This window comes from Haematobia irritans, chromosome 5 (assembly GCF_050003625.1).
Source record: "Haematobia irritans isolate KBUSLIRL chromosome 5, ASM5000362v1, whole genome shotgun sequence".
NCBI classification, from domain to species: domain Eukaryota; kingdom Metazoa; phylum Arthropoda; class Insecta; order Diptera; family Muscidae; genus Haematobia; species Haematobia irritans.
In genome coordinates, this window is record NC_134401.1 from 82,869,657 (window position 1) to 83,001,741 (window position 132,085).

The following is a 132,085-nucleotide window of genomic DNA, read 5'->3' on the forward strand; positions in this document are numbered from 1 at the left end:
AGTAGTGCTCCTATTACAGCATTACTCGCCATATTTTGATCCATTGTAATCGGCGATAGAAACCAATATTTTAGAGATTTGATTACCTGAGACAATAAGTTGCTATTTTGCAAGCTTTGGTGTATCTACGAATAAGTAATTACACACAAAAAATTTTTTTCTGATTCAATCACGAAATTAATTGATCCAATTAATTTTTTAATTGAAATGTCTTCAATCACAGAAATGATAGTATCAATTAAAAAATTAATTGAAGGTCAATTAAAAGATTAATTGGTCCAATTAAAAAATTAATTGATACTATTCATTTTTGTGATTGATTTTTGTTTCAATTAAAAAATTTGTTGATTCAATTAAATTTTTAATTGAATATTTTTTAAAACTCAATTAAAATTTTAATTGGAAAATTTTTCGTGAATTTTTTTTCTGTGTACATATTAGGTGATTATATGCTTTAAAAGCACTACTTATTTCATGGCTGAAAGTATGCCCGGGAAGAAGTACTTTCCTCCTAGGACATGCGTATGTAAATGTAATCCGAAGCGATGCCAATTAATAAGTGGTTACTAATTTTTAAATAGGCTTACTTACAAAATTACCGGGTAATGAGAGTTTTTGCTGGGCATTTTTACTTGAAACTTTGCATAATTTTTACATTTTACGAGTCTGAATTTGGAAATTGAAGTTATCGTTAACATTGGTTAATTGACTTTGATAGCACATGAAGAAAAGAGCTGAAAAAAGTAATAAAATAAAATTATTTTCCTAAAAGCAAATACGCAAAACTCAAATATAGTAGGGAATTGTGTCTAAGCATTGTCTTCTGAGTGGTAAGTTAGTCCCCACACCCAGAAAAAAGTGCCTTCTTTTATCTGTCTGTAATCGATACCTGTCATCAATGTAATCGATATGTTTGCTCGTGGGTTGTTTTTTTAGTTGGAATCGTGTTGTTATGATATACGGAGAGATAGTTAAAAAATAATTTAGTACAATAATAGAATAAATAACAAATAAAATATATAAAATATTTGTTATTTTAAATTAGTGAGAAAATACCAGAAGAATAACAACCCCTTAATTCGTCTTCAATTATCAGGTAATATTCAGTGACGCTAACGTTTTGTGAAAAAATTGGTTTATGGTTTTTTATATTTGTAGGTATTGAAATTGTAAAAGGAGGACAAAATCGTTAGACAGCAACTTATTAAAAGTGAAAGGTACAAGAAGAAGAAAAAATGCGGTTTACAGTTGATAACATTACGTGGAAATTGGAAATAGTGGAATAATAAACTAATATTTCAAGGCCAGTCGATGCTGTTAATTTTAAATAAGTATATTTAATATATTAATAAAACATGTATTTTATAGAAGAAAAAATTGCTTATATAAATAAATAAATTGTATTTAAAACGAAGGTAAGCAGTTCTAATTTTGAAGTAAAAGGTTTACCACAAATATATGTAAGATTTGTCCAAATGAATGAAAAAAGTTCAATAAAATCAATCCATATATGAATTCAATTCAGTTACATTTTTTCATTCTGTAGTATAGTAGTACATAAATATAGGAAAATGTTAACTAATACGGAATGGAATGCATTCTATCTAATTTCTACGAAAATCACATCGTTCAAAAAAAAAAAAAAATAAAAATGTCTTTGGCGCTATACGAAGTTCAACTTTCTTCACAATGAGTTCATTTTAACTTAAAGAAGGGATCACTTTTTTCTGGGTGCATGGAGTCTATGTTAGAAACAAGCAGATTAAATTCCTATATAAGCCACTTTAGTTCTTGTTTGGTGTAAACAGAGGTGTCCCTAAATAATTATGAAGCTTCGAGTTCCAAACCGGATCGGATAAACTTTGTTCCTCAATGAGATTGCAGAAGTAAAATTGGGATATATAACTATGGACCGATATTGACCAATCAGCATGTTTTCTTTTAAAGTATATACTGACAACATGTGCCAAATTTTAACCGGATCGGATGAAATTTGCTACTCCAAGAGGTTCCGGAATTCAAAATATGGACTTTGGTTTATAGGGGCGCTATGTCTAATGGTGGCTCAATATGGCCCATTTACAATACCATCCGTCCTACGGCAATAATAATTATTTGCACCAAGTTTCAAATCGATAAATTGTGTTTGGAAATTGACGTGAATTCAACAGGGAGCCCCCGTGGTGCAATGGTTAGCATCAGAGAATGAAGCCGACCCATTTTTGTCGGCGGCGGCTGACATTAAATTTTTGCATCCGGCGGCAGCGGCTTGACGGCTAAGCCGATTAAATAAGTCTCTTCGGCGGCAGACAATTATCCATTATAAAATCAATTTGAAGTTATTCGAATGGTAATGAGATTAGTTGTACAACCAATCTTACAATCAAATTTACATTTCATTCAAATTTTCTGAGGTAAATTTTTGCAAAATTATTACAACACTTTGAAATAGATTGATTGGGGGTGACTAAAATTACTACTATTATTAATAAAGTTTTTTGATTTAAACTAATATTTTTGATTAATTGTCGGCTAAATTTGAGTCGAGATGAGCCGATATATTCGGAGGAGGCGTCGACTGGCAAAAAATGAGCGGCGGCGACTGAAATCGGCGGTGCGACTCGGCGGCTTCATTCTCTGGTTAGCATGCCCGCCTTGCATACACAAGGTCGTGGGTTCGATTCCTGCTTCGACCGAACACCAAAACGTTTTTCAGCGGTGGATTATCCCACCTCAGTAATGCTGGTGACATTTCTGAGGGTTTCAAAGCTTCTCTAAGTGGTTTCACTGCAATGTGGAACGCCGTTCGGACTCGGCTATAAAAAGGAGGTCCCTTGTCATTGAGCTTAACATGGAATCGGGCAGCACTCAGTGATAAGAGAGAAGTTCACCAATGTGGTATCACAATGGACTGAATAGTCTAAGTGAGCCTGATACATCGGGTGCCACCTAACTTAACCTAACCTAACAGACGGACGGACTGTGGTTGCTAAATCTACGCATATCGTCTTGACTTAAAATATAAATATTTTATAGCATCTTAGATAAATACATATTTCGGTGTGTTACACACGAAATTTAAAATTTGGGGGTATGCTATCCTATTGTGGAGAGTATAAAAAATATGAAAAATATAGCTCTTTACTTTTTTACATTACTTATTAGCCACCCTGTGTAGCAAACCATGGACTTTTATATACTAAACGGATCCACAGTACTTTCAGTCTATTGCCTCATCTGTTTGTAGAATCAACCTTAAATAACCTTAGAATCGGGAGATCGAGCTATATGGGATTATATGTTATCAGAAAATAAACCGGTACGCATCACATTTGGGACATCTAATTGTGAACACTACATATCAAACTCATAAAATTTGCAATTTTTCAAATTGGGAGATCGATCGAAATGGAAATATCGAAACAGATATGGAACTTGTCATGCTTGCAGAAAAAAAAGGCGTGCTAGCTTTTTCATTGGAGGCTGTAGCGTGATCACAATAACTAGACAGACAATCGGACTTCGTTCATCATCTGGCTTTTTATACCCCCATCATTTGATGGTGGGTATAAAAAATCCACACAAGGTCAAATCAGGCCTCGTCAATGTTACCATGCCGAGACGGTAAGTAAAAGCCAATGCGTAATCATGGTGAAGGAGCGCCTCTTCCATTGATCAGTAAGTCTAGTTTTTCTTCAAATCAGTAAAGGCGTATTGGAATCGTACAAGCCATAATAAAAATTATTCAAATCGGAAATGGATGAGCCAGAAAACATATTTATAATAATTTTAATATTATCGCTTTTTATAAATTCATAAATTTTCTGACAGGCCATGAAACTGCCCATACATTTTTATTATCATTGATTGCAGCGATATTTTCCACATAATCCATTCAGGAAATTTTTTAAGGCATTATATTCAACTTCCCTTTGTGCCGTTACAAAGATGTAAAGAACGGCAACTAATATTGGGTTATACGTAATGGCGGCCAAGCATCTGGCGGCTGCTATTGGCCATCCAGCTATTGGGCTACTGGTGCCAGCCAAAACGTCGTCACGTATGTGGCCATATCAAATGACCATATCTATGTTCAGTGAAATGACCGAACAAACGCCTCTATGTGAACACAATCTTAGGGGCTATCATTGGAATAGCGGTGAAACACTCGAGTGAATTCCTTTACAATCTCCTGTTAACGAGACGACAACATGAGGAACATCAAAAGTCACAACATCAGCGGATGAAGTCTACGCTTGTTTTCTGTCACTGACATGGTTGTCATTTTGCGAATGCTCTTCTAGTATGGCATTACATTTGGATGATTACGTTTAGATGCTGTAGTCCAATTATTCGGTTGTTGTGTGGGGTATCCTGTTGATAAAGCAGAACTTGATGTCAAAAAATGTTGATTGACCATCATTAATTGGTCAGATATTGTGTGCAATCAGATGATTTAGAAGTCATATCGATGGCATAATTCAATGGCAAGTCGATTTAGTTTTTTTTTCTACGGAATCCGGATGTTTAAAATCTGTAGGTTTCAATTCCAGAATCAATTGAGGCATTAACAGCGAATGTTTGGAAGTAGAAAAAAAACGTGATACCACCGGCTCCACTTTCGCCTAAGTTTTGTCCACATTTGGAAGATGTCCATTTATGATAGGTTAATTCAAATTTATTAATATAGCAAACGTCTCAAGAGAATTGCCCAGTTTTGAGAGCAGTGCCCAAATTTGAAAGGTTTTATTGTATAGCTCAATGACAAGGGACCTTCTTCTAATCAGAGTTTGTCAAGGATGTTATTTGTAATTACAAATTTCATTGACGTTCCATACTTTATAGCTATATTTATGTACATCCATGTTCCAATGTTGCATCTTTGGAATGTGAAAGAGGGAAAAGGCAAAGGAACAGCAATGCCTTTCAATTTGCATCAATGTCAACATCAATAAAGTTGTCACAATGCAGTGTAAAATTGAAATGTTTGCGATATTTGTATGCGATAGAACCGACAGTTCTTATTTGTTTTTCTTACTTTCTATTAAAAAAAAAAAAAACGAGGAAATGTTTCATTTTTTTTTTTGCACAAACTTTTCAATTGGTATTTTCAAAGGGAATTGTCGATGAATGTAACAGTGTTTTGATAAATTTTAAGTGGTTCAATAGATCACGCGTAACCAAAGGTGACATTCAGAGAAAAATTACCTTAAATGGGCAAATAAGCGCTGAAGTTTTTTACAACAAAAACAAAAATTTATAAAAAAAAATTCATATCACATTAAAAGTAAGAAAAGAACCAGTAAGGAAAGTCTAAAGTCGGGCGGGGCCGACTATATTATACCCTGCACCACTTTGTAGATCTAAATTTTCGATACCATATCACATCTGTCAAATGTGTTGGGGCTATATATAAAGGTTTGTCCCAAATACATACATTTAAATATCACTCGATCTGGACAGAATTTGATAGACTTCTACAAAATCTATAGACTCAAAATTTAAGTCGGCTAATGCACTAGGGTGGAACACAATGTTAGTAAAAAACCAGTAAGGAAAGTCTAAAGTCGGGCGGGGCCGACTATATTATACCCTGCACCACTTTGTAGATCTAAATTTTCGATACCATATCACATCTGTCAAATGTGTTGGGGCTATATATAAAGGTTTGTCCCAAATACATACATTTAAATATCACTCGATCTGGACAGAATTTGATAGACTTCTACAAAATCTATAGACTCAAAATTTAAGTCGGCTAATGCACTAGGGTGGAACACAATGTTAGTAAAAAAAAAATATGGGAAACATTTAAATCTGGAGCAATTTTAAGAAAACTTCGCAAAAGTTTATTTATGATTTATCGCTCAATATATATGCATTAGAAGTTAAGGAAAAATAGAGTTATTTTTACAACTTTTCGACTAAACAGTGGCGATTTTACATGGAAAATGTTGGTATTTTGACCATTTTTGTCGAAATCAGAAAAACATATATATGGGAGCTATATCTAAATCTGAACCGATTTCACCCAAATTTGGCACGCATAGCAACAATGCTAATTCAACCCCTTGTGCAAAATTTCAACTAAATCGGAGTTAAAAATTGGCCTCTATGGTCATATGAGTGTAAATCGGGCGAAAGCTATATATGGGAGCTATATCTAAATCTGAACCGATTTCAACCAAATTTGGCACGCATAGCTACAATGCTAATTCTACTCCCTGTGCAAAATTTCAACTAAATCGGAACAAAAAATTGGCCTCTGTGGTCATATGAGTGTAAATCGGGCGAAAGCTATATATGGGAGCTATATCTAAATCTGAACCGATTTCAACCAAATTTGGCGCGCATAGCTACAATGCTAATTCTACTCCCTGTGCAAAATTTCAACTAAATCGGAGCAAAAAATTGGCCTCTGTGGGCAAATGAGTGTAAATCGGGCGAAAGCTATATATGGGAGCTATATCTAAATCTGAACCGATTTCAACCAAATTTGGCGCGCATAGCTACAATGCTAATTCTACTCCCTGTGCAAAATTTCAACTAAATCGGAGCAAAAAATTGGCCTCTGTGGGCAAATGAGTGTAAATCGGGCGAAAGCTATATATGGGAGCTATATCTAAATCTGAACCGATTTGGCTGATATTTTGCAAGTTTTTCGAGACTCATAAAATATTCGGATGTACGGAATTTGGGGAAGATCGGTTGATATACACGCCAATTATGACCAGATCGGTGAAAAATATATATGGCAGCTATATCTAAATCTGAACCGATTTTTTCCAAAATCAATAGGGATCGTCTTTGAGCCGAAACAGGATCCTATACCAAATTTTAGGACAATCGGACTAAAACTGCGAACTGTACTTTGCACACAAAAATACATCAACAGACAGACAGACAGACGGACAGACAGACAGACAGACAGACAGACAGACAGACAGACGGACATCGCTAAATCGACTCAGGATTTAATTCTAAGACGATCGGTATACTAAACGATGGGTCTCAGACTTTTCCTTCTTGGCGTTACATACAAATGCACAAACTTATTATACCCTGTACCACAGTAGTGGTGAAGGGTATAAAAATATGGGAAACATTTAAATCTGGAGCAATTTTAAGAAAACTTCGCAAAAGTTTATTTATGATTTATCGCTCAATATATATGCATTAGAAGTTAAGGAAAAATAGAGTCATTTTTATAACTTTTCGACTAAACAGTGGCGATTTTACATGGAAAATGTTGGTATTTTGACCATTTTTGTCGAAATCAGAAAAACATATATATGGGAGCTATATCTAAATCTGAACCGATTTCAACCAAATTTGGCACGCATAGCAACAATGCTAATTCAACCCCTTGTGCAAAACTTCAACTAAATCGGAGTTAAAAATTGGCCTCTATGGTCATATGAGTGTAAATCGGGCGAAAGCTATATATGGGAGCTATATCTAAATCTGAACCGATTTCAACCAAATTTGGCACGCATAGCTACAATGCTAATTCTACTCCCTGTGCAAAATTTCAACTAAATCGGAACAAAAAATTGGCCTCTGTGGTCATATGAGTGTAAATCGGGCGAAAGCTATATATGGGAGCTATATCTAAATCTGAACCGATTTCAACCAAATTTGGCGCGCATAGCTACAATGCTAATTCTACTCCCTGTGCAAAATTTCAACTAAATCGGAGCAAAAAATTGGCCTCTGTGGGCAAATGAGTGTAAATCGGGCGAAAGCTATATATGGGAGCTATATCTAAATCTGAACCGATTTGGCTGATATTTTGCAAGTTTTTCGAGACTCATAAAATATTCGGATGTACGGAATTTGAGGAAGATCGGTTGATATACACGCCAATTATGACCAGATCGGTGAAAAATATATATGGCAGCTATATCTAAATCTGAACCGATTTTTTCCAAAATCAATAGGGATCGTCTTTGAGCCGAAACAGGATCCTATACCAAATTTTAGGACAATCGGACTAAAACTGCGAGCTGTACTTTGCACACAAAAATACATCAACAGACAGACAGACAGACGGACAGACAGACAGACAGACAGACAGACGGACATCGCTAAATCGACTCAGGATTTAATTCTAAGACGATCGGTATACTAAACGATGGGTCTCAGACTTTTCCTTCTTGGCGTTACATACAAATGCACAAACTTATTATACCCTGTACCACAGTAGTGGTGAAGGGTATAAAAATAAAAAAAAACAAAAATAAAAGTGGCATATTTAGTGTCATGTCACTGTCTATATCCAAAAAACAAAAATGTCTAGATTCAAGTCATTTGAAGAACTGTCAAGAATGGGTGCAAGAACCTGTTAGAGAGTATGCTAGATGGAGCCAAACAGTGCGACTTTATCCGCTTAACGAATTATAAAGCCGTTCTACAGGCGAAAGCCCGAGCGAAAATTATATGTTACAGTTCGCGAACCGTACTGGCCAACCCAGGGAAAACCATATAAGGGCACATAGGAAAATGGGAAAACCTAAAAAGAATATATTGAACTTTGGAACAGCATGTCAGTTGGAAGAACGAAATTAAAACCGCGAATGCGCTGCTGTAAGAATTCTGTTGGAGGACATAAAATTGGCAAAGTGGTATGGGAGGAGACTTGGTAAAAACGAAGAGGAATCTAAGGCAATACAATGAAGATGTGAATGAGATATTGGGGGCCACATTAAACCTATGCACTATGGGCGGAAATCGCAAAACAGCGGCAAAAAGTCAAATTTTCAAAATGAAAAATTATTGGATATTCCAATTGAAATTACTATAGAACATCTTGGATAGTAAAAATCGAAAGTTAATTTAAAACTTGGCAACCCTGTTCAGGAGAAAAAGGCTGCCAATGTTTACCAAAATTTATGCCAGTTGCGTTTAATCAAGGCGAACAAAAATTGACAAATTTCGTGCTTAATTTTTTTTGCAATAAAAGTGAATAAAGAAAACTTTTAAATGTAGATTCTAAGAGGAGGTTTAGTAGTTCAAGATGTTGTAAAGACTTTACAAAATATTTTTGTTTTTGAACTTGAATTTATGGATTCAAAAGTGCGGTTTATATGTGAAAATTGTAACACATACGTATATTTGGGAGGAATAGATCTAGAAATGTTAACGATTGTTAATGAAAATTTTTGCTTAATATTGTTCGTGAGGAAGTATACTTTTACATGCTGTAAAGTTTGTCTGCCCAAACTTGCCCATACTAAAATAAATGTAAGGGTTTTATAGTCAAATTTGGGAAAATCGGGCGATACATATATATGGTAGCTATATCTAAATCTGAACCGAATTTGATGACATTTTGCACACTTTAAGGGTACTATAAAAAATTACTTTGTGTTAAATTTGAAGACAATCGGGTGGTAAATAAGCGCAGTATGGTCTAAATTGTCGAAATCGGGCGATACATATATATGGGGGCTATATGTAACTTTGATCCATTTTTTTCCAAATTCAACCGTGTTTTTCCTTTGACCAAGAAAACATGTTGTACCAAATTTTATTAAAATCGGTTAATAATCGCCACCGGAATCCTGAGAACAACAAACACAGAGGGGCGGAATTAGAGTTAGATACCGAAGAATGTGATTTTGATGGTTAATTTTTTTTTTAATTTTAATTAATAAAATTAATTTAATAAAATGATAATTGGTTTGTACTATTTACATCAAGTTCTGGGGATAAGGCACTTTCTTAATAAGGAAAATAAGCAAATATAAATTAAACTCCATCTAAGAGTATATTCTATAGTATTCCAAGTGGAATTACAATTTCGACCCCTCTATAGTAACGCACCTGGAATAAGGGGGATTGACTCCCTTTTTGTTGGTAACATTTGATTTTGATAAGATATATCGATATACCATGTTTGGCGATACTAGATTGATTGTAAATAATTTTTGCCGCAAATTTTCAATTTCCGCCCATAGTGCTATGTCCAGGATTCCTCCGGATTCATGCTATTACATATTGCTAAACTTATTAGTTGAGTAATGAAGATAAGGCACCAATAGTTGAGATAATTGTATATTTATTAAAGCTATATTTAGACTTACCTTGCTCTTCCAATCGAATGCGCCAGAGATATATTCACTGGCGCATTCGATATGTTCGCAATAAAAATATACACGAAATAAAATATTTGTTTTTTCGTATATGGACCATTTTTCTTCCAAAGGAAATTTTAGACACACAACCATAATTTGGCATTTGTTTTTCGCTGCAAGGAGGTTTGTTTAACTCAAAACAATTGTTTCGAGTTTTCTGGCTTATTGCATCTTTCCTCGTATATTTCTTATTTTCATGTGTTTATCAACACTTTCGCGGTAATACAAATAATGTAGAAGCAGCTAGTCGATTTCATACATTTTCTTCAAATTTTACCTTTAGTCCAGAGCCATTGAGTTCGTAAGCAAACGCACTATCCATGGATAATTGTAGCTCTTTTTGTCATCAACACAAAATTATTGCTTTAGCCGTCAACCTACAAATAACGCATACAGTCAAGGGAATCTATTTATAGACCAGATTGTTGAACATACACAAGCTGATTTAAAGAAACCTTATTTAGAGAAAACAAACCAATTTAGTTCATCCCTTTCCTACACCTACCAAGTTTAACTTTTGGAAACGGAAATAATGTGTTTTTTACATATATTCTAAAAATTCGTATCAGTTTAATTAACTACGAAGATGTGACATATGTAAGATATGAAACTAAGGAAGAACAGTGTTAGATATAATATCACTCGATCTGGACAGAATTTGATAGACTTCTACAAAATCTATAGACTCAAAATTTAAGTCGGCTAATGCACTAGGGTGGAACACAATGTTAGTAAAAAACCAGTAAGGAAAGTCTAAAGTCGGGCGGGGCCGACTATATTATACCCTGCACCACTTTGTAGATCTAAATTTTCGATACCATATCACATCCGTCAAATGTGTTGGGGCTATATATAAAGGTTTGTCCCAAATACATACATTTAAATATCACTCGATCTGGACAGAATTTGATAGACTTCTACAAAATCTATAGACTCAAAATTTAAGTCGGCTAATGCACTAAGGTGGAACACAATGTTAGTAAAAAAATATGGGAAACATTTAAATCTGGAGCAATTTTAAGAAAACTTCGCAAAAGTTTATTTATGATTTATCGCTCGATATATATGCATTAGAAGTTAAGGAAAAATAGAGTAATTTTTACAACTTTTCGACTAAACAGTGGCGATTTTACATGGAAAATGTTGGTATTTTGACCATTTTTGTCGAAATCAGAAAAACATATATATGGGAGCTATATCTAAATCTGAACCGATTTCAACCAAATTTGGCACGCATAGCAACAATGCTAATTCAACCCCTTGTGCAAAATTTCAACTAAATCGGAGTTAAAAATTGGCCTCTATGGTCATATGAGTGTAAATCGGGCGAAAGCTATATATGGGAGCTATATCTAAATCTGAACCGATTTCAACCAAATTTAGCACGCATAGCTACAATGCTAATTCTACTCCCTGTGCAAAATTTCAACTAAATCGGAGCAAAAAATTGGCCTCTGTGGTCATATGAGTGTAAATCGGGCGAAAGCTATATATGGGAGCTATATCTAAATCTGAACCGATTTCAACCAAATTTGGCACGCATAGCTATAATGCTAATTCTACTCCCTGTGCAAAATTTCAACTAAATCGGAGCAAAAAATTGGCCTCTGTGGTCATATGAGTGTAAATCGGGCGAAAGCTATATATGGGAGCTATATTTAAATCTGAACCGATTTCAACCAAATTTGACACGCATAGCTACAATGCTAATTCTACTCCCTGTGCAAAATTTCAACTAAATCGGAGCAAAAAATTGGCCTCTGTGGGCAAATGAGTGTAAATCGGGTGAAAGCTATATATGGGAGCTATCTCTAAATCTGAACCGATTTGGCTGATATTTTGCAAGTTTTTCGAGACTCATAAAATATTCGGATGTACGGAATTTGAGGAAGATCGGTTGATATACACGCCAATTATGACCAGATCGGTGAAAAATATATATGGCAGCTATATCTAAATCTGAACCGATTTTTTCCAAAATCAATAGGGATCGTCTTTGAGCCGAAACAGGACCCTATACCAAATTTTAGGACAATCGGACTAAAACTGCGAGCTGTACTTTGCACACAAAAATACATCAACAGACAGACAGACAGACGGACAGACAGACAGACAGACAGACAGACAGACAGACAGACAGACAGACAGACAGACAGACGGACATCGCTAAATCGACTCAGAATTTAATTCTAAGGCGATCGGTATACTAAACGATGGGTCTCAGACTTTTCCTTCTTGGCGTTACATACAAATGCACAAACTTATTATACCCTGTACCACAGTAGTGGTGAAGGGTATAAAAATATGGGAAACATTTAAATCTGGAGCAATTTTAAGAAAACTTCGCAAAAGTTTATTTATGGTTTATCGCTCAATATATATGCATTAGAAGTTAAGGAAAAATAGAGTCATTTTTACAACTTTTCGACTAAACAGTGGCGATTTTACATGGAAAATGTTGGTATTTTGACCATTTTTGTCGAAATCAGAAAAACATATATATGGGAGCTATATCTAAATCTGAACCGATTTCACCCAAATTTGGCACGCATAGCAACAATGCTAATTCAACCCCTTGTGCAAAATTTCAACTAAATCGGAGTTAAAAATTGGCCTCTATGGTCATATGAGTGTAAATCGGGCGAAAGCTATATATGGGAGCTATATCTAAATCTGAACCGATTTCAACCAAATTTGGCACGCATAGCTACAATGCTAATTCTACTCCCTGTGCAAAATTTCAACTAAATCGGAACAAAAAATTGGCCTCTGTGGTCATATGAGTGTAAATCGGGCGAAAGCTATATATGGGAGCTATATCTAAATCTGAACCGATTTCAACCAAATTTGGCGCGCATAGCTACAATGCTAATTCTACTCCCTGTGCAAAATTTCAACTAAATCGGAGCAAAAAATTGGCCTCTGTGGGCAAATGAGTGTAAATCGGGCGAAAGCTATATATGGGAGCTATATCTAAATCTGAACCGATTTGGCTGATATTTTGCAAGTTTTTCGAGACTCATAAAATATTCGGATGTACGGAATTTGAGGAAGATCGGTTGATATACACGCCAATTATGACCAGATCGGTGAAAAATATATATGGCAGCTATATCTAAATCTGAACCGATTTTTTCCAAAATCAATAGGGATCGTCTTTGAGCCGAAACAGGATCCTATACCAAATTTTAGGACAATCGGACTAAAACTGCGAACTGTACTTTGCACACAAAAATACATCAACAGACAGACAGACAGACGGACAGACAGACAGACAGACAGACAGACAGACGGACATCGCTAAATCGACTCAGGATTTAATTCTAAGACGATCGGTATACTAAACGATGGGTCTCAGACTTTTCCTTCTTGGCGTTACATACAAATGCACAAACTTATTATACCCTGTACCACAGTAGTGGTGAAGGGTATAAAAATGGAAAGTTTCGTGTTTTAGATACATTTCTAACGTAAATCTTAGATTTAATGTTAAGTTGCTTTCGCAAGTGAAAATCTAAATCTTCTCGTCTACTAGTAAATTGGTCTAATGAGCTTCGTTACCTATTATAAAACTCAAATTGATATTCCATAATTTTACATCCACAGTTTGATTGCCGGAGCTCACACGTTAAAAATTGCCAATTGGCTCCGCTGTGTTGATTTGGAATTTTTAGTGAAACTAATGTCCCATCTACTACCATTTAAGACACTGTCCTAAAAAAGTAAACTATTTCATAAAGTAAAACAAACACATGAATGTAGTGATAGATACCAGACGAAGTAGGTGAATGCTGTGCCGTTTTTTATTTCAATCCAAATACGTGGGAGGACGGATATCCGTATCCTATGTCTGCAAATGTGATGTCATGCAATAAAGTTTACGTCTGTTTTGCAACTTTACTTTAGATCTGTGTCCAACACGTTTCTTTTTATTGTCAATTCAAAAATCGTTTATGACAATCATTGGGACTGCATGTACAAACATGAAGTCCCCCGATTTTAATAAAAAGAACTCCCAAAGTGGGAATAAACAAAACGAGACCGATGAGAGGAAGGACAACAATGAAAATAACTTGGCAATGTCTTGTTACCATATCTTTCTCTCTCGTTATAGTTGTAAAACAATAAAATTTCACAGATAAACGAAATGTGTAACTATGTAGACATGATGTTCACATATGGAGTTAAGTCCGACACACCTCTTGGCTCGTAAGAGGGAAACGAAACTTTTCTATGGATCGAAGTGAGTAAATTTATTTCTTTTTGCTGTAAGGTCTTTGTATACTATTTAATAATAATAAATATCACATTTTAAATAAATTATTTTGAACCAAATAAAAAGTACCTAAAATTGGGTGGAGCCGAATTTAGCTCTTACGGAATTGATTATATTCGGCATATTTTCAGAAGATTTGTTACCTAATTGTGCTTGTACTTTGTACGCTGAAAAAAAGGCATACCCGATTCCAAAGATTTTGTCTTTACTTTAACAATTTTGGTATTGATTCCGAGCCAAAGAAGCGGAGAATGCAAGTAAGGATACTTTTAAGACACAATTCTCTTTTAAATTTTGTGTACTTGCTTCTAGGAAGCAAATTCTAATTTTTCGTTTTTTTAGCTTTTTTTCTTCATATGCTATCAAAATCCTTTAAATACGACAACAAATTTGAAGACAATTTCATTAAATTTAAAGAATTTTGCTGAATTTTTAAAGTCAAGTTGACCTTACCCCAAAAATTTTTTCTTTCATGTTATGATACTGAATACGACTTCATTGAAAAGTAAATCTTTCGCCTCACCACAATATTTTTTTTTTTTCAGTGTAATTGCGAAAAGTTTTCATATAAAATACTTTGTAGAACTTGAAGACAATCGGAAAAGTTAGGCTGAAATGTTAACATTTCTGCTAAACAGAAAAAATGTATGGGGTTCTATCTACTAAAACCTAACACTGAAGGCTAAACTACCTAATGGCGATTTAGATTCCAATTAAACGTTTTCGCAATGGGTTGCCAAATACAAGCGACATTATCACTTTGGATTTAGGACTTCTCACAATATTATGAGTTTGTACACCCAAAGAAACCACTTCGCACGCATGTTTACATGTATTATAAATAAGACGTGTGAAATAAAGTGCATGTTAATTTTCGCAAATACATATAATATTTCGAAATATTATTTTATTCTCGTTAAACATAATGTGTTTTAATCAATAACTGTAATAATGATACAAAAAAATTACTTTTTATAGAAAAAAAAATTATGTAAAAGAGGGGGTCAAATCTACCCACGTCCCAAAGAACGCAAAAAAATTTCACCTCACCAGTTAAAGATTAGACAAAGAAAATTCCTTTTTAATGTAAATTAGTTTCTGTAAGAGCAAACATCACAATTAACTGAATATTTTATTTGTATTTCTTTCAGTGTAATGACTTTCAAATGCCATTATGATTTGGACGGAAGTATATTGAAGGAAAAATTTGGGTAACACTAGGGCAACACTTTGTCTTAGAAACGAAATCTTCCAAAGAATCTACATGTCTATTTAGTTTTACTGGAAGAAAACTAAAAACTTTTTGTGATAAACGTCGACTCTTTTACAGCACGTGAATGTTAATGAAGACTAACTCAAACCATTTTTTTTTTTATTAAATTTTCTGACAAATTGCATTTAGCCTCTTATATCCTCACTTACGCGAGGTTTATTTAGTTCTCAGAACTGTTTCTGTAATACAAACAATGTAGAAAAATTATTCAATATTTAAAATTTTACATTCGTCCAGACGTAGAATCGATCCGTGTACTATAGAGATTATAAGCCAATATGCTATTCACTAGGCCATGCAGCTTTTATTATCATCAACATACACCCTTCAGTTTTTTTGGTGCCAATTGACCCCTTTTTCCAAGCAATTGGAATTTTATACCGGTCATGGGACTGGTTGTATTTAGCCAATTGGTAGCCACTTCATGAATTTGTCTCTAGACCACAATGAACCCATCCCCAAACCGGTTTAAATGTCTCTATCACAGGGTTAATTAACACATTTCTGGCCCTTTTGCATCTATAACAGGGACAGTTCTATTTTTAGATATGTTTCTTCAGTTATATTTTCCCTACATTTGTTCAATTGCTACCAATATCACTAATATTTAAATTGACGCTTCGACGCTATGTGTTCAATGGCGTTTGTGGCTGAGTATGTTAAGGTGTTCTGTTATGGTACCAGTAAACCCAGGTTCAAAACCTGGTCGGAGCGAAAAATTTTTCCAATTTGTAAAAATTAGGTAATAGGAAAATAAAACCAAAAACACATTGATACAAATAAAAAGTAAAATTGGTGTAAAAAAAAACTTTTTTAAAGAACTGTCTCTTTAACAGGTCTATTTGAACCGGTAAATAGATGGGTTGAAAACAACCGGTCAAAGGTATCTATGTGGGGGTCAATTGACCCTTCCTATGACAACTCCATGTTAATTTCACCGGTCACCTAACCAGTTAAAGGACATGTACCGGCTATAAAGGACAGGTGAAATGTCCGGTTTCGGAGCAGTCCCAAGAACTGAAGGGTATTTATAACCAAATTGTCTGACACATACTAGCGATGTGAAGAAACTTTATTTAAAGGAAACTTATTACCAAAGTAGATCAGTGAAACGAAAACGTATTACTTTAATATGGGATATCTGACATTACTTACTACCTCACAATGTCTTACTAAAGAATTATTGTAAAACTAAAAAAATTTTAACAAACATTTTTTGGTAAATTGTAACAAACATTTTTTGATAAAGGTTTGAACTTTTCGAAGGAAGTCGAAAACCTGCAATAAAAGAGCAACGTTTGCAATACCCTTTTTCCAAACTTTACGTGTATACTCCTAAAAAATATCCGATGTTTTTCAAGGTTTTAAGGTAATAAAGGGTGATACGGTCAAAATTTGGTCAATATAAACTTGACGTATTTCTTTCAAATTTGCATTTAAAAAACCTGAACACCCCTCATTTTGAAGGTGTATGTGTGTGTAGAATGTTGCTCCTATTTTGATTTTGGAATTCACTCTTCAATTGTCAAAATGCCGTCCAAGCAAGAAGAGCAGCGTATCAAAATTTTGCTCGCGCATCGCGAAAATCCGAGCTACTCGCACGCAAAGCTGGCAAAATCGCTAAAAGTTGCCAAATCAACCGTTACAAATGTAATTAAAGTCTTTCGACAGCCAGGAAGTCTGGATCGGGGGGAAATCGAAAACCGGAAGCCGCTGAGACGACAAAGAGAGTTGCCGGTAGTTTCAAGCGAAACCCTAACCTCTCTCTCCGAGATGCCGCAAACAAGCTGGGTGTATCGTCTACAACCGTGCATCGAGCCAAAAAACGAGCCGGACTATCGACTTACAAGAAGGTAGTGACTCCAAATCGCGATGATAAACAAAATACGACGGCCAAAGCGCGATCCCGGAGGCTGTACACGACGATGATGACGAAGTTTGACTGCGTGGTAATGGACGACGAAAACTACGTCAAAACCGACTACAAGCAGCTTCCGGAACAGGAGTTTTATACGACAAAAGGAAGGGGAAAGGTAGCACATATTTTCAAGCACATAAAACTGACAAAGTTCGCAAAGAAATATCTGCTTTGGCAAGCCATCTGTACCTGTGGCTTGAAAAGCAGCATTTTCATAGCTTCCGGGACTGTCAACCAAGAAATTTACGTGAAAGAGTGTTTGAATAAACGTCTGCTGCCTTTCCTGAAGAAACACGGTTGTTCCGTACTGTTTTGGCCGGATTTGGCATCTTGCCATTACGGTAAAAAGGCCATGGAGTGGTGCGCCGCACACTGTGTCCGCTGCGGCAATAAATCATTTTGGACCTGCCCTCCGATTTTGATGATTTTTGCACAGTTGGTTAATCTATATTACAAAGGTCATGTGTGTAAAATTTTATGCAAATATCTCCATTGGTTTTCTGTCCCGAGCAGCGCAAAGTTGACATATGTGAACAAGTCTCAAATAGGTTAGTTTTCTATGTCATATTTAAAACATTGTTAGTTATAAACTATACACCGAGTGTACCTTATAGAAATTTTTTTCACTTTAAATAGGCATCAAACATTATGTAAATTAAAAAAAAAATAAAAATTGAAAAAAACAAATTATTTTTTTTTTATTTTGGGCCAAAAAAGATAAACATTTATGATTTTCCGTTAAACTTTTAGTTATGTGCGAAGCAGTGCGAAACATGGAGTCCTATACCAAATTAAAGCTGAGGGTCTCAGCTAACAGATTAAAAAATTTGCCCGCGGCCAAAAAAACAATGGAAAACCAAAAAATTACAGTAAAAAATATGCGTTATGCGTTATTTTACGAGTGCATCAACAACTGCGCACTCTTTCTTTCGTTACTGCTTGTTGTTGTTTTGCCTGTGTGCATGTCTATTACTATAAATAGTATATTTGCCGCCAACTCTATCCACTGAGCTATTAAAGACGTTGGGATTGAATGAATAATAACGTCACTTATTATTACACGCAATGTGTCGAATCTTTTAAAATTGTAGCAGTTCTTATAGTCATTCTAAAAATAGAACCTATGTTGATGTGCATTTTATTTTTGCAAAATTAAAAAAAATATAACGCTATATTTCTTACAACAACAACAATCATTGATCATTGGTGGCATCGATTTTGTCATTTGTTTATGCTCTTTACTTCTTTGTCATTCCCAATTATAGTTGGTACGAATTGTAGTTGGTATAGAATTATCACGAAGATGTGAAAATGTTGTTAATAAATTAAATAGAGTGAACTGTACAATTTTTGTATGGGGGTTGTATGGGGGACGGGTGTTACAGTGGGCTGATTTTCTTCATATTTTCAAAACAGCATTTAATAGATGCTGTATGCATTTTTGCGAAAAATAAACATTCTAGTTATAAATTTACAGAAGATATGGCATTTTTGAAATATCATTTGTATGGGAGGTGGGCGATGGGCATGGTCAATGTTGAAGAAATAATTTTTTTTTAAAAGGTGTTGCATAGATATGTTCTTCCAGCAATTTGTAGCAATAGTTAATTTTTAACAGCCAAAAATGATTTTAGTTTGTATGGGCGGTGGGCGATGGGCGTGGTCAATTTTGTCGATACTTTGAAATTTTCTTAATTCTATTATATTAGGAACTCGTGCCAAATTTCATTACTCTCGTACAACTCCTTCTATTTTTGGCCATCGAATGTATGGGAAGGACACACTGTGCGCCGCCAACAACGTGCAGGTGGTTCCCAAGGGCAAGAACCCTCCCAACACGCCAGAGCTCCGCCCAATTGAGAAATACTGGCTATTGTCAAGCGGAACCTAAAGAAGACCAAAAAAACTGCTAAGGACGAGCAGCAGTTCAAGGCAAACTGGCTTTCTGCGGCGAAGAAGGTGGACAAAGTGGCTGTACAAAATCTGATGGCAGGTGTCAAGCGTGCGGCCCGGCAATTCGGATTTGGAAAAGCGAAAGCCTAACTGAATATTTTTCCTGAATTTTATACTAATTGAACTTGAAAAAGAAATTTAATTTGATTTTTTAAATAAACGATTTTACCGATTTACACGCGTTTTCCCTTGACCAAATTTTGACCGTATCACCCTCTATCAGAATGTGGGTCCGAGTACATCAGTATATACCATATGGGTCCATTACCAATATTTCTGACTTATTGATATTATCATAAACCCAGAGAAAACATCGTTTCTTGCGCAATGAAAATTTAGACAAATGAAATTCCCCTTTGTAATTCCTTATTTTCTTCAAGAGCAAATTAATCTGAATTTATGACAAACGACCTTTTTTAAAGGATTTTTTTTTTTGTATAAATGAAAACCACAGTAGTGAACTTCTCTCCTATCACTGAGTGCTGTAGATTTAACGTTTACAATTTCCTTGATATAGTCCCATAAAAATTGATGTTCAGATTTGACCCGCCAAATTTTTATTTGAAAAAATTTTAGAAATATTTGTTTCTTGTAACTTTTGCTCTAGTAATTTTTAACCAGCTCCAAATTTAATTCTATTAGTACTATAAATTAATGTTACTCTTAAATTACTTCAAATTAAGGCTTTTGCATTTTAGTTAAAATGTATGCAAGATAAATAAATGTTGTCTTACATTCCCTCTGCCTTTATTTTTAGAGAACTTTTTATGTACTGTTAAAGTGAATGCATATTCATACAAAACAAAAAACCTATTACAGTGAAACCTCTCAATCTTGGACGCTCTGAAAACCGGACTCGTCCCAGAAGTGGACAGTTGTCTGGGGAAGTTTGCATATTAGCATATTACAATTAACTGGACACCTCCCACATGTGGACAAAATTCAGACGACCGTGGATGCCCACTTCTCAGAGGTTTCACTGTACTAAAACTTATAGCAAATATACCATCCAGGACAGACATTTTGTGACCTTTGTGATGCATCTTCCGGTTTTGTATTACGAAAGGGCTCATAAAAACACCACAACAAAAGAAGAAGCCAAACCTGTCTCAGAGGAATAATTACCTAAAATTATTTTATGAGCCACCTGTCGACTAACAGTCAACCCCTAAAACCATTCATACCGAAGCAATTTCATAAACGAAAAGTTCTCGAAGTAGATGTTTTGTTTCTGGCTAAGCAACTTAAGAATATGTTTTCATTTGTTGGGTAAGGGTATAAGAAGCCTTTAAGGACGGCGAAAAATTTGGCCATGTGCCCTCTGCCATGGATTTTAATCATATGGTTCTGCTGTTTAAGATCGATATTAAAAATTTAGTTGAAATTCTCAAATTCATGAAATGGCAATTACAATTCAGGAAATAGATCAACAGTACAATGGATTTATACATAGTTGTTTGTTTAACGAAAAAGTGGTGTTATAAATGGCCGAATCGCAAAATCGCTTTTTATAAGAACTATTTTAAAGTATTAAAATAAATTGAATAACATGAAGTTCCAGTATAGTTACTTGCAAACTGATTTCTTGTTTTTATACCCACCACCATAAAATGGTGACGGGGGTATAATAAGTTTGTCATTCCGTTTGTAACACATCGAAATATCGATTTCCGACTATATAAAGTATATATATTCTTGATCAGGGAGAAATTCTAAGACGATATAAGCATGTCCGTCTGTCCGTCTGTCTGTCTGTCTGTCTGTCTGTCTGTCTGTCTGTTGTAATCACGCTACAGCCTTCAATAATGGCGCTATCGTCCCGAAATTTGGCACAGATTAGTTTTTTGTTTGCAGGCAGGTCAAGTTCGAAGATGGGCTATATCGGTCCAAGTTTTGATATAGTCCCCATATAAACCGACCTCCCGATTTGGGGTCTTGGACCTATAAAAACCGTAGTTTCTATCAGATTTGCCTGAAATTGGAAGTCTAAAGGTATTTTGGGACCATAAAGAGGTGTGTCGAAAATGGTCCGTATCGGTCCATGTTTTGGTATAGCCCCCATATAGACCGATCTCCCGATTTTGCTTCTTAGGCGTCTAGAAACAGTATTTTCTATCCGATTTGTCTGAAATTGAAAATCTAGAGGTATTTTAGGACCATAAGGAGGTGTTTCGAAAATGGTCCGTATCGGTCCATGTTTTGATATAGCCCCCATATAGACCGATCTCCCGAGTTTGCTTCTTGGGCGTCTAGAAACTATATTTACCATCCGATTTGCCTGAAATTGGAAATCTAGAGGTATTGTGGGACTATAAAGAGGTGTGTCGAAAATGGTCCGAATCGGTCCATGTTTTGGTATAGCCCCCATATAGACCGATCTCCCGATTTTGCTTCTTACGCGTCTAGAAAAAGTATTTTCTGTCCGATTTGTATGAAATTGCAAATCTAGGGGTATTTTGGGACCATAAAGAGGTGTGTCGAAAATGGTATCCATCGGTCCATGTTTTGATATAGCCCCCATATAAACCAACCTCCCGATTTGGAGTCTTGGGCCTATAAAAACCGTAGTTTTTATCCAATTTGCCTGAAATTGGAAATATAGAGGTATTTGAGGACCATAAAAAGGTGTGCCGAAAATGGTGCCCATAGGTCCATGTTTTGGCATAGCCCCCATATAGACCGATATCCCGATTTTGCTTCTAGGGCTTCTAGAAACTATATTTACCATCCGATTTGCCTGAAATTGGAAATCTAGATGTATTTGAGGACCATAAAAAGGTGTGCCGAAAATGGTGCTCTTCGGTCCATGTTTTGATATAGCCCCCATAGAGACTGATCTCCCGATTTTGCTTCTTGGGCTTATAGAAACTATATTTTCTATCCGATTTTCCTGAAATTGAAAATCTAGAGTTTTTTGGGACCATAAAAAGGTGTGCCGAAAATGGTGCCCATTTTTTGGTATAGCCCCCATATAGACTGATCTCTCGAATTTTACTTCTTGGGCGTCTAGAGACTATATTTTCTAGCCGATTTGTTTGAAATTGAAAATCTGGAGGTATTTTAAGATCACAAATATGTGAGTAGCAAATGGTGCCTATCGGTCCATGTTTTGGTGTAGCCCCCATATACACCGATCTCCCGGCTTTATTTCTTGGGCTTCTAGAATCCGTAGTTTTTATCCGATTTGCTGGAAATTAGTAATCTATAATGAAATTTTAGACAAACGAAATTTCCTTTTCTTATAAAGTATTTTCGTTTATTCAACGATTGTCTCTAAAACTTGGGTCAAAAGAAAACTTTGCTTGTCAAAAATTATGTTTCTCAAAAAAGAAAACACTTCTTTCAGGGTATAGCAGGCGCACTGATCATGAAAATTGCTTCAAACTGAAAGTAAAATATCCAGATTTTACTCATCGTATTTAAATAATGGCGGAAAAAATCTACATATTTAAGATTTTAAATCAAGGCGTAATTTCGTCATATACACGATATGTTTATAATTTCTCTAAAACTCAAACAAAAATGGTTCTCATAAATCTAGAATCTGATCTGGTCTTCATAGGTAGAATCTTTAAAGTTTGTCTTCGGGAACTGACGTGCTTTGGAGAAGATTTTTCATCAAACCCGCTACACAGAAAAAAAAGTGTCTTGTAAATTTAAGGACCATTTTGACTTCCACATAGTTCAACAAATTTACTGTAATATAGTTCATTTTTCGTAACCACAACGAAAATTAACTTAGCTAAAGCAAAACTTATAAAAATTCAGTAAATGTTTTTTAGTTCACTAACTACGAAATGGGAAGGATTTTTCCTTAAATAAATTTCCAACACAGTAGTTAATGCATCGTTGATTCTATTATAAAAATACATGGGCAATATAAAAATCTTACTACGAAATGTGGACAATTTACTAAGACAAAATTTTGTATGGAAAAAAATTTGTGTAGTAAAAATTAACTTAACGACATTACCGATTCGTACGATGACTACCTACAGATTATTTCCCTTTTTATACCCTTCACCACTACTGTGGTACAGGGTATAATAAGTTTGTGCATTTGTATGTAACGCCAAGAAGGAAAAGTCTGAGACCCATCGTTTAGTATACCGATCGCCTTAGAATTAAATTCTGAGTCGATTTAGCGATGTCCGTCTGTCTGTCTGTCTGTCTGTCTGTCTGTCTGTCTGTCTGTCTGTCTGTCTGTCTGTCCGTCTGTCTGTCTGTCTGTTGATGTATTTTTGTGTGCAAAGTACAGCTCGCAGTTTTAGTCCGATTGTCCTAAAATTTGGTATAGGGTCCTGTTTCGGCTCAAAGACGATCCCTATTGATTTTGGAAAAAATCGGTTCAGATTTAGATATAGCTGCCATATATATTTTTCACCGATCTGGTCATAATTGGCGTGTATATCAACCGATCTTCCTCAAATTCCGTACATCCGAATATTTTATGAGTCTCGAAAAACTTGCAAAATATCAGCCAAATCGGTTCAGATTTAGAGATAGCTCCCATATATAGCTTTCACCCGATTTACACTCATTTGCCCACAGAGGCCAATTTTTTGCTCCGATTTAGTTGAAATTTTGCACAGGGAGTAGAATTAGCATTGTAGCTATGCGTGTCAAATTTGGTTGAAATCGGTTCAGATTTAAATATAGCTCCCATATATAGCTTTCGCCCGATTTACACTCATATGACCACAGAGGCCAATTTTTTGCTCCGATTTAGTTGAAATTTTGCACAGGGAGTAGAATTAGCATTATAGCTATGCGTGCCAAATTTGGTTGAAATCGGTTCAGATTTAGATATAGCTCCCATATATAGCTTTCGCCCGATTTACACTCATATGACCACAGAGGCCAATTTTTTGCTCCGATTTAGTTGAAATTTTGCACAGGGAGTAGAATTAGCATTGTAGCTATGCGTGCTAAATTTGGTTGAAATCGGTTCAGATTTAGATATAGCTCCCATATATAGCTTTCGCCCGATTTACACTCATATGACCATAGAGGCCAATTTTTAACTCCGATTTAGTTGAAATTTTGCACAAGGGGTTGAATTAGCATTGTTGCTATGCGTGCCAAATTTGGTTGAAATCGGTTCAGATTTAGATATAGCTCCCATATATATGTTTTTCTGATTTCGACAAAAATGGTCAAAATACCAACATTTTCCATGTAAAATCGCCACTGTTTAGTCGAAAAGTTGTAAAAATTACTCTATTTTTCCTTAACTTCTAATGCATATATATCGAGCGATAAATCATAAATAAACTTTTGCGAAGTTTTCTTAAAATTGCTCCAGATTTAAATGTTTCCCATATTTATACCCTTCACCACTACTGTGGTACAGGGTATAATAAGTTTGTGCATTTGTATGTAACGCCAAGAAGGAAAAGTCTGAGACCCATCGTTTAGTATACCGATCGCCTTAGAATTAAATTCTGAGTCGATTTAGCGATGTCCGTCTGTCTGTCTGTCTGTCTGTCTGTCTGTCTGTCTGTCTGTCTGTCTGTCTGTCCGTCTGTCTGTCTGTCTGTTGATGTATTTTTGTGTGCAAAGTACAGCTCGCAGTTTTAGTCCGATTGTCCTAAAATTTGGTATAGGGTCCTGTTTCGGCTCAAAGACGATCCCTATTGATTTTGGAAAAAATCGGTTCAGATTTAGATATAGCTGCCATATATATTTTTCACCGATCTGGTCATAATTGGCGTGTATATCAACCGATCTTCCTCAAATTCCGTACATCCGAATATTTTATGAGTCTCGAAAAACTTGCAAAATATCAGCCAAATCGGTTCAGATTTAGAGATAGCTCCCATATATAGCTTTCACCCGATTTACACTCATTTGCCCACAGAGGCCAATTTTTTGCTCCGATTTAGTTGAAATTTTGCACAGGGAGTAGAATTAGCATTGTAGCTATGCGTGTCAAATTTGGTTGAAATCGGTTCAGATTTAAATATAGCTCCCATATATAGCTTTCGCCCGATTTACACTCATATGACCACAGAGGCCAATTTTTTGCTCCGATTTAGTTGAAATTTTGCACAGGGAGTAGAATTAGCATTATAGCTATGCGTGCCAAATTTGGTTGAAATCGGTTCAGATTTAGATATAGCTCCCATATATAGCTTTCGCCCGATTTACACTCATATGACCACAGAGGCCAATTTTTTGCTCCGATTTAGTTGAAATTTTGCACAGGGAGTAGAATTAGCATTGTAGCTATGCGTGCTAAATTTGGTTGAAATCGGTTCAGATTTAGATATAGCTCCCATATATAGCTTTCGCCCGATTTACACTCATATGACCATAGAGGCCAATTTTTAACTCCGATTTAGTTGAAATTTTGCACAAGGGGTTGAATTAGCATTGTTGCTATGCGTGCCAAATTTGGTTGAAATCGGTTCAGATTTAGATATAGCTCCCATATATATGTTTTTCTGATTTCGACAAAAATGGTCAAAATACCAACATTTTCCATGTAAAATCGCCACTGTTTAGTCGAAAAGTTGTAAAAATTACTCTATTTTTCCTTAACTTCTAATGCATATATATCGAGCGATAAATCATAAATAAACTTTTGCGAAGTTTTCTTAAAATTGCTCCAGATTTAAATGTTTCCCATATTTTTTTACTAACATTGTGTTCCACCTTAGTGCATTAGCCGACTTAAATTTTGAGTCTATAGATTTTGTAGAAGTCTATCAAATTCTGTCCAGATCGAGTGATATTTAAATGTATGTATTTGGGACAAACCTTTATATATAGCCCCAACACATTTGACGGATGTGATATGGTATCGAAAATTTAGATCTACAAAGTGGTGCAGGGTATAATATAGTCGGCCCCGCCCGACTTTAGACTTTCCTTACTGGTTATTATATGTTGGAGTGTTTTTACTCACATTGAAAATTTTAGTTAAAATAGAATAAAAATTAGTTAATATAATCCTTGACAGGTGTATATAATTTTTATAGATTCCTCATAGATTTGTTATATATTTTACCTTAACTTATAGATAGAATTCCTACTAATCAATAAACGTGCTACTGGAAAATGTGAGTGCATCATGCGAGGGAGTTTTTAGAGACATTTTGTGTATATCTCGTATGATTGTTTGTGTTTGTTATTGCGTCATTTATGCTGTTGTTGGTTGTTTTGATTCTAGAGACAATGGAATGTTCCTTGTGTGTTGTTGGTATCTTTTGTGGTGAGAGTTGTTTTTCTGCAATAGCAAGATCAGAAAGGGAACGTGTGTGTGTGTGGAGTTGTTTTTCTTTACGGCAGGTATGTATCCCTTATGACTATTTGTGTCTTTCAGTTTTATTGTTGCATTCAGTTATGTTGATGCATATATGAAGTGCACACGTGGATTTAATTTTGCAAAATTGTACGTGCGGTATTGGTGTTTATTAATGAAAATACATTTATTCGGAACATTTTAGAAACTGAGAAGTGAATGATGTGATGTTAGAGGAATCAAAAACGCTTTTTATTGATAAAAAACAAATAACAGATTAAGGAACTGTATATTTCTGTTAATATGTTAGTTTAAAATCAGTGCGGATTTTAAATTGATTTACATAAAAAATATGCAACATGAGTGGTAATAGGATGATTTATATTTATTCTACATCTGGATCACAGGTTGAGAAGCAACCATTTTTTTTTTGAATCTATATTTTTTATGTTACAGCAATTCCTACAGGTGAGTACTAAGTTCGAGTTTAGCCGCTAAAATTAAAAATAAATCACTAAGCAAAGTATAAAATTATACGTCTTCGATACAAATTTAAATATAACTTGATGGAGAATAGCCCAAATCAAGTTTTTTATAAAGATTATTTTTTATAATGGATTATTAAAGAAAACTTATCATGGAAATTGCAATTTTAGCCGCTAAACTCGAACTTAATATCCACCTTAAATACTAAATGCTATACTGACAAGTGGAAATTATGTCTAATTTTATAATGTTTTTTATTTCAATTATATTCTGAGAATAATTTCAATAACGTCCCATTTGTCCATGGATATGATCCCAATAATGTACCTACTGGATGGATTTTTCAATGTGGTAAGTTTTTCTGTAAACGGTATTTTGTCCGTTTTTAATAAAACCAAAATTTCAATTTATTAAAAATTATTTTTTTCACTTGCAGGTAGACAGGTCTCGTAATGGTAATTTTTTGAATATTCTTACTGTTTAATACTAATTAAGCTGATATTCTTATTGGCTCTAGGAAATACTCTTGAAAACCGTAAGTTAAAGATCAATATGAACGATAGAATTAATTAATTAATAATATTTTTCTTATATTTTGTATAACTTCAGATGCCTCTAAGCCAAATCCGCCCAACAAAAGTTAGCCAAAATCGATGAAATTGGACAATTCAATTGAATATAGCAACTTATGCCACATATATCTTTCATATGGATAGAAAATAACATAGAATATTACTCTTTTGAAGAAGCAATTACTAACTACCGACAAGTAAATGCGTCCAACGAACTAATAAAAATATTTCTTTTATTGTATATCATAAGCCATAGTTTTGTGTAATATAATAATAATTCTTTGAAATAAAATACTGGTGGTTATAGAAAATTTCTTAGTTGTATACGGGCTTTTTGTACTTTTGATTCCTCAATTTCTCTACTTTTTTGAAAATTATACCGACAAACAGTTTATTTCAAACCAATTTCTTAATACATGTTTCCCAAAAAATTGTTAATTTTTCCGGATAGCAGGAATATTTTGAATGAGTTTAACTATATTCTTCCCACAGCATAGTAATAATGAACTAAAATACGATGTAATACATGAACTAATTTACAAGAAAATCATGAACTTATCTAGATGAAAAAAATCTTTGGCGCCAAATCATGGTCATTCTTACTATGGGTTAGTTCATTTTTCATAAAAAATAGTAAACTTTTTTTTCGGTGTACAATTCTATATATTATCAAGTAACCCACTACGACGAAGAGTTTTCAAAGTAAACTATCATATTTGATTCATGGTGGTGGGTATTTAAAATTCGGCCCGGCCGAATTTACTGCTTTATATACTTGTTGTATATAAAAAAGTATAAAACATAAGAAAGGACAACTGCACTTCTTGTTAAAATTAATGAAGACAAGTACACATCAAAAAAGCTTTTTTCGGGAGGGTCGACTTGAAATTTAAATGGGTTTTCCGAATTAACCGAATTTATTCTGATGTTTCGCTGTAAGTACACCCAAAGAAAAAATACTTTCTTCCGGAATGAAATTTTTGACAAAGGAAATTCTCCTTCCTTAAACTCAAAAAAAAGTAAACTCTCTATTTCACTAAAGCCAATTTAACTTTATTTTAGTTCATGGAATAATTAAATTTGGAAAAAGTTTCCTTTACTCTAATAATTTTTGCGTATGTTAATTAAATTAACTAAAAAGGGAAATAATTATACACAAATTAAGTATAAAGATTTACTAAATTCTTATTTCTCACAACATAGTTCATTATTTCTTTAAATTTGTAAATTTTACTAGAAATGCGTTTATCATGAACTTCGTAAGTCACTAAAGACGTTCTTGTAATTTTGAACTCCAATTTTTTCCTTCAAACTACAAAATTTTCTTTAACAACCCAGTAAAAACTGGGTTAGCACTAGTGATTCTGTCAGTAATACCGGTAATCAAAAAGTCACTACTTGCGGTATTACCTGCGATTGAAAAATAATAACTTACCTGTGTAGGCAAAAAGTGATTCTTTCTATTAATACCGGTAATCAAAATCATATTTTGAGGTCCGGGTTCGGCTCTACAGTGGACACCGTTAATAGTAGCGATAAGTAATGCCAAATTACATTTCAGAAAAAAAATTGTCAATAAAATATACCTTTGTTTTCTAAAGTTGTAACATATAGTACATATTTTATATTACAAAATAACATCATTGAATAGATCCAAGTCATGGAGCGTGGTATAGTTTGTCGGATTACAAAACAACAGGAGTGATTTCGCACTTTTTGGGTATCTTTATGGTAAAGATATTATTTTTGGAGAGCTGGTATTCTTGCGAAGAAGTACTTATTTTTCGACTGCTGGTATGCTTGCATGGAAGTACTTTCGTCCAATGTCATGCCCGTGTAAAAGTATTACTGCACTCAAAAAAAAAGTTCACTTGGATCCAAAGATTTTGACCTTCCTTTAAGGATTTTGGTATTGATTCCGAGCCAAAGATGCGACTTCTTTAAATTAAACACATTTTTTATGGACTTACCTGGCTTTAAATCTAGGATCCATAAAATTAAAATTGGATACAGATCTCATTCATTGAATTTTTATTCTCTGTTTGCGATATATTAATAAAGGTATTAATGTACAAACAAATTCCAGTTTCCAAATCCAAATTATGCCAAGTATTTCAAAGTAAAAACTGTTTTCTTAATGCTAAAAAAACTTTAAACCAAAGATGCAAATCCTTAAAATAAGTCTTAGCCTATATTTAACGATTGTCTCCACACTTTTTTATTTTTATTTAAATAAGTTTCTTAGTGTCAAAAGAAAACTTTGCTTGTCTAAAATTTTGTTTCTCGATAGGAACATGATCACCCAAAATATGTTTCGAGACCAAAATATTATTTGTAACATGTTTGTCACAACCATGTCATTTTCTTGGAAAATATGTATCTGTCTTCGGTAAGCACGCTATGTTTGGCGAGAAAAAAACATTTTTGAGACAAACATATTACATGGTCACCATCCAATAATAACATTTTGCTCTTGAAACATTTTTGAGGTGATCATGTTGCTTTTCTGCGTGTAGTACTATTAAAAGGTCCGACTAACTTCAAGAGTGGGTGTAAACATATCACAGAGTGCTTCAAAAAAGTATGTGCTCCAATTTTTATTCTAATGTTTTTTATTGAATTTTTCCTTCTCTTAAAAGAAAAATTGAATAAAAGAAAAAAATCATTGACCCTAAATCACAAAAATTATTATTAATTTACAAAAAGTGTCTTCTGCTTTAGTAAGTATTGAACTTATTTTTACGGTCATTAGTTTATAAAATTTTTGTGACATACTTGGGATAACAAATAGTTCATTGTGGAAAATTTGGAAAAAATAATAAAATTTAACTACACTCAAAAAAAAAATGAACCCTATATTTAACTAAAGCCGATTTAATTCTATTTTAGTTTATGGAATTATTACGTTTTAAGAAAGTGTCCATGACTTTAATCATTTTTTGTGTACGTTAGTTAAATTAACTGAAACACAGGAAAAAAAAACTATACACAAATGAAGCATTACATAACTAAATTCGTGTCTCCCACAAAATAGTTCACAATTTCTTAAAATTTGTAAATTTTACTAATAATGCGCACATCTTGAACTTCGTATGGTAATAAAGACATTTTTGCAATTTTGAACTCCAATTTTTTCCTTCAAACTACAAAATTTTCTTTAATAAGTGAAAAATAATAATTTCGTCTAATAAATTTTCTTGAATTTGTCGAAAATTATTTACTTATTTTTGTGAAATTGGGGTGACATCTGCGTTTCTAATACAATTTAGTTAAAATTTTCTAAAATTAACCAATTTTTTCTTTCCTGGTGGGTTCACTGTTTTTTCAGTGCACAAACAAATAATTTTTTGCAATATAAATAAGTTAAATTTTGCATTAGTTTAACCATCTCGGTATTCGAAATGTAAAGAAATATGTGAAGCCATTCCCCAAATATGAAACTTTTCCTATTTGTTTTATCTCACTCTCTAAGTTATAAAATAGTTTTTATAACTCTTTGTATGAGAGGTACATGAATCAGTGGACCGATTAATATCAAACTTAATATTTTTCTTAGTTTTAAATTGGCAAAATTTCGAAATTTTCCACAGCCCAGTGAAATTTTCCCTTTTTAAGCATGTCTGAAACATTTTATGAACTAAACAAAGGCCGAACATATAAGATCAATATGAACTAACGCAAAGGAAAATGTTCGTGCGATTCCCAAAAATAGTAAGACCGAACTACAGATGTTATGGTTAAAATGGTAATGTTTTGGCGCTAATGATTTTTTCCTTATTTTTAGTTAATTTTTTCTTCTATGAAAGGGTGCAATTTCATGAATTGTAGTTAAAAAGTACACCAGGGCATTACATTTTCTTTATTTTAATAATGCTTTGTGGAAATCTCCAAATGTGGAGAAAAATTTAGTTACATTTTGCGCACGACGTAGTTCATTCTTGCTGTCTGTGTATACAGAAAAAAATATTTACGTGATATTAAAGATTATGCAACCTAAATTTTAGGATGCGCAATTAACAAAATAATAAGGACAAATTTCTTTAAAATAATGAAATTTTTATTAAAATAAAGTTTATAATCTTTGCTTCAAAAGTTTTTTTCATTAAATTTGGGACACAAATTTTGTAAATTTACGTCCCTCCCTTAAAGTCCCATGTCTTTGAACTAACACTAATTTTCCTTAAAGTAAAGAAATACATTTTTGATTTAAAGAAATTGTCCTTAAATTAACTGAAATATTGAAACTTTAAATTTAAGATAAAAACGCTTCAAATATAGGCTAAGACTTATTTTGAGGATTTAGTGTCTTGGGTTTAAAGTTTTTTTGGAATTAAGAAAAAAAAATTTACTTTGAAGTATGTGTTATAATTTGCATTTTTAAACCGGCGTTTGTTTGTACGTGAGTACCTTTTTTAATAAACCGCAAAAAGAGAATAAAAATTTAATAAATGAGATATGTATCCTAATTTTAATTTTATTTGTCCTAGATTTAAAGACAGATAGGTCGCTAAAAATTTTCTTTATTTTGAAGAAGCCGCATCTGAGGCTTGGAATCAATACCAAAATCCTTAAGGGAAGGTCAAAATCTTTGGATCCAAGTAAACTTTTTTGAGTGTACCATTCCTCTTTCTATTTTTGTTTATTCGAAAATTTTCAAAAATGTTTCTCTATTGGCTGCGTAAATGTATCATACTTTGAAGAAATAAAAATTATCAACGAGTCTATTACTAAGCCTATTCTCATGATTTTCATATGCAATTGTATGTGAAGGCATTTGCTTTCTTTGCGCTCATCATCCGTGGCCAACGGAGAATTACATGGAAAGTAATATAATTTACTCAAAACAAACAAATAACTGTAATAGAATTTAGCATAAAATAAACATCCCAACTGGAGACATTTTAGACCACAAATGGTCTCAACATGCCGGCAGCACAACGGTCATCTTAGCAGTGGCCAAATCAGTACAACATTGGCCATAATAAAGCCAACAACAATGTACACAGACATTTACAAAAACAAAAAGCCTTCGAACTAAAACAAAAAACTGATCCAGTGCATCATTGTGACCGTAGATACAACATTGGACAACACAGTCAAATTGTCTGACACAATTACTTAACCAAGCACCGAACAAAAAGGCAGAATTGGAAATGTCTATGCGCGAGATAGTCTGTTGGGGGGCAACTGTGAAATGCAACACCTCCTACATTCGTTTTGCGATTTCTATTCTAAGCCGTTCCAATTTGGTTTCCTGGTCAACTAGGCAACCAAATGGACCGGCAAACAATCAAAATAAAACAGAAAATATTTACACGAATTTCATGGCTCACATTCGATTTGTGGCGGCACTAGTAAGAGGGTTGGTGTGCGTCTCATATGCACTCGATGATGTTGGTGTTATTTGGCCCCCCGTTAGGGGGTAAATGCACACAAAACACACACACACTGAGAGAAATATGAAAAATAATTAGGAATATTAGGGAAGGATGTGAATTTTTTTAAACTAAGCTAATTAAACATTTTCGTATGCATTTTGTAACTTACTCTTTAGTTTGCATCATAGATAAAATAAACTATTGAATTAAACAAAAATACTGGAACGGAAACAAACATTACAAAACTTTCTTTTATGATTAATTTCAATAATTCAAAATCGACTTTTCCATTAATGTCTAATAATTTGAATATGTTGTTAGTGAAATAAAAAATTATGATAATATGGAAATCCTAAAGAGCTGTCTTCCGTCCAGGATAATATATTTAAACCCAATACCATAGGATGGTGATGGGGATATAATAAGTTTACTGAAGTATCGATTTCCGACTATATTCTTGATTAGTAGGAAATTGTAAGACGATCTAACGATGTTTCCCTGTCTGTCTGTTGTAGTCACGCTGCAGACTTCAATAATGAAACGATCGCACTGCAATTTTGCACAAAGCCGTCTTTTCGCTTCCGGCAGTCTAGTTCAAAAATGGGCTATAACGATCCGTGTATAGCCCCCATATAAACCTGTGGTATATATAGGTCCATATTTTGACGTTATTACCATTTTGCTTTCCATGGTGGTGCGTATTCAAGAGATTCATTCCGTCCGATCTTTTGACCAAATATACTTAAATAAAATAAAAATAATGTAGATAATTTTTTTTTGCGCATATATATATATATATATATAGAAATTTATATATACCATTTTTTACTAATACGTAAATTTTTACATTATTTATATAAATAATTAATAATTTATAAATAATATATATATATATATATATATATATATATATATATATATATATATATATATATATATATATATATATATAAATCAATATTAATATATAAATTATTTATATATTATTAAATAAATATAACATTAAGGAACCATCCATAACATTAAGGAACCATCTAAAATTTAATTTTGTTTCTAAGAACGGCTAGTATCACAATAACCCTAGTATCAAAATAGCCCTTGTAGAATTAGTCTGCAAAATTTGGATAAAGCAAGATGATATATGCTAATCATTCTACCAAAAAAAAAAAAAATACTTGGATCCAATGATTTTGACGTCCTCTTAAGTATTTTAGTATTGATTGCGAGCCAAAGATGCTGCTTCCATAAAACAAGGAATTCTTTAAGGGAGATATCTAACTTTAAAATAGGCTCTCTATTTGTTTTCTTTTTGCAATAACATATTTTAGAGCAGCTATTCATATAAAGGGTGATACGGTCAAAATTTGGTTAGTATAAGCTTGACGTATTTCTTTCAATTTTGCATTTAAAAAACCTGAACACCCCTCATTTTGAAGGTGTGTGTGTAGAATGTTGCTCCTATTTTGATTTTGGAATTCACTCTTCAGTTGTCAAAATGCCGTCCAAGCAAGAAGAGCAGCGTATCAAAATTTTGCTCGCGCATCGCGAAAATCTGAGCTACTCGCACGCAAAGCTGGTAAAATCGCTAAAAGTTGCCAAATCAACCGTTACAAATGTAATTAAAGTGTTTGGGGAACGTTTGTCGACAGCCAGGAAGTCTGGATCGGGGGGAAATCGAAAACCGGAAGCCGCTGAGACGACAAAGAGAGTTGCCGGTAGTTTTAAGCGAAACCCTAACCTCTCTCTCCGAGATGCCGCAAATAAGCTGGGTGTATCGTCTACAACCGTGCATCGAGCCAAAAAACGAGCCGGACTATCGACTTACAAGAAGGTAGTGACTCCAAATCGCGATGATAAACAAAATACGACGACCAAAGCGCGATCCCGGAGGATGTACACGACGATGCTGACGAAGTTTGACTGCGTGGTAATGGACGACGAAACCTACGTCAAAGCCGACTACAAGCAGCTTCCGGGACAGGAGATATTTTCAAGCACATAAAACTGTCAAAGTTCGCAAAGAAATATCTGGTTTGGTAAGCCATCTGTACCTGTGGCTTGAAAAGCAGCATTTTCTTAATTGCTTCCGGGACTGTCAACCAAGAAATTTACGTGAAAGAGTGTTTGAATAAACGTCTGCTGCCTTTCCTGAAGAAACACGGTTGTTCCGTACTGTTTTGGCCGGATTTGGCATCTTGCCATTACGGTAAAAAGGCCATGGAGTGGTACGCCGCCAACAACGTGCAGGTGGTTCCCAAGGACAAGAACCCTCCCAACACGCCAGAGCTCCGCCCAATTGAGAAATACTGGGCTATTGTCAAGCGGAACCTAAAGAAGACCAAAAAACTGCTAAGGACGAGCAGCAGTTCAAGGCAAACTGGCTTTCTGCGGCGAGAAGGTGGACAAGGTGGCTGTACAAAATCTGATGGCAGGTGTCAAGCGTGAGGCCCGGCAATTCGGATTTGGAAAAGCGAAAGCCTAATTGAATATTTTTCCTGAATTTTGTACTAATTGAACTTAAAAAAGAAATTTAATCTGATTTTTTAAATAAACGATTTCACCGATTTACACGCGTTTTCCCTTGACCAAATTTTGACCGTATCACCCTTTACAGTTAAAAATAATGCAAAAAAATTAAGAAAGGAAATATTTCGATACCTCTGCGGCGGTATCAGTTATTTTAAAAACTATTTTAAAATAATACGTATGTACATAATACGTACGTATATAACTATACGGTTTGAACGTACACGCAGAGAAGGAAAGGGGCAAAAATGTTGTTTTGTCGCCCAACATAAAATGGTTGTCGAAATCACATGCATAATGTCCGAGAAACTAATATGGTGGCGACAAACATGTCATTTGATCATATGATATACTTAGAGTGTTCAAAGCCTGTGGATAAAAACCGGCGGACTGGTTTATCTTCTTACACCGAGTGTATGTTTTCGTGAAAATCCCAATATCGGTTGGGCGGTAGAACCGGTATTTTTAAGGCCTCGACAACCGGCTTTCGGTATTTATATTTTCATTGTAAATTTGTGAATTTACTGCCAAATATAGGCAAATACATCGGGTATTTTAATCAACTAAAATGAAAACAGTTCCAAATAAGTAAAACGTACATTTGAATTTTAAAAAAATTGTATCCAACTTTTAAAAAATGATCAAATTATTTTTCCCCATTGTTTTTGTTACATCAAAATTACATTTTCCTTCCACAACTACGTGCTTTTGCCGAAAAAATTGCTATATCCAATCTAAACAAATTGACAATTTTTGAAAATATTTAAGGTGAAACGTTTCAGACTAGCGTTACAATGTATTAAAATCATAAAAAATTATTTATTTGGGAAAATATTACAAAATTTTTTAATTCACATCCAAAACATTGAATTCGAATCACACCTTAAGAAGTGATGCAAATTCAGTGCAACGGCTGTTAAAGTGATGGACATCCGTCCTATGACAAGTCCATGTTAAATTCATCGCTTCTGCCTCAAATTTGTACTACTCCAGATCCAAAAAGAACATTTTCACTACTTTTTTGGCGACGCTTTTTATACCCTCCATCATAGGATGGGGGTATATTAACTTTGTCATTCCGTTTGTAACACATCGAAATATTGCTCTAAGACCCCATAAAGTATATATATTCTGGGTCGTGGTGAAATTCTGAGTCGATCTAAGCATGTCCGTCCGTCCGTCCGTCTGTTGAAATCACGCTAACTTCCGAACGAAACAAGCTATCGACTTGAAACTTGGCACAAGTAGTTGTTATCGATGTAGGTCGGATGGTATTGAAAATGGGCCATATCGGTCCACTTTTATGTATAGCCCCCATATAAAGGGACCCTCAGATTTGGCTTGTGGAGCCTCTAACAGATGCATATTTCATCCGATCCGGCTGAAATTTGGTATATGGTGTTGGTATATGATCTCTAACAACCATGCAAAAATTGGTCCACATCGGTCCATAATTATATATAGCCCCCATATAAACCGATCCCCAGATTTGGCTTGTGGAGCCTCTAAGAGAAGCATATTTCATCCGATCCGGCTGAAATTTGGTACATGGTGTTGGTGGATGGTCTCTAACAATCATGCAAAAATTGGTCCACATCGGTCCATAATTATATATAGCCCCCATATAAACCGATCCCCAGATTTGGCTTGTGGAGCCTCTAAGAGAAGCATATTTCATCCGATCCGGCTGAAATTTGGTACATGGTGTTGGTATATGGTCTCTAACAATCATGCAAAAATTGGTCCACATCGGTCCCTAATTACATATAGCCCCCATATAAACCGATCCCCAGATTTGGCTTGCGGAGCCTCAAAGAGAAGCAAATTTCTTCCGATCCGGCTGAAATTTGGTACATGATGTTGGAATATGGTCTCTAACAACCATGCAACAATTGGTCCACATCGGTCCATAATTATATATAGACCCCATATAAACCGATCTCCAGATTTGGCTTGCGAAGCCTCAAAGAGAAGCAAATTGCATCCGATCCGGCTGAAATTTTGTACATGATGTTGGTATATGGTCTCTAACAACCATGCAAAAATTGGTCCACATCGGTCCATAATTATATATGGACCCCATATAAACAGATCTACAGATTTGGCTTGCGAAGCCTCAAAGAGAAACAAATTGCATCCGATCCGGCTGAAATTTGGTACATGGTATTGGTATATGGTCTCTAACAACTGTGCAAAAATTGGTCCACATCGGTCCATAATTACATATAGCCCCCATATAAACCGATCTCCAGATTTGGCTTGCGAAGCCTCAAAGAGAAGCAAATTGCATCCGATCCGGCTGAAATTTGGTACATGATGTTGGTATATGGTCTCTAACAACCATGCAAAAATTGGTCCACATCGGTCCATAATTATATATAGACCCCATATAAACCGATCTCCAGATTTGGCTTGCGAAGCCTCAAAGAGAAGCAAATTGCAACCGATCCGGCTGAAATTTGGTACATGATGTTGGTATATGGTCTCTAACAACCATGCAAAAATTGGTCCACATCGGTCCATAATTATATATGGACCCCATATAAACAGATCTCCAGATTTGGCTTGCGAAGCCTCAAAGAGAAACAAATTGCATCCGATCCGGCTGAAATTTGGTACATGGTATTGGTATATGGTCTCTAACAACTGTGCAAAAATTGGTCCACATCGGTCCATAATTATATATAGTGCCCATATAAACCGATCCCCAGATTTGGGTTGCGGTGCCTCAAAGAGAAGCAAATTTCATCCAATCCGGTTGTAATTTGGAACATGGTCCATATCGGTCCATAATTATATATAGCCCCCATATAAAACGTTCTCCAGATTTGACCTCCGGAGCCTCTTGGAGGAGCAAAATTCATCCGATCCGGTTCAAATTAGGAACGTGGTGTTAGTATATGGTCGCTAACAACCATACAACAATTGGTCCAATCACACAAAAATTGGTCCATATCGGTTCATAATCATGGTTGCCCTAGAGCCAAAAATAATCTACCAAAATTTTATTTATATAGAAAATGTTGTCAAAATTTTATTTCTATAGAAAATTTTGTTCAAATTTTATTCGGTTCATAATCATGGTTGCCACTCGAGCCAAAAATAATCTACCAAGATTTTATTTCTATAGAATATTTTGTCAAAAGTCTATTTCTATAGAAAATTTTGTTAAAATTTTATTTCTGTAGAAATTTAAAAAATGTTGACAAAATTTACTATAGAAAAAAGATGACAGTGTTTAGAAGAAGTTTCTACGCAATCCATGATGGAGGGTACATAAGCTTCGGCCTGGCCGAACTTACGATCGTATGTACTTGTTTTTGCTGAGACTCTTATTATATTACTTCTCGTGGTGTAATTCACAAATTTAAAAGACAATTTTTTTTCAAAAATCCGACAATCTCCACATTTATAAATTCCGAAAAACGCAAAGAGTTGAATTTTAACATATTTTGGAAAACAATTGTGAGACGAGATTTTATTACGCATAGCGGTTTTTCTCAATGTTTCTAACATAACAAGAGGAACACAAGTTCAATGAATTTTGACGGCAATGCAATATCTTGAGACAGTCTACCCACCACGCTATGCTAGACTCAGACATTCGGTCACTAGCCTTAGCCAAAGCTACGTGTGCTTTTCAAACTATGACAATTTATGCCGCTAAAAACTATGGCAAAAGCCCCATGCAACAAAATTTGTCAACCGGAACAACCAAAAATGAATCACCTAAAAACAAAATGGAATTAAATTAAATTAACGTAAATTAATTATATAAAATTTATTTAATTATTATTACACCGAAAAAAAGTAAACTGTTGTATAGAAGAATGAACTAACACGTGCGAAAATTGTACTCCACACTTTGAAATTTCCAGAAAGCGGTGTTAAAACCAGGAAAATTGAATGCCCTGTTGTTCCTTTTAACTGCAGTTCACGAAATTACACCCTCTCATAGAAAAAAAAAAACAAGTAAGGAAAGTCTAAAATCGGGCGGGGCAGACTGTATTATACCCTGCACCACTTTGTAGATCTAAATTTTCGATACCATATCACATCCGTCAAATGTGTTGGGTGCTATATATAAAGGTTTGTCCCAAATACATACATTTAAATATCACTCGATTTGGACAGAATTTGATAGACTTTTACAAAATCTATAGACTCAAAATTTAAGTTGGCTAATGCACTAGGGTGGAACACAATTTTAGTGAAAAATAATACCCTGTTCCACAGTGTGGCGCAGGGTATAAATATGGGAAACATTTAAATCTGAAGCAATTTTAAGGAAACTTCGCAAAAGTTTATTTATGATTTATCGCTCGATATATATGTATTACGAGTTTAGGAAAATTAGAGTCATTTTTACAACTTTTCGACTAAGCAGTGTCGATTTAACAAGGAAAATGTTGATATTTTGACCATTTTTGTCGAAATCAGAAAAACATATATATGGGAGCTATATCTAAATCTGAACCGATTTCAATCAAATTTGGCACACATTATTATAATATTAATTGTACTCCTAGTGCAAAATTTCAACCAAATTGGGCCAAAACTCTGGCTTTTGGGGCCATATAAGTCCATATCGGGCGAAAAATATATATGGAAGCTATATCTAAATCTGAACCGATTTCAATCAAATTTGGCACACATGACTATACTACCAATTGTACTCCTTGTGCGAAATTTCAAGCTAATCGGGATAAAACTCTGGCTTCTGGGTCCATATAAGTGCATATCGGGCGAAAGATATATATGGGAGCTATATCTAAATCTGAATCGATTTCTTCTAAAATCAATAGGGTTCTATTCTGACACAAATTAGGAATATGTGCCAGATTTGAAGGCGATTGGACTTAAATTGCGACCTAGACTTTGATCACAAAAATGTGGTCACAGACAGACGGACGGACGGACGGACATGGTTATATAGACTCAGGGACCCACCCTGAGCATTATTGCCAAAGAACCATGTGTCTATCTCGTCTCCTTCTGGGTGTAACAAACATATGCACTAACTTATAATACCCTGTTCCACAGTGTGGCGCAGGGTATAATGAACTAAAAGTAAATAAGAAAATCATTGGCCACTTTGTGCGCTTTACAGACTATCAGTTATTCCGGACCACAGTCCCGTGTCGAACCTATCCCATATATTGTGCACATTATAAGTTAAGTCCGAAGGCATAATCGATACTGCTGCATGTTTATGGGATCGTTAACACATTTACCGATTATTTAGTCATCGCCGATAAGTCGTATCGATCCGACACACTGTAAGAGTCTTTACAAACACCGACATTCCGTCCGGAATAACTGATAGTCTGTAAAACGCATTAGCCATACAATAGTTCATTCTTACTATTTTTGGGAACCGTGCGAAAATGTTCTTTTGCTTTAGTTCATATTGAACTTATATGTACGGTCATTGAACTTTATACCCACGTTTAGTTCATAAAATGTTTGAGACATACTTAAAAAAGGAAAATTTCATTGGGCTGTGGAAAATTTCGAAAAAAAAGTAATAAAATTTAACTACAAACAAATAATTTTCTTTGCAATAAAATAAGTTAAATTTAGCGTTAGTTTAACTATGGAAGTTCGTTTGAATCTACACGTCTAATTTTATGTTGTATAGTGTAATTGTAGTTTCATTTTCCAGCTTATTGCAGTGGCTTAATTCCTTCTTGCCATGTATTATTTCACAAAAGATAACCTGCTGGGCAATGGGGCTCTCTAATTTTTGGGCAGCATAAACCACAAAATTCATATTTACCTTAAAACTGTTTGCACGTGCTTATGGTCCCCAAACATACATAAATTGCAATGTCCTAAAACATGAAGTCAACAAAAAATTTACGACAATTAAAAATTTATGTGTGCCATTTTTAGGAGGTATATCTGATGGGAAACTAATATTCAGTATTATGAAAAAGCAGTCAGGAATGCCGATAGGCGACCGGGAACTGCTTTATACGTGGGTGGCCCAATGAGAACCACAGTACCTGGGTAAGGCTTATCTAGACATAGTATAAAGGGTACATGCAAAAAAAATTAAAACACAGTTTTCACAAACACAGAAAAAAGTAAACAGTTTCATAGCAAGAATGAACTACCTCGTGCGAAAATTTAACTAAATTATACTCCACATTTTGAGATTTCCACAAAGCGTTGTTAAAACCAGGAAAATTTAATGCCATGATGTGCTTTTTAACTACAACACACGATATTACACCCTCTCATTGAAGAAAAAATTAACTATAAGTAAAGAAAAAAATCACTGGCGCCAAATCATAAACTAACGCTAAATTTAACTTTATTGCAAAAAAAATATTTTATTTTTTGTTTCAAAAATTTCCACAGATTAAAGAAATCTTACTTTTTTAACTATGTCTCAAACATTTTATTAACGTGGGTATTAAGTTCAGTGGCCGTACACATACATTTTAGAAATTTCGTACGATTCCCAAAAATAGTAAAACTGAACTACTACACCGAAAAAAGTGAACTGTTTTATACGAAGAATAAACTAACTCGTACGAAAATTGAACTAAATTGTACTCCATATTATGAGATTTCCACAAAGCGTTGTGAAAGAAAAATTTTATGCACTGTTGTACACGAAATTAAACTCTCTCATAGAAGAAAAATTTGACTGAAAGTAAAGAAGAAAATCATTAGAAGAAAAAAACAAGTAAGGAAAGTCTAAATTCGGACGGGGCCGACTATATTATACCCTGCACCACTTTGTAGATCTAAATTTTAGATACCATATCACATCCGTCAAATGTGTTGGGGGTTATATAAAGGTTTGTACCAAATACATACATTTAAATATCACTCGATCTGGACAGAATTTTATAGACTTCTACAAAATCTATAGACTCAAAATTTAAGTCGGGTAATGCACTAGGGTGGAACACAATATTAGTAAAAAAATATGTGAAACATTTAAATCTGAAGCAATTTTACGGAAACTTCGCAAAAGTTTATTTATGATTTATCGCTCGATATATATGTATTAGAAGTTTAGGAAAATTAGAGTCATTTTTACAACTTTTGGACTAAGCAGTGGCGATTTTACAAGGAAAATTTTGGTATTTTGACAATTTTTGTCGAAATCAGAAAAAAACATATATATGGGAGCTATATCTAAATCTGAACCGATTTCAACCAAATTTGGCACGCATAGCAACAATGCTAATTCTACTCTCTGTGCAAAATTTCAACTAAATCGGAGTTAAAAATTGGCCTCTGTGGTCATATGAGTGTAAATCGGGCGAAAGCTATATATGGGAGATATATCCAAATCTGAACCGATTTCAACCAAATTTGGCATGTATGGTTACAATGCTAATTCTACTCCCTGTGCAAAATTTCAACTAAATCGGAGCAAAAAATTGGCCTCTATGGGCAAATGAGTGTAAATCGGGCGAAAGCTATATATGGGAGCTATATCTAAATCTGAACCGATTTGGCTGATATTTTACAAGTTTTTCGAGACCCATATAATATTCGCATGTACGGAATTTGAGGAAGATCGGTTGATATACACGCCAATTATGACCAGATCGGTGAAAAATATATATGCACCCTCAAAAAAAAAAAGTCGCTTCTTTAACATATGTTCCAAACATATTTTGCAGGAAGCACATATATTATTGGATACTGCCGAAACATTTATATGTTTGTTTTATGTGAACATATTATATGTTTGGAAGCATTTTGAACCCAAAAATATTATATGCTTGGAAGAATTTTTCCCAAAGACGATTGTGCTCATTGCCTAACATACTCGTAATTTTCACTTCTACGAAATATTTTAGTTCTTGGCACCTTTTTCTGTAATACAAATAATGTTGAAGAAATTATTCACTTTTATAAATTTTTTAAATTTTACCTTTCGCCTGCACGGAGAATCGAACCGAGCACCATACAGTTTGTAAGCCAACACACTATCCACTGGGCTACGTAGCTGTCATGGTCACCAGCAGATAATTATCGTTATAAGTTACATTTATATAGCATAGTTTGCAGTGCCCACGAGCCCATGCAAACATAACATTATTTAACAGAAACATACATTTGTTTGCCACGTGGAGCAGTGGTTAGCATGTCTGCCTTGCATGCAAAGGGTCGTGGGTTCAATCCCTGCTCCGACCGAACACTTTTTTTATTTTTAATTTACACATTTATATTTATACTATATTAAATTTTATAATGAAACTTCGAAATGTGGGTTATTAAAGATTTATAGTCAGTAACAGTGCTTGATATAAACGAAATTGACTGATTTTTGGATAAAATATTATATTTTTATTGCAAAAATAACAATTTTGTAACAAAAAACTGTTTTTGGTACAAAACTTTAAAATTTCGAAGGAATTCAAAAACTCTAACAAAAGAAGAACGTGGAGTCGAGTATAAACATACATAAATAATTTTATAATATAAACATAAATTTATTTAGGCGTGAACAGTTTTTTACTAGCATTTAACACCGTCGCTCTAAAATGCGTTTTTTTTTTTCTTTAATAATTCATTTTAAAGAAAATAAACTTTTTAAATTGTTTTAGCTGCAAAACTCGAATTTAATGCCCGCTTTTATATTTGAAGGTGTCCGTCAACTCCTCGTGGACTACTTATTAATAAAGAGGAACTAAACTTTGTTTTTATACATTTTACTGTGTAATTTTTTACTATTTCATCCTTATTTCATTTTACTGTCCCAACTCTAACAAGAGTTTAGTGCCCTTTCGTTTTTTTTTGTGAAGACCTCTGATTTCTTTTAACGAACCAAGAAAGAAATTGAGCCCATAATGCCAAACTGATAAACAAAACACATGTCCACACATACATAAAATGGTGCTCTCAATGCGAAAACATATGCTGTTTGTTTTTCAAATGTCTATTCTATTGGTTCCGAATGTCTATTCTCTTTATTCAAATTAAATAATATTTAGACTTAAGCATATCAAATTTTTGGCCTTATCATAAAACAATTTTCCGAAAAAAACATACAAGCGGTTTCACAGAAATTGTTCTCGTTTGATTCTTTCGCTGTGTTATGTTGATATCTTTCGTCAACTCTCCCGGTTTCCATCTCTATTTCTTTCTCTATACTCTCTCTGTCGCTTTGAATAAAATATCACAACATATGTATGTTTAGTCGAAATTTGTAAATTTATATATGTTTGCATTCACACATATGATTTTTATGAAACATTCATGCCACAAACATAATATATTCTAACATATTAACATAGATGTCCCAAACATTTAGTGTTTGTTTAGGAACATTACATGTTTGCACTTAAATATATTGTGTTTTAAAATTGTGCCCGAAACACATTTTGTTTATATCGGAACATATGAAAAACATATTTTTCTAACAGTGTGGGAGCTATATCTAAATCTGAACCGATTTTTTCCAAAGTCAATAGGGATCGTCTTTGAGCCGAAACAGGACCCTATACCAAATTTTAGAACAATCGGACTAAAACTGCGAGCTGTACTTTGCACACAAAAATACATCAACAGAGAGGCAGACAGACAGACAGACGGACATCTCTAAATCGACTCCGAATTTAATTCTAAGCCGATCCGTATACTAAAAGGTTGGTCTATGATTACTCCTTCTCGGCGTTACATACAAATGCACAAACTTATTATACCCTGTACCACAGTAGTGGTGAAGGGTATAATTAACTAAAGGTAAAGGAGAAAATCATTGGCGCCAAATCATGACAATTTTAACCATACAGTAGTTCATTCTTACTAGTTTTGGGAATCGTACGAAAATTATCTTTTGCTTTAGTTCATATTGAACTTATGTGTATGGTCATTGAACTTTATACCCACGACGAAAATTTTATTGGGCTGTGGAAAATTTCGAAAAAATAAAAAAATGTAACTACAAACAAATAATTTGTTTGCAATAAAAATAAGTTAAATTTAACATTAGTTTAACTACGGAAATTTTTTTCTGTGTATATCGTTAAAATGGCCATGATTTGGCGCCAATGATTTTCTTCTTTACTTTTTTAAAATCTCAAAATGTGGAATACAATTTAGTTCAATTTTCGCGCGAGGTATTTCATTATTCCTATAAAACAGTTTACTTTACATTTATTGCTCAGGTAATAGCTGATGATTCGAAATACAATGATGGTTTGTTTTTTTTGTGAACCAAAAATATTTTTGAAAGCGATTTGATTTCAAATCGTTTTCGTTTCTAGGATATGCGAAAAATTAAAATATTGCGTTGAGTAAATAAAATTCAGGGATTTTTGGCAAAATCTGAGAAAGATTCGGGAAACTTCCTGGAGAGGAAATTCCGGGAAAATCCAGGCGAATCTCGGTCATCTGGCAAGCCTAATTCTATCTAATCTAACAGCAAACAAAAAATAATTATTTCGTCCGTAACGAAATTTTAGATCATCGAAGATTTATTTCCTTGATAGAGTTATATTGGCATTATTTTATTATTTGTGAGCCACATTTGTTCCCAAAAAAATTTGTTTGAGCTGAAAGATAGAAATTCACACGGTCTCAGAATTGACTAAAGCCGTAAGTGCCAGCCTTCCAGTCTTGCACAAACTAACACGTCACCATTACTTAATACTCTTAGTCCTGTCAAATTGATTTGCTTCCAAGTAAAAACGATGTTGATGGAGATACCATTATTGGTTAAGGCTTTTCCCTGCTAATACCGATCAGGTTTTAAAGTTTCTCTGCAATACAAAATAGCTTGAATTCCCTTAATTACTTAATAATCCCTATCCGATTTAAACATTACTGCTTTACATCATTCCCATGGAAATATAGTATTCCATTTGTAGTTTAAACCTCACAATTTTCCATCGGCAGCCATCATTTCATTAAACCAAACGAAACACTCACAAAACCATTCAAAATTGCAGAAAATTTAATTACGACTAATTTTGCTTATCCCGATAACATTAAATGAATCTGAATGACATTCCACACCTGCGGAGTTCGTAACCAATTAAAATGGTTAAATTTCAATTTTGTGGTTACAACATTTTGGCCTTCCTGTTGTGATTTTGCAGTCATCCATATTGGTAGTTTTCAATTTTATTCCATACATTGTGTATTCCATGTACTGGGGAAAAAATCGACAATTCCACATTTAATTGTTTCTGCAACCACAAACGAAACCGCCTGCAACAATATTGACACATCAAAATGTTCGACGAACTAGAAATTCAAAAATTACGCCGCCTTTGTTTGTACAAGCCAACAAAATGGGGCAATAAAAACAAAAACCTCCGGTTTACCACAACTATTCGCGCTGAGTCCATAGCCAGCGACCAAATATCCAAATACTTGGGAAAGAGATCCCTATACCTATGTAGAGACTAACAGACAATAAACAATGCCATCCCATAGATTATGATTATATGCAGAAAGGACTGAACCAGAACATAGCCATTGTGGTGAGGCACATGTGAATTCAATATCTGCCATTGGAATTTGGTATTGGGTATTGGCAACATTGTAACTGAAAATCTTGATGCTTTACACTTCCTACTGCACTAACATAAGGTGGACCACAATGAATATGCATGCATGTCATTCACTCAGTCAGCATGAATAGAAATAGAAAGAAATCACCCAGCAGGATATAAAATATGGAAGGATAGAAATTGATGAGCGTGCAAAGTTTTGTTTTTGTTCTATTCTTAACTATCAATAGAAAAAATAATGGAACTTGCAGTTTTTGATGTGAATGAAGCTTCCAAAGCAATGATACGCTATATCATGGTAAATAGAAACGGGAAATTTTTATTAAAAGCAATTCACCAGTGTTACCTCATTTAATCCAAAAATAAAAATAATAATAAAAATAATATTAAAGGTAACCAGCATAAACAGTGTCAGTAAAAGAAACAATGAAAATGTTTTTTTTTGGAACCCGAAGTGAAGCAAATCAGTGAATTTTCCATGGGCTTGAGAGGATTTGATTCTATTAAGCATCGCTTGCACTGATTTCACATTGCACGGATAAAATAGTATGTTCTCATATGTTCCGTAGTAAAACACATCTGTTATTTAATGGTGTTTTCTTTTCTTGAAAAAAATGCGCACTTTTTCCATTTTGCCCGGAAATTGAGGTTCTTTTCTAAAAAAACAAACATGCAAAAGTGCGAAAAGGCTTCGAATTCTGTTGTGAAAATAGTGTCACGCATAAAGGCAAATTGCGGACATTTTCAGCAATGCCGAGAAACGAGAGTGTTGTGATTGCCCTGTTTGCTCCTTTGAATTCTTTTCTGCCCGCTGAAATAAAATACCATAACACAATATTTTACAGTGCATACCATAAAATATTTGGAACTCATTTGCCCCCAGAGAAGAAATATGCACGGACGAAAAAGACTGTATTTCATATGTTTGGGTGTAAAAATTATATGTTTGGAACTCAAATTTTTTAACACAATATTTGTAAGTGCAAGCATATAATGTTCATAAACTAGCATAACATGTTTGGGACATTATGATACCAATGTGGTATCACAATGGACTGAATAGTCTAAGTGAGCCTGATACATCGGGCTGCCACCTAACCTAACCTAACCTTGGGACATATATGTTAATATGTTACAACATATTATGTTTAGGGCATAAAATGTTTGTAAATATAATACGCTTAGATGCAAATATATATTAATTTACAAATAACATATAAACATATATGTGTTTAGAAAGGGAGACCTAGAGGGTAAACTGCACGTAAAATAATGGAAGTAACCAATGTGCGCCTTAAAAATTCCATTCAATTCACATTTATTGCATATTCCAAAGCCATTCTGAGGCCAAAATTGATTATGTTTACCAACAATAGAGAGACACTATGAATATCAAATTACAATGTAAATATAAATATATTAATTCTAAAAAGAAAAAAAAAAACACAAAAAAGTGTTATTGACACGAATACGGATAACAAAAAAAATATATATTCAACGACCATTAATTGCTGTAAAATAAATAAACGCATACCTACAGCCTTGACATCACCAGTTCCCGAAACATTGGGCATGATTGCCTAAAATGTCTATTTTCATAAGGGATTAGCGAATTCCACAACCTTATAACGCGAATTTGAAACGATCTCTGCATTATTAATGTATGAAAACGTGGAACAATCAAACTGTGCGTCCTCGTAGAGTCGCCAAACTCGAACAAATCGTTCAAATAAGATGGCTGGCCCGATTTTTTGGACCTGAAGAATAGCATCAAAAGTTTTAAATTTATAAAGCTGTCAAATGTACATCCTAATAGCTCTATTGTGCTAGGCGTCACATGATCATGCAGCCTCAAGCTATATATGTATCGAACAATGCGATTAAAACAAAGTTTCAATCTACCTAGGCTAGTCAAAGATGATCCAGAATAAACTTCCAGACCATAGGTAATATGCGGCAACAGCAACCCGATACCTATACGTTTGCGAACTGCAAATGACAAAGTCTGTCCAATGCTATAAATCCTCCGTAAGCGAAACGTAATGTCAGATATAACCTTATTTATATGACGATCAAAATTCAAACTCCTATCTATATAGAATCCCAATACCTTCAAAACGTCAACATTACCAATCACATTACCATTAATAACAAAAGTTAATGGTGAAACATTCGAACCGTTAAAACAAATACAATTCGACCAATTAGTATTTATGTTTATAAAATTACTTGTACACCATTCCGATATTCTTCTAAGTCCATCGTTTACCCGATCCTGGAATTGGGTACACTCGGAACCATGAGCAACGATTTGCAGGTCGTCTGCATACAAATATATCCACAGAAAGAAAATTTCATTAAAATTTTTTACTACCAGTGTATGCCCTAAGGTGAAACATAATATGTTTGAACAATACAAACAATATTTTGTTTGGACCAATCCTGAAAATATATATGCTTGAAGCAAAATGTGTTTGGGGTATATGTTACAGAAGCGATTTTTTTTTTGAGGGTGTGATCACCTCAAACATGTTTCAAGAGCAAAATGTTATTTTTGGACGGTGAGCATGTAACATTTTCGTCGCAAAAATGTTCTTTGCTCGGCAAACATATACAAGGTTGCCGAAATCAGTTACATAATTTTCAAGAAAATAACATTTTTGCGACAAACATGTTACATGTTTGAGGTGATCATATTCCTTCTCTGGGTGTGTTAATACGTTAGAATATTTTCATAAATATAAAATGTACAGTGGAACCTCTCAAATAGAGAACTATGATAAATTTTTGATCTGCTATAGTGTCACATTAAAATTAGCTTCTTATATGTGGACACCTTCCTAACAGGGGCAAAAATTAGAGGACCGTGAGTGTCCACTTCCAAATAAGATTGTGTTTTTATAGAAATTAAAAGTATTTGTCGCAAGTCGAGTATAATTTTTTTTTTTTCATCGAACCCTATATTTAGGATTGATCTACTTTTTGCATTCAAAATACCGTATTAAGAAACACGAATGAAAATGGAAAATTCCATTAAAGAATATTTTTTACTTAATATCATTTTTACCTATATTTTTTAAAGTGTCCGTTAACCTCTCTTGTTTCCCTATTAATAAAGAGGAACTAAAGTTTGTTTTTATACATCTCACACTGAAAAAAGCATGCCCGGTTCCAAAGATTTTGTATTTACTTTAACAATTTTGGTATTGATTCCGAGCCAAAGAAGAGGAGAAATCAAGTAAGGAAACTTTTAAGACACAATTCTCTTTTAAATTTGGGTTTTGTGTACTTGCTTATAGGGAGCAAATTTTAATTTTTCGCTTTTGATAATATGCTATCAAAGTCCTTTTAAAACGAGTTAACGAAAACTTTATTTTCCAAATTAATTTTTTGATTTGTAGTCAAAATGCTAATAGACAACAAATTTAAAGACAATTTCATTAATTTTAAAGATTTTTCTGAATTATTAAAGTAAAGTTTACCTTAGCCCAAAATTTTTTTCTTTCATGTTATGATACCCATTTTTAAGTGAAATCACTTAATTATAAGGACAACACGACTTCATTGAAAAGTTTATCGACTTTTGGACAAGGAAAAAACTTTATGTTAGAGAAATGCGTCTTCTATGCTAAGCAAAATTTGCATTCGTATTTTAAAAACATAAAATCTTTGACCTCACGACAATATTTTTTTCAGTGCATGTTTAAATGTTTAATTATAAAAATAATTGATACAATTAACATTTTAATCAAGCTCTGAAGATTTAGTCAGTTAAAAATTGTTGTTTTTTTTTTAATTTCTAATTAAAAATTGCTTTGAAATAATAAATTTTTTAATCAAACTAAAAATAGCAAGACAGTTAAGAAAGTGTTTGGAAGCTCATAGCCAAAATTTTGGCATCCGTTAACGAAGAAAGAAATTAATCTAAATTAATAAAATCATTTTTAAATTTGATCATTTTTTTTAATTCGTTAAAATAAGTAGAAGACGTCTTCATGCCTTTGTTTTAAAAACTATTTTTACTGTTGTATTAATTATACTTTAAGGCGAGTTTGGATTTGGAATTATAAGTATCGGTTTATACATTTTACATGTTTATGAAGAACTTTAATATTACACGACTGAAACAAACATAAAGATGAATAAATTAAAGTTTGCGTTCTAGACCATGTACGCCAAACTTTAATTAAAAAGTGAACTGAGTCTTGATTGTATCCTTAGTGTAATTTCTCGCTTCTTTAGCTTTGAGTCAATAGTAAAATAATTAAAGTAATTACAAAATCTTTGGAAATGGATAAGTTTTTTTTAGTTCACATTCTCGATCCACGTTAATATTTATCATATATGGGATTTGGAGTACGTACATATTTGTATGTAGTACGTAAGTGTGTGAGTAATTGAAGCTAGTTTGTTATTTTTACTAAGCGGTTACATTTGCAATCATTTCATTCAAATTGTGAATATGTTCATCCGTCTATTTAAACAATTTTTTTAATACTATAAAAGTTTTTTTTATTATATTTTGCTATTTGTATAGCAGACAAATAACAAATAAATGGTTACATATTTAATGGTAAACCTACAGACCTCAAATGCAAGTATATGAGATTGAGATTAGGAGAAAGTTAGGAAGGGTGTATTCAAAACGGTTTACCAAAGATTTGTTACTAAGAAAAACAAATATCCCTATTGTTTGTTTAATTGAAATTCCAATTGGAATTGAACAAAATATTTTATCAAAAATTAGTAAATAAAACAGGGAGGATCCGGTTTTGTCATACCCTTCATCACCCCTACTGAATTAGTAAACCTATTAATGATTTCAGGAGATAAACTTAATCTTACCCAATATGTATAATGCTTTTATGTTATATTTTAAGAACATTCATTAATTTTTATGAAAATTTAGCGGTGCTTTTACAAGATGTCACATTTTTATGGAACATATAAATAAATCGATATTGTTCTTTATGCAATATTTATAGTTACCACAATCATATGTTATATGGGAACACCATATAAATTTGAACCGATATTTTTGCAAATTCAGAAGCTGTCTCCTTGTGTCACAAAATACCCTATAACAAAATCTATGAAGACAGACAGACTCCAAGGACTAGGTTAAGTATAGTGGCCGCCTGATATTTCAGGCTCACCTAGACCATTCAGTCCATTTTGGTGTTTGATAGAAACTGGGTTTGAACCCACGACGGTGTAAATGCATGAAGGGCATGCTAACCATTGCCCCACGATGACTCCTAAGGACTATATCAACTCAGAAGTTGAGGTGTGCATGTGAATGAAAATTTATTCACGTTCACTAACGATGAAAATTTTTTATTCAGCCACACTCACGTCCGAGCTTTTGGAAGTGGTGGCGCACATTCCCGAGTGCCAAAATTTTATTCACGCACACTCAGAAGATTCATGACTCATGAAAATTCTCTCGACTCAATAAATAATTATTTATTGAGTCAAGAGACTCAAAACACAATTAAGGATATATCCTTAATTGGCCGGCACTTCAGAAGCATTCCAGTAAGACAGGAACATATTCCCTTACTGTCATGTTGCATCTATTGCCTTTAGATATATTGGCCAAACAGTCAGCTGAAACAACGGCTCTACAGTTGCGCGAACTATCGTTGTGGTCGGAAAAAAGGCACGGTCACAGTTTGGTCCTCAAAATAATGCCAGATATGCCAAACGTTGTGGATTACACTCTGGCCGAACCGCTTCTCGTCAAAACGTTTGGAACTCTAATTCCCAACAGTGAGGCATGGTGCACACAGACCCCTAGAAATAAACGCTATATAGATTTCTACACCGATTGAAAAGAAAAATGAGTTTCGGAGTAGATTCTAAAGACCTGGAACTTAAAATATCGAAAAAATACCTAATCAGGCTGAATTATCAGCAATAAAAAAGGTATAAATTGGCTGGGAAGTAATGTTCCAACAAATGTTGGCAATAATTTATATTGGGACAGTCAACCTGCATTAAAATTCTTGGGCCGAAAACGGCCATAGAGATAGGCAGCCGCAAATTGTACTGGCTGATCAGTACAATATTCACCTAATATGGGCGCCTGTCCACATGAGCATACCAGGGAACTTCGAAGCGGATGCGTTAAAAAAGCTAGAATCTACCTTACATATTGCAGGGGAACTAGAATCTGAGACGTGAGAAGCTTGTTATGATGGCGAATGATGGCCAATGGGAGGATATCAATGGTTGCAACGACACCAAGCAAATATGTTAAACCAAGCAAATATGTTAAACTTAAACCGCACACTAGTGTTCCCAAGACGTCAGATATCACTACTGATATCTGCAATAATAGGCGAGTTTGTAAAAACTATGGACGTGAATAATAAAGACTGCTGCATGAAATGTCATGATGCGGAAGAAAAGGAATCAATTAAATACCTTTTGTGTGAGTGTCCAGCATTTTGTGTGAGGTACAGTTCACTCGCGGTAACGTGAACACCGCTTAACGTGAACACCGCATAACGTGAACAAGCTTTTTCTTACACTAACTACTCCGTAATGCTGAAAAACATGAAATTTGACGTTAAAGGCAGATTCTTTATTTTCATGAAATTAAGTTTTTAATGTTACTTACATATAACAAAAAAACTATCACTCTAGAACATGTAAAATTCTCGAATATCACTATGTTTTGTTCTGAAATTCGTTGAAGTTCGCTAATGTGAACATTAGCGCGACTGCACTGTATAAGCAAATTTTTGGAGCATATAGCTTAAGATTACTCGTGGATCTGAAAAATTTGGACTTAAGCAATCTGCTAATGCTTTTGTAACAATCTGGTTGGTTCAGCAGAAGGAAGTAATCGGAAGTGCCTCTATGTAATAGGTATTTTTAGTTAATGTGGTATAACTATGGACTGAATAGTCTAAGTGAGTCTGAAATAAATCGGGTTGTCAATTTAACATAACCTTGTCACTGACTAAGAGCATGAGCGATTTTCCGCGATATTGAGTATGAGATTTATCCAGTCGATACAAACAAAATGTGTCAAAACAAACAAAATTCAAATGTATCTCAAAATTTGACTTTTCCACACACAACAAAAATATGATTCAATCATAGTTTGATTCACAAATTGATAGGTTAAGGAAAAAATTATAAAAATATATATCTATAATTTTTAACTGTCTTACTCTTCCGAGTTTGATTAAAATGTTAATTGTATCAATTAATTTTTAATTAAAATTTTAATAATTTCAATCATTGACTTAATTGACTAAATATTTCTAGTTTGATTAAAAGATTAATGGTATCAATTAATGGTTTAATTGAAACAATTTTCTACTTCAATCAACTATTTAATTGTGAATATTTTGGTGATATTTTTTTCTGTGCATATTTTGAAAATTCTAAACCAAAACATTCAAATTTATAAAAAAAAAATCTAAAAATCGGGAAATGAAATTAGTAAAATGTCGAAAAGTTTACCTCCCAAAAATATCATGTTGCTCTTGAAATATGTTTGGGGTGATCATATTCCTTCTTTGCGTGTATGCAAGATGGACATGCTGATTATGGTGGTATGCTGGGATTTGAATTTTATGAAAATGCAGTGTAATGAAATATTCATACACATTGCACTATAAAGCTTTGGACTTATGATGCTCTTTGAACACGATTAAATTTTCCCTTCTTAATCATTGTTTGTTTGTATACTCGTCCCCCTTTAGGCTTCATAAGATCCATGATGTTTCCCTTGTTCCATTATTTGCTAGTTGCTAATACAGTATGCTTAGTTTTCAGAAACCATCATAGATTTTATACACGCCGATAAATTAACCAATGCCAATACATTTCGTTTAGTTCTGCTGGCGAATTCATAAATTGGATCTATCTCCTGGCTTAGGGACAAGACTCCCTAGATAAAAAGTAGGCAAAAATATATTGCTCACGTTTACAAATTAATTAACTTTCAATTTGTTATGGTCTAAAACTAAAATAGTTTCCAAAGTACTTTAATCGTGCCTTAGCTAAGCTCCTTCATGGGAGGAGGAATGTAGTTAATGCACTCCATCTTAATGCTCATATCTGACCTTCATTTATCTTGTTGGATTCTTTTGTGTAATTCTTTGCTGTTTCTTTTCCATTTCTTCATTGCAGGCCAATCAGTCGAACGCCGCTGACACAGGTGTCGTATCTGCAAAAGATTCCAACATTACCACGTCACTTCTCGCCAAGTTCGGCAGCAAATGCCGGCGGTGGAACGTCGGCAAGTTCAAATACAACACCACCTCCTTTGCCACCTTTGGGAAGTCTAAGGCATTTGGGCCACAACAATGTCGCAACACCAGCATCATCGCAATCGGCGACAGGAGGAGCACCCCCAAAGCCAATATCAGGGCCAATGCCCAGTAGTTCATCTGCTGGAGCTTTGTATAATCCTGGTGGCTTGCCCACATCACCACTGCCCATGCAACGTCAATTCCTACAACAGCAGCATCAGCTACAACAAACATCCCATTTGCCACCGCATCAGCTACATCATCATCATCACCATCAGTATCTGCCACCTCATCTACAGCCACTGCCACACCATCAACATCAAATTCAGCAACCATCAACATCATCATCGCCCCATCACCAACAGCCATCGCAATATTCACCTGCGGCATCAGCATCCTCATCAATCTCCAAGTATTCTTCGTCATCGCTGAAGCATCCTCCGCCTCAACATCAACATCTCCAGCAACAGCAGCAACACCAACAGCATCAACAACATCCTCACCATCAGTTGTCGCCGGCCATATCATCGCCATCGCCGCCCTCTCTATTGCACCATCCATCGGGTGGAGTACATGCTCCCTTTATGGTTGGTCAACACTTGGATATTCAGCGTCAATCGCATTCGGACGATGATAGTGGCTGTGCTTTGGAAGAGTACACATGGGTACCACCGGGACTAAGACCAGATCAGGTAAGTTGCACAGCACACTGACCTCTTTCGTTTTAGAGGAAGAACTTCTTACACAGATTTCACTTGAATCGCAATGCCCGGGCACGTCTGGATGTTAGAAATATGAAAAATCAATTACGATTAATCACGGAAAGACTTAACCATGCTATGTAGCGCGTCTGTAGACATAGCTTTGTATTCTAATGACATCATTTTATAATGGTCCACTAGTCATCGCATTTGTTGGACATCCATTAAATATGGGCATTTATCTCGGTCATTTGTTCACAGATTAATATGCTCTAATCCAGTTTATATTCGCTGCCATCGCAGACATTAATCATGCAATTTGATTTCAAAATGCTCCCAGTCAACCATTCCAATCACAACTGTCATAGCCAATCAAGGACAATGACATTTTTCAAAGACCATCCCATAAGTTAGGTGTTCACATAGCTTCTGGGAATAGTTTGAAACCTCGTAGCGTAGTTTAGAGTTAAATGCATTACTGGAAAACGGACTTAATTAAGAATAGAATTCGAGGAACTGCATTATTTTAACAAGTGGGGAAAGGCAAAATATGGCAGCCACGATAGTGTTGAGCAATTAGCATGCCCGCCTACTAACCGAACGAACGTAACACCAAAACAAATTTTGTGTGACCTTCAGACGCCTTCAGTGGCTATATTTTGGAGTATTTCATGCCAGTAAAAACTCTTTTTACCAAATATTTCCAAAATATTACAAAACATTGCCTCACAGTGAAAAAAATACCAAAAAAATACATTGCCGTTTAATTTTTGTCCATGCTTGCACTCAAAAAAAGTTTACTTTGATCCAATGATTTTGACCTTTTTTTTCCTTTATGGATTTTGGTATGGATTCCGAGTCAAAGAAATTAAAATTAGGATACAGATCTCATTTATCGAATTTTCATTCTATTTTTCCGGTATGTTAATAAAGCTATTCACGTGCAAACAAATGCCAGTTTAAAAATCCAAATTGTGACGGATACTTTGAAAAAAAATATATTTTCTTAATTCAAAGAAAAAAAATTTTTAAACCAAAGATGACAAATCTTAAAAATAAATCTTAGCCTATATTTAAAGCGTTTTTATTTTAAATCTAAAGATTCAATATTTCAGTAAATTTAAGGACGATTTCTTTAAATCAACAATGTGTTTCTTTACTTTAAGGAAAATTTGCCTTAGTTTAAAGACATGCAAATTTAATCAAGGGACTCAAATGTTCTAAATGTGTGTCCTAAATTTAATAAAAAACAAGTATATACGGCCGTCAGTTCAGCCAGGCCGAAGCTTATGTACCATCCACCATGGATTGCGTTGAAACTTCTACTGAAGACTGTCATCCACAATCGAATTACTTGACAACATTTTCTATAGAATTAAAATTTGGACAAAAATTTTCTATAGAAATAGGATTTTAACAAAATTTTCTATAGAAATAAAATTTTGACAAAATTTTCTATAGAAATAACATTTTAACAAAATTTTCAATAGAATTAAATTTTTACAACATTCTCTATAGAATTAAAATTTTGACAACATTTTCTATAGAAATAAAATTTTTCCAAATTTTTCTATAGAAATAAAATTTGACAAAATTTTCTATAGGAATAAAATTTTGACAAAATTTTCTATAGAAATAAAATGTTGACAAAATTTTCTATAGAAATAAAATTTTGGAAGATTATTTTTGGCTTGAGTGGCAACCATGATTATGAACCGATATGGACCAATTTTTGTGTGATTGGGGATCAGCTATATATAACCATAGACCGATATGGGCCAATTTTGGCATGGTTATTAGCGGCCATATACTAACACTACGTTGCAAATTTCAACCGGATCGGATGAATTTTGCTCCTCCAAGAGGTTCCGGAGGTCAAATCTGGGGATCGATTTATATGGGGGCTATATATAATTATGGACCGATATGGACCAATTGTTGCGTGTTTGTTAGAGATCCGGATCGGATGATCCGGAGCCTCTAGGGGGCTCCGGAGGTCAAATCTGGGGATCGGTTTATATGGGGGCTATATATAATTATGGACCGATGTGGACCAATTTTTGCATGGTTCTTAGAGACCATATACATACACCATGTACCAAATTTCAGCCAGATCAGATGAAATATGCTACTCTTATAGGCTGTTACAAACGGAACGACAAAGTTAATATACTACCCCCCATCCGAAGGTGGATGGTATAAAAATTTGAAGCAAAGATTATGAACTTTCTTTAATTTTTTCCTTTAAATATCATTATTTTAAAGAAATTTTTTCTTAATTTGTCCTTAATAGTCCTAAAATTGAGGTTGCGTAATCTTTAATATCACGTAAATATTTTTTTTCAGTGTGAGAGGTGTCCACTTATAAGAGGCTAGTTTTAATGTGATACCATAGCAAAAATCTTTCGTGCACACTCAAAAAAAGTGAACTCTGTATTTCACTAAAGCCAATTAAACTTTATTTTAGTTCATGGAAATTTTATGTTTGGAGAAAGATTCCTTTACTCTAATAATTCTTTGCGTACTTTAGTTAAATAAACTAAAAAATGGGAAAAAAAATTAAGCATAAATGTTTACTAAATTTGTATTTCTCACAAAATAGTTCATTATTTCTTTAAATTTGTAAAATTTGCTACAAATGTGCCCATCATGAACTTCGTATGTCACTAAAGAATTTCTTGAAATTTTGAACTCCAATATTTTAGGTTAGGTTAGGTTAGGTTAAAGTGGCAGCCCGATTAAGATTCAGGCTCACTTAGACTATTCAGTCCATTGTGATACCACATTAACTAAAAGTACCTATTACATATGGGCACTTCTAGTTTTAACCGTTGAACCTTCTCGATTATTTTCTTCTGTTGAACCAACCAGATTGTTCCAAAAACATTAGCAGACTGCTTAAGTTAACGTTTTCCAAGTCCGCTAGTAGTTTTCCAAGTCCCCTAAAATTTGCTTACGCCTTACACAAAATGCAGGACACTCACACAAGAGGTGTTTTATTGATTCCTTCTCCTCCGCATCATGACAGCTCATACAATCGTCATTATACTTCGCACCAATAGTTTTTGCAAAATCGCCTATCAGGCAGCGACCCGTTATAGCAGATATCGAGAACATTAGCATATCTAGTGTGCGGTTTAAGTTGAAATGGGGACATATTTGCTTGGTGTCGTTACAACCCTTGCAATTCTCCCATCGAACATTTGCCATCATGACAGCCTTCTCACGCAGTAAGAGCTTACAGGTAGCCAGAGGCACACCAACAGATTCTAGTTCCCCTGGAATATGTAAGGTAGTTCCTAGCCTTGCTAGCTCATCTGCGTCGCAGTTCCCCGGTATGTTCCTGTGGCCAGGCACCCATATTAGGTGAATATTGTGCTGCTCAGCCATCTCATTGAGAGATTTGCGGCAGTCGATGGCCGTTTTCGAGTTGAGGAACACAGAGTCCAAGGATTTTATTGCAGGTTGACTGTCTGAGTATATACACCCTCAAAAAAAAATCGCTTCTCTAACATATGTTCCAAACATATTTTGCAGGAAGCACATGTATTATTGGATACTGCCGAAACATTAATATGTTTGTTTTATGTGAACATATTATATGTTTGGAAGCATTTTGAGCCTAAAAATATTATATGCTTGGAAGAACTTTCCCCAAAGAAGATTGTGCTCATTCCCTAACATAATTTTCACTTCCACGAAATTTTTAGTTCTTGGTACCTTTTTCTGTAATATAAATAATGTTGAAGAAATCATTCAATTTTATAAATTTTTTAAATTTTACCTTTCGCCTGGACGGAGAATCGAACCGAGGATCATACAGTTTGTAAGCCAACACACTATCCACTGGGCTACGTAGCAATTATAGTCACCAGTAGACAATTATCGCTATAAGTTACATTTATATAGCATAGTTTGCAGCGCCCACGAGGCCATGCAAACATAACATTATTTAAAAGAAACATACATTTGTTGGCCACGTGGAGCAGTGGTTAGCATGTCTGCCTTGCATGCAAAGGGTCGTGGGTTCAATTCCTGCTCCGACCGAACCAATTTTTTTTGTAATTTAGACATTTATACTATATTACATTTTTATAATGAAACTTCCAAATGTGGGTTATTAAAGATTTACAGTCAGAAACAGTTCTTGATATAAACGAAATGGCTTTTGAATAAAATATTATTTTTTTATTGCAAAAATAACAATTTTATAACAAAAAACTGTTTTTGGTATAAAAGTTTGAAATTTTGGAAGAAAATCAAAAACTCTAACAAAAGAAGAGTATAAACATACATAAATAATTTTATAATGTACACATAAATTTATTTAGGCGTGACCCGTTTTTTACTACACCCAGAAAAAAGGGGCTCTAATGCCAACTGAACTTTATTTTAGTTCATGAAGTTTAGTTGATTTTAGTTAAACTTTGCACAATATGAGTAAATGTTCGTTATTTGAATAATTTTTTGCTATCTTTAATGACGTGAACTAAAAATAAGAAAAAAAGTTTTACACAAATATAGTGCACAATTTTACTAAAAAATAAAATAGTTCATATTTTCCTAAAATGACAGAAGTTTGCTTAAATTGAGTTCATAAGTCTCTCAAATGAGTAAATTTTACTAAAATTGTACCTGTCATGAACTTCGTATAGCGCTAAAGACATTTTAACAATTTTTAAATCCAATTTTTTCTTTCAACATATGAAATTTTCTTAAACAAGAGAAAAAAATTAATTATTTTTAATAAATTCTCTTCAATTTGACAAAAAGTATTAACTTATTTGTAACATGTTGCAATTAGAAAACTATTTTAGTTAAAATTTTCTAAAATAAACCTAAATTTTCTTCAACGGTGGGTTCACTTTTTTTGGGGTGTAGCATTTAACACCATTATATGTTAAATGCCTTTAAAACTTATCGTGTTTTTTACTTAGTTTCATTTTTACCTTTAAGGACGTTAAAAAATGTGTATCCATAATACCAAAATGATAAACAAAACACTTGTCCACACATACATAAAATTCTCCTCTCAAGGCGAAAACACATGCTGTTGGTTCCGAATGTCTATTCTCTTTACTTCGAATACTCGTTCTAATATTCAAATTAAATAATATTTAGACTTAAGCATATCAAATTTTTGGCCTTAACGTAAAGCAGTTTTCCGAAACAACATACAACCGTTTCACAGAAATTGTAAACTTATATATGTTTACTCGAAATTTGTAATTTTATATATGTTTACATTCAACATATTATTTTTATGAAACATTCATGCCCCAAACAAAATATATTTTAACATATTAACATATGTGTGCCAAACATTTAGTGTTAGTTTAGGAACATTACATGTTGGCACTTAAATATATTGTGTTTAAAAATTGTGCCCGAAACACATTTTGTTTATATCGGAACATATGAAAAACATATTTTTCTAACAGTGTATTAATGCCAATATTGCTTGGAGCATTACTTCTCAACCAATTCACCACTTCTCTTATTGCTAATATTTCAGCCTGAAAAACACTACAGTGATCAGGTAATCTTCGAATCGAATCTATTCGAAGTTCCAGATCTTTAGAATATACTCCGAAACCCACTTGGCCATCCAATTTGGAGCCATCAGTGTAGAAATCTATATATCTTTTATTCCCCGGGGTCCGTGTACACCACGCCTCACTGTGGGGAATTAGAGTCTCAAACTTTTTGTCGAAAAGTGGACTCGCCAAAGTGTAATCCACTACGTTAGGCACATCTGGCATTATTTAGAGGACCGAACTGTGACCGTAACTTTTTTCCGACCACAGCGATAGCTCGCGCAACCGCACACTCAAAAAAAAGTGAACTCTCTATTTCACTAAAGCCAATTTAACTTTATTTTAGTTAATGGAATTATTATGTTTGGAGAAAGTTTCATTTACTCTAATAATTTTTTGCGTACGTTAGTTAAATGAACTAAAAAACTGGAAAAAATTATCCTCAAATTAAGCAAAAAGATTTACTAAATTCGCGCTTCCCACAAAATAGTTCATTATTTCTTTAAATTTGTAAATTTTACCAAAAATGCGTTCATCATGAACTTCGTATGTCACTAAAGACATTCTTGCATTTTTTAACTCCAAGTTTTTCCTTCAAACTACAAAATTTTCTTTGACAAGTGAAAAAAATTAATTATGCCTAATAAATTTTCTTGCATATGTCGAAAAATATTTACTTATTTTTGTGATATCGGCGACATGTCAGCGCTTGTAATACTGTTTAGTTAAAATTTTCTAAAAATATTCAAAATTTTCTACAATTAACCAAAAATTTTCTTCCTGGTGGGTTCACTGTTTTTTCAGTGCACAGCCGTTGTTGTAGCTGACTGTTTGGCCAAAATGTCTAAAGGCAATAGATGCAGTATGACATTAAGGGAGTTTGTTCCTGTCTTGCTGAATGCACCTGAGATACACAAGCACGCCATACGCTGAACTTTGTCTAAACTTGTCGGCTGGTGAAGTGCCGGCCACCAGACTACAACACCATATAGCATTATAGGTATAACCACTGCCGTGTATAGCCAATGTACAATTTTTGGTTTTAGTCCCCACTTTTTCCCTATTGCCTTTTTGCACGAGTATAAAGCTACCGTTGCTTTCCTCGCCCTTTCTTCAATATTAAGCTTAAAGTTCAGCTTCCTGTCCAAAATAACGCCAAGGTATTTTGCACACTCCCTAAAGGGAATTTCAATACCCCCTAAGGAAATTGGCCTAACCGTGGGAGTTTTGCGATCTTTGCAGTGCATGACTATTTCTGTCTTTGCAGGATTTACCCCAAGACCATTATCTTTCGCCCATTTCTCAGTCATCCGGAGGGCTCTCTGTATAATATCTCTAACTGTTGATGGGAATTTTCCCCTGACTGCACCGAAAGAATTCTCTTCGTTAATTTTACGAAGAATTTTTCATTAACTATTCTTCGTGAATTCTTCATTAAAATAACGAAAATTTCATTCATTTTCGTAAATTTTACGAAGAACATTTTACGAATATACGAAACTTCTACGAAATATTCTACATTAACTTTTCTTCGTAAAAAGTTCGTACTTTTAATGAAACTTTCTTCATATTTCATGAATTTTGTGAAGAAGTTTTTACGAATATTTTACGAAACATTCTGCGTCAAAATTTCTTCATAAAAAGTACGAAACATTTTCTGTGAAATAACAAAGAAGTTTCATTGTAGTTTTAAAATTTCCGTTCGCGACATAAAATTGTCTTTTATAATGAGCTTGAGTGTATTCCTTTATTCTATTTTTTTATGCAAGTCTATGCTACTTCTCATTTGGGTGATAGAGCGCTATGAATAAAAGTGAAGCAATAAAACTAAACATTATTAAAAAACTTAAGATGTAAAGTAGTGATGTCATTTTTCACACTTGTAACTACAACCAAATGCACTTTCGACTGTAAATTTTTTTCTAAAAGTTCGAACATTTTTGAAAAAAAAAGTACGAAAGTTTTTCATAAAAAGTACCAACATTTTTCATAAAAACTACGAAAGTTTTTCATAAAAAGTACGAAACATTTTCATAAAAAGAACGAAATTGTTTCATAAAAAGTACGAAGATTTTTCATAAAAAGTACGAAGATTCTTCATAAAAAGTACGAATTTTTTTCTTACAAAGTACGAAAATTTTGGAAGAACTTTTCTTCGTAAAAAGTACGAAATATTTCGTACTTTTAATGAAAAGTTTCTTTGGTTCTAAAACAATGACAAATTTCGTACTTTTAACGAAATTTTTCGTTCTTTTTACGAAGAAAATTCTTTTGGTGTGCTAGTGCCACGTCATCTGCGTATACCACCACTTGTATCCAATATTTCCCAATATTTTCCTTAAAACCACAAAATTTTCTTTAACAATTGAAAAAAAAAATAATTTACCTTTACTGAAGTCGCCCTCGCTCTCGTCGTCACTTTTTGTCGTCTGTCGCTTTTAAGTCGTCTCGTCATTCATTTGGTATTCCTGTAAAGTCCGATATCACTAGAAAACAATCAGCTAATGTACAAAACCTTTCACTAAAAAAGGTGCGCTAATGCCACTGAACTTTATTTTAGTTCATGAAGATCAACTGATTTTAGTTAATTTTTGCCCAATGTGAGCAAATATTCTTTATTTGAATAATTGCGAGCTTTAATGACGAGAATTAAAAGTAAGAAAAAAATGTTGTGCACATATAGTGCACAAATTTACTAAAAAAGAAAATAGTTCATATTTTCCTGGAATGTTAGAAGTTTGCTTAATTTGAGTTCATAAGTCTCTTAAATGAAGCAATTTTAATAAAATCTTACCTGTCTTGAACTTTGTACAGCCCTAAAGCCATTTTAACAATTTGTAACATAACCATACACTCGAAAAAAGTGTTAATTGGACAAAATTAAACAAGAAATTAGATAGTTATAAGTGTCAACCTCTTTCTCAATATGAGAAAATTTGAACTAAAGGTGGGCACTTTGTTCGGTATACTGAAAAATCAGTGAACCAACAATCAAAGAAAATTTTATTTAATTTAGAAAAGTTCGATTATTTTATAAAATGTTAAATAAACTGTTTTAGAAACGCAGATGTCACGCCGTCTTCACGAAAATAAGTAAATAATTTTCGACAAATTCAAGAAAATTTTTTTAGACGAAATTATTATTTTTCACTTTTTCTTTTTATTGTTTTTTGGCCAATTATGTATATTATTATTATTGTTGTTATTTTAATTTAGCTAATTAGGCCTAACTTGTCTTTGAAATAAAACTCTTTTATTTCATATTTGCCTACGTTGCTCCACTATTTGGTGGCTTTTTCAAGGGAATGTTCTATTTATTTAAACAAAGATTTTTTACAAATTAAATTACAATTTTTTCACAATACAAGTATTAACAAAACAACTTACGGAAATTCAAGTGTTTTTGATTACATTTGTTTCAGCTCCACTTAACATGAATTTTATTAAACGACACAACTTAGTTTTAAATATCCCAATTTACTTTATTGCAACTCGGTAGCTCCAGCTTATATTTTCCGTGTCCTCTTTAGATTCATCGTTAATTCATCTTTTTGTTGAATTCTTATTATTTTTCACTTATTAAAGAAAATTTTGTAGTTTGAATGAAACAATTGAATTTCAAAATTGCAAAAATGTCTTTAGAGCCATACGAAGTTCACGATGGGCTCATAATTGGCAAGATTAACAAATTTGAAGAAATTCTGAACTATTTTGTGGGAGACACGAATTTAGTTAATCTTTATGCTTCATTTGTGTATAATTTTTTTCTATCTTTTAGTTACTTTAAATAACGTACACCAAAAATTAATATTCCATGAACTAAAATAGAATTAAATCGGCTTTGATGAAATAAAGGGCTCATTTCTTTCAATGTATTTCCACCAAAACTATAAATTAAAAGTGTAAAATAACTAACGTTGATTATATTTTTCATAAATATTCAATTTTATCTTTCAAAATTAATTAATTTAAAAAAATAACAGTGGCAAAAACAGCTTTTCGCCTCGAAAACCGAACATTGTACGCAACTTACGGCTTAAAATTTTCTAGAACAAAAAAAGTTAATTTTGATTTAGTGTCCTCTGTTTTGTCAGTGTACCAATTCTAACCTTAAACTGAAAAAAACCAATCCCGGTTCCAAAGATTTTGTATTTACACTAATGATTTTGTTATTGATTCAGTGCCAAAGAAGCGGAGAATTGAAGTAAGGATAACTTTGAGACACAATTCTCTTTTAAATTTTCAAATTCAGACTTGACTTGAAGTAGAAAATAGCTCTGTTTTAGATAGAAAAAATGGATCTAAAATAAAGCAATGATAAACATCTCATACCTTCTAACGATTTTTTACTTTATAGTCAGGACAAAAAACTCAACAAATTTAAAGACGATTTCATTAATTTTGAAGATTTTTCCGAATTATTATAGCCAAGTTGACCATATTCAAACAAATTTTTCTTTCATTTAAAGACACCCAATTTTAAGTCGAATCGCTTAACTCTAAGTACAAAACGACTTCATTACAAAGTTTATCGACTTTCGGACAATGAAAAACAAAAACTTTATATCAAATAAATGCGTCTTCTATGCTCTATGCAAAATTCGCATTCGTATTTTAAGGACATGAAATCTTTGGCCTCACTGCAATATTTCTTTCAGCGTACATCAGAGATATCACGATTAAATTGTCGCCTTTTATCTTCTCAATAAATTCGATAAAAATGTCCATATATGTATTTTTATTGATTAAATATAAAACATTAATTAAAAATTCTGAAAAAAACGACTATCCGGCCTTAGATCTGTCTTCATGAACGTAGGACGTTACCAGGGAAATGACCACCAATCAAGTGACATTAATACTTGCATTTTAGTGGACAGCGATGATGAAGCCCGGGCTATGACTGCCAATGGAGATGCAAATAACTCAAAGAGAATAAATTCTCTGGGACAACCAATAAAATATCATAATATCAATTACAGGATTTGTGTGACACACTCATGCACAATAAAGGCAATGGAAAGAGCATCAGTTTTTCCTTTATTTAGTTCTATTTTTAAAAGATTAAATTCGCACACACACACACACACAAATGTCCTTATTTGGGGAATACCCAGCTCCATTCATGATGTCAATGTGCATGTGTGGTTTCAGTATAAACCTGACGGCGAGTATTTCTACGTTTGCCATGTATGAATGAAATGACTGACATATGGAGGAATATCTCCATGTATCCACCGGTGCCGGTTTCGCTCCAACCACCCAAAAATGACAATGATTGTGGCATAAATTATTGCCCCGTGAATTGTCCAATGCTGCAAAATAAATCTTCTGCAATCTTGGTTTTTTTTGCGTTCGTTTTTAACTCAGTTTTTCTGCTAGGGTTCAGTTCTTTTTTTTTCATACGTCTACCATGAAGCCCACAACTAAGAGGATCCATTCACTCTACGTTTTTTATTCGGATTTTATTACCACCATCATGTCACTCAAATTCGTTTGATATACCCTCATAAAATAGGGTTTAGGTTGGAAAAGGAGTTCCAATTTTCTTTTTTTGGTATGAAAACTCAAAGGACTCGAGTTTTCCAAAGCAAAAAATGTTTATTTTCGAGTTGAATGCTCTACCAAGCATCAAAAACTTTTAATCAAATTTAAATGAATCATTTAAGTGCACACAAAAACACGACTCATTTAAATTAAATATTCAAGCGAAATGAATGTTTGATCCCTAGGGCGGGAAAGTGTGAGAAAATTTTTAATATCAGTCATGAATATGAATTCGCATTGAAAAAGATGGAAAAACTAAATTTAAACACACTACGGCAAATTGATTTGGTACATAGATTTTTTTGGTTTCAGTCATTAAGTGATGGATCCAATTATTTTTTTTTTAATCGCTGGAGTTAACGAACTGAAATTTAGTTAAAACCAAATCGAAATTTAAATTTTATTAACCTTTTCGACCCTAAAGTTGCCTATGGGCAACTTTTTGTGTTTTGTGACTCACTGTTAGCGTTGTTTCTGTTTTTGTTCATAAAACTGTAACGATATCGAAAGCTACAAGTGCTTTCTTCAAGTTGAATAAAAAACAAGTGAGTAAAGTAGAAAGTCGGGCGGGGCCGACTATAACATACCCTAAACCACCTCTACCCTGAAAAAAAGCATGCCCGGTTCCAAAGATTTTGTCTTTACTTTAACAATTTTGGTATTGATTCCGAGCCAAAGAAGCGGAGAATTCAAGTAAGGATACTTTTAAGACACAATTCTCTTTTAAATTTGAGTTTCGTGTACTTGACTCTAGGAAGCAAATTTTAATTGTTCACTTTTTCAGCTTTTTTTCGTTATATGCTATCAAAGTCCTTTAAAAATAAGTTAACGACAAATTTATTTTTCAAATTCAGACACGAATTCCAGTAGAAATTATGCTGTGTTTCAAGTAAAAAACGACTTTAAAATACAATTTTGAAAAACATGTCCTATTTTTGACAGACAACAAATTTAAAGAAAATTTCATTAATTTTAAAGAATTTTTCTGGATTATTAAAGTCAAGCTGACCTTAGCCCAAAACAATTTTCTTTCATGTTATGATATCCATTTTTAAGTAAAATCACTTAATTATAAGGACAACACGACTTCATTGAAAAGTTTATCGACTTTTGGACAAGGAAAAAACTTTATATTAGAGAAATGCGTCTTCTACGTTAAGCAAAATTTTCATTCGTATTTTAAGGACATGAAATCTTTGCGTCACGACACTATTTTTTTCAGTGTACTGAATTACTTTGTTTGTGGGGTATGAGTGGTGTAGGAGTGGGAGATAACCCGCGTTTCCATATGTAAGAACATTAAGGGGTACATAGTTATGGGAGTTTTATCACTATCTGAACAGAAATGTCTGATATTAGGAGCTTTAGTTGATTCTGAACCTACAGAGTTTGTATGCTAGTAATATTGCTTCCATTATTAAAAAAAGAGGAAATCGCTCAATTAGTTTGGGTAATAAATCCAAATTTGTGCAAATCAGCAATATATTTATGGACAAGCTACATGTATGGCTAAATAGATCGTCTAATACATCAAAATTTGAAATTTAAGTAACGTTTGTTAATAAATAAAAATATTATGACAAACTTTGGGAAAATCGAGCAATGCATATATATGGGAGCTATATCTAAACCTGAACCAATTTGGATAATATTTGGCAAGTTTGATTAATACCACAGAAGGTTTCCTTGTGCTAAATTTGAGTAAGATCTGATAATAAATGAGGCCTCTATGTTCAAAAATATGGTTATTACGGGAAAATTTTTCAAAATCGTGTAATACATATATGTGGGAGCTATAGCTAAATCTGAACCGATTTTGATAATATTTGGCAGGTTTGATTGATGCAATAGACGGTTATCTTGTGCTAAATTTTAGTAAGATCGGGAAATAAATGAGGTTTTTTTTTAAATAGGGTTAATAGGGCAAATTTTTGAAAATCGGGCGATACATATACGAGGGCAGTTCGGAAAAAGCGCGGTATAAACAGATAAAGTTAAGTGTTTTGGAAACTTCCATCTCTGTTATGTTAAATTTTGTTTCGTTCTGACAACTCCTTCATATAGAAACAGGTATTCAAAAAGACGCATCAGCAAAAGGGTAAAACAATAAATTCAGAGTACTATTGCAACCTTTTGGATCAATTAAATGTACAAATTCGAGAAAAACGTACTGGCTTACAACACAAAAAAATAATGTTTAATCAAGACAACGCACCAGCGCACAAGAGTGTTTTAACAATGGCTAAAAACAACGAATTAAAGTACGAGTTGCTTGACCACCCACCTTATTCTCCTGATTTAGCTCCCAGTGACTTTTACTTGTTCCCAAATCTAAAAAAATTCCTTGCTGGCAAACGTTTTACCTCAAATGAAGATGCAATTACAGTTGTAAACCACTATTTTTAGGACCTTGAGGAAAACTAAAGGGTGATACGGTCAAAATTTGGTCAATATAAACTTGACGTATTTCTTTCAATTTTGCAATTAAAAAACCTGAACACCCCTCATTTTGAAGGTGTGTGTGTGTGTAGAATGTTGCTCCTATTTGGATTTTGGAATTCACTCTTCAGTTGTCAAAATGCCGTCTAAGCAAGAAGAGCAGCGTATCAAAATTTTGCTCGCGCATCGCGAAAATCCGAGCTACTCACACGCTCAATCGCTCAAAGTTGCCAAATCAACCGTTACAAATGTAATTAAAGTGTTTGGGGAACGTTTGTCGACAACCAAGAAGTCTGGATCGGGGGGAAATCGAAAACCGGAAGCCGCTGAGACGACAAAGAGAGTTGCCAGTAGTTTCAAGCGAAACCCTAACCTCTCTCTCCGAGATGCCGCAAATAAGCTGGGTGTATCGTCTACAACCGTGCATTGAGCCAAAAAACGAGCCGGACTATCGACTTACAAGAAGGTAGTGACTCCAAATCGCGATGATAAACAAAATACGACGGTCAAAGCGCGATCCCCGACGATGCTGACGAAGTTTGACTGCGTGGTAATGGACGACGAAACCTAAGCTGCTTCCGGGACAGGAGTTTTATACGGCAAAAGGAAGGGGAAAGGTAGCAGATATTTTCAAGCACATAAAACTGTCAAAGTTCGCAAAGAAATATCTGGTTTGGCAAGCCATCTGTATCTGTGGCTTGAAAAGCAGCATTTTCATAGCTTCCGGGACTGTCAACCAAGAAATTTACGTGAAAGAGTGTTTGTATAAACGTCTGCTGCCTTTCCTGAAGAAACACGGTTGTTCCGTACTGTTTTGGCCGGATTTGGCATCTTGCCATTACGGTAAAAAGGCCATGGAGTGGTACGCCGCCAACAACGTGCAGGTGGTTCCCAAGGACAAGAACCCTCCCAACACGCCATAGCTCCGCCCAATTGAGAAATACTGGGCTATTGTCAAGCGGAACCTAAAGAAGACCAAAAAACTGCTAAGGACGAGCAGCAGTTCAAGGCAAACTGGCTTTCTGCGGCGAAGAAGGTGGACAAGGTGGCTGTACAAAATCTGATGGCAGGTGTCAAGACTGAGGCCCGGCAATTCGGATTTGGAAAAGCGAAAGCCTAACTGAATATTTTTCCTGAATTTTATACTAATTGAACTTGAAAAAGAAATTTAATTTGATTTTTTAAATAAACGATTTCACCGATTTACACGCGTTTTCCCTTGACCAAATTTTGACCGTATCACCCTTTATTTCAATCAAGGGATATCATTGCTAGAAAAGCGTTGGACTAAGTGTTATGAAGTTTCAGGAGATTATATTGAAAAACAAGTATATACGGCCGCAAGTTCGGCCAGGCCGAATCTTATGTACCCACCACCATGGATTGCGTAGAAACGTATACGCAAGACTGTCATCCACAATCGAATTACTTGGGTTGTGGTATCTTAAAACTTCTTATTCCTGCATGGTTGTTGGATACCATATACTAACATCACGTACCAAATTTCAACCGAATGGGAAGAATTTTGCTCTTCCAAGGGGCTCTGGAGGTCAAATCTGGGGATCGGTTTATATGGGGCCTATATATAATTATGGACCGATATCGACCAATTTTTGCATGGGAGTTTGACGCCATATATTAACACCACGTACCAAATTTCAACTGAATCAGATGAATTTTGGTCTTCCAAGAGGTTCAGGAGGTCAAATCTGGTGATCGGTTTATATGGGTGCTATATATAATTATGAACCGATGTGGACCAATTTTTGCATGGTTGTTAGAGACCAATATACTAACATCACGTACCAAATTTCAGCCGGATCGGATGAAATTTGCTTCTCTTAGAGGCCTCGCAAGCCAAATCGGGGGATCGGTTTATATGGGGGCTATATATAATTATGGACCGATGTGGACCAATTTTTGCATGGTTGTTCGAGACCATATACTAACACCATGTACCTAATTTCACCCGGATCGGATGAAATTTGCTTCTCTTAGAGGCCTCGCAAGCCAAATCGGGGGATCGGTTTATATGGGGGCTATATATAATTATGGACCGATGTGGACCAATTTTTGCATGGTTATTAGAGACCATATACTGACACCATGTACTCAATTTCAACCGGATCGGATGAAATTTGCTTCTCTTAGGGGCCTCGCAAGCCAAATCGGGGGATCGGTTTATATGGGGGCTATATATAATTATGGACAGATGTGGACCAATTTTTGCATGGTTGTTAGAGACCATATACTAACACTATGTACCAAATTTCAGCCGGATCGGATGAAATTTTCTTCTCTTAGGGGCCTCGCAATCCAAATCGGGGGATCGGTTTATATGGGGGCTATATATAATTATAGACCGATGTGGACCAATTTTTGCATGGTTGTTAGAGACCATATACTAACACCATGTACCAAATTTCAGCCGGATCGGATGAAATTTGTTTCTCTTAGAGGCCTCGCAAGCCAAATTTTGGGGTCCGTTTATATGGGGGCTATACGTAAAAGTGGACCGATATGGCCCATTTGCAATACCATCCGACCTACATCAATAACAACTACTTGTGCCAAGTTTCAAGTCCATAGCTTGTTTCGTTCGGAAGTTAGCGTGATTTCAACAGACGGACGGACGGACGGACGGACGGACGGACGGACGGACATGCTCAGATCGACTCAGAATTTCACCACGACCCAGAATATATATACTTTATGGGGTCTTAGAGCAATATTTCGATGTGTTACAAACGGAATGACAAAGTTAATATACCCCCCATCCTATGGTGGTGGGTATAATAAAAATATTTTTGAAAAATTAACTATTCTCTTCCATTGATAGGCTAAGACGTTTCCGAACCGCCCTCGTACATGGGAGCTATATCTAAATCTGAACCGATTTAGATGATATTTGGCAGGTTAGGTTGATACCACAGAAGGTTACCTTTTGCTAAATTTGAGTAAGATCGGGTAATAAATAAGGGGTTTGTGGCCAGATTTGTGAAAATCGGGCGATACATATATATGGGAGCTATATCTAAATCTGAACCGATCCTTGAAGGGCGATGAACAAGATTACTTTGTGCCAAATTTGACGGTAATCGGTTAGTAAAAAAGTGCAACGTAACCCCATTTGTCGAAATCGGCCGATACATTTATATGGGAGCCACCGTTGTGCAATGGTTAGCATGCCCGCCTTGCATACACAAGGTCGTGGATTCGATTCTGCTTCGACCGAACACCAAAAAATTTTTCAGCGGTGGATTATCCCACCTCAGTAATGCTGGTGACATTTCTGAGGGTTTCAAAGCTTCTCTAAGTGGTTTCACTGCAATATGGAACGCCGTTCGGACTCGGCTATAAAAAGGAGGTACCTTGTCATTGAGCTTAACATGGAATTGGGCAGCACTCAGTGATAAGAGAGAAGTTCACCAATGTGGTATCACAATGGACTGAATAGTCTAAGTGAGCCGATACATCGGGCTGCCACCTAACCTAACCTAACCTTATATGGGTGCTATATCAAAATTTGATCCGATTTCTTCCAAATTCAATAGCGTTCGTCCTTGTACCCAAAAAACACACTGTACCAAATTTCATCAAAATAAAATATTTGTGGAAATCAAATATTAGAATTGCATAAAACCAATTGAGAAATTTTTAAAGTTGTAAAGTTACCAACTATGAGCAATTATGGTAGTAAAATTTTATATTTTTGGACATGAGACCTAGAGAGAAAAGGTTTGAAAAACAATGATATTGAACAAATTTTAAACTTCGATCGGAATGTCCCAGTGACGAGGAATACGGCGATGATGTGGAAGACATATTTGCAGTGCTGGGGAGGAATTTGGAAGGAATCGTAAAAACGGAGGAAGCCATAGATATCGGTCTTCATGGTAACATATTGGTAGATTAGCACGAATATTGGCGCTTTATTATACTTTGTTTTTTTTTTTTTTTTTTTTTTAACAAAACCAAAAAAAAAACATTTTTCGTGAATCACGCGTGATTCACTCGAAGCCGTGAATGAAATTTAAACTAAATCTCGTGAATGTGCATGAACGGGACTAAACAGAAATGTGTCGTGCGTCAGTAAAAATCAAATTGTCTTCGTGATTGTGAGTGAGTAAAATTTTTCCAACGCACGCTCACGATAAAATTCGGGTTCACGATAAAGTGCAAGTTCACGATAAAATTCACACTCACGATAAAACAGAGACACAGAAAAATTAATTGTGCTAATTGTTCCATTGTAAGTTATGAATGTTAATTACTCATCAGTAATTGCAGCGAGTCATTAAATTTGTCGTGAATCACAAGAATTTTCGTAAATTGCTGTATCACGAACATTTTCGTGAATGGAGAATATTGTCGTGAATCGCGAGAAATTTCGTGAATTACGAGAATTGTGTGAGCCACCAAAAATTGTCGTGTTCCGAAAATATTCGTGAGTCATGAGATTTGTGGTGAATTACGAAAATTATAGTGAATCGTACGGGAGCGTGAGGCATAAATGTTGTTCGAGCGTGAGCGTGCACGAGTATGACTTTTCATTTTGTTAATTTGCGTGGGCGTGAATTCCTACCCACATGGCGTGCGTGAGTACAAATATTTCTTCATGAATGTGCCTGAACGTGAGTGAAATTTCACTCACGTGCGCATCAAAGTACACCCTCAAAAAAATCGTTTCTCTAACATTTGTTCATTTTTACCATTCACCTGGACGGAGAATCGAACCGAGGACCACACAGTTTGTAAACCAATACACTATCCACTTGGCTACGTATGTAGCTGTTATTGTCATCAATAAACAATTATCTTTATAAGTTATATTTATATAGCATAGTTTTCGGCTCCCACGAACCGATGCAAAAAAAATATTATTTAACAGAAACATACATTTGTTGGCCACGTTGAGCAATGGTTAGCATGTCCGCCTTGCATGCGAAGGGTCGTGGGTTCAATCCCTGCACCAACAACTTTTTTACATTTATTTTTACACATAGATGTAAAATGATGTTCGACATTACCATATTAAATTTTTACAATGAAACTTCGAAATGTGGGCTATTAAAGACGAAATGGACTGAGCTATTGGATATAATATTATTTTTTATTGCAAAAATAAAAATTTTGTAACAAAATAATGTTTTTGGTATAAAAGTTTGAAATTTTCGAAGAAATTCAAAAAATCCAACAAAAGAAGAACGTGAAGTCGAGCATAAAAATAAATAATTTTACAATATACATATAAAATTATTTAGGCGTTAACTATATTTTACTAGCATTTAACACCATCTTAAATGCATTTAAAATTTATCGTATTTAGAAATACAAATAAATATGAATTTTATTAACGAATAATTTAATTCATTTTAAAGAAAATAAACTATTTCAATTGTTGCTTTGGATCATTCTCCACCAAGTTATAATACAATTTGCCAAAAAAGTTATAATATTATAATAGAGATTCGAGTTTTGCCGCAAGAATTATTTTTCATTTAACTTAATGCCCTCTTTTTGTCCTTTTTTTTTAAGATCCCTTTGTAATCGAATATATAAAAATAAGCCGGGTTTTCCTTACTGACGCAATAACTCCAGAACGCAACAACCGATTTTCACGGATTTGCATTCGTTGGAAAGGGCTCGGGCTTCGTAAGGTTTATAGCAAAGAATTCACAAAAAGTTTCTACGGAAAAGCCGGAAAATCATTTTTATATACAGCGCCATCTCTGATGCAACTCCAGAACGCAAGAACCGATTTCCACGGTTTTACATTCGTTGGAAAGGTCTCCGGCTCTGGGAAGTTTATAGCAAAGAAAATTCTAGAAAACTTTCAACGGAAAAGCTGGAAAATCTTTTTTTACATACAGCGCACATTACAAAATTTTATATTTTGAAATCATCGCAGTTGCTTTAGTTATAAAATAATTTTATTTTTTCACATGAAAAATGTTCGTAGAACGTAGAGAGTAATCATGTGGTGAAAATAAGGTACCTCATTTTTTGATATCTGGTGGGAGGAGGGGGACTTTTTTAAAATTGGGCCAAAGTTCTCCGATTTGGGTGAAATTCCAAGGAAGATTAGGGGCGATGTTTAGACAAAGACCCGCTACTTTATTTTTCGATATTTAGTCGGGGAGGTGGACCACCCCTTTATACGATTTTCGTTTAAAGTACAAAGTGAGATTTACAGAGAACACGCCGTGAGGTTATGAATTTATTATGGGGCACCTGATTTTTTAATATTTGGACGGGAAGGGGGACCTCCCACTTGCCCGACTTTTTGAAAATTGGAACAAAACTATCCGATTTGCTTGCTTTTCAGGGAAGGTTGAAAGGGGCGTCTAGGCAATGTACAGCTACTTTATTTTTCGATATTTGGTCGATGAGAGGGGCCATCCCATTGTCCGACCTTTTTTAAAGTGTCAACTTACTGAAATTTTACGGAAAACTAAGTACATACCGTGAAACAATTACACTTTTTCAATTTACTTGAAATGTGGGGTAGGTTATACTGTTATAATGGATATCTGATTTTGTGATATTCGGATGGGAAGAGGGGCCTCCCCTTACCCTGCTGTTTAAAAATTTCGCTTATAATTTGCCTTAGATTTTCTGTGACGTCTATACAATATATGCTATATCATTTTTCGATATTTGGACGGGGACGAAGACCTCCTCTAAAGCTAAAAAAACTTGAATTCTCAAGTTTACTAGAAATTTATAAAGGCCGTAGGGGTTTGATTATGAAATCAATATGGTGTACTTGAGTTTTGGGTATTTAGACGGGAACCTTCTCCTTGCCCCACACTATGAAGTTTGAAGGAAAGTGACGTCCCTTTAAAAAATTAGAGCAAAATCTAACCTTCTCCGATTTACTTGAAATTGGGAGAAGATGATTAAATTTATACAGGGTAATAGGGAAGTTGGATAGTTTGTGAAATGAATATAGGGTACGTGAATTTACGATATGTGGTCGGGGAAGCGCGAAGGAGGGGGGTTCCCTTTTGCCCAGTTTTGTGAAAATAAAAAGTAGAGGATTGTCGATAAATGGAAACTCGGTACATAATTTTATGATTTTCCACACGCTTCTGCCAGACTGTTTTAAGTAAAAAACTTAAATTTAAATGAAGTTGACAGGTATAGTAGAGGGTGCTTCATTTTCCGGTATATGTTTGGGAAACGTATGTTCTCCGTGTCCAACACTTTAACAAATGTTAATATGGTCAATTTTTAAGTACTTTTACTTTTTCCCATTTATTTCCACGCTTGAAATTCACAGGAAATGTAAAAGATTGTCCAACAATTTGAATAGAAAACAGTTAAAAAACAAAAAAATCGTTGAAAGCCAACACACCCTGCCCGACGTTTGTTAAGCCGGTCCGTTTTATATCTGCATAACCGCCCTATTTCTGAATATAAACGAAAAAGCAAGTAGTACGATTTTTTTTGAAATGTACGGGACACGTGTGTGGAAACCATGGAGTGAATAATCAGTACTTCCGTTTTTATGCCAGACTGCCCTGACTCTACGTTTTAAAAGAGTTCAAATCTTTTCGAATTTATTTTTAGCTCGAAGGATATGGTTGACTATGTTAACGAAAATATGCTTCGGGAGGCGCAGCGAAACGGGCCGGGTTACGTTAGTTCAGACATATATATTTCACCTTAGGCACACACTGGTGAAAAAACGTTTTTTGAAATTTTCTTTGTGTTTTTAAGACGTCAATTGGTTACTTTCATTTTTATACCCTCCATCATAGGATGGAAGGTATATTAACCTTGTCATTCCGTTTGTAACACATCGAAATATTGCTCTAGGTTAGGTTATGTGGCAACCCGATGTATCAGGCTCACTTAGACTATTCAGTCCATTGTGATACCACAGTGGTGAACTTCTCTCTTATCACTGAGTGCTGCCCGATTCCATGTTAAGCTCAATGACAAGGGACCTCCTTTTTATAGCCGAGTCCGAACGGCGTTACACATTGCAGTGAAACCACTTAGAGAAGCTTTGTAACCCTCAGAAATGTCACCAGCATTACTGAGGTGGGATAATCCACCGCTGAAAAACTTTTTGGTGTTCGGTCGTAGCAGGAATCGAACCCACGACCTTGTGTATGCAAGGCGGGCATGCTAACCATTGCACCACGGTGGCTCCCAAATATTGCTCTAAGACCCTGTATATATATTCTGGGTCGTGGTGAAATTCTGAGTCGATCTAAGCACGTCCGTCCGTCTGTTGAAATCACGCTAACTTCCGAATGCAACAAGGTACCGACGTGAAACTTGGCACAAGTAGTTATTGATGTAGGTCGGATGGTATTGCAAATGGGCCATATCGGTCCACTTTTACGTATAGCCCCCATATAAACGGACCTCCAAATTTGGCTTGCGAATCCTCTAAGAGAAGTAAATTTCATCCGATCGGGCTGAAATTTGGTACATGGTGTTAGTATATGGTCTCTAACAACCATGCAAAAATTGGTTCACATCGGTCCACTTTTACGTATAGCCCCCATATAAACCGATCCCCAGATTTGGCTTGCGGAGCCTCTAAGAGAAGCAAATTTTATCCGATCCGGCTAAAATTTGGTACATGGTGTTAATATGTGGTCTCTAATGACCATGCAAAAATTGGTCCACATCGGTACATAATTATATATAGCCTTCATATAAACCGATCCCCCGATTTGGCTTACGAGGCCTCTAAGAGAAGCAAATTTCATCCGATCCGGCTGGAATTTGGTACATGGCGTTAGTATATGGTCTCTAACAACCATGCAAAAATTGGTCCACATCGGTCCATAATTATATATAGCCCCCATATAAACCGATCACCAGATTTGACCTCTGGAGCCTCTTGCAAGACCAAAATTCATCTGATTCAGTTGAAATTTGGTACGTGGTGTTAATATATGGCCTCAAACACCCATGCACAAATTGGTCGAAATCGGTCCATAATTATATATAGGCCCTATATAAACCGATCCCCAGATTTGACCTCCGGAGCCTCTTGGAAGAGAAAATTCATCCGATTCGGTTGAAATTTGGTACCTGAAGTTAGTAAAAAATGACGTAGCCCCACAAAAAATAGTCTAAAGGCGTCAAATCGCATGATCTTACCGGTCCATTTCTTGAGATGAATTGTTCTCCGAAGTTTTCCCTCAAAATGGCCATAGAATCGCGAGCTGTGTGGCATGTAGCGCCATCTTGTTGAAACCACATGTCAACCATGTTCAGTTCTTCCATTTTTGGCAACAAAAAGTTTGTTAGCATCGAACGATAGCGATCGCCATTCACCGTAACGTTGCGTCCAACAGCATCTTTGAAAAAATACGGTCCAATGATTCCACCAGCGTACAAACCACACCAAACAGTGCATTTTTCGGGATGCATGGGCAGTTCTTGAACGGCTTCTGGTTGCTCTTCACTCCAAATGCGGCAATTTTGCTTATTTACGTAGCCATTCAACCAGAAATGAGCCTCATCGCTGAACAAAATTTGTCGATAAAAAAGCGGATTTTCTGCCACTGATTTTGGTAATAAAATTCAATGATTTGCAAGCGTTGCTCGTTAGTAAGTCTATTCATGATGAAATGTCAAAGCATACTGAGCATCTTTCTCTTTGACACCATGTCTGAAATCCCACGTGATCTGTCAAATACTAATGCATGAAAATCCTAACCTCAAAAGAATCACCCTTTATATGGTGTCCAACAACATTGTAGGAATAGGTTCATATCAGTTCATAATTATATATAGCCCCATATAAACCGATCCCAAGATTTGACCTCCGGATCCTCTGGAAAGTTGGTACGTGGTGGTAGTATATGATATTTAACAAATATGCCAAAAGTGGTCCATATCAGTGCATAATCATATATAGCCCCCATATAAACCAATCCCGAGATTTGGTTTTTGAGCCTCTTGGAGGAGCAAATTTCATACGAGTCAGTTGAAATTTGGTACATTGTGCTAGTATATGGCTGTTAACAACCATGCCTAACTAGGTCCATATCGGTCTATAGTTATATATAGCCATCAGATAAATTGATCCCCAATCACACAAAAATTGGCCCATATCAAGTTCATAACTGTATATAGCCCCCATATAAGCGACCCACATATTTCAATTCTGGCTCTCTACGTATTGTCTAATAGATACCACGTATGGACTAACTCACAATTTAGAAAACGATGTTAAGAAGTTTTAAGATACCACAACCCAAGTAATTCGATTGTCGATGACAGTCTTTCGTAGAAGTTTCTACGCAATCCATGGTGGAGGGTACATAAGATTCGGCCTGGCCGAACTTACGGCCGTATATACTTGTTCATACTTTTAATGGGTAATTTGAACTTTTTTCAAATAGGTTGCAAACAGAGCAAGAATTCATAAAATGGTACAAATCATTTAAATTTTGTCGAAAAAAATGCTAAATCCAATCTGAAAAAATTATGAATTTTTGAAAATATTTGAGGTCAAACGTTTCCGACAAGCGTTAGATTCCATTAAAAATTATAAAAAATTATAAAAATTATTTATTTGACAAAATATTACAGAATTTTTTAATTTACATCCAAAACATTGAATTCGGATCACAACTAAAGAAGCGATGCAAATTCAGTGCAACGGCTGTTGAAATGGAGGACTTCCGTCCTATGACAAACCCATATTAAATTCAACGCTCTGCGTCAATTTTGCACCACTTCCGGATCCAAAAAGAACATTTTCACTACTTTTTTGGCGACGCTTTTTTTGCTGGGTATTTAATGCCATCTGCTGTACTTTTTAATTCCTAGCAAAAAAAGCGCCGCCATTACTTTTTTGGAATTTAACACGGGCTTGTCATAGGACGGATGTCCACCATTTCAAATTCCGTTGCACTGAATTTGCAGCACTTCTTAAGGTGTGATCCGAATTCAGTGTTTTCGATGTAAATTAAACAATTTTGCATCATTTGCCAAATAATAATTTTTATAACTTTTTTTTTATGATTTTTAATGCACTGTACCGCTATTCTGAAACGTTTGACATCAATATTTAAAAACTGGCAATTTTTCTAGAATGGATTTAGCATTTTTTCGAAATAATTTTATAATTTGTATCATTTTATTAATCCTTATTCTGTTTTTAACCTATTTGATACAAAAAAAGTTAAAAAAATTGAATTAAAAGAACTTCCTGAGTAGTTAAAATAAAGAACATCTTTGGGAGGACATTTTTGGAAGTATTTTTAAAGCTGTGCCTTTAGAAGCACTTCCATTTTTTTGCTGGGTATTCCAGGTTATAACAAAGCTTTGTGGAAATCTCAAAATATGGAGTTCAAGTTTCGCACGAGGTAGTTCATTCTTCCTAAAAAACAGTTTACTTTTTTCTGTGCACATTTTCCGACGATTTAGGAAGTCTTTTCACTGCCAGATTATTTTAAAGCAAGTGCATTTTTTTCTTATTTACCTGCTTTTTCATACAAATTTGCTTTCAATTTGCATATGTTCACATTCAGTCAGGCAATAAAATGGAATGTCAAATGGACATCGAAAAATGTCCAGCATACGGTATGACGTTTGAATTTGTTTCATTCGATAAAAGTGAAAAGAATTCAATTGAATTGGACTGATTGAATTCGATTCGATGGACGAAAGTTAATTTGATTTGGTCAATGGTGTGGCACATGATGGTCATTGCTGTTAAGATTATCAAATAAGTTTTTCTCACGGAAAACGATGTCCATAGTTGAACTGAATTATTTTTATTGCTAGTTCAATTTTATAATTATTTATATTTAATTTTATTATTATTCCTCAACTCAGTGCAGTTTTCTTTAGCCCACATATGTCTCAAAAATTTGATGAACTAAACTTGGGTATACAATCCAAAGACCGTACAAATAATTTCAATGTAAATGTTTATATTGAAGGAATACTTTCTTTTGTATTACAAACGAAAGCAAATTGGCTTTGGTTCCTCTATTCCGAAAACCAAGTCACTTTATATTTTGTTGTCGAGTAGGAAACAATCGTTTGCAGTATGTGTTAAAAAAATAAATGCATTGTTAAAATTTCAATTAGATATGGATTAATTTCGTTAATAGTCTCTAACATGAATAACAAGTCATTGCATTTTCCTTGCAAGGAAAGTCTAAAGCCGGATTGGCCTATATACATGTCACCACTTTGTAGATCTACATTTTCGATGGCATTTCAAATCGCTCTAATTTGTTGCGTGACATATACATCGAAAAACGGGTTAATGGGAAGAATGAACTAACTCGAGCGAAAATTTTACTAAATTGTACTCCACATTTTAGGTTTCCATAAAGCGTTGTTAAAACCTCGAAAATTTAATGCCCTACACAAAAAAAAAAATATATATATATACATGATATTAAAGATTACGCAACCTAAATTTTAGGATGCGAAATTTAAAAAATATTAAGGACAAATTTCTTTAAAACAATTAAATTTTAATAAAAATAAAGTTTATAATCTTTGCTTCAAAAATTCTTCCATTAAATTTATGACACAAATTTTGTAAATTTGCGTCCCTCCGTTAAAGTTGCATGTCTTTGAACTAATTTTCCTTAAAGTAAAGAAACACATTTTTGATTTAAAGAAATTGTCCTTAAATTAAGTGAGGTATTGAATGTTTAGATTTAAGATAAAAACGCTTCAAATATAGGCCAAGATTTATTTTGAGGATTTAGCGCCTTTGGTTTAAAGTTTTTTTGGAATTAAGAAAACATTTTTTACTTTGAAGTGGCCGTTGTAATTTGGTCTTTTAAAATGACATTTGTTTGTACGTGAGTACACTGTTAGAAAAATATTTTTTTCATATGTTCCGATATAAACAAAATGTGTTTCGGACACAATTTTTAAACACAATATATTTAAGTGCAAACATGTAATGTTCCTCAACTAACACTAAATATTTGGGACACATTTGTTAATATGTTAGAATATATTATGTTTGGGGCATGAATGTTTCATAAAAATAATATGTGTGAATGTACACATATATAAATTTACAAATTTCGAGTAAAGATATATATGTTGTGATATTTTATTCAAAGAGCGACAGAGAGAGAGAGAGAGTATAAAGAAAGAAATAGAGTCGGGAGGTTTGACGAAAGATATGAACATAACACGGCAAGAGAATCAAAAGAGCAATTTCTGTAAACTGTTTTTTTTTTCGGAAAATTGTTTTATGGTAAGGCCAAAAATGTATATGCTTAATTCTAAATATTATTTAATTTGAATTAGAATGAATATTCGGAGTAAAGAGAATAGACATTCGGAACCAAGAGAATAGACATTTGAAAAAAAAAAAAACAGCATGTGTTTTCTCCTTGAGAGCAGCATTTTATGTATGTGTGGACAGTGTTGCCAACTCCCCAAGGCCAAAAAGCACCAAAAATATATTATAAATTCTAACATACCATCTTCCACCACAAAATCGACAATTAAATGCTCTACTAAAAAAAAAAAAAAAAAACAAAAAATAAACTTCCGAAGATGTATTATAGAACATTTGTGAATTGCTCTAAGACCCCATAAAGTATATATATTCACAAGTAGTTGTTATTGATGTAGGTCTGGTGGTATTGCAAATCCACTTTTACGTATAGCCCCCATATAAACGGACCGCCAAATTTGGCTTGCCGATCCTCTAAGAGAAGCAAATTTCATCCGATCTGGCTGAAATTTTGTACATTGTGTGGTCCATATCGGTCTATAGTAATATCCAATCACACAAAAATTGGTCCATATCAAGTTCATAATTGTATATAGCCCCCATATAAGCGACCCCCATATTTCAATTCTGGCTCTCTACGTACCGTGCAAAAGTCAATATCGATTCGTAATTATTTGTAGACTTACCTATACCTACCTTTTTTGTCTATATATACCACGTAGGGACTAACTCACAATTTAGAAAAAGATGTTAAGAAGTTTTAAGATACCGCAACCCAATTAATTCTATTGTGGACGACAGTCTTTCGTAGAAGTTTCTACGCAATCCATTGTGAAGGGTATATAAGATTCGGCCTGGCCGAACTTACGGCCGTATATACTTGTTCAACACAATATTTTTAAGTGCAAGCATATAATGTTCATAAACTAGCATAACATGTTTGGGACATATATGTTAATATGTTAGAACATATTATGTTTGGGACATAAAATGTTTTGTTAATATAATATGCTTAGATGCAAACATATATTAATTTGGAAATACCCTATAAACATTTATGTGTTTAGAAAGAGAGACCTAGAGAGTATGCGTCGTATGAGTTTAAATCGGGCGATAGATATATATATGGGAGCTATATTTAAATCCAAACGGCTTTTGACCAAATATGGAGTTCATAATTATACTGTTAATTCTCCTAAATTGTAGAACAATAGAATCATAAGAATGTCAATCAGGCGAAAGCATCCTGTGTATCCCTTGGTCAACATTTAGAGATGTACTTTTTATTGAATTCGAATGGACGTTACTGAATGCTGAGATACCACTACCAGTTCCTTTGTCCATTTTAAATCCATGTGTACACATATTCCGAGTCTGATAAAGTCCAAAGCACGAATTTTTAATTTAAGTTAAATCCCTATTTTCGTGTAATGTGGTGCGATATTAAAACACCGGCTTGATAGATTCGTGATACAATTGAAACAGTTGATTCCCAATGAAATCAATATTAGCGTTCCTTTCTTTCTTAAAAGTTATCACACATATAAAATTTTTATTACAGGTGCGTTTGTATTTCTCGCAAATATCCGATGATAAAGTGCCATATGTCAACAGTCCCGGAGAACAATATCGAGTGCGACAATTGCTGCATCAACTTCCGCCACACGATAACGAGGTAAGTTTGCCATTAATTTAACCTCATTTGAGAGAAATCAGAGTAGACAGCAATAAGAGAAAATCTAGTAGTTTCATTTATTTAATTGAAGTAATTCCAACAACGATTAATTTCCATCAGTATTCCACTCCCCATTTACATAAAATCTTCGTGGTTGCAGTTATTAATATTTCAACTTCCACATAACAAATTGAAATGGTAAATTCGAATTTAGTTGTTGGCCATAAAAATGCAGATTAGTTTGTTGCAATAAGACAGTAGGCAATGGACAAGTGAACATAGTCCAGAATTAATGTTACTGTTCTGCCCTCGAAAGAGGCTAAAACTCCCACTTATTTTAGCAGAAGGCTTGAATGGTGAGACCATTGCAAATGCTAACGAAGTTTGGCTAATCTAACTATGTTACCCATATTCACTATGAGTTTCATGTAAAAATAAAATTACTACACATATGCCTTGAGTACTATCAGCATTGCCAGATTGATATTACAAGAGATGGGAATAGTAGAAGGTAAATATTGATCTAATATGGAAGATTATGCAACCTAAATTTTAGAACTCGAAATGTTAAGGGCAAATTTCTTTAAAATAATGAGTTTATAATCTTTGCTTCAAAAATTTTCTATTAAATTTATGACACAAATTTTGGGATTTTATGTCCTTAAAGCAAAGAAAAACATTTTTACTTTAAAGAAATCTCTTTGAATTGACTGATATATTGAATCTTTAGATTTAAGAAAAAAGACTTATTTTAAGGATTTGCATCTCTGGTTTAAAGTTTTTTTTTGTTTTTTTGGAATTAAGAAAACTCTTTTTACTTTGAAGTATCTGTTATAATTTGGATTCTGAAACGGAAATTGGTTTGTATACGAATATCTTTATTAATATAGCGCAACAAGAGAATAAAAATTCGATGATTGAGATCTAAAGGGTGGTTAAAATTTCAAGGGCCGTTAATGTGCCGAATTATCGCATCCTTTAGCTCTTGAATTGTTGCTGGGTTATCGACGTACCCCTTTTCTTTCAAATAACCCCAAAGAAAAAAGTCCAACGGTGTCAAATCACATGATCTTGGCGGCCAATTGATATCGCCATTACGTGAGATAACACGGCCATTGAATTTGTTGCGCAAAAGAGCCATTGTTTCGTTAGCTGTGTGGCAAGTGGCACCGTCCTGCTGAAACCACATATCGTCCACATCCATATCTTCCAATTCGGGCCATAAAAAGTTCGTTAACATCTCACGATAGCGAACACCATTCACAGTAACTGCCTGACCGGCCTCATTTTGGAAAAATACGGCCCGATGATTCCGCCAGTCCATAAACCGCACCAAACAGTCACTCTTAGTGGGTGCATTGGTTTTTCGACAATCACTCTCGGATTCTCATTCGCCCAAATGCGGCAATTCTGTTTATTGACGAATCCACTGAGGTGAAAATGTGCCTCATCACTGAAGATGATTTTCTTCGAAAATTGATCATCCACTGTTGCAATTTCTTGGAACCATTCTGCCCATTCACGACGTCCATGGTTCAAATTGAGTAAGTCTGAAATAGGGAAATGTCAAATAAAATTCGGAAAAAACTTGGCGTTTAGGTGTGGTTCACATTCAACATCGGCCCTTACAATTTAACCACTCTTTACATCTTAATTTTAATTTTGTTGATCCTAAATTTAAAGCTCGAAATCAAAATCCTTACGGAAAGGTTAAAATCCAAGTAATTGTTTGTGAGTACATAATTCCCTTTTTAGGATTGGGGATGGAACCTAAATTTTAGGGCACACAATCTACATAATATTAAAATCAATTTGTTGTTAATTAAAAGAAAGATAACAACCTTAGGACACGAATCTTTGAAAATTACGTCCCTCTGTTAAAGTCGTATGTCTTTGAAGTAAGGCAAATTTTCCTTATAGTAAAGAAAAACAGGTTAGATTTCTAGAATGGAATGTTTAAATTAAGTAAGGAACCTTGTTCTATAGACTTAAATAAATAAATAATCTTAAAATTAACTGACATATGGAATGTTTTGGTCAAAAAAAAAAAGCTTCATTAATAGGCAAATACTTATTTTGAGGATTACGAACCTTTAGTCTATACTTTGTTTCTTGGAAATTAATAAAATAGTCTTGACTTTGAAGTATATATGTTATGATTTGGATATATGTTATAATTTAGATTTTTAAACTGACGTGAATACCTTTATGGATATATCGCAAAAAGAGAACGAAAATTCGATAAATGAGAATAATAATTACCATTGACGTGTGCTCGCTTGAAAAAATGGTTTAGAGAATATAAACCGAAAAAATAAACTGTTTTATAGTAAGAATAAACTACGCTGAAAAAAATATTGTCGTGAGGTCAAAGATTTCATGTCTTTAAAATACGAATGCAAAATTTGCTTAGCATAGAAGACGCATTTCTCTAATATAAACTTGTTTCCTTGTCCGTTCCGCTTCTTTGGCTCGAAATCAATACCAACATTTTTAAAGTAAAGACAAAATCTTTGGAAACGTGCGAAAATTGAATTAAATTGCACTCCACATTTTGAGACATTTAGACAATATCTAAATTAATATATGTTTGCATCCACAAATATTATATTTTAAAAAAATGTTATGTCGCAAATATAATACGTTCTAACATATGTGTCGCAAGTATGTTATGCTAATCTATGAACTTTATATGCCTGCACTTAAAAATATAAATAATAAAATTAAAAAAAATAATAAAGTTTCAGTACAAACAAATAATTTATTGTGCAATGAAAATATGTTAAATTTAGCATTAGTTTAACTTCGCAGTTTTTTTTTTGCTGTGAACTGCAAAATTACGTTTTGTTGCTGTAAACTGCAAAATTACTTTTTGACGATTTTTGACACCATATTTAAAAATTTGATTTTAGAGAGTGTTATGCTATTTTTTTGTTGGGAGAGCAAATACCCTGGTACCCTTTCCTATCGACTTTTTTCTAACGCAACACTGCTCACGAAAGACACAAAACGCAGTATACTACAGAATCTACACACCATTTTCTACTTTTTTCGTTATTAATTCAGAAATTTATCATACACATAAATGTTATAAAATTTCTCGGCTCAGACTTGCCTATATTTGAGAGCCATGCCATTTTCGGTAGTAGCAACATCTAGTGTATTGAAATGGCAGTCTAATACTCTGAATTGTTTTTTGTGGTAGTTTTAATAGAGTAATCCCTGCTACGAGTATTAATTCTCCTTCATTCGAGTATTAATTCTCCGGCAACTCTTTAGAAAGAAGACAGCTTTGACCCTCGTTGCATTTCATTTTTTTTTGCTAGGTCTTGTTTTGACCAACTACTTACATTTCTACTAATGAATTTTTTCCCACAACTAACGAGCATTTTATATTTTGTATAAATATTCGATTGTGGCCAATGCATGGCATTCGTATGGGTTGCTTTGGCCAACCAACCCCAATCCATGTTACAGTCTAAAAGATTGGATGAAGGCAAGGATGGCAAAATGAATTCAAAAATTTCCCATATCAGATAACTTCATTGATTGGTATTGCTATGTTGTTAACAAGCAAAACCAGAACAGAACCAAAATAGCCTGAACTAAACCGAGTTCAGTTGAAGTGAACTCCGTTGGTATCGGTTCTACGATATACAATGCCCCCTTACATTTGGCTGCATTATGAAATGTGCTGGTTAGTGCTTATGGGGGCCCACCAATGCGCTTCATTACTGAAGAAGGCCGAAAAGCAGCAACACCAGAGAGAGCTGTGATTTTCTTCTATTCCGGAAATGGACGTATGAAAAGACCATCAATGGACTTTACAACATTATCTACAAACGTAATTTCAAGCAACCCTGCACAGGGCGCAAGCACAGTGTCTTAAAAGTAATTTAAGAGAATTAAAATTTTATGTGCTGGGTGGACATACTGAACTATCTGTTTTTTATACCCTCCACCATAGGATGGGGGTATATTAACTTTGTCATTCCGTTTGTAACACATCGAAATATTGCTCTAAGACCCCATAAAGTATATATATTCTGGGTCGTGGTGAAATTCTGAGTCGATCTAAGCATGTCCGTCCGTCTGTCCGTCTGTCCGTCCGTCCGTCTGTCCGGCTGTCCGTCCGTCTGTGGAAATCACGCTAACTTCCGAACGAAACAAGCTATCGACTTGAAACTTGGCACAAGTAGTTGTTATTGATGTAGGTCGGATGGTATTGAAAATGGGCCATATCGGACCACGTTTACGTATAGCCCCCATATAAACCGATCCCCAAATTTGGCTTGGGGAGCCTCCCGGAGCAGCAAAATTCATCCGATCCGGTTGAAATTTGGTACGTGGTCTTAGTATACGGTCTCTAACAACCATGCAAAAATTGGTCCATATCGGTCCATAATTATATATAGCCCCCATATAAACCGATCCCCAGATTTGACCTCCGGAGCCTCTTGGAGGGGCAAAATTCATCCGATCCGATTGAAATTTGGTACCTGATGTTAGTATATGGTCTCTAACAACCATGCAAAAATTAGTCCATATCGGTCCATAATTATATATAGCCCCCATATAAACCGATCCCCAGATTTGACCTCCGGAGACTTTTGGAGGGGCAAAATTCATCCGATCCGGTTGAAATTTGGTACCTGATGTTAGTATACGGCCTCTAACAACCATGCAAAAATTGGTCCATATCGGTCCATAATTATATATAGCTCCCATATAAACCAATCCCCAGATTTGACCACCGGAGCCTCTTGGAGGAGCAAAATTCATCCGATCCGGTTGAAATTTACTACGTGGTATTAGTATACGGTTTTTAACAACCATGCAAAAATTGGTCCATATCGGTCCATAATTATATATAGCCCCCATATAAACCGATCCCCAGATTTGACCTCCGGAGCCTCTTGGAGGGGCAAAATTCATACGATCCGGTTGAAATTTGGTGCCTGATGTTAGTTTACGGCCTCTAATAACCATGCAAAAATTGGTCCATATCGGTCCATAATTATATATAGCCCCCATATAAACCGATCCCCAGATTTGACCTCCGGAGCCTCTTGGAAGAGCAAAATTCATCCGATCCAGTTGAAATTTGGTACATGGTGTTAGTATATGGTCTCTAACAACCATGCAAAAATTGGTCCATATCGGTCCATAATTATATATAGTTCCCATATAAACCGTCCCCAGATTTGACGTCCGGAACCTCTTGGCCTCTAACAGCCATGTAAAAATTGGTCCATATCGGTCTTTAGTTATATATAGCCGATGACTTATTACACAAAAATTGGTCCATATCGCCAAAAATAATCTACCAAAACTTTATTTCCATAGAAAATTTTGTCAAATTTTATTACTATAGAAAGTTTTGTCAAAATTTCGTTTCTATAGAAAGTTTTGTCAAAAGTTTATTTCTATACAAATGTTTGTCAAAATTTTATTTCCATAGAACATTTTGTCAAAATTTTATTTCTATAGAAAATTTTGTAATCTACCAAAACTTTATTTCCATAGAAAATTTTGTCAAATTTTATTACTATAGAAAGTTTTGTTAAAATTTCATTTCTATAGAAAGTTTTGTCAAAAGTTTATTTCTATAGAAATGTTTGTCAAAATTTTATTTCTATAGAAAATTTTGTAAAAAATTTATTTCTGTAGAAAATTTTGTCAACATTTTATTTCTATACAAAATTTTGTCAAAATTTCATTTCTATACAAAATTTTGTCAACATTTTATTTCTATAGAAATTTTTGTCAAAATTGTATTGCTATAGAAAATTTTGTCAACATTTTACTTCCATAGAAAATTTTGTCAACATTTTATTTCTATAGAAAATTTTGTCAAGTTTTTATTTCTATAGAAAATTATGTCAAATTTTTATTTCTATAGAAAATTTTGTCAAAATTTTATTTCTATAGAAAATTTTGTCAAGGTTTCATTTATATAGAAAATTTTGTCAAAATTTTATTTTTATAGAAAATTTTGTCAAACTAGATTATATACGTATTTAATCGGCCTTTTTATACCCTCCATCATAGGATGGGGGTATATTAACTTTGTCATTCCGTTTGTAACACATCGAAATATTGCTCTAAGACCCCAAAAAGTATATATATTCTGGGTCGTGGTGAAATTCTGAGTCGATCTAAGCATGTCCGTCCGTCCGTCCGTCTGTTGAAATCACGCTAACTTCCGAACGAAACAAGCTATCGACTTGAAACTTTGTACAAGTAGTTGTTATCGATGTAGGTCGGATGGTATTGAAAATGGGCCATATCGGTCCACTTTTACGTATAGCCCCCATATAAAGGGACCCTCAGATTTGGTTTGTGGAGCCTCTAACAGAAGCATATTTCATGCGATCCGGCTGAAATTTGGTACATGGTGTTGGTATATGGTATCTAACAACCATGCAAAAATTGGTCCACATCGGTCCATAATTATATATAGCCCCCATATAAACCGATCCCCAGATTTGGCTTGCGGAGCCTAAAAGAGAAGCAAATTTCATCCGATCGGGCTGAAATTTGATACATGGTGTTAGTATATGGTCTCTAACAACCATGCAAAAATTGGTCCACATCGGTCCATAATTATATATAGCCCCCATATAAATCGATCCCCAGATTTGGCTTGCAGAGCCTCAAAGAGAAGAAAATTTCATCCGATCGGGCTGAAATTTGGTACATGATGTTGGTATATGGTCTCTAACAATCATGCAAAAATTGGTCCATATCGGTCCTTAATTATATATAGCCCCCATATAAACCGATCCCCAGATTTGGCTTGTGGAGCCTCTAAGAAAAGCATATTTCATCCGATCCGGCTGAAATTTGGTACATGATGTTGGTATATGGTCTCTAGCAATCATGCAAAAATTGGTCCACATCGGTCCATAATTATATATAGCCCCCATATAAACCGATCCCAAGATTTGGCTTGCGGAGCCTCAAAGAGAAGCAAATTTCATCCGATCCGGCTGAAATTCGGTACATGGTGTTGGTATATGGTCTCTAACAACCATGCAAAAATTGGTCCACATCGGTGCATAATTATATATAGACCCCATATAAACCGATCTCCAGATTTGGCTTGCGAAGCCTCAAAGAGAAGCAAATTTCATCCAATCCGGTTGTAATTTGGAACATGGTGTTAGTATATGATCTTTAACAAGCGTGCCAGAATTGGTCCATATCGGTCCATAATTATATATAGCCCCCATATAAAACGTTCTCCAGATTTGACCTCCGGAGCCTCTTGGAGGAGCAAAATTCATCAAATTGGGAACGTGGTGTTAGTATATGGTCGCTAACAACCATACCAAAATTGGTCCAATCACACAAAAAGTTTCTACGCAATCCATGATGGAGGGTACATAAGATTCGGCCTGGCCGAACTTACGGCCGTATATACTTGTTTTGTTTAATATATACCCCGTATGGGCTAACTTACAATTTAGAAGACAGTGTTAAAAAGTTTTACGATACCTTGCCATCGGCAAGTGTTATCGCAACCCAAGTAATTCGATTGTGGATGACAGCCTTTAGTAGAAGTTCCTACGCAATCCATGGTGGAGGGTACATAAGATTCGGCCTGGCCGAACTTACGGCCGTATATACTTGTTTTTCTTTGAGAAGCGATAACTGAATTTTAAACTGCACTGAAAAATTTTAACCTTCCCTTAAGTACTTTGGTATCGATTCCGATCCAAAGATGCTGCTTCTTTAATATAAGAAGCTATCTAACTTTAAATCTAGGCCTTTTCTTTGCCTTAAGGATAAATTGCCTTACTTCAAACGCACGACATAACCAGAGGGACACAACTTCCGAACGACACAAACTATCCATTTAAAACCCCCGCATAGCCCCCATATAAACCGATCCCATAATTTGTCTTGCTCCAAGGGGAACAAATTTCATCCAACCCAGTTGAAATTTGGTACGCCATGTTAGTATATGCTCTCCAATGCACTGAAAAAACAGTGAACCCACCAGGAAAGATAACTTTCGATTAATTTTAGAAAATTTGGAACTTTTTTAGAAAATTTTAACTAAACGGTATTACAAGCGCTGGCATCACTCCGATATGGCAAAAATAAGTAAATATTTTTCGACAAATTCAAGAAAATTTATTAGACATAACTAAATTTTTTCAGTAGTTAAAGAAAATTTTGTAGTTTTAAGAGAAATCTTGGAGTTCAAAATTGCAAGAATGTCTTTAGTGACATACGAAGTTCATGATGGACACATTTTTGGTAAAATTTACAAATTTAAAGAAATAATGTACTATTTTGTAAGAAATACGAAATTAGGAAATCTTTATGCTTTATTTGTGCATAACTTTTTCCCGTTTTTTAGTTCATTTAACTAAAATACGCAAAAAATTATTTGACTAAAATAAACTTTTTCCAAACATAATGATTCTATGAACTAATATAAAGTTAATACGGCTTTAGTGAAATAGAGAATTCACTTTTTTTTTTGAGTGTGATTATGCAAAATTTAGTCCATATCGGTCCGACCCTTCAAAACAAACTTTAATCTTTACGTTTTCAGCTTTTTTCTTCATGTGCTATCAAAGTCCTATAAAAACTTATTAACGACAAATTAAATTTTCAAATTTAGACTAGAGGACAAGTGTAAATTAGGCTTTGTTTCAAGTACAAAAGTATTTAAAATGAAGTATTGAAAGCCATCTCCTTATTCTAAACCCTTTTTTGATTTGTGGTTAAGATACAAATGCCTTCTAATTGAAAGACGATTTCATTAATTTTGAAGAATTTTCCAGAATTATTAAAGACAAGTTGACCTTACAGAAATGAGATTTTCGTTCATGATGGGACATCCAACTTTAAGTCGAATCACATAAATATAAATGGCCTTCATTGAAAAGTTGATAGACTTTTGGACAAGAAACAAAACTTTATAATAGAGAAACACATCTTCTATGCTAAGCAAAACTCGCATTCGTATATTAAGGACATGAAATCTTTGGTGTCACGACAATATGGCATATTCATTGACAGATAGTGAAATTCGTCCTATTTGTATATTACTAAAAAATCCGAGCCCCACAATTCCAATTCATTGTGTAGAGTGTACGGGCTTTAGTCCAGCCTGCACCAGTGTTATACTTTTGAATTACTGTGACACTTAAATGCAGGAAGAAGAGCAGTAAACAGAATTGATATTCGCAATAAAGAAATTGCAAAAAAGCAACAAAAGTGTAAAATGCCTGAAATTTCCAAAACAAAGCGACCATTGTGCACGTTTAAGTACATCTCAGATGGTCGTCTATCTGAGAGGATGGCTTGAGGCCAGTGACCAAAATAGATGCCGGTCAAACAAATCATAGGATTTACCTTTGAAACTCTTAGCTGTGTACGTACCATGAGCATCATCGAGTGGTGGTGATGGTGAAGAACGAAGTGCGTTCATATGAGCTCCAAGGGGCACTCAGTGGCCTGGCCCAAAAACCATAAATGTATGGCACCCAAAGGTTTTAGTTCCCCAAGCTCCATGACGTTCAGAAGCAAACTATGTTCCTGTGTGTCTGCCATTGCTCATGACTTGCGGTTGCTTGATCAAAATTTACATAGAACTCAAATGCTTTCGGACACATTTAAATCTAACCTGATGACGATAGACACTTCGACCAAAATGGTCATGTTTGTTTGCCATGACGACTACCGTTTAGATGGCCATACTTTAGTTTCGGAGCAATTTTGAAACTAACACTCACATCTCGAATATGAGCACATGTCCCCTCTATGGTCATCCTGGGCATGAAAACGGGATAAAGCAACAATAATAGCATTTGTTGGCACAACACATCTAACGCCTAAACTCCATATCATTTACCAGCCTCAAGCTCATCTGCAGCGCAATGAGCCACTGCAGACTTTTCAGGTTTGTTATTAATAAGTGTTGGAGTAGAGTTGAATGTGATCATATTTTATGCTTTAAAATTTCCAATAAGATAGAATTGCCATGGGTATTGACTAGGTATGCTTAATCTTGATTTGGTTTATGGGTAACATGTGAATTCACACCATATCGAAGGCCGATGGAGATCTAAGATATCAATGGATTCTTTCGCATCATTGTGGAGAAATTCATAGATGCAAATCTTTAATTTCATTAAGTGTGCTTAATGCTAGAAATTACAATTTCATATTTTATTGATTTCTTAATTAGATGCAATTTTCGAGGTACACTAGCATTAATACATCTCGGCAAGAGTTTAATTATACAACACAGCTGCACTGAAAGTAACCAATCCCAATTTTGTTTCTGATGATACACCCAAACAAGTATATGCAGTAGTAAGTTCGGCCGGGCCGAATCTTAAATACCCACACTGAAAAAAATATTGTCGTGAGGTCAAAGATTTCATGTCTTTAAAATACGATTACAAATTTTGCTTAGCATAGAAGATGAATTTCTCTAAAATAAAGTTATTTTCCTTGTCCAAAAGTCGATAAACTTTTCAATGAAGTCGTATTGTCCTTATAATTAAGTGATTTGACTTAAAAATGGGTATCTTAACATGAAAGAAAAAATTTATAAGGTCAACTTGACTTTAATAATTCAGAAAAATTCTTTAAATTTAATGAAATTGTCTTTAAATTTGTTGTCTTTTTGCATCTTGACTACAAAGCAAAAGATCGTTCAAATATAGGACATGTTTTTCAAAACTTTATTTTAAAGAAGTTTTTTACTTCAAACATAGCATAATTTCTACTGGAAGTCGAGTCTTAATTTGGCAAATAAAGTTGCCGTTAACTCGTTTTTAAAGGACTTTGATAGCATATGAAGAAAAAAAGCTGAGAAAGCGAAAAATTAAAATTTGCTTCCTAGAGTCAAGTACACAAAACCTAAATTTAAAAGAGAATTGTGTCTTAAAAGTATCCTTACTTGTATTCTCCGCTTCTTTGGCTCGGAATCAATACCAAATTTTTTAAAGTAAAGACAAAATCTTTGGAACCGAGTATGCTTTTTTTTCAGTGCACCACCATGAATCAAATACAATAGTTTACTTTAAAAACTCTTCGTCGTAGCGGGTTACTTGATAATATATAGAATTTCAGGGGATTTGATGAAAGATATTCTCCTAAGCAGCTCGGTTTAACCAGCACGCTTCCCGAAGATACATTTAAAGATTCTACCTATGAAGACTAGATCAGATTCTGGATTTATTAGAACTAATTTTGTTTGAGTTTTAGAGGAATTATAAACATATCGTGTAAATGATGAAATAAAGCCTTGATTTGAAATATTCAATCTGTAGATTTTTACCGCCATTATTTAAATATAACGAAAAGTAAAATCTGGAAATTTAAACTTTAGTTTCAAGCAATTTTTATGATCAGTGCTCCTGCTAAACCCTCAAGAAGTGAAATCGGTCGATCGATCAGTGTCTTACATAATGGACCGGTAAAAATAAAAGCGATACAAATTTGTGAGGGTCTAAAATACCAGTATATTTGCATTTGCAGGCAAAGTGGATACAAACTACAGATTCTAGCATCGCAAGAAATAAATGCGGGAGGTAGGTCTATATGGGGCCTATACCAAAACATGGACCAATACTCACAATTTTCGACATACCTCTTAATGTTCCTCAAATACCTCTAGAATTCCAATTACAGACAAATTGGGTAAAAACTACGAATTCTACAAGCCCAAGAAGTAAAATCGGGCGATCAGTCTATAAGGGGCCATACCAAAACATTGACCGATACATCTAGATTTCCAATTTTGGGCAAATCGAATAAAAACTACGGTTTCTAGAAGCTCAAGACCGCAAATCGGGGGATCGGTTTATATGGGAGCTATATCAAAACCTGGACCGATACTCCCTATTTTCGACTCACCTATTTGTGGTCTTAAAATACCTCTAGATTTTCAATTGCAAGCAAATCGGATAGAAAATACAGTATCTAGACGCCCAAGAAGTAAAATTTGGAGATCGGTCTATATGGGGACTATACCAAACCATGGACAGATACTCCCTATTTTCGACTCACCTATTTGTGGTCTTAAAATACCTCTAGATTTTCAATTTCAGCAAATACAGTTTCTAGACGCCAAAGAAGCAAAATTCGGAAATCGGTCTATATTAGGGCTATACCACAACATGGACCGATAGGCACCATTTTCGGCACACTCTTTGATGGTCTTAAAACACCTCTTGATTTCCAATTTCAGGCAAATTGAAGGATGTTGTAATCACTCTACAGCCATTATTGAAGGCTGTAGCGTGATTACAACAGACAGACAGACGGACATGCTTATATCGTCTTAGTATTTCTCCCTGATCAAGAATATATATACTTTATATAGTCGGAAATCGAATTTCGATGTGTTACAAACGGAATGACAAACTTATACCCCCGACACCATTCTATGGTGGTGGGTATAAAAAAGTTTACTTGGATCCAAAGAGTTTGATCTTCCCTTAAGGATTTTGGTATTGGTTCCGAGCCAAAAAACTGCTTCTTTAAAATAAACATTTTTTAGAGGGCTATCTTGCCTTAAATCTAAGAAATTAATCAAAATTTGTATCCTAATCTCTTTTATCGAATGTTCATTCTATTTTTGCGATATATTAACAAAGTTATTCATGTACAAGTAAATGTCAGTTTAAAAATCCAAATTATAACTGACACTTGAAGTAAAAAAATGGTTTCTTAAATATCTCGAAAGCAATTGTGAAAACATAGTTATTTTAGCGCGATAATACCAACTTAATACCTGCCTTTATAATTGAATTCATTCATTAAAAATTTTCCCATTTCCTTCATTTTTCATGTTTGTCCTTTTATGGAATTTTATTAATTTTTTCTTTTGTAACTTAAATTTCAGGTTCGTTACTGTCACTCGCTGACAGATGAGGAACGCAAAGAACTTCGCCTGTTCTCAACACAACGCAAACGTGATGCACTTGGACGTGGTAATGTCCGGCCTTTGATGAGTGCACGCCCCTGTGATGGTGTAAGTAAACTTTATCGATTAAAGATTAAATTTCATTTCAGTTTAACTATTCATCCCTATCCTCCAATCTTTCTTTTGGGCATGAAGTTAGTATTAACATATATTTTGTTTATTATGCTAATGGATGATTTAAGTATTTTAAATTCGAAGTCACGCGAAATCGGACAAGTACAAACAGCATGCATTTTTCGCATCGGGAAACCCCTTAGTTCTAATTGTTCTAAATATAAAAAAAAACCTTCAACAGATCACAGAATGCAGACTATTTGCCATTTATTTATTTATTCATTCATTTTTTCAAAATCATAGCGATAAAGAACTAGCACTTTTCTAAAGCGTTTTACCATTTTCGATACAAATTTTGGTATTGAAAGACCTAAATAAATTTCAGAAACTAGATACACTTGCTTGAATCTTAAGATATTCTCAAACATTTTCATTTTCACATTTCATTAAATAATTGAATATGATTGAAATATGGATTCTTTGCTTCCGTGCCCTATCTACTGAAGAAGAGAGGGCAAATGAAAGACAATTTAACCATGTCATAGGGTTTATACACAGTAGGTGTAAGTTGCTTCCGCTGCATTATGGGGACATGGATGGACTGAACCAGCTAGAGCTCTGAATTTTTGTACTTGGGATGAGAAAAAAATTATAATACGGATTTTGTCCCGATCCGCTTACTTTATTATGTAATGTGTTACCAGTTGTACTGGATTTGAAGTTAACCTGCACAAAATCTCTGTAAGTTCTGACTCAAATTTAGACGCCAAAATTAATCAAAATTATTGATTTCTATGAGATAAATGTATTAATAATTTTTGAATGTTTTGAAAGTTTGAACTTTCCATACACAATCAATCAGTATAAAGTTGCTTACAGAAATTTAGCGCAGAAAATTTGAATGAAATGTAAATTTGATTTTAAGATTAGTTGTACAACTAATCTCATTAGCGTATATATATAATTTTACCTAATAGACAAATTTATATCGGTTTATCCGTTATATCGGTTTATCCGCAGCCGACAAAAATGGATCGGCTTCATTCTATGCTCCCAATCAATACCAAAATCATTAAGGAAAAGTCAAAATTCTTGGGTCCAAATAAACTTTGTTTGAGAAGAAGACAAAATAGACAAATGGTGCAATTATGCTCAGGGCCGCCCCTCCGTCAGTTAATATAAATTTTGAGCAGGGAGAAGATTTGATAGTACTCGTATCTTAAACTTTCTTTGAGTTTTTCGCTTAAAATATATTTTCGCCACCACATAGATAACATAGATTTTGGTTAGCATAGAAAAGCAATTAGTCGATTTGACTCAATTTTCTATAAAGCAAGTAAGTAAAGTCTAAAGTCGGGCGGGCCGACTATATTATACCCTTCACCATTATGTAGACCAAAATTTGTGTTACCATATCTGATTTATATCTGAAAATATTTGGAGACCATTTTTTGTACTTCTACAAAATCGCTAGAATTAAAAACTAAATCGGCTAATACCCTGGGATGAAACACAATGTTAGTAAACAACAAGTAAGGAAAGTCTAAAGTCGGGCGGGGCCGACTATATTATACCCTGCACCACTTTGTAGATCTAAATTTTCGATACCATATCACATCCGTCAAATGTGTTGGGGACTATAATAAAGGTTTGTCCCAAATACATACATTTATATATCACTCGGTCTGGACAGAATTTGATAGACTTCTACAAAATCTATAGAATCCAAATTTAAGTTGGCTAATGCACTAGGGTGGAACACAATTTTAGTAAAAAAATTAGATCTGAAGCAATTTTAAGGAAATTTCGCAAAAGTTTATTTATGATTTATCGCTCGATATATATGTATTAGAAGTTTAGGAAAATTAGAGTCATTTTTACAACTTTTCGACAAAGCAGTGGCGATTTAACAAGGAAAATGTTGGTATTTTGACCATTTTTGTCGAAATCAAAAAACATATATATGGGAGCTATATCTAAATCTGAACCGATGTCAACCCAATTTGGCACGCATAGCTACAATGCTAATTCTACTCCATATGCAAAATTTCAACTAAATCGGAGTTAAAAATTGGCCTCTGTGGTCATATGAGTGTAAATCGGGTTAAAGCTATATATGGGAGATATATCCAAATCTGAACCGATTTCAACCAAATTTGTCACGCATAGTTACAATGCTAATTCTTCGCCATATGCAAAATTTCAACTAAATCGGAGCAAAAAATTGGTCTCTGTGGGCAAATGAGTGTAAATCGGGCGAAAGCTATATATGGGAGCTATATCTAAATCTGAACCGATTTGGCTGATATTTTGCAAGTTTTTCGAGACTCATAAAATTCGTATGTACGGAACTTGAGGAAGATCGGTTGATATACACGCCAATTATGACCAGAACGGTGAAAAATATATATGACAGCTATATCTAAATCTGAACCGATTTTTTCCAAAATCAATAGGGATCGTCTTTGAGGCGAAACAGGACCCTATACCAAATTTTAGGACAATCGGACTAAAACTGCGAGCTGTACTTTGCACACAAAAATACACCAACAGACAGACAGACGGACATCGCTAAATCGACTCAGAATTTAATTCTAAGACGATCGGTATACTAAACGATGGGTCTCAGACTTTTCCTTCTTGGCGTTACATACAAATGCAGAAACTTATTATACCCTGTACAAAAGTAGTGGTGAAGGGTATAAATATGGGAAATATAAAGCTAGAGCAATTTTGATGCAATTGTACAAAATAGCATTTATGATTTATCGGGCGATACATATGTATTCGAGATATAGGACAATTTGAGTAATATTTACAATTTTTGCTACTCAGCAGTGGCGATTTTACAAGGATATTGGTTAAATCTCGCCAAGATATGTGGTCAATTGTGGGTTGTGATATATTATTTGGGCAATTCGGGCGATATTTCCACAAGTCGGAGGTTTATTGAAAATTCGACCATTATGTTGAAGGTTTTGCATTACAGTGTGTTGGATATGACTACGATATGGGGAAATTATCACAGAATTTTGTGTAAAATGTGGGTATTTTGGCCAAATTGGATTAAGATGACACACTTAAATAGCATATTAAATGTATTCTATGTGGAAACTATCGAAGCAATTGGAGGAAACTCCCATTGAAAAAGGGTCTAAAATATGAAACATTCTACCATATTTCCCCTACTCTGGCGTACATATATATGGGAGCTATATCTAAATATAAACCGATTTTGACCAAATTTGACATGCGTAGTTAGAATAATAATCCTGCTATCTCAGCAAAAAACATAAATGGGAGAATAATTTTGGCCTCCGTGGTCATATGGGTGTAAATCGGCCGAAAGATATATAAAATTACACTGAAAAAAAAGCATACTCGGTTCCAAAGATTTTGTCTTTACTTTAAAAAATTTGGTATTGATTCCGAGCCAAAGAAGCGGAGAATACAAGTAACGATACTTTTAAGACACAATTCTCTTTTAAATTTAGGTTTTGTGTACTTGCTTCTAGGAAGCAAATTTTAATTTTTCGCTTTCTCAGCTTTTTTTCTTCATATGCTATCAAAGTCCTTTAAAAACGAGTTAACGGCAACTTTATTTTCCAAATTAGGACTCGACTTCCAGTAGACATTATGCTATGTTTGAAGTAAAAAACTTCTTTAAAGTAAAGTTTTGAAAAACATGTCCTATATTTGAACGATTTTTTGCTTTGTAGTAAAGATGCAAAAAGACAACAAATTTAAAGACAATTTCATTAAATTTAAAGAATTTTTCTGAATTATTAAAGTCAAGTTGACCTTAGCCTATAAATTTTTTCTTTCATGTTAAGATACCCATTTTTAAGTCAAATCACTTAATTATAAGGACAATACGACTTCATTGAAAAGTTTATCGACTTTTGGAAAAGGAAAATAACTTTATTTTAGAGAAATGCGTCTTCTATGCTAAGCAAAATTTGTATTCGTATTTTAAAGACGTGAAATCTTTGACCTCACGACAATATTTTTTTCAGTGTAGCACGCTTAACGATACTACTCATCCGTACTCCTTGTGCAAAATTTGAAGCAAATCATGGCAAACCTCTTGCTTTTGAGGCCATATGAGCCTAAATCGGGCGAAAGATATATATGGGAGCTATATCTAAATCTGAACTGATTTTAACCAAATTTAGCACACTGAATTATACTCTTAAACGTACTCCTTGTGCAAAATTTTAAGCAAATCCGGGCAAAACTCTGGCTTTTGAGGCCATATTAGTCGAAATCGGACGAAAGGTATATATGGGAGCTATATCTAAATCTGAACCGATTTCAACCAAATTTAGCACAATTAACAATACTATTAAACGTAGTCCTTGTGCAAACTTTGAAGTAAATCAGGACAAAACTCTGGCTTTTGAGGCCATATAAGTGAAAATCGGACAAAATATATATATGGGAGCTATATCTAAATCTGAACCGATTTCAACGAAATTCGGTACACTTAATGATACTATTAAATGTACTCTTTGTGCAAAATTTGAAGTGAATCAAGGCAAAACTCTGGCTTTTGAGGCCATATAAGTTCAAATAGGACGAAAGATATATATGGGAGCTATGTATATCTAAATCTGAACCGATTTGGCTGATATTCTGCACATCTTACAAAAGCCCCAAAATATTTGGCTGGCCGAAAGTTTGAGAAAATACGTTGATAAATACGTCAATTATGACCAGATCGGTGATACATATATATAACAGCTATATCTAAATCTGAACCGAAATCAATAGCGATTGTCTTTGAGCCAATGTAAAACTCTGTGCCAAATTTGAGGACGATCGGACTTAAACTGCGAGCTGTACTTTGCACATAAATTACATATACAGACAGACGGACGGACAGACAGACAGACAGACAGACGGACATCGCTAAATTGACTCCGAATTTAATTCTAAGATGATCGGTATACTAAACGATGGGTCCCAGACTTTTCCTTCTTGACGTTACATACAAATGCACAAACTTATTATACCCTGTACCACAGTAGTGGTGAATGATATAAATATCAACCAGCCGAATCCGAAGATTATAAAAAAATCGATTTATGACTTTTGTATTCCCATCACAAATAATGGTAAACGTGGAGTATTTAGTAATAGGGGCATTGCCGTCTTCTACATCTTTTTATACCCTCCACCATAGGATGGGGGTATATTAACTTTGTCATTCCGTTTGTAACACATCGAAATATTGCTCTAAGACCCCATAAAGTATATATATTCTGGGTCGTGGTGAAATTCTGAGTCGATCTAAGCATGTCCGTCCGTCCGTCCGTCTGTCCGTCTGTCCGTCTGTCCGTCTGTCCGGCTGTCCGTCCGTCTGTGGAAATCACGCTAACTTCCGAACGAAACAAGCTATCGACTTGAAACTTGGCACAAGTAGTTGTTATTGATGTAGGTCGGATGGTATTGAAAATGGGCCACATCGGACCACGTTTACGTATAGCCCCCATATAAACCGATCCCCAAATTTGGCTTGGGGAGCCTCCCGGAGCAGCAAAATTCATCCGATCCGGTTGAAATTTGGTACGTGGTCTTAGTATACGGTCTCTAACAACCATGCAAAAATTGGTCCATATCGGTCCATAATTATATATAGCCCCCATATAAACCGATCCCCAGATTTGACCTCCGGAGCCTCTTGGAGGGGCAAAATTCATCCGATCCGGTTGAAATTTGGTACCTGATGTTAGTATACGGCCTCTAACAACCATGCAAAAATTGGTCCATATCGGTCCATAATTATATATAGCTCCCATATAAACCGATCCCCAGATTTGACCACCGGAGCCTCTTGGAGGAGCAAAATTCATCCGATCCGGTTGAAATTTAGTACGTGGTCTTAGTATACGGTTTTTAACAACCATGCAAAAATTGGTCCATATCGGTCCATAATTATATATAGCCCCCATATAAACCGATCCCCAGATTTGACCTCCGGAGCCTCTTGGAGGGGCAAAATTCATCCGATCCGGTTGAAATTTGGTACCTGATGTTAGTTTACGGCCTCTAATAACCATGCAAAAATTGGTCCATATCTGTCCATAATTATATATAGCCCCCATATAAACCGATCCCCAGATTTGACCTCCGGAGCCTCTTGGAAGAGCAAAATTCATCCGATCCAGTTGAAATTTGGTACATGGTGTTAGTATATGGTCTCTAACAACCATGCAAAAATTGGTCCATATCGGTCCATAATTATATATAGTTCCCATATAAACCGTCCCCAGATTTGACGTCCGGAACCTCTTGGAGGAGCAAAAGTCATCCGATACGGTTGAAATTTGGTACATTTTGTCAATATATGGCCTCTAGCAGCCATGTAAAAATTGGTCCATATCGGTCTTTAGTTATATATAGCCGATGACTTATTACACAAAATTGGTCCATATCGCCAAAAATAATCTACCAAAACTTTATTTCCATAGAAAATTTTGTCAAATTTTATTACTATAGAAAGTTTTGTCAAAATTTCATTTCTATAGAAAGTTTTGTCAAAAGTTTATTTCTATACAAATGTTTGTCAAAATTTTATTTCCATAGAAAATTTTGTCAAATTTTTATTTCTATAGAAAATTTTGTAATCTACCAAAACTTTATTTCCATAGAAAATTTTGTCAAATTTTATTACTATAGAAAGTTTTGTTAAAATTTCATTTCTATAGAAAGTTTTGTCAAAAGTTTATTTCTATAGAAATGTTTGTCAAAATTTTATTTCTATAGAAAATTTTATAAAAAATTTATTTCTGTAGAAAATTTTGTCAACATTTTATTTCTATACAAAATTTTGTCAAAATTTTATTTCTATACAAAATTTTGTCAACATTTTATTTCTATAGGAATTTTTGTCAAAATTGTATTGCTATAGAAAATTTTGTCAACATTTTACTTCCATAGAAAATTTTGTCAATATTTTATTTCTATAGAAAATTTTGTCAACATTTTACTTCCATAGAAAATTTTGTCAACATTTTATTTCTATAGAAAATTTTGTCAAGTTTTTATTTCTATAGAAAATTTTGTCAAAATTTTATTTCTATAGAAAATTTTGTCAAACTGAATTATATATAAGTACGTCGGCCTTTTTTTGTTTAATATATACCCCTTATGGACTAACTTACAATTTAGAAGACAGTGTTAAAAAGTTTTACGATACCTTGCCATCGGCAAGTGTTATCGCAACCCAAGTAATTCGATTGTGGATGACAGCCTTTAGTAGAAGTTCCTACGCAATCCATGGTGGAGGGTACATAAGATTCGGCCTGGCCGAACTTACGGCCGTATATACTTGTTGCCACTAATTTCTTCTTATTATTGGTTTAATTTGTTTAACACGCACACGGCAGGTATGTATCGAATGCCACCAATGATATGATACCCTCTGCTCGTATTTTCCCATTTTGCTCTTCTATGTTTTTTTTTCTTTTGCTATATCCACATGTGGACATAATTCAAATTGCCAACTCAACAAAATTTTCCTAAACTTTTCCGGAGCTATTTTACACCATCAATAACAGAATCTAATCGAATTATAAGAAACTTCTCAACTAATGACATGGGTGTGGAATAACTATTGGCCATTATTTTCAGTCATCTAAGTAGATTAACCTCCTCCCCTGGCTCATTGGCAAACACCTTAACGCTTCTACAATGAGCAAACGAATCTGGCAACCAGTCCAAGACCCTGTTGTGAACATCTTAAGTCACAACTGTCAGCGAATAGAGTAGCAAGTGTGCCATGACATGTGTTTGAACGAATTGTTACATGGCCACCTACAAACTTCAAGTGGCCATGGAATGTCTATCTCTAGGAATGTGACAAGAAAGTAGCGACAACCTGCAACGACATAGAAATGCATAGGAAGCCAAAAAAAAAACTTAACTAAACTTGACTTTGTTAGTTACGAAGAACACCTCAAGACATGACTTGACCTCGACTAACTGAAGGGTAATTGAATGATTGTTGGTAGTAGGAGTACATGCTAGGCTAACATGGCCAACAATGGCTAACTGTGAATGCAATCCACGCCAAAGTTTATCCCCTTTTGTTGAAGTAAGGAGGTCTACTCTATTATTAAGACGGCCGTCGACGAACTGCAGAACTAAAACCCAGATAGACGAATGGTTTATGGAAAGTGTTGCCAGTCCGGGGAAGAGGGAGGTCAAATGTTAAAAGTTTTCTATAAAATTGTCAAGTGCTTTTTAACGAGCTCTTTCTTTTGTGATGCTTTCTTCGCATTGTTCTCAGTCATTTATTTTCTTTGGACAATTCGAAAAAAGTTTGTGATATGCAAAAGGATTTATGTTGAGAGTTATTTTTTTTTTTACTTTTTTCCTTCTGTGTAAATTTCGTAAGTTTTATGATTTATTAATTTAATATCTCTTTGGAAAATCTAATTTCAGTGCGATGATTTAATTTCTACCGGTGACATTGCAGTCTTCGCTTCACGTCTAGGACCCAATGCTTCCTGGCATCCTGGCTGCTTTATTTGTTGTGTGTGCCGTGAATTACTTGTCGATCTTATCTACTTTCATCGGGATGGACGTCTGTATTGTGGTCGACATCATGCGGAGACTTTGAAACCTCGCTGCTCAGCTTGTGATGAGGTAAGTTTCCTAGACATCTCTTCCAAAAGTGTCCGCAAAAGTTTCTTCGTCTGTGCTTTAATTGAGTTTGATGGAATTTTTCGTTGAATGTAAGCACGGAAAATTCAAATTCATTTTTTATTCACATTTGAGAAGCAAATATACCCAGTATAAATTATTTAAAATGAATTATAGTGATAGTTTAAAAGCATTAGATAGAGAAAAGTGAAAAGACCAGTTCGCTACTCATGGTCTTCCATTAATATTAGTTAGGAGGGCGGTATGATAAGTTCTAGCATACGAAAAAAGATGGGGTGGCTGGGGTATGGCCAGTCGCCTCTAGAGTGCCCATAAGGATCTACTCAATGTTTAGGCTGCTTATTATTATTATTTATTTACATAACATACACTCGCGAAAAGTGAAAATATATGAGAAATTTTCTTTGACATTAATTATTTTTTTTGTGTACGTTAGTTAAATGTACTAAAAAGGGGGAAAAATTATACACAAAAAAAAAAAAGCATACAGATTAATTAAATTCGTGTCTCCTATAAAATAGTTCAGAATTTCTTTCTATATCGTATGAAAATTGAACTAAATTGTATTTCACATTTTGAGATTTCCACAAAGCGTTGTTAAAACCAGGAAAATTTAATACCCTACTGTACTTTTTTTCACCAAATTACACCCTTCCATAGAAGAAGAATTTAACTAAAAGTAAAGAAGAGCATCATTGACGCCAAATCATTACCATTTTAACCATAGAGTAGTTCATTCTTACTACACGCTACAAAAAACAGTTTGGAAAACATAAAATTTTCAACTTTTGTCACAAAAAAAATCCTTTGTTACAAAATTTTTAGTTTTTCAATAAAAAAATTATTTTTGAACTTACAACACAGTTTTTCGTTTATAGCAAGCACTGTTCCTTTCTGACTTTAGGTCTTTAATAAGACACATTTTACAGTTTCATAGTAAAAATTTAATATAGTAGTATGTAGTGTTGAACATTTTTTCGGAATCTTCCAAACATATCTGGAATAAAAAAAATTCGAACTCACGGCTTTTGGTATGCAAGGTGACCCCACGACCTTTGGTATGAACAGTGCCCAACTAAATGTATGTTTCCGTTAAATAAAATTTGTTTAATCGGTTCGTGTGCGCCGAAAACTGTACTATATAAACAAAACTGTTCTACTCGACTACGTAGCCCAATGGATAGTGTGTTGGCTTACAAATTGCATAGCCCGGGGTTAGATTCTCCGTCCAGGCGAAAGGTAAAATTAAACAAAAAATAACATCGAATAATTTCTTCTACATTGTTTGTATTACAGAAAAGGGTGCTAAGAACTAAAAACCCTCGTAGAAGTGAGAAAGATGTGAGGGAAAATGCAGTTAGTCAGAAAAAAGATTGTTTTTTAAGTTAGTCTTTATGAAATTGTTTTTACATACTGGAAAAGAATATCACAAAAAGTATATACTTTTGTTCCAAATAAACTTCCCTACAGCGAAAAGCAAATGAGAAACAATCTTTGTTTGTCTAAAATTTCGGTTGGGAGGAAAGAATTATTTTTTTCCGTGTATTTTTGGGAATCGTACGAAAATGTTCATTTTCTTTAGTTCATATTGAACTTATGTGTGTGGTCATTGAACTTTATTTATTTATTTATTTAAGCCTATCCTGTACAACAAGATTAAAGTCTTATAATTAAAGTACAGGAATTTTAATAAAAAACAATATCCGTTATAAATGTAAAAAGCAAAAATGAATCATGACTTTATACCCACGGTTAGTTCATAAAATTATTGAAACCTACCTAAAAAAATCGAAAATTTCATTGGGCAGTGGAAAATTTCGCAAAAAATAATAAAATCTAACTACAAACAAATAATTCTTTTGCAATAAAAATAAGCTAAATTTGGTGTTAGTTTCATTACGGCATTTTTTTTCTGTGTATCTTCGGCTCGAATTATGGCCTCCAAACGCGGACAAAGCCATTACACGTTGCACGTTGGTTTTTGTGGTATTTTGGCCCATTTCCGGCGAAGCATTTGAGTTAATCAACACTTAAGTAATTTTTTCCAACCTCACTGTTAGAAAAATATGTTTTTCATATGTTCCGATATAAACAAAATGTGTGTTCGGGCACAATTTTAAAACACAATATATTTAAGTGCACATATGTAATGTTCCTAAACTAACACTAAATGTTTGGGACATCTATGTTAATATGTTAGAATATATTATGTTTGGGGCATGAATGTTTCATAAAAATCATATGTGTGAATGCAAACATATATAAATTTACAAATTTCGACTAAAAATACATACGTTGTGATATTTTATTCAAAGTGACAGAGAGAGAAAGAAATTGAGATGGAAATCGGGAGAGTTGACGAAAGATATCAACATAACCCAGCGAAAGAATCAAAAGATAACAATTTATGTGAAACCGCTTGTATGTTGTTTTGGAAAACTGTATTATGATAAGGCCAAAAATTTGATATGCTTAAGTCTAAATATTATTTAATTTGAATAAAGAGAATAGTCATTCGGAACCAAGAATAGACATTTGAAAAACAAACAGCATATGTTTTCGCCTTGAGAGCAACATTTTATGCATGTGTTTTGTTTATCATTTTGGCATTATGGGCACAATTTTTATCTTGGTTCGTTAAAAGAAATCAGGGTTCTTCATAAAATAACGAAAGGGCACTATACTCTTTTTAGAGTTGGGACAGTAAAATGAAATAAGGAGGAAATAGTGAAAAATTACACAGTAAAATGTATAAAAACAAAGTTTAGTTCCTCTTTATTAATAAGTAGTCCACGAGGAGTTGACGGACACCTTCAAATATAATAGCGGGCATTAAGTTCGAGTTTTGCAGCTAAAACAATTTAAAAAGTTTTTTTTTTTTTAAATGAATTATTAAAGAAAAATAAAAGGAATTTTAGAGCGATGGTGTTAAATGCTAGTAAAAAACTGTTCACGCCTAAATAAATTTATGTTTATATTATAAAATTATTTATGTATGTTTATACTCGACTCCACGTTCTTCTTTTGTTAGAGTTTTTGAATTCCTTCCAAATTTTAAAGTTTTGTACCAAAATCAGTTTTTTTGTTACAAAATTGTTATTTTTGCAATAAAAAAATAATATTTTATCCAAAAATCAGTCAATTTCGTTTATATCAAGCACTGTTACTGACTATAAATCTTTAATAACCCACATTTCGAAGTTTCATTATAAAAATTTAATATAGTATAAATATAAATGTGTAAATTAAAAAAAAAAGTGTTCGGTCGGAGCAGGGATTGAACCCACGACCCTTTGCATGCAAGGCAGACATGCTAACCACTGCTCCACGTGGCAAACAAATGTATGTTTCTGTTAAATAATCTTATGTTTGAATGGGCTCGTGGGCGCTGCAAACTATGCTATATAAATGTAACTTATAACGATAATTATCTACTGGTGATTATAACAACTACGTAGTCCAGTGGATAGTGTGTTGGCTTACAAACTGTATGGTCCTCGGTTCGATTCTCCGTGCAGGCGAAAGGTAACATTTAAAAAAATTATAAAAGTGAATAATTTCTTCAACATTATTTGTATTACAGAAAAAGGTTGCAAGAACTAAAATATTTCGTGGAAGTGAAAATTACGAGTATGTTAGGCAATGAGCACAATCGTCTTTGGGAAAAATTCTTCCAAGCATATAATATTTTTGGGCTCAAAATGCTTCCAAACATATAATATGTTCACATAAAACAAACATATTAATGTTTCGGCAGTCTCCAATAATATATGTGCTTCCTGCAAAATATGTTTGGAACATATGTTAAAGAAGCGAATTTTTTTGAGGGTGCTTACTCTACAAAATGTTTCAAACGGAAAAATCCAACGAATTGATATCCGGAGATTTTCGTGGCCATTGTGCAGTAGAAATGAAGCGAAGAACCTCCCTTTACTTATATATTACTTAACATTTTCCTATGTTTATGTACCACTATAACATATTTGCTTTAGGTTAGGTTAAGGTTAAAGTGGCAGCCCGATTAAATTTCAGGCTCACTTAGACTATTCAGTCCATTGCTTTAAGTACCACAATAATATAGCTCCACAATATTCTTGTGGTACTTGGACACAACTGGAAATTGTTTGTTGTTCCTCAAGGTTAACGCAGCGAGGATTTTCCATAATGCGTTTAGGACTATTTTCCTTCGACCCGACCCGACTCGGTATTGGTTTTTGATTTCTTTCGTTTTATTCCAAATATTCCATTTTGCTGACATGCTTTATCAATATCTCTCTTGTCTGTTGAATCTCAATCATGTCTGCATCAGAAATTTAATGATGCAAAACTTTTGCAATCTCACGAACTCAATGTGAGTGAACACCACTTCCCAGTAGATATTTCCCGCTTACCATGTCATCCTGCAGCTTTATCCTTAGTATGCCAGTCCAACAAACAGGACAACTTATTCCATCAAAACTCAATGCATCGAAGAAACTACCCAAAATGTAACGGAATAATAAAAGTTTTCATATTTTTGTTCCTGTTTTTTATTTTGCAGATTATCCTGGCCGATGAATGCACCGAAGCTGAAGGACGTGCATGGCATATGAATCATTTCGCTTGCCAGGAGTGCGATAAGCAATTGGGTGGACAAAGGTACATTATGCGTGAGGGCAAACCCTATTGTCTGCTGTGCTTCGATGCAATGTTCGCTGAATACTGTGATTTCTGCGGCGAAGCCATTGGTGTAGATCAAGGACAAATGAGTCATGACGGCCAACATTGGCATGCCACCGATGAATGCTTCTCGTGCAACACATGTCGCTGTACACTGCTGGGACGTGCATTCCTGCCCAGACGCGGATCCATCTACTGTTCAATAGCCTGCAGTAAAGGTGAGCCACCAACACCCTCGGACAGTTCTGGTACCGGCATGTATACCACACCCACCCCACCCACTCAGAGAGTAAGGCCACAGACGCGTATACCGTCAAGTCATGCCTCAAGTTCGCCGCCAATGTCACCGTTGCAACAACAGCAGCATCAACAAAACTTCAATAATGCCATGTATCAGCTCCAGAGCCAGCAAATAGCGGCAGGTATTTCCAATAGCAGTAGTGTCAACGTTGCTGGTGGTGTAGGAGGATCCAATGTGGGGTTGGTGGCAATATCAACCTCTTCGGATGGTGCTAAACAAAGTTACCCAACATCAGATTCCGATGCAGGTGTTGTCAAAGACATGGAACACACTGCTGGTGATTTCACGGACTTTTCGGGTGGCATTAACTCCTCATCATCGCAGAACATGTCACCGTTAACCTCACCGGGGGAATTCAATCACATGATGCCAAAGCCAATGGAATTGAAACGGGATGGACCATACAACTTCAATGAAATGGCTCTCAATTTGGATTCGACCTGGCCCACCAAACCGCTATTGACAGGGGCCAATAGCTACAACCTGCAGAGGCAATTACATCAGATAACTGAAATTGAGAACACCAAGACTTCCAGTATGCCCGAGTTATCGATACAAACTAATCCCCCATTACCTCAAACGACGATGCCAGGCATGAGTCAGCACTATGGTGGTTCCTTGCATGGACCCGAATACTCGCAACCTCTGCATCATAATCAACAGAATCCTGTGAGCTCAGCTCCTCCCTCTGAAGTTCCAGATTTACCAACACCCAATTTGTCAGTGGCCTCGACAGCTTTGCCACCTGAACTTATGGGTTCACCCACAGCCTCGGCAGGTGAGCGCTCCATAGTATCACATCAGTCGGGACAGTCGGGCACAAATCCACCCATACACCCAGTGTCCATATTGAGTGGAGCCTCTTCATCATCACCCATGAGTGGAGGTGGTGAAAGTAAAAAGGCGAAAGGTGTACGATTTGAAGGCATACCCACCAGCACAGACACACTACCACGATCGCGCAGTTATTCAGGCAATGGGGCTGGCACCAATCGCAGCAATGACAACGGTGGCAATGCCTCTGAGAGCCAACGACATGGCGGCCATTCTTCACGCCGACGACGACGAAGAAAATCTCATCGCTCCGGCAGTGGTCATCGCTCAAATTCAACCAGTCGAGCCGACACCTACACCACCGCCCAACCTTTGTCATCCTCGTACCAGGGACCACCATCGCTGTTGCAGACAGCCTCACTGGATCCCACCCGTCACCATCACTCATCGCAAACAGCCATGTCTGCTCTTGGTCAACGTGATGATGAATCGGACGATGCGTCCAGTGTGTGCTCGACCTGTTCGTCCAGTTCCTCAAGTTCGGAAGACTATATGATGTATCAACTGCCCCAACGACGTCATTATGGCGGCGTACGCGTTAGTTATGTGCCAAATGACGCCTTGGCCTACGATCGTAAGCGCAAACCATCCGATGCCAATGATAAGGACAAAAACTGCATCATATCATGATTTACGCGAGCTCGCTTGCACATGGGTGCGTACATGAGATTGGGCGAAGTAGCAGCAAACGCACGCACCATCAGCCTCCTTAACAGCCTCCACAAAATTGCCACTGCCGTGGTTGTGGCAAGCACACTATCTTAGCCGCCACTATAATTTATGCTCTTGGAAGCAGCAACATATCAATTAAGGTCTTGCGTTGTATTTTTGTTTTCTTTCTTTCTATCTTTATTGCCCACCAATTTGATTTTTGTTTAGCTTGTCTTTGCCAGCTATATTTTTTATTTTATTTTCAAATTATTTATAACAGAAATTATCAGACAACCAGACTGGTAGTTTAGGCCAACTTGACCGTCATTAACTGGCCACTGTACATGCAATGCTAAAAAAAAATAATAAGTATTGGCATAATTTACGCAACGATTGCCTATGGCAAAATTTAGAGTTTATGTTTTTTTTTCAGAAATCACCCAGTCGATTCGATATTTGTTAGAGTCCATTTTATTTCAACGCAATGTGGGAATAATGCTTAGGAAACGACAGAGTAGAATAAAAATTATTCTTAAACAAGAAAACGAAAAAAACAATTAAAGAAAGTCTAAAGTCGGGCGGGGCCGACTATATTATACCCTTCACCAATTTTCAAATTTGATGTTCAAATTTGATGAGACCTCCATCTATATTTGGGCCGATTTCTGTGAAACTCGGAACGTTTTTGCAAATTTTTTTTTCCACGCGTTTGTAGCAGTTATTTAAATATGCGTTTGGATTTTGAAATATTTTTGAAAATATTGGGCGAACTTATGTATGTGAGCTATATTTAAATCAGAACCAGTTTAAACCAAAATCGGTCCAAAATTTTAGTGTTCAATATTTGATGATTTACAACATTTGCCCAAGTTGGGCATACATTTATGCTTTAGGCCATATTTAGCATCCCAGTAAAAAAAGCGTCGCCAAAAAAGTAGTGAAAATGTTCTTCTTGAATCCGGAAGTGGCGCAAAATTAGCGCAGAAGTGATGATTTTAACATGGGTTTGTCATAGGACGGATGTGCACCATTTCAACAGCTGTTGCACTGAATTTGCATCACTTCTTAAGGTGTGATGCGAATCCAGTGATTTGGATGTGAATAAGCAAATTTTGTGATATTTTGACGAATAAATATTTTTTAAAAATTTTTATGATTTTTAATGCATTATAACGCTTGTCTGGAACGTTTTGCACCAAATATTTTCAAATATTTTTTTGTGCCTTAAGAAGAACTTCCAAATTTTTTTGCTGGGATACTTAGCAGGAATATCAATTCAACACAGAATTTTTTCTGATTTAATTACGAAATTAACTTATACGAGTAATTGTTTTAATTCAAATTGTTTCAATCACGAAAATGATAGTCTAAGTAAAAGTAAATATATTTGATTAAACAATTAATTGATTTCTTTGACAACTTCAATTAATATTTTAATGGGTTCAATTAAAAATTTAATTGCTTTTGGTCGCACGCCTCATTAATATTTTAAATGAGGCATTCAATTATTGTTTAGATTTTTATTTATTTATAATTATTTTATCATGAGATGAAATAATTTTCTGTAAATTTATGAAATTATACTTTCATTTAATGAATCATTGAATAGGTAGTAAACTTATTATTTCCGAACAAAGTTTACACTTATATTTTTAATTTGAAATATTTTTTTATTGAATTAAAATATTAAACGGGATAATTAATATTTTAATTAAAAACTTTCAATCTTTTTCTTAACTGACTATATTGTTAAGCTTGAAAATATATACAATTAATTTTATAATTAAATTAAAAAGTTAATTTTTTCATTGATTGCGTTTTCAACTAATTCATTTATTAATTTTCAACTAATTGGAATAATTTTGGTGATATTTGTTTCTGTGTACTCTTTCAGAAAAATATCAAATCAATTGGAGTAAAATCTCCTCGAGATCGGTTGTATAAATAAAAAAAATTGTTGAGTTTTTAAAAAATATTACGCGAGCTCATCTCTATTCAAAAAAGTTTGAATTAAAACTGAATTACAAAGTTTTAGCAAAATATTCCTTGCCTTATCCAAATTATTGTTCACACGCTAAATGTGCGGTATTGACAATGTAGCTGGTGCAACGAGGAGTTACTCTACGGTCTGCAATATTCTCGGAATTTAGAAGATTACAACGTTAGACAAGAAACAATTATATTTGCAACACCTGCATGTGGGATGTATGAAACATCCCAATTTAGGAAAGACAATTAATTATGGTCACATAAGATATCTTCCGTATTAACTCTTCCCCCATTAAATTCGAACGTCCGTTTTTGAACTATTAAGCATATCTTGAACATCTCTAAAGGTAATTTAGGAATTTCGATTTGCGTGTTTTGGTTTGAAAATGATATAGTTTACTATAAAAAATACTATTAATGAAATTATTAAATATTACAAAATTAATGAAATGGAATAGGAAAACATATATATATGACTTTAGTAATTTCATTTGGTCTGTATTATTATTTTAAAGTTACTTTATCATTAGTAGTGAAAGTATTTCTTTTATGTTCATTGGGTTTATCTTAAATTGAAAAAGTGGAGGTAGAGGGTTGGAATAAGAAATTTCTTTTGAAAAATATGTTCTATCTTGACTTCGTATTGAAACATTATTATGCTTAACCAAAAAGGTGCCGCTTAGTGGGAGATTCTGTCCATTCACAATAAATTGTCCTTTGAATTGATTTAAAAACAATAGATTTCCATTTGTTTCCTGCACCTCACGAAGTGGTTGTCTTCTGTTACTCTAGAGTTAATTGTCTTAGCCTGTGCGTATTCTGAAAACTGGCCTGTTAAATCAGTTACGAAATTTGGGTAAATTTGTTGTCCTGATTCAAGGAGCCCATCTGATTCTCTAAGATTCTAAGGCCCCTTTTATCAGCGTAATGATTTACAAGGCAATTAGAAATTACCTTCCAGTTAAGTTGGGTATTGTAAGATTCCAGGATAGCGTCAGCTTCTCCGGTAATTTTGTATTTAATTGCATGTATAATAAAATAATATTTTCTACGTTCTTTTCCCATGAGCCAAATTGTCCTGGTTGTCCAGAAAACTCTCTACCTACATTTCACAATGTCTGGTATCTTATCGTCGTCATTGTTTATTCTTCCAAAGTCTATATTCGGCAGTTGTATAATTTGCTCCGTCCGAGTCTGATATTGGACAACAGCTTGTTCCAATTGGGGAATACGTTCCTTATTTGATCAAAATATAACTCTGAACCTCCATACTAACATTTATGTTTTGGGAAATATCTCCAGTATTCAAAACTGGTGGCTTCAGGGTTAGACATTTTTATACTTTTACAAAATTTAGTCCAAAAAAATATGATCCTTTAACAAGATTAATCACTTTCCAAAAGAAAGCAATAAATATTATAAACCAAATTATGTTTGTTTAGAACATAAAATTATATTTAAAAAAAAAAAAAATTATTAATTCAATATTTATGAGAAGATACATAAATTTCGTATAAAATATTGAATATTTTTTTCTTAATTCTATTCATGCGTTTTGAAAGAAAGTTGATCAATTTTCTTAAATTTATATTACCTTATGGTATTTTATAAATCTTGATTTTGTTTTTCAATAATTGAGAACAGCATTATTACATACAAGTATTTTCTTAAAAATATTTTTGTATTTCTAAAAAATTGTTTCTTTTGTCAATACGTAATCGTATCACTTTAATATTGTTAATATTCTTTTTCTTAGATTTCTTTCTTTGGTTTACATTTACACGTGTTACTTTAATATTCTTTCGTTACATTGTTTTGTTACCTTAAAACATTTTTGCTTTTTTCACTGCATTGGATTCGTATTTTCAATAATTTTTAATTTTCAATTCTACAGCGTTACCTTAAATATTTTTCTTCTGTTTTAATATTTCTTAAACATTTTCTTAATTTTCTATATTTTTTATTTCAATAATTTTTTTCTTTCCTTTTTAAATTTTCAATATTTTTTTTATTTCGATAATTTTTCAATTTCAATATTTTTTTAATTCTTTTATATTTTTTAACTTTCGATATTTATGATTTTCCATATTTTTGACTTATTGAAATTATTCTTAAACTTGTCCCAACCTTACTGCTGGGGTTGACCATTTTAGGCATTAATGGCCTACTCTAGGCCCAGTTAGTACGTAACTATTTTTCATATACCTATAATAGTGACATGTGATATTATTTGCGCACATCACTAACATCGTTGGTCGAGTCCGCTTTGCACTAGGAACAGCTGGTTACTTACTGCGTTCTCCGGCTACTTTATACTGTAGACAATCGGCTTACTGCGGTCAGACTGTGCAGGCCCCACGTTGGGCGCCAATTAAAAAACCTTATTGTTTCTTCTTTTGTGTTTTTAAAAAATATTACGCGAGCTCGTCTTAATTTGATAAAGTTTGAATTAAAACTGAATTACAAAGTATTAGCAAAAGATTCCTTGCTAATCCAAATTATTATTTACATGCTAAATGTGCGGTGTTGACAATATTGCAGATGCAACGATAAGTTGCTCTATGGTTTGCAATATTCTCCGAACGTAGAAGATTACAAGTGGAAAGGAAATAATTAAATTTGCAACACCTGTATGTGGCATATGTGAAGCAATGAAAAATGAATTTCTGCGAATTTAGGAAAGACAATTAATTATGGCCACATACAATATTTTGCGTATTTGCTTATATTATTGAAGCTATATTTAAACATGTCCTGATTTGTATGAAACTTAGCACACGTATCCAGAATATTGTTCCTACGTTAATTTACCGATTATCTGTCTGCGAACACATTTTCGCAATCAAAGTCTAGGTCGCAGTTTGATTGTGGAAGAAATTGGTTCAGTTTTAGATATAGCTTTCGCTCCATATACCCTTATTTATGGTCCAGATTTGTTTCATATATTGCAAAAGGAGTACAAGTGAAAGTGTCCTTAATTGTGTCAAATTTGATATGAATATCTCCCATACTATTAAAACGTCATTAGCCGATTTAACGATGTGCGTCTATATACTTGTTTTGGATTCGCTTAGATTTAGATAAATCTCCTATCTACATTCAATACTCGATATGCGCGTGAGTGAAATTTCACTCACAATCACGCACGATTCACGACAAATTCCCGAGACTCACGACATTTTCCAACCGGGAGAGAGCAAAGGTAATAACATTCCAAAATAGATGTTAGTTCGACAGTTGAATTAATTCCAGTTAACATTCGAGCAAGAATTAAATCTTGATTTTTGTTCATTAGCAGAAATTTTATTCACGCACATTCACGAACCGATTTTATTTCTGACGCACGACATATTTCGTTTAGTCGCATTCACGCACATCCACGAAAGCTGATTTGGATTTTGTTCACGACTCGCGTGATTCACGCGTGAATCACAGGTGTCACGAAAATTTCGTGTCAAGCGCACACCTCTACTCGCTTTGTTTTTTCGCTACATGTGCTGACTTCGCTTGAAATCAACTCAGATGAAGGTACACTGAAAAAAATATTGTCGTGAGGTCAAAGATTTCATGTCTTTAAAATACGAATACAAATTTTGCTTAGCATAGAAGACGCATTTCTCTAAAATAAAGTTATTTTCCTTGTCCAAAAGTCGATAAACTTTTCAATGAAGTCGTATTGTCCTTATAATTAAGTGATTTGACTTAAAAATGGGTATCTTAACATGAAACAAAAAATTTATAGGCTAAGGTCAACTTGACTTTAATAATTCAGAAAAGACAAAAATCTCTTTGTCTTACATGTATTCTCCGATTCTTTGGCTCAGAATCAATACCAAATATTTTAAAGTAAAGACAAAATCTTTGGAACCGAGTATGCTTTTTTTTTCAGTGTACTTGTTATTCTACTGAATGTTGCAGGGTATAACTTTAACGAATTTATACTTTCGTTGCTTGTTTTTGATATGTAACTGCTTATTTCACGCAATACCCTTCGTGACGCTAATTACCAATGGTTGTCGGATGATTTCTGTAAATATTTCTTCTTTGTTTGCTGTTAATTTAAAAATTACTTTGTATTAAAATTAAATTTTATTCTTAAGAAAATAAAATCATGTACACTTAGATATGAGTACCAAATCTAATTTAGCAATTCGTTTAAATGAAATCTTTACTATTATTGATAAATTAAGTTCTGATTAAATAGATGATTTGTGAAGAATTTTTTCCTATGCAGTTTTTGAAATCTGCAAGAGAAAATTCTTATGAAGTAATAAAATAATGTAAATACTTATTCATTTAATTCATATGGAAATGCTCTATGCAAAGATAACTTTTGTATTTGCATATGCAACTAAGAAAAAGTAAATACAAAGCAAAAAGTACAATCTTGAAGTAAGTAAATAAGTACGGACTACTTATTCGTAAAATAAAAGTTGAACAAATATTTACCCTGTAGAGTTTAAAATGAAAACTAAGAAAGAAATATCCTTCAAAATGTTTCCTCCTTAAAAATGATGATGATAATAATAATTATTAACTCAATTACATACACACATACTCAAATATATACATATATACACACACACATATTCTTGCATAAGCAAATAAATTCTATAAGTTTTAACGACCATACATACATATGAATAGCAAAGCAAAGCAATAATTTTTAATGATAGACCATAAGAGAAATAATTTTTGTATCTAATATATTTTTGTATCCTTTTAGTACAGTCCTATAATTTATTTAAACAATTTTGTATTATGTCTATATGTAAGAATAAGAAAACTGATAAGATTTTAAGAATATTACGATATATATATAGGAAACACACACATACACCTAAACTAACATACATGTATTGTAGAGAATATATTTTTGAGAATGTTAAACTGCAAAAAAATATATATATTAAAATCTTTTAAAAAATGTTTACACAAATTATAAAGTAACCTTACTGACCTAGGCTAAGTACTAACTGAAATCGAAATATGAATAAAACATAATCAATTAACGAAAATACAAAATTAAATTTGTTGTTGTCGTTTTTATTTTTTTTTTTTTTATTTTACAACTTGTCTATAATTATTCTCATTTGGGTGATAGGATAATATAAATAAAATCGAGCCAACCAAACTAAAAAAATTTTTAAAAACTAAAGTTTAATTCTTTGTCGTTAGGGCTGTAGAGTCGATTCAATTTTGCTCGACTCCGGATCCAACTCCAGCATTTCTTATTAGACTCCATGTGGTGTACCTAAGTATCATTTTAAAAGTATTCCAAATGTAATTTTAAGGTGTAGTGTTCCAAAAATAGACCCATAAAAGTATCCTATTTTGCCATAGGTGTTTATATGTCCAAAAGAACTTCCAGAAGTAAAATCCTGGTATTAATCTATAAAAAATAAATGTATATAATAAAGAAAAATACACAAAAATCAAAATGTCGGGCTAATCAGATAGAAAGTTTAGATGTTAAAAAATTTAATGTGTCGCATATATAAAGGGTGATTCTTTTGAGGTTAGGATTTTCATGCATTAGTATTTGACAGATCACGTGGGATTTCAGACATGGTGTCAAAGAGAAAGATGCTCAGTATGCTTTGACATTTCATCATGAATAGACTTACTAACGAGCAACGCTTGCAAATCATTGAATTTTATTACCAAAATCAGTGGCAGAAAATCCGCTTTTTTATCGACAAATTTTGTTCAGCGATGAGGCTCATTTCTGGTTGAATGGCTACGTAAATAAGCAAAATTGCCGCATTTGGAGTGAAGAGCAACCAGAAGCCGTTCAAGAACTGCCCATGCATCCCGAAAAATGCACTGTTTGGTGTGGTTTGTACGCTGGTGGAATCATTGGACCGTATTTTTTCAAAGATGCTGTTGGACGCAACGTTACGGTGAATGGCGATCGCTATCGTTCGATGCTAACAAACTTTTTGTTGCCAAAAATGGAAGAACTGAACTTGGTTGACATGTGGTTTCAACAAGATGGCGCTACATGCCACACAGCTCGCGATTCTATGGCCATTTTGAGGGAAAACTTCGGAGAACAATTCATCTCAAGAAATGGACCGGTAAGTTGGCCACCAAGATCATGCGATTTGACGCCTTTAGACTATTTTTTGTGGGGCTACGTCAAGTCTAAAGTCTACAGAAATAAGCCAGCAACTATTCCAGCTTTGGAAGACAACATTTCCGAAGAAATTCGGGCTATTCCGGCCGAAATGCTCGAAAAAGTTGCCCAAAATTGGACTTTCCGAATGGACCACCTAAGACGCAGCCGCGGTCAACATTTAAATGAAATTATCTTCAAAAAGTAAATGTCATGGACCAATCTAACGTTTCAAATAAAGAACCGATGAGATTTTGCAAATTTTATGCGTTTTTTTTAAAATAAAAGTTATCAAGCTCTTAACAAATCACCCTTTATAACAAAAATAAACTGCCAAAAATTGGAATAACACACCCAGAGAAGGAATATGATCACCTCAAACATGTTTTAAGAGCAAAATGTTATTTTTGGGTGGTGACCATGTAACATGGTTTTCGCAACCATGTTATCTTCTCGGAAATCATGTATCTGATTTCGGCAAGCAGGTTATATTTGACGAGAAAATAACATTTTATTGACAAACATGTTACATGGTCACCATACAAAAATAACATTTTGCTCTTGAAACATGTTTGAGGTGATCATATTCCTTCTCTGCGTGCAGATGACAGGAATAGCTGGACAGTTAGGAATATTGTTTCTATAGAACTAAAATGGTGAAACATCGATTTATAAATGGCCTATCAGTTATGGACATTAGAGGTCATTAATTTAATGTAAATAATTTCGAGTGGCTTTGATGAAACAAACTTTCTCCCAAAAGACCGTCTCAGATGGCACGTTGGCAGAGGTTTAATTTGAAATTACAGCTTCCAAGGACATCGGGTGTATATGGAGATTTCTCAAGTAATTATCTCAACTCGAAAACGGCCATCGACTGCCACAAATCTCTCAATGAGATGGCTGAGCAGCACAATATTCACCTAATATGGGCGCCTGGCCATAGGAACGTACCGGGGAACTGCAAAGCAGATGAGCTAGCAAGGCTAGGAACTACCTTGCATATTCCAGGGGAACTAGAATCTGTTGGTATTCCTCTGGCTACCTGCCAGAGGCATACCTTCTTACTGCGTGAGAAGGCTGTCATAATGGCAAATGTTCGATGGGAGAATTGCAAGGGTTGTAACGACACCAAGCAAATATGGCCCATTTAAACTTAAACCGCACACTAGATATGCTAGTGTTCTCGAGACGCCAGATATCACTTCTGATATCTGCTATAACGGGTCGCTGCCTAATAGGCGATTTTGCAAAAACTATTGGTGCGAATTATAATGACTATTGTATGAGCTGTCATGATGCGGAGGAAAAGGAATCAATAAAACACCTCTTGTGTGAGTGTCCTGCATTTTGTGTAAGGCGTAAGCAAATTTTAGGGGCATATAGCTTCAGATTACTGGCGGACCTGGAAAACGTTAACTTAAGCAGTCTGCTAATGTTTTTGGAACAATCTGGTTGGTTCAGCAGAAGAAAATAATCGAGAAGGTTCAGCGGTTAAAACTAGAAGTGCCCATATGTAATAGGTACTTTTAGTTAATGTGGTATCACAATGGACTGAATAGTCTAAGTGAGCCTGAATCTTAATCGGGCTACCACTTTAACCTAACCTAACCTAAGTAATTATCCCTATATACAAAATTTAGACCGACGGGAAATTTCCGTATTTATTTATGGATCTCAAATAACTCTAAATTCAAAATTTCTGACAAATCTTATAAAAAATTTAGACTGGGAAAAATTTCTTAAAGCAAATCGGAAGATGGGTTTATATGTAGGTACTGTATCACAAAATTGTCCGGTATGACCACTCTTCGAACTCAACATGCCTGCTAAATTTTCAAAATGTGAGGTTTTACTACTATATATACAGGGTCAAAAATCGATATTTTATTATGTTAAAAATGGACAATACAATTGATCAATTCAGCCCATATTCTACTAAAACCTTTCTATATCTCCGTGAAATTTCACCCATATAAATACACTTTGAATGGCCTGAAATCCAGTACTTTGTTTTTCGTTGTTCGATTAAAAACCCTAATGGAATCTAATTTGTCGAAATATTTCTTTAGTTACAAAGATATGAAGTGTTTTTCAAATTTTGTTTCGCCGGAGTCGGAGTGTAGCAAAATTTTTACGACTCCGGCTCCGACTCCAGCAAAATCTTCAGACTCCGGCTCCTGCTCCGACTCCACAGCCCTGGTCGTTACCATTTGCAGGATCCCAACAGACTCTGAGCGAGACGATTCCAGTGTCTGATAAAAATAAAGTACTTATGAATATCCTCAGACAGGAAATTGTTTTGGAAAGGGGGCCTGAATTCAAAGGTGACGCACTGGATATATGACATTTTATAATGCCAATCCTAACATACGCGTTGATAGTCTAGACGATAGTGGACTTAAGACCTATAGAGGTTCAGATAACGGCATAAGCGTAGGAAGGCCTCTGGGGAGGGGGCTTAGACACCCCCAGAATTTGAAAACTTATTTACGATTTTACATTTTTATAAAAATTAAACAAGTATTTATATACAACCGCACAAAGTTCCGCTAAAGACTTTCATGCACAATCGAATTACTTGGGTTGTGGTAGCAGTTGCCGATGGCAATGTTTGAAGTCTGATATTTATGAAATAGAGCTGTGATTGAACTTATGGTTTAGTTGAATAACTAACAGCCTGATTCTGTATGTCGAACGAGTTCAATCGATCGACTGAAATGCATAGAAACAGCTGTTTTTTGGTTATAAATTCAGCTGTTTGTTTCCATTTTAGTCGATCCACAGAGCTCATTCGACATACAGAAACAGGTTGTAAAGCTCCTTTATTATATTGTTTAGTCTGGTTTAGTCATCTTAATTAAAACATAGTAATTGGTATTAAAACTATTCTTTCATAAATTAATATCTTAATACTGCTGCAAAAAAGCGTCGCCAAAAAAAGAAGTGAAAATGTTCTTTTTGGGTCCGGAAGTGGTGCAAAATTGGCGGAGAAGCGATGAATGTAATAGGAACTCGTCATAGAACGAATGTCCACCGTTTCAACAGCCGTTGCAATAAATTTGCATCACTTCTTACGGTGTGATCCGAATTCAGTGTTTTGAATGTGAATTAAAAAAATGTGTGATATTTTCCCAAATAAATAATTTTTATATATTCGTTTTTTATTTGATTTTTGGTCGACCTTTTGTTAGAATTATATAAATATTTATAAAGACCTCGATCTTCAAGAAACATTAATTTATAATAATTTTTATATTTTTTTATGATTTTTAATGCATTCTAACGCTTGTTTGAATATTTTCAAAAATTATTGATTTTTCTATAATGGATTTAGCATTTTTGTGGCAAAATTTGAATAATTTTTACCATTTTATTTATTCTTACTCTTTGTTTAAACTATTTCAAAAAAAGAAAACAAAAATTACGCATTAAAATATGAAAAAACTGAAGTAAAAAGCTTCCTGTGTAGTTAATATAATTAACTTCTTTGTGAGGACATTTTTGGAAGTGCTTTTAAAGTTGTGCCTTTAAAACAAATCCAAATTTTGTTTGCTGGGAAAAGTGTGGAACTACTTTTAGTTGCTTTATTACATATTATTTTGATGTATATTTTTTATTCTTTTTTATGAAATAAAACAATAATTGAACCTATAAGTTCAGTCTATAAATTTTTAGCTAGGGGGGCCATAGCCCCCCCTAGGAAAATTGTCTAGCTACGCTAATGGATAACGGCGAAGTCGTTATGGCTGCAATGAGATTAAATATGTTGGGAGAAAGTACGGAAATACGAAACATGACGAACTATCCAAGGATAATAGGGGATACGGTGTTACATTCTGACGCCAGTTAGATGGTCCTGAGAGAATGGAACCCCAGAACAGATAACGAAAGGAAATAGCTGCTACACCACTCAGTTTGCAAATTGGTAGGTCCCTAGTGGCTCCACGGGGTCACCTGTAGGCGTTGAAAGTTGGTCACCTGGGGGTATCAATTTTTTTTTTAGCTGTCAAATGCGCAATTATGAACCGATTTCGATGATTTTTTCTTTGCTGGAGAGAACTTATAAATCCTTTGCAAAATGTTAACAAAGTGGAGTCAGTATTTTGAACCTACAGGGTCCGTTTCCGTCCTATCCGTGTTTTCTTTTTTTTTTAACTGCAATCCCTACAAAATTCTACGAATTTAGGAGGAAACAAGTAAGGAAAGTCTAAAGTCGGGCGGGGCCGACTATATTATACCCTGCACCACTTTGTAGATCTAAATTTTCGATACCATATCACATCCGTCAAATGTGTTGGGGCTATATATAAAGGTTTGTCCCAATTACATACATTTAAATATCACTCGATCTGGACAGATATTGATAGACTTCTACAAAATCTATAGACTCAAAATTTAAGTCGGCTAATGCACTAGGGTGGAACACAATGTTAGTAAAAAAATATGGGAAACATTTCAATCTGAAGCAATTTTAAGGAAACTTTGCAAAAATTTATTTATGATTTATCGCTCGATATATATGTATTAGAAGTTTAGGAAAATTAAATTGTTTTTTACAACTTTTCGACTAAGAAGTGGCGATTTTACTAGGAAAATGTTGGTATTTTGACCATTTTTGTCGAAATCAGAAAAACATATATATGGGAGCTATATCTAAATCTGAACCGATTTCAACCAAATTTGGCACGCATAGCTACAATGCTTATTCTACTCCCTGTGCAAAATTTCAACTAAATCGGAGTTAAAAATTGGCCTCTGTGGTCATATGAGTGTAAATCGGGCGAAAGCTATATATGGGAGATATATCTAAATCTGAACCGATTTCAACCAAATTTGGTACGCATAGCAATAATACTAATTCTACTCCCTGTGCAAAATGTCAACTAAATCGGAGCAAAAAATTGGGCTCTGTGGTCAGATGAGTGTAAATCGGGCGAACGATATATATGAGAGATATATCTAAATCTGAACCGATTTCAATAAAATTTGGCATACTTGACTACACTATTAATTGTACTCCTAGTGCAAAATTTCAACCAAATTGGGGTAAAACTCTGGCTTCTGGGACCGTATTAGTCCATATCGGGCGAAAGATATATATGGGAGCTATATCTAAATCTGAGCCGATTTCATTAAAATTTGGCACACTTGACTACACTACTAATTGTACTCCTAGTGCAAAATTTCAACCAAATTGGGGTAAAACTCTGGCTTCTGGGGCCATATAAGTCCATATCCGGCGAATCATATATATGGGAGCTATATCTAAATCTGAACCGATTTCTTCCAAAATTAATAGGGATCTATTCTGAGCCAAAACACATACTTGTGCCAAATTTGAAGTCGATTGGACTAAAACTGCAATCTAGACTTTGATTACAAAAATGTGTTCTCGGACAGACGGACATGGCTATATCGACTCAGGAGCCCACCCTGAGCATTTTTGCCAAAGACACCATGTGTCTATCTCGTCTCCTTCTGGGTGTTGCAAACATATGCACTAACTTATAATACCCTGTTCCACAGTGTGGCGCAGGGTATAAAAATTGTGTACCTATGAGCTTTAGATTAAAAGTTGTAAACTCCACAATTTAGAATTTAAAAACAATACTGAATTTTGACTACAGAATTTTGTACCACTACTGTGGTACAGGGTATAATAAGTTTTTGCATTTGTATGTAACGCCAAGAAGGAAAAGTCTGAGACCCATCGTTTAGTATACCGATCGTCTTAGAATTAAATTCTGAGTCGATTTAGCGATGTCCGTCTGCCTGTCTATCCGTCCGTCTGTCTGTATAAGTAATTTTGTGTGCAAAGTACATCTCGCAGTTTAAGCCCGATCGTCCTCAAATTTGGCACAGAGTTTTACATTGGCTCAAAGACAATCGCTATTGATTTTGAAACAAATCGGTTTAGATTTAGACATAGCTGCCATATATATTTATCACCGATCTGGTCATAATTGACGTATTTATCAACGTAGTTTATCAAAATTTCGGGCAGCCAAATATTTTGGGGCTTTCGTGAGATATGCAAAATATCAGCCAAATCGGTTCAGATTTAAATATAGCTTCCATATATATTTTTCGTCCGATTTCGACTAATATGGCCTCAAAAGCCAGAGGTTTACCCTGATTTGCTTCAAACTTTGCACAAGGTGTACGTTTAATGGTATCGTTAAGTGTGTCAAATTTGGTTCAAATCGGTTCAGATCGCCCGATTTACACCCATATGACCACGGAGGCCAAAATTATTCTCCCATTCACGTTTTTTGTTAAGATAGCAGGATTATTATTCTAACTATGCATGTCAAATTTGGTCAAAATCGGTTCATATTAAGATATAGCTGCTGTTGATGCACGGGGGAAGTGGTGGATGATGCAACGAGCAGAAAGTCACAGATGACGGTTGGTTTTGCACCTCCAAAAGAATTCGAGGAGAATATGTTCCCAATGAACATATGAACCGAGAAATAAGAAGGAAAAACAAGGGAATTAGATTTGGTTTTGGAATTCAAGATTTATTTTCGGATTGATTCTTACCTTTAAGAACCTAACAAATTGAATGAGACAGATTAGCGGAAATTGCTGTTTGACGTGGTATGGTTTAGTGGAAAATTAATAATTTTTTCGTTAATAAATGTCAAACATATCGTACTTATTTTAGTGCGAGTATCTGGATATTTTCATTAATATTTTAGGGATCTGATTCTGAGGGGAAGATTGTAGGGTTGTCCTGTTTGGCATAAACAGCTCCAATATATATGTACGCCAGAGTAGGGGAAATATGGTAGAATGTTTCATATTTTAGACCCATTTTCAATGGAAGTTTCCTCCAATTGACTCGATAGTTTCCACAGAGAATACATTTAATATGCTATTTACGTGTGTCATCTTGATCTAATATGGCCAAAATACCCAAATTTTACACAAAATTCTGTGATGATTTCCCCATATCGTAGACATATTCTACACACTGTAATGCCAAACTTTCCACAGAATGGTCGAATTTTAAATAAAGCTCCGACTTGTGGAAATATCGCCTGAATTGGCCAAATAATATATCACAACCCATAATTGACCACATATCTTGGCGAGATTTAACCAATATCTTTGTAAAATCGCCACTGCTGAGTAGCAAAAATTATAAATATCTCGAATACATATGTATCGCCCGATAAATCATAAATACTATTTTGTACAATTGCATCAAAATTGCTCTAGCTTTATATTTCCCATATTTTTATACCCTGCGCCACACTGTGGAACAGGGTATTATAAGTTAGTGCATATGTTTGCAACACCCAGAAGGAGACAAGATAGACACATGGTGTCTTTGGCAAAAATGCTCAGGGTGGGCTCCTGAGTCAATATAGCCATGTCCGTCTGTCCGAGAACACATTTTTGTAATCAAAGTCTAGGTCGCAGTTTTAGTCCAATCGACTTCAAATTTGGCACAACTATGTGTTTTGGCTCAGAATAGAACCCTATTGATTTTGGAAGAAATCGGTTCAGATTTAGATATAGCTCCCATATATATCTTTCGTCCGATATGGACTAATACGGTCCCAGAAGCCAGAGTTTTCCCCCAATTTGATTGAAATTTTGCACTAAGAGTACAATTAGTAGTGTCGTCAAGTGTGCCAAATTTTATTGAAATCGGTGCAGATTTAGATATAGCTCCCATATATAGCTTTCGCCCGATTTACACTCATATGACAACAGAGGCCAATTTTTTGCTCCGATTTAGTTGAAATTTTGCACAGGGAGTAGAATTAGCATTGTAGCTATGCGTGCTGAATTTGGTTGAAATCGGTTCAGATTTAGATATATCTCCCATATATAGCTTTCGCCCGATTTACACTCATATGACCACAGAGGACAATGTTTTGCTCCGATTTAGTTGAAATTTTGCACAGGTAGTAGAATTAGCATTGTTGCTATGCGTGCCAAATTTGGTTGAAATCGGTTCAGATTTAGATATATCTCCCATACATAGCTTTCGCCCGATTTACACTCATATGAACACAGAGGCCAATTTTTAACTCGGATTTAGTTGAAATTTTGCACGGGATGTAGAATTAGCATTGTAGCTATGCGTGCCAAATTTGGTTGAAATCGGTTCAGATTTAGATATAGCTCCCATATATAGCTTATGCCTGATTTAGACTAATATGACAACAGAGGCCAATTTTGTGTTCCGATTTAGTTGAAATTTTGCACAGGGAGTAGAATTAGCATTGTAGCTATGCGTACCAAATTTGGTTGAAATCGGTTCAGATTTAGATATTGCTCCCATATATATGTTTTTTCTAATTTCGACAAAAATGGTCAAAATACCAACATTTTCCATGTAAAATCGCCGCTGCTTAGTCGAAAAGTTGTAAAAATGACTCTAATTTTCCTAAACTTCTAATACATATATATCGAGCGATAAATCATAAATAAAGTTTTGCGAAATTTCCTCAAAATTGCTTCAGATTTAAATGTTTCCCATTTTTATAGCCTTCACCACTACTGTGGTACAGGGTATAATAAGTTTGTGCATTTGTATGTAACGCCAAGAAGGAAAAGTGTGAGACCCATCGTTTAGTATACCGATCGTCTTAGATTTAAATTCTGAGTGGATTTAGCGATGTCCGTCTGTCTGTTCATGTATTGTTGTGCGCAAAATACAGGTCGCAGTTTAAGTCCGATCGTCCTCAAATTTGGCATAGGTCCTTGTCTTGGGACAAAGACAATCGCTATTAATTTTGGAAAAAATCGGTTCAGATTTAGATATAGCTGCCATATATATTTATCCCCGATCTGGTCATAATTGGCGTGTTTATCAACCGATGTTCTTCAAGTTCAGTACATCCGAATATTTTATGACTCTCGAAAAACTTGCAAAATATCAGTTAAATCGGTTCAGATTTAGATATAGCTCCCATATATATCTTTCGCTCGATTTGGACTAATACGATCCCAGAAGCCAGAGTTTTATCCCAATTTGGTTGAAATTTTGCGGTAGGAGTACAATTAGCAGTGTAGTCAAGTGTGCCAAATTTTATTGAAATCGGTTCAGATTTAGATATAGCTCCCATATATTATATCGTTCGCCCGATTTACACTCATATGACCACAGTGGCCAATCTTTTACTTCGATTTAATTGAAATTTTGCACAGGGAGTAGAATTAGCATTGTAGCTATGTGTGCCAAATTTGGTTGAAATCGGTTCAGATTTAGATATTGCTCCCATATATATGTTTTTCTGATTTCGACAAAAATGGTCAAAATACCAACATTTTCCTTGTAAAATCGCCACTGCTTAGTCGAAAAGTTGTAAAAATGACTCTAATTTTCCTAAACTTCTAATACATATATATCGAGAGATAAATCATAAATAAACTTTTGCGAAGTTTCCTTAAAATTGCTTCAGATTTAAATGTTTCCCATATTTTTTTACTAACATTGTGTTCCACCCTAGTGCATTACTCGACTTAAATTTTGAGTCTATAGATTTTGTAGAAGTCTATCAAATTCTTTCCAGATCGAGTGATATCTAAATGTATGTATTTGGGACAAACTTTCCTTACATGTAATACCCTCCACCATAGGATGGGGGGTATATTAACTTTGTCATTCCGTTTGTAACATCGAAATATTGCTCTAAGACCCCATAAAGTATATATATTCTGGGTCGTGGTGAAATTCTGAGTCGATCAAAGCATGTCCGTCCGTCCGTCTGTTGAAATCACGCTAACTTCCGAACGAAACAAGCTATAGACTTGAAACTTGGCGCAAGTAGTTGTTATTGATGTAGGTCGGATGGTATTGCAAATGGGCCATTTCGGTCCACTTTTACGTATAGCCCCCATATAAACGGCTATACGTAAACCCCCAAATTTGGCTCTCGAGGCCTCTAAGAGAAGCAAGTTACATCCGATCCGGCTGAAATTTGGTACATAGTGTTAGTATATGGTACCTAACAACCATGCAAAAATTGGGTGACATCGGTCCATGATTATATATAGCCCCCATATAAACCGATCACCAGATTTGACCTCCGGAGCCTCTAAGAGAAACAAATTTCATCCGATCCGGCTGAAATTTGGTACATGGTGTTAGTATATGGTCTCTAACAACCGTGCAAAAATTGGTCCACATCGGTCCATAATTATATATAGCCCCCATATAAACCGATCACCAGATTTGACCTCCGGAGCCTCTTGGAAGACCAAAATTCATCTGATTTAGTTGAAATTTGGTACGTGGTGTTAATATATGGCCTCAAACTCCCATGCAAAAGTTGGTCGATATCGGTCCATACTTATATATAGGCCCCATATAAACCGATCCCCAGATTTGACCGCCGGAGCCCCTTGGAAGGGCAAAATTCTTCCCATTCGGTTGAAATTTGGTACGTGATGTTAGTATATGGTATACAACAACCATGCAGGAATTAGTTCCTATCAGTCCATAATTATATATAGCTCCCATATAAAGCGATCCCCAGATTTGACCTCCGGTGCCTTTTGGAGAAGCAAAATTCATCCGATCTGGTTGAAATTTGATACGTGGTGGTAGTATATGATATTTAACAACCATGCCAAAAGTGGTCCATATCAGTCCATAATCATATATAGCACCCATATAAACCGATCCCGAGATTTGGTTTTGGAGCCTCTTGGAGGAGCAAATTTCATCCGAGTGAGTTGAAATTTGGTACATTGTGCTATTATATGGCTGTTAAAAACCATACCCAACTAGGTCCATATCGGTCTATAGTTATATATAGCCCTTAGATAAATCGATCCCCAATCACACAAAAATTGGTCCATATCAAGTTCACAATTGTATATAGCCCCCATATAAGCGACCCCCATATTTCAATTCTGGCTCTCTACGTACCGGCAAAAAGTCCATATCGATTCGTAATTATTTGTAGACTTCACTATACATAACTTTTTTGTCTAATATATACCACGTATGGACTAACTCACAATTTTGAAAACGATGTTAAGAAGGTTTAAGCTACCACAACCCAAGTAATTCGATTGTGAATGACAGTCTTTCGTAGAAGTTTCTACGCAATCCATGGTGGAGGGTACATAAGATTCGGCCTGGCCGAACTTACGGCCGTATATACTTGTTTTTACTAACATTGTGTTTCATCCCAGGGTGTTAGCTGATTTAATTTTTAATTCTCTATCTCTCAATCTTTTTTATACGC

At 34.5% G+C, this 132,085-nt stretch overlaps 1 protein-coding gene across 1 annotated transcript; it reads left to right on the forward strand.

The window, feature by feature from the left end:
• The first annotated feature begins 55,413 nt into the window (after window positions 1-55,413).
• Window positions 55,414-113,754, forward strand: pk (prickle). The gene is made up of 5 exons (XM_075313457.1): window positions 55,414-56,221; window positions 84,516-84,629; window positions 97,510-97,638; window positions 106,093-106,296; window positions 110,855-113,754. The coding sequence occupies exons 1-5, from the start codon at window positions 55,652-55,654 to the stop codon at window positions 112,736-112,738; spliced, it is 2,901 nt and encodes a 966-aa protein (XP_075169572.1). The 5' UTR covers window positions 55,414-55,651; the 3' UTR covers window positions 112,739-113,754.
• The last annotated feature ends 18,331 nt before the right edge of the window (window positions 113,755-132,085 follow it).

What these genes read in the sequence shown, in the direction of transcription:
- pk (XM_075313457.1), top strand. Translation starts at nt 55,652, where the DNA reads ATGCCCAGTAGTTCATCTGCTGGAGCTTTGTATAATCCTGGTGGCTTG. An exon ending in CGGGACTAAGACCAGATCAG is followed by an intron (nt 56,222 to 84,515) that starts GTAAGTTGCACA and finishes TTTTTATTACAG; the next exon opens with GTGCGTTTGTATTTCTCGCA. An exon ending in TTCCGCCACACGATAACGAG is followed by an intron (nt 84,630 to 97,509) that starts GTAAGTTTGCCA and finishes CTTAAATTTCAG; the next exon opens with GTTCGTTACTGTCACTCGCT.